Genomic DNA, 144,179 nt, shown 5'->3' with positions numbered 1-144,179 from the left:
AGGCTGGAAGCAGACTTTGAACAGATTAGATGATGGCTAACAGGCTGGAAGCAGGCTTCCAACAGATTAGATGATGGTGGGCCAGCTGGAAGAAGGCTACGAACAAACAGCAAGATGCCTGACCAAGCAAAAGTTGAAGAGAATCCATTGAGGGCAGGCCTAGGACAGGAATACAGCAACCCAGGAAGACAGGCTGTGCATGACAACACTGGAGTAATCCTAATATGAGCAAGGAGGAGACATTCAGGAGTACAATAACAGAGAGGCAGGTATATTGGGGGCAGAGTATGGTGTGGGTGTTTGGGAGATTGGCAAGTTCATCTACTTACATTTATTAGCAGACTGGAGCAGAGGAGAGAGTAGTGAACAGTAAATCAGCCCAAATAAAAAACAAAAAACTTAACAAACAAAAAACAAAACAAGCAAAATTCATAGAAAAAAAAAAGATAGCAAATCATCGATGCTATTACTTTTAGAACTAAATTCAATGTGTTTAAGTAACTTTTTTTTAAACACATTTCTTTTTAATGAGGTTCATACCTTCGAGGTAGAATTCCAAACAGGTTAGGTTTAGAGTTTCTGTGAATAGTTTTGATCGTATTAACAGCGAGCCACCTGCATGTCAGAAAAAAGCCAAATCCTTTGGAGTTTGTTTTAGATACTGGGTTGTGGCAGAGTTTCCATCCATATGATGATATAATTTACACCTGCTCGAGACTAATACTAAAATACAGTTTCAGGCTCATGGTTTTGTTCCTTTTATTCAGTCTAGGAACATCTGGTCGGGCCTCCACAGGCTTTTTGCCTTTGCCAAACTGTGGAGTGTTAAAATATGTTACACGCCCACAGAGATCTTGTTGTAGGCATACACACTGATTTAGTTTTCCAGAAACCGCAAAAAGAATAAAAGAGAAAGAAAAGGGAGAGTAATTAGAAGACAAAGGGCACACAACAGCAGAAACATTCAGATCGAAGCAGTGGAAGTTAGACAAGACAGAGAACAGAAAACAATCAGGGTGGCGAACAAAACAAGTCAGTTTGATTCAAATGGAACATGTTTAATGTTAGACACTGTTCCTAATTAGTAATCATGTTTTAATTTTCATGCCAGGGATATGTTTATAGGAGATCAGATGGGTTTCTGTTACATTTCACAACAAAGAACAGAAGAGTTTTGCTAGTTTACAAGCGGAGACAGCCTATGTTTCTGAGTCACACTAAGGTCAAGTTCTCTACAGTTTCAACAGAAATGAGACTGGTTCTTTATTCAATAATCATTTTACAACCTCTGGCAGAAATATTCAGAAATAACTCCAATAAAAAGTTATTAAGAAAAAAGGCACAGATGTGTCACATATTCTGACCTGTGAAAGAAATCTGAAAAATATGAAAAGATGCCATTCTAACAATTTTTTTCCCTAATCAGCCAGACAAGGCATTATATTGTCTAACAGCTTTTATGCAATCTGCAGTTCAGAAGAACTGTGTGAGCTTGTGCTGGGTTGAAAAAGAATGTGTCGTTCAGATGTATGAAAAGTGTGTGAACAAACTGAATTAAATCACGTTCATTAATTGATTAATTGATTGACTTTATTGATCTCACAGTAGAGAAATGTACTCGTTACATCAGCTCAAATAATCAAAAAGAGAGGCAGAAGGTGCCAGAGGAAGAAAAAGCTGCAATGGATATATACACTATATACAGTGCATTCACATATGACAGCCTTTTTTTGTAGCAGGATTATTATACAGGGTTGTTGCACAGGGTGTTCAAATGGGTATTTATATAGATGAATATTTTCATATATAGTTATTGCACTGGTTGCCAAATGTAAAGAAACTTTTTTTGCACAGGGTTAGGCTTGTCCCGATCTGATCCACGTATCGGATCGGACGCCGATATTGGCAAAAAAATGCGTATCGGACATATCACACATGTTAAGATTTGCTTTAGCTCCTGTGACTGACTGCAGTTTCCTTTATCAGCAAAATAAATATTCACTTACTTCCATTAACACCTTTGTTTGTAGATGTTAAGAGATCGGCCTGTTTTTCAGTGTAGTCCTATTTCTCTGACTGTCACAGGCTGGATGTGCTCTCTTAATCCTCTGACATGGGAATTGGCTTCGAGCTTGTTTGCCAGGAAAGGGGCCGTCTTTTACAGTTGCCTTTTGTATCTCTGCTGCTGTCTCCTTGAACGGCAGTCATGCTCAGCAGATGGCCGCTCACACTGAGCCTGGTTCTGCTGAAGGTTTCTTCCTATTAAAAGGGAGTATTTACTCTCCACAGTCGCTACAAGCATGCTTAGTGTGAGGGATTGCCTTCGAGTCAATGAGTTGATTCAATCAACTGGTTTTCCTTAGATAGAAAACTTTGAATCAATTTGACTGGATGATCTGGTGAAATGTAACGTACCTTGAGATGAGATGTGTTGTGAATTGGTGCTGTATAAATAATCTGAATTGAATTTATCTTTAAGTCATTTAACTCATTTAACTCATCTTCAGTTTACAGTGTCGATAAACAATTTGTCATTTAGATTACCAATCGTCTTTACTGTCCTCAAAGGATTGTTTTGCAAAATGTTTCTTTCCAGGGCCATTTAGAAACTGCTTAAAGGAATAGTACACCCAAAACATGATTAGCCTTCATTTTCTACTCACCCCCATGCTGAACAACACTCTGGAGTACTTTTTTGATATCTCAAATGCATCTGGAGATCTGGGAGGCTTCTTGCTGTCTGCTAACATTCAAATAATGGAGGTCTATGGTGACCGATACAGAAAGGTCCATAAAAGTCCACAAAAAACGTGTCAATATTCCTCCATACTGCTCGTCCAATGTATTCCAAGTGTCCTGAGTGGCTAGCATCCAGAATTTACTCGAAACGAAGTCATTTAGAATGTTTTTAGAGCATAAACAGTAGTGTATAGGATTTCCTGAAAGCGCGCACATGCGCGCTCACGACGCTACGGAAGCCGGCTTTATTAAATACTTATTAAATAATTATTGTGCTTTATTAAATACATTAATAAAGCACAATCATACTCAGTTTTGCTCCTGCTCTATTTTTCTACCTGAAAACTTAATTCAACAGCAGCCTCTGGGCCGGGTCTCCTCCTCTTCACCGCGGTGGCTGGCAGGTGTTTTTTCATCTAAATAATCTAAATCTTGCAGCTATATTTGCTGTGATCAGTGGGAATAAAGTAGGCTAGTTTTAATATGTTTTTAAGTGAGAAAGTCCACCTGAAAACTTCATAATTGCAGTCAGTTCATCCAGATTATCTATTTCTGTCGGAGGCGCTCAGACCCCCACATACCAGCGGTGCACCGACAGCAGAAATCCCTTCAACAGCAGCCTGTAGGCTGGGCAGCCTCCGGGTTCACCGCGGCTGCTGGCAGGTGTTTTTCATCTAAATAATTTTAACTGCAGGCACCAGGATACCGGTAATAAAAGCGAACAAATTCCGTCGGCAGGTTTCAGGATTTTCAGCTAATTTAGGAGTGATCACAGCGCTGTGTCATCTGCGATGTGTCTGTCTCACGGCCAGCACCCAGGTTTGATTAATACTTGGTAATAAATACATGAATAAAGCACAGTCATACTCAGTTTTGCCCCCGCTGTATTTTTAAATACGCAGTAGAGGTATTTAAAGGTAGTAGAGGACATGTACCTGTATATAAAAAACGCGCCCTATAGTCCGGTGCGCCTTATGTGTGTGTTAAATACAGAAATGGGACACATAACTGAGACTGCGCCTTTTAGTACGGTGCGCCTTATGGTCGTGAAAATACGGTAATAAATACACTTAATCAATAACTGGAAATTGAAAGACTGTTTGGACTGTAATCATCAGAGCCAAAATGCAGAGGAAAATGCATCTTACAAATCTTGTAAATAAAGCCAGTTTAATAACATGAAGTAGGCTGAACAATTTCAGAACCAAAACCTGATGTCCTGATCGAAAGAAATTTGGTGACTTCTGTGTGTGTGGATAGCAGTGATGGGCAGTAGCGCCGCTACATGTAGCGAAGCTATTAGTTTAACTACATCTTCCAGTAGCTTGACCGTAGCGTCGCTGCTTTATTTATCAAGTAACTTTCCTGTAGCGACGTTATTGTTTTGATCAAGTAGCGACGTAGCGTCCACAAACGCTACAAAATCCAGGGCAAAACTAAGAAATGAAACCAGGTTTTCTATTTTGAAACAACAATCAGCCACAAGCTACTGTAAATAGCAGTTTCAGCTGACGCTCTTGTAAGTGGCGTAGTAGCACAGGCACACTCAGTAGGGTTAAACAAGCGCACCCTTTCCGAGGCTGTCGTTCTATTGGCTGGAAAGGTTGCTAGGCAACGATCCAACTGCAGTCTGAGAGAGCAAAACAAATCCGCAAGCAGAGCCTACGGATTTGCGAGCGTAACAGAGCGCGGTTTGTGCGCGAAGAGAAGGAGGCAAGCGAGAGGAGAAAATATCTGTGCAAGAAGGATTAAATCTGAGAGAAGAAACAAAGAGAGAAGAGAAAATATTTGAGAGAGAGCGCATGTTTTGAGTGTGAGCATTATAAGTTTTGAGAGCAAGAAGATGAAATTCTTTTCTCAAATTGAAATGATGTGCTTTTGCATTATGGCAGGATAATTCTCCCATATCTATGTGCCACTAAGATACTCTAATTAGAGAGCAGTAGTGAAACTTCCATATTGTGTTTTCATGGCCTAGTTTACCTGACAGGATGTTTACATAAATCTGTTTTTAGGCTGGCACAGATAAGATTTTTTATGGAGGAACAGCTCTACCGTATATAAAATAAATACATAAATAAATAAATGCTCAATAAATAAATAAATAAGCCTTCAATTAATTGCCTCCAAAAATACAATGAATAAATATGTAGGTAGAAATTAAATTAAATGGTGAGACATATATATATGTATCTCTTAAATAGCTTCTTTATTTTTTCACCTTCTTTTGTAAACAGTTTTGTTTGTTACTTGAATCAACTGTTTAATTGAGGTCTTTTGTAGGGTTTTGTTTTCCCTAGAGATGTCCATTGATTGCAAACTCATAGCCATGTCTCGATGTGTAGAACACTACACTGTACCTTTAATTTGGTTCTAATAGCAGCAGATTGTTTACTAGTTTGTCTACTAGTAATTACTTTAGTTTTTATTTTAATATGCTGATCATAAAGCAATGTTTACACTGTGATATGTCTTTGGCTGATCTTTAATAAATATTTTAACTAGTGTGTCAGACTCATTTTGAATTGACATTAGGTTGGTACAACGTTAAGTAGCTTCTGATGTAGTTAAGCTACTTTTAACACATTAGTGTAACTTAGCTTGCTATAATTCTTTAGGTGGTAGCTTTTGTGTAGTGAAGCTTAATTTATTGTTGAGTAGCTGATAGCTTAGCTCACTACACTGGACAAGTAGCTTGCCCAACACTGGTGGATAGCATGTCAGTTACAGAGGCCAATAGTTAAACATGGTGGAGGTAGTGTGATGATCTGTGGGTTATTTGCCTGTTAAGAAACTGGGTGTATTCCTATACCTGTTTAATTTAATTAAGCCATTTACCAGAAGAATATGAGAGCCGATGTCTAGTTTTTAGTTCACCTCAAAAAACATATATATATATATAGAATTTTGAGGAGTTTTAACATACAGGTAGTTGTGTTTTTCAGAGAAACATACATTTTTATCAAATTATAAACCAGCCAGTTGTGCCTCATTAATTAACTGGTTAACCTTCTAAAGGGTCCTGACAGCAGTGCGAACGTTTTATTTGTAGCTTTAAATTTGAGTCAGTGATAAAAATTTGAGGTGGTCTTGTCAAAGTCTGCACTTTAACCTGATCCTAAACAGGCATTTATTTCTGTAACATTCTAGAGTGGTTAAATAAAAACAGTTTTGCATCAAAGAGCGGCACTAAAATAGTAGCCGTTAGCTGGGAAAGTTGTGTTACATAGCATCAGGTTTCGTTTGAACAGCTTTAAAGGGGTCATAGAATGATTCTATAGGGTATTTGGTGCTGGTCCTTAAGGGTCTCTGAATAGGGTGTGTAACATTGGTTGAGCTGAAAATTGCATATTTGCTGTTTTATGAGCCCTAATGCAAGCCTGGTTAAAAGCCCTAGAATGAAACAACAGGTTTTCTTCCTTTTTTGGTATGATCATCAATATTTATATTAGCTGTGCACTGATTGGTTGGTTTACAACAAGTGAAGCTGCTGAGCAAAAATGCATCCTAGCAACAAGCACCCACTCACTGAAACATCAAATTGTTGATATGGTAGGGTGAGCAGACGTCCTCTTTTTCCCAGACATGTCCTACTTTTCATACACGAAAAAATGTACAGAGGGAATTTCAAAATTGTCCAGGATTTTGGTCGACTACTCGAACCGAGCCGTCAGCTCCGAAACCCGGGCGGACAGAGGGATGGAGTGACCAAACCCAAAAAAAAAAACTGTCTTCCTTTTCAGAAACCCATATCTGGTCACATATGCTAGCATTGCTATCAACAGCTTAACGACAGAATCATACTATAGCTCGCGGTTGTTATGGCCTTACGGTCAGAACAGCCCATCGTTTCAGTAAAAGATGTTTAGCAAATCCTGCTTTGAACTGTCCAAGATTTTGAAAGCTGTCTTCAGTAAAATGCTTAAACAAAATGAACAGCTGATCATAAAACTTTGCAGGGATCTTCTGATAGACAAAAATAATCCATGCCAGTCAAGTCTTCGGATCCTTGCGAAGACTATGAAAATATTCTCTTTTCTTCGTGCAGCCTGGAGCACTGCTTTTACGCCCGTGGTTCTGGCTCATTTTAAATAGAAAAACTGCCTGCTTTGTAATTCTTGTAGAAGTAAACCCAACGGTAGGCTAAACAGCTAAGCTAGTGTCTTACCGCTTCACAACCTCTATTCTTATTTGTTCTTGGGCACATGAGAACCAGTGGGCTGGTCTGTATGTAAATTTCGGGGCGTGACAAAAGTACAGACCAGAACCAAATAAAGCAACATCCCCGAGTTAAGGTCAACTCGGGGCTTCGTTTGGATTCGTCCGTTTTATGGTGGAAGTTTAGAATTGGTAGATTTGCAGAGAAAGGAGGTATTGATGGGGTTTGAACTTCTCTGTACGTCCATTTCACCAACTGAACTATCGTTATTCATCTATGACAATGGAAACTCGGTTTTGCATTCTATGACCCCTTTAAGTAATGAAAAGAGAGTGGCAGGTTGAACATGAGTCAGACCTTTGTTTTTCTTTAATCTACCCACCAATAACGCGCCTAAATAGAAGTTTAACAAACAAAACGTGTTTAAGATGTACCTTTATCCTGCATGTTATAAATTCTGACAGATGTGTGTGCTAGAAATTAACGTTTAGTGCTTCAGGCAAAGGAGGGGGTAACAAACAAGTGCTGCACTTTGGAGTCCAGCATGTGAATGCATTTAGGATGGAATGCAGCGTATGTCATGTAAGATTCACAGTCACGCTTTGATCAGCACTCACCCTGATTTACAGGCCTGGATTGAAGATTTGTGAGCGGTTTTATTGGTGAGAGTAAGTCAGGGATGGTGGTTCTGCAGTTCAAAGGGTGTGTTTTCGTCCACTGCTGTGGGTCGCGCTCGCTTCATGGTCAGATTTGTCCAAATAGGTCCAGCATTAAATAAAGTGTCTGTGTGTGGCAAGAAGCTGTGCAGTTTCTGATGCCAAAAGATGTCCTTGAATCTGCATGTGCATTACTCCTAGTTCACCAATACTGAAGCAAGTATGATGCAAGCTCTGAAAACTTTTATTTGTCCATTTCTACCATGTTACAAAAACAAAAAAAACTTTGTATTAGCAACTTTATATATATATATATATATATATATATATATATATATATATATATATATATATATATATATATATATATATATATATATATATATTTATATACCTATTTTCTGTTTTTGGCCAATTTACCCCAGAAATATGTCCCAACAATGGGATTAGTGTCTAACACGCTGAGGTGGTGACAACTAAAATTAAGATCTGTATAAATTAGGATATTGAGAATGATTAAGTGAGCCAAACCGTTTGGGTTTATTTCCTGTCAAAGTCAAAAAAGTCAAATTCAATGAAGGTTTTTATTTATGTGACAGCGCTCTTTGAACTGCTCAGTCACCAAGACCAAAGACAAGTAGCTGGTGTTTTATGAAGGAGCACAACTAGTTTTGGTGATTCATTATATATATATTTAAATCATGCAATTCTCTTGATGTTTTACTTTCATGCAATCTGGATTTCCTATAGTCTGTTAAAGCGATCCTGAGCAATACCTTGCCAGGTCCCCTGAAAGACTTTCAGACTTTTTCTTTGGATGTTCGCTGTTTTTAATTTCAGTCCTGAATCTGGCTCTATGCCTCAAGGGGAAAGTGTGTGCTGTGTTGACACAGAACAGAAGACACAGCAAAGAACTAGTTTTAAATGTGGTTTTTAGACACTCCATCAACCCTCTGTCACAGAAACCTTTCCAATTCCCATGAGTTTTTAGTTGACTTTGAGATCATCTAATGTGAGCAATCTGTTATTAGAATATGATGTTGGCAATAGATAGGATTTTCCCAGAAGCTCTGTTTGTATTAGAATTAAATAATGCATTTGTCCAAATCTTAAATAGATTCCATCAATGTTTGAAAATATTATGAAGCTTTATGCTTTTACAAATGGCAGGAAAATGGACAAAGTCACATTTTTCACTTGAACCAGGGAAATGATCAACCACTTTCTTTTTTCTTTTTTTCTTTTTTGGTGGGAGAAATGTGATAGTCATGTGACCGGGTAGCAAGGCAATATAATAAGCCAATATGACTGAGAAGTATTCAGGAGCCAAACTGTGAAAATGACATGTCTTTCCCTGAGGACCATCTGTCAGAAAGTGTTCAACTTGGATGGACCTGAAGGCAGAAAGGAAGATGAGCTGAAGTAAAAGAAAAAGTACAAACTGGAGTGAACACAAACCTGACATAGCAAACTGACAAAGCCTGAGTGGTACTGAGATATGGAACCAACATTCACCCAATATTTTGCAAAAATATGTTGTGGTGCATGATGGGGTTTTGAATCTAAAGGCTAACATTCAGGCTTTACGTTGTAGACCTAGTATGTTTGAGTGGATGTCTGGCTGGCTTCGTGCAATTGTGGACGTTACGCAGCAGCAGTCACTGTCACATCTGTGTTAATAACCAAAGCCAGAAAAATTTGCATTATAGAAGTCTTGGTGATGGTTGTCGTTTAATGATGCAGATAGATAGGTTAATCCACAATGTGTATTCGCATGCACATTTGACTGTGCGTCAATGACTGTAACATTGGACTGATTGCAAAGAAACCATAAGACAATAAAGGACCATAACCATAAGAGAACTAGAGAGACAAATAACAAATAAAAACAGAAAAAGAGAAAAGATATCTAAAGAATAAACTAAAGACCAAGAGAAAAAAACCTAACTAATATGGCAAGATAAAAAAAAAAATATAATAATTATAACAGACTTTGGGCGAAAACCAAACATGCAATTCTTAAAGTCAAACTTAAAATCTGAGTAAACAAAAACCAAAACTAAAAGTTCACAATAACAATTGGAGAAAAATAACATAGAGGCTGGGTTGCTTTTTAATGTAGGCGGTGCTCAAGGGCTGCTGTCCTTCAGGATGTAGAAGCTTTCCTGCTCTTTAGCATCACATTCTCACTCTCAACTCTTCAAATATTGACAGACCCGCCGATAGGTACCACTCTTACATAGTGCATGACAGGTTGCGGGCATTTGGTTATGTACTATCCCTGTGATGGGTGAAAAGAAAATCTACCCTAAAAGCTATTGTTGGTAGCTTTAGGAGTGTACCGTAACAAGTTTAGTAGTGTTTGGTTAGGTTTAGGGGTTAAGGTTAGGAAAGGTTCAGTGTCAATTCTTGATCAATTGGGAGGGGGACTGTCTTGTATTTACATGATTCAGTTCTGGATTAGAATGGTCAGGAGTTTTTTTTTCATGATTTTTTTTTTTTTTTTTTTTTTGCCAAAAAGGGTTGATCAGCAAAAAATCAGCTGTGACGAAGCAAACCTTTTCTTTTTTTTGTTCGCCCTGTTTAGCCACTATGGCTCCAGGAATACATGTCCTATAGCTAGCTGATAGCCCAACAGCTTTGCTTTCATAATTCAATTTAATTCTGTTTATTTATATAGCGCCAATCCACAAGATCTTCCAGCCAAACTAATTCAAAGTTTTATATCTAAGGAAAACCAGTTGATTGCATCAACTCATTGACTCAAAGGCAATCCATCACACTAAGTATGCTTGTAGCGACAGTGGAGAGGAAAAACTCCCTTTTAACAGGAAGAAACCTCCAGCAGAACCAGGCTCAGTGTGAGCGGCCATCTGCTGAGGCTGACTGGGGTTCAAGGAGACAGAAGAAGAGATACAAAAAGCAGCTGTAAAAGGCGGCCCCGTCCAGGAAACACACAGCCAGGCAGACGTTAGCAGAGCATTATGACCATTACCACAAGGTTCCTCTTGATACTTGTATATTAAACCTTATTAAAAATTATTTAGGGAGTAAAATCATATAGAATGGACACAGAGAAAGGGAGGTGAGAAAGAAAGCGGGGATAAGAACCAAGGGGAGACGTAACAAAGTTTTACTCTAATGACAGATCAGCTGTTTCCACCGTCGCTGCTTTCCAAGGCATGTTCCAACTGGCTTCCTTTTTTTTCGAACTTAAAGTTTGCTCAAAATCCAAGGCTAGTGAAGCTTGTTGGACCAGAGCCTTATTGCTGACTTAGCCACGACTGAAGCTGTTGCTGGGGAGACAGCAGGAGAAAGGGAGACTTACTACTCAAGTGATTGACGATGGAAAAAGAGGTTTGAACTCACAACTATGGGCTCTGTTCAACCCTAAAAGGACAGCACTAAGACAGTTTTAAGACAATAGTTTGCAGAACTCTGAAAATGTTCAATACTGCACAGTACGATTAAAGCAGCATAAAGAAATCCTTAATATCTATGAATGTGAATATTTTTATTTTAAAGAAAGCTTCTCTTAATAAAACAACATAAAGAAATCGGAGATGGTTTAAACCTGGTTTCAATCTAGATGGTTTAAATATATGAAGCAGCTTATCAGCTGTTGTTAGTTATGATGTGAGAAGCTCTGTTTACGTGTTTGGGATTTATCTCGCTCTCTGCTGTAACAGATAAGGGCTCTTGTGCTCGCCACGATCGCAGCAGGAGATCCATTTGTCAAACAGGCTAATCCGATCCTGGGCCTCATTGTGCTCCTTTCAGTGCCTCCAAACGGTGACAGCGCCCCTCCTACTCCCAGAGGACGAGCCTTGACCCTCACCCCGTCCCTGTCTCTGTCATCCCTCATCTCTTAAAAAGAGGCTTTGTCACAATGTTTCACTTTGGCAGTTTAACTTGATAGTTACCATTGAGTGCTTGTGGGTGGCAAAGGGTACAATTTCCTGCAGCTAGATAATAAACTCCAACAATTACTGGGACCTTCCCATAAAGGATATGTGCATCCTTTCTCTATTTGTCTGTCCTTATGTCTATAATCTCCTGTTCCTCTGCCCAAGTGTCTCCCTTTTGTTCAAAACCAGCAGCAATAAGTCCACTGCTCCCTTGGCCTCCTCCTCCTCTTTGGTGGTAAAGATAGTGGAATATTCCAAGCGATGATAGGAGCCAGCTGACTGTAAGCAATCAGAGGAAGGAGACAAACACATGCAAAAACCTAAAGTGACGCAAGCTCTTACTTACAAACTATTTATTTACACCAAGTTGTCCCCTGGCCTTTGCTACACACCGCCTTCACTCCATGTAGATCTAATTGAGCACAGTGTTGACATTACAGTTTGGGCGCTGCTGTAAAGCAGGGATGGAAGCTTCTATGAGGTCTTTTCTGCTTTACAAATTGGAAATGGCATGATGGGAATGGAGATTTTAACCAAAGCTGTTTGTGAGCTGATTCCTCCTGAAAAGTGAGACTGTTCTGGATTTACGAGCGGCTGCTTGATGGGTGGTTTGAATCACATCAAGGCTCCGCTGCTCTCCTGGCTCTCTCTCCGCCAGTCTGCTCCAAATTAGTCCAAAAAGCTATGGGATTCAGATTCCCGTCTGCGTCTGATCATGTACTGCAGCTAATTTAGGCTATTAATAGAACTGCAGTCCTGTGAGCTAACTCATATTTCCGTCGCTCTAACAGCCGACCAGGTGCTTTTACACAAGCTCTACGTGAGCTCGGATCATATGAATTTTGAATTTGGTTTGCTTATTAAGCTGAGATATTTCCTTAATCAATCTGGGGCTATCTGAGGAAGAGGAAATACCAAAGCACGAACTGGGAGGTTAGAAAGGCTGAAAACCCAAATTATAATGACTACAATGACCTGGCATAGCAAGGTGTATTTCCTGTGCTAATTTAATGGTGTCAAATGTTAAAAAGTGAGAGGGAATGAATGCAACAGCTCAGAGAACTGCTCCTAATCAAACAAAGATGTTGCAGCTCAGGGTGAGGAGTGGTTGGACTTAATCAGTTGATTAATAAGTTGAAGGCACTGATGGAAATCTGCATTTAATTTAGAAACATATAGGATCAGACTGTTGACTTGTGAGAAATGACACCTTCCAAGAGTATTCATTCAGCTTAAACTTTCCCAATTTGGTAATCTTTGGAGCAATAATGACAGCGCATTCTAATGGAATCATATGTAAAAGACCAAAACAATTTAGTAAATAATGTAAAATAGAGGGAAATGAGATAAGCTTTTTATAATTTCTATGCAGTCCCTATTTGTAGCGACATATTTCATTGGGTTTTTTACTGGTATGTTATTTGCAGGTGCTTCTCTACCAGCTTTGCACATTTGGAGAGAAAAAAACATCCTGTTTTTTTTCTTTGTAAGAGAGACCAAGATAATTTTTATTGTACAACGAAGTGAATCGGTGAGAAATGTTAATCAGTTATGGTTTCTCAGGATTTGATTTTTATTATGGGCTGGTTTTTCAATAGGCAATTCCATCACCTGCAGCTGAATCTGCTGTTATACAAACCCATTCAATTTAATTCAGCTCACTTATATAGTGCCAATTACAACATGTCATCTCAAGGCACTTTACCGAGACAATTAAATCAAATCAAACTGTCAGATTGGTCGAAAGTTTTCTATCTAAGGAAACTCAGCTGATTGCATTCAGCTTATCCTCTTGGATGAGTACGTGTTGAGACTAGACATTTGCTTGCATTTTGGTATTGACACTGCAACAATCCCTGGTGCCAAGCATGCATTTAGCGACAGAGGAAGCAAACAGGAAGAACCAGGCAGAACCAGGCTCAGTGTGAGCTGCTTTCTGCTGAGGCCAACTGGGGTTTTGGGAAGAAAGAAGCAGAGACTAAAGCACTGAACCATAAATACTTTCTATGTAAGAAAAGGGCAGCGGTAAACTGGCTCCTTGTGTTGCTCTGTCTAGAACAGAAACAGTTGAGCAGATGAGTTCTGAGCTGGTTTTCAGAAGAGCACATACAGTTAGTCCCTTTCAAAACCGAGCCCATAGCTATGTCAAGGAGAGAAGCCGGAATAAAAACTGAAAAACAGGCTTGTTTACAGCAATGTGCCAGCTGATGTTTCTCCCCAGGATGTTGTCACAGCCAAACAAAAACAGAGGATTTGTTTTAATCTACTATGATGAAAAAAGCACAAAGAAACTAACAAAAACTTTCAAATTAGTAAAGAGAGATAATATGAAGCAGTGATGAAAAGTTGTCCCTATGTCCTCCAGCAGTCTAAGCCTATAACAGCAAAAATAGACATAGCTCAGGACAACCCAAGTCACTCTAAGCTTAATCAAAAAGGAAAGTTTTAAGCTTAGCCTTAAAAGTAGACAGGGTGTCTGCCCCACAAACTTAAACTGATAGTTGATTCCATAGGAGAGGAGCCTGATAACTAAAAATCCTGCCTCCCATTCTACCCTTAGAAATGATAGGAACCACTAGTAAACTTGCAGATTGAGAGGGAAATGCTCTGTTAGGAACATAAGGAACAATCAGATCTCTGATATTAGATGAAGCTTGGTTATTTAAGACTTTAATTGTGACAAGGATGATTTTAAATTGTTTTCCTGATTAAACAGGAAGCAATGAATGAAGGCTAAAAATGAGAAAAATTATATATTTTTTTATGTTTCACAAGAACTCTGGCTGCAGCATTGAATGCTTTTAAATACCTTGTGGATAAAATGAAATAAATAACAATAGCCTAGTCTTGAAGTGACAAATGCATGGACTAGTTTCACAGCATCAACCCTGGACGGGATATTTCTATTTTTTTCAATATTCCAAAAATGAAAGAAGGAAATTCTAGGAACGTAATTAATATGGGATTTAAAGTCCTGTTGAATAGTAAGTCAAGGTAAGACGAATGTCATGCCATCCAGATGAAGTGGCTGACTAATCAGCTTCCTTTTCTAAGACCTCTGTCTTGTCTGAATTCAAAAGCAAAAAAGCAGAAACCCTTTATCTTAGTTGTGGCTGCAGGTTTAGGGTTATTGTCCTGCTGGAAGATGAAACTCTGCCCCAAGCATTTTGCAGCCTCTAACAGGTCTTCTTTCAGGATTACCCTGTATGTACCTCCATTGACCTTTCATCAACACTGACCAGCTTCCCTCTCTCTCCTGAGAACTTTTCCGCACTGTGAAGCTACCATTGCTATGTTCTTTCCCAGTGATTTCAGCTCCATGCAAAAGCAATTTGAAAGTAGACTAGAGCGTTAGTTTGGCCTCATCTGACTAGACTCATGTGAGGACAGTTGCTGTACGTATCAATAGTAAAAATGAAAAAAAACATTAATGATTTTGCTTCTACCTCAAATTATTGTTGTATTTTTACCATCATAAAAGAAAAATAAAGTTTGTATTTGTAATATCACAAACTAAACAAGGCCTAGATGGTTAAAGGGATGTACTGTAAGTAGTTTAATTCTCATAATGAAGCCTTAATGAGATTCTACAGAGACTCCCGGTTGAAAGATAATCCCTTGGGGAAGCAATCAACAACCCAAACATCTTTAATCAGATATTAGTTTCAGATTCCTCAAGCAGCTTGCTTTTACTCCAACAGCAGTAGATCATAAAGGTCAATCAATTACCTATTAACCATAAGAAGGGGTTCTTAACCCACAAAGAATATCGATTTACATTGGGTTAATGTCTAAGTAGAACTCCTCAACGTCTAAATTAGAAAAGTGGTCCAAATTGCTTCCTTAAACTTTGCAGATTTTTCAAGAGTAACATGAGCCGTTTGTTTTCATCTGTTCATTCACAAATTCTCTTCCTCCTCCTATGTGTTCCCCACCTATGGCCCCTCCCACACACACTCAAACTCTCAGGCAGTCCCTGAAGGGCGATCGTTTACCAGGCTTCCCTCACTCTCTCTGAGCGGAGCTCAGCTGGGACCAGAACATGAATGAATGACCTGGAAATCTCACTGTTTCAATTGACGGATGTGCGGAAGTGGAGCTGCGAGCTCGGCTCATTATGTTTCCCAGGGTTCATTCACTAAAAGGCAGGGGGGAGGAGTAGAGCTGTTAACGGATAGAGGTATGACTCCACCCAGCTAAACTATCTATCCCTCCCCCACAGTTTGGACTCCACTAACGTGACATCATGTCTCTGTCACAGAGCAGACTTCATTGTTATCTTCATCCACCCCCTCTTGTTCTCTTTCCCCTTTTGCTTTGTTTTTAGGAACAACAAAGGGACGCCACAGTCAAGTTTGGAGACATCCTTCTTCTCTCTGCTCATTTGAAAAGACAGCCCCCACCCATTTGTGCTGCAACACACACAATGCATATATAAACTTTTATATAAAATCTTTACATACAAAGAAAAGCAGCACCAGTTTATTGTAAATAAATTAACCACAAAGATTAAAAAAGAGATAATTAGATTACCTTTCATTCACAGGGTTCACTTTGTCTTAAAACAATCTGAGAAAGTCTAGATCTTGATGGGTTTTCTCATTTCTCATAAGTCAGTTGGCTATATTTCAGTTTTTTTGAGACATGTCTCCAGGTGTATTTTAACAAAACACCTATAACTATCCGCTTCCGTTAAAAGTAATAGTAAAATCGTGGGAAAAACAAGAAAACCAGGCCAACATATCAGGAGCAGATAGCAGAAACAGATAACAGAGCAGCTGTTGATGCCTGGAGGTTCAATGTTCACCTGTTCAAACAATCATATGTAAGATAACAGCATGGGAATATCATACCATAGAGAGAAGAAGGAACATCTTGTGTCCAAGAAATGGATGTGTTTTTTTTTTGTAGAAAAGGTGTGTACCAACCCTAAAATAGAAGCAAAAGACCAAATGAAAATAATTGCTGTTCACACTGAAACTGCAATTTAAAGTGTTTAGCCAAAACAATCATTATTACATTTGGAGGAGAACAAAAGAAACTTGTAAAGCCACTTTCACACTAAAATGTCTGACAAAAATCAGGGAAGTAAATCATGGAGAGCAACATAGACGGGAGCCAGACTATACTCGAACGGTGCTTGTAACCTGGCAAGGAATCTCCTCTTTTTCGCCGAACATACGGAGCTAACAAATTTCTTTATCTTGCCAGTGCAGTTCCCGGTTTCTCGAGTACAAGACCAAGCGAGTTGCTTGGGCTTGTTATTTAACATGGGACCTGCGCAATGTTTTAACGCACGTACGTTGTGCTCAAAGCCATCACGTAATTTAGCCTGACAAAGCTGGTCTGATGTTCACACTGCATGCCGATCAGAGCCGAGGTGATTTTAACGCTGGTTGCTTGTTGGGTCATTTGAACCAGGAACACAGTGAGCTGTTCCCATGGCCACTAAAAGCCAATTCATCTTCGGTTTAAATTGTTTTTTTGGCCAGTGTGGGAGGAGTCAAGGCTACATCTGAACCGTCAGGTAAGGGAGAGATAGCATCATGTTTTTTGGGGTACAGGAGATTAATCACGTAAATGGAATCATGAAGGAGAAACTTAATAGGGCAATACTGAAGCAGAATCTCGACAAACTGAGATGTCTTGAAAATCCCTTTCATCCTTTAAGGCCGTGTGTCCAGAAATTAAGCTACTTGTAAGGTCTCCTGTGGCAACTTCGCAAAAGTCTAAGGGTGCTTTCACACCAAATGCAAAACCTTCACCATTTTTTTTCCAGTTTTGTCTGCTTTTGTTCGCCTTGAAGTTCAACTGGCCAAAAAAAGGAAAAGTGCGGCAGGAGAAAGTGTCCATTATTTTATTGAGTTTACTGTTTATTGGTTTCACCTCAGCATGGAGGACAGGGATTTTTACGGAGTGACTCGTAGTGCTTTGTTAAATTTTGAAAGTCGGACAAAGCCATCTACTTTATGTCCCCTGGTTAACCAGATTCCCCAGAAATAGAGTCCTTTCTCGTCCCTGAAGTGCACTAAGATCAGTACTCGAGTTGAGGATGGATGAGTGGGGGATGGCATTCGCCTTCTCAAAAAAATCTTAAAAATCATCCCCCTTCTTACATGACCATCCCCCTATACCATCCCCTGTAACATTTTATCACTGAATGTGTAAATGTCTACTATATATTAATAGCAATGGCAATAATATTGCCCTTTCAACATTTGGCAGGCTGTGCGCTTACAAGTAGCCTGACCAAATTACGGTGGCCCAGAGGGCACATGCCATTTCATTTTCGACCTCAGTGGCACAACCAACGGAACAGGTGATGATGTTCTGAACAGCATCACGATCAAGCAGCAAAGACAACGTGACTTGCGGGACTTCATTTTTAGGAAGGCAAAAACTAACGCTTCAGGTAAGTCAAGAGTCAAAAGAAATTACCTTTTATAAGCTTACCATTGTGTCACCAAATATGTAGAAGTCCTAATCTCTGGACATAGCGACAGCATAAACAACTAGGTAAACTAAAATAAAACATTAAATTAATCTTTAGGCTGCTGCTGTTTTGTGTGACAGCCAGAATCTAGGAGACGTTGGTGAGACAAGTGGATCTGTGGCCGAGAGCAGTGGAGGAAAACTCGAGGAGAGACTCCAAGGTTTGAAAAAATGGATTTTGATTAAGCAATTTATGATACATGGTAATATTATTATGTTAAAGGAGCTGCTAAATGTGATGTAAATGTCTGGCCAGTGATCATAAATGAATTAAATTTTTTAACTCATTCATTGCCGGCATGTAGTCTAGTTTACTTTAAATTAGCCAATGGAGGCAATACTGATTTTTTGATAAACAGTCTATTTTATAAAATATAAATTTTATAAAGTAAATACTAAGTGAATATTTGAAAGGTGAATTTTATATAGGGTTATTTCATTTTCAGGCTAATTTGAATGTATTTGAATTTGTAAGCAGTTTTTTCAGATTTTGAGCTGTGCAGCGGTTTCAATTTAATTAATTGAATGTTTTATGAAGTTTCTTTCTAAGTCTTAATAGATTTAATGCCAAATGATTTTCCAAAGTAAAATCAAAGAAGTGGCAGCCATGCCTATGAAGCTTATCCCAGGAGGAAATTTGTCCCTAACTATGTACGGGCAGTGAGCAGTGAGAAAGACTGACTGCTGTTCAACTGTAAGGTGCCTTGGTCAATGTCAATGACTGGCGTACCTAAGATGTAACAGCCATACCATGCATACTGCTTTAGGTTAATAGACTGTATTAATTAGGCTATTTATGCTTTCAAAAAAAATTTAAATTCCACCATCCCCCTTCTTTTTTTTTTATAACTCAACTACTGATCAAGATACACACCAGGAACTGGACAGGATCGTCTGGGTGCTTTGGCACTGAAGTCCAAAAAGAAAGGATTTCTCATGAAACTCAAGTCAAAGAACAAACTGTATGATGCTGCCATTGCCCACTTCACAAAGAAAGATAGATTTTGTTTTCATCTGGGTTTTAAATCAACTTGTCATGATTAATTGGTCATTTCATTCACCTGTCTAACTCTGCCTGGTTTTTCATCACTGCTAATCTGATCCATCTGATCCTGCTTCCCTTTTAACTGCTTGGTCCCAGCCATCAAAGCCAGACTATTTTTGAGCCTTTGGTATTGAGTTTTACTAATAGTGTTGCACCGATACCAGTATCAAGCGGGGTCCCGATACAGCACTAAAATGGTGGTATTGGTATCGGCAAGTGCCGACAAATAGGGCACCAATACCATTTTGAGAGCCAAAAGTTTATTCAAATATTGTCACCCATTCCAGGTAGGCAAATACAAGTTCTACTGGATTCACTTTGTATTACTCTTTTTCACAAAGGTAGGCAGCAGCTTGACAAAGCCATGATGACAATTATTTCGGTACATATGGTAATTAAGTTCGTATGCAGTTCTTCATATACACACACACATCAATTTCGAACAGACGGTATCAGGTATCGGGTATCAGGGCCAAAAAATGGCATTTGCGCCAAACTTATTACTAATAGTATTCTGGTTGACTAACCCTGACCCGTTTCTGTTTTAGGACCTTTGAGTTTGCCTTTCCCTTTTCTAATCTGTTTGCCTGACCGTCTTCAGATTCTGTTGGATTTTATAGTGGACTGAACCTGGATCTGCCTCTTGACTTCTCTTGTCAGTTTTGCGTCCTTCAAGGGTTCAGTGTTTGGAACTCTCTGTGCGGCAACCACTGCGTCTTGTCAGCTGACCGGCTGGAATGTACCTCGTTCTCTGGGCATGGACTGAACTATTTAACCAGAGTCACTTGTGTTAGACGCCATAGCCACCACTGCCGCAGATCAACTAACCGTCAATGTTTTAATAAATGCTTTTTGAATTTATCCCACTCTCTGGCCTGAATACTGGGTCCTCTGTTCTGAGTCAGTACACATACCGGTATATAATTCATATTGGATGATTATATGGACCAAGGACACGTTATTATGGTGGAGGTTGTTTGTAAAACGTCCAGCGCATACTGCCTGTTGTTAAATGGATTAGCCGATCCCTTCAAGGTAGTTTATTTTTCGCTATTAGTGTGTAAAGAATTTAGGAGGTGTTGTGAAAGAATTCAAATGTAAATTGAAACTTCAATTTGTTGTTAAGTGTGTTTGGTAAAGCTACACTTCACAGCTTAATTTCACTTACCATGGTGATGGCTGTAGAAGTCCTTGTCAGTCCAGTGACAATTCAGATTTATTTCAGATTTATTTTCCTCGGTTGCCTCATTATATTAAAGGTTTTGGCTTTGGACAGTATGTCTATGCATATTTGACAATCTGTATAACCTAAATCACATTCAGCTCTCTGCTAGTAATGCTGTGAAGGTGTCTTGGTGCTGGGGGTTTTGCCTTTTTTTCTCTTCTTTTTCTTTTTGCTGCTAATGAAGGCCCAGTTATAGAATTCACAGTTCACTGCAGAGGTTAAGATTCAGGTAAGGATCATATCAGGTTTGTCGATTAACACCAACTTTTAGTGTCAAGGCTCAGAACAAAAGGACCCAGTATTTGAGGCAGAGAGTGAAGAGGTAAATTCAAGCCGGTTGGCTGATGACAAGACGTGGCCTTCATCTCTTGAAGGTCAGAGAAGTGGTAGGAGGTCAGAACCAAGCAGACGAGGGAAGGCAGGATAATCCAGACGGCAAAGCCAAAGCTGGTGTTGAGGAAGTGTTTAGGAGTCTGGGTCAGAAGATCAGAAGTCCAAAGAGTTACCGAAGGTAAATCAAAGAAGATGTCAGGAATCAGTTCCAGGTTCGGAAAACTGGCAGAATCCAGCAGAATTCCAGAGACTGGTTAAGCATACAGATCAGAATGGGAAAAGTTTGTTCAAGTTAATGATAAATCTTCCTCATGCTCCAGGGTTACCTGAGGAGTACCACAGGGATCATTACTTGGACCAATTCTCTATATACTATATATATATATATATATATATATATATATATATATATATATGCTCCCAATGCTGGACTATTGTGTCTTTACTATCAGGAAGTCTACAAACTGTTGTTAAAAGCATTCAGCTGATACAAAATGCTGCAGCCAGAGTTCTGCTGAAAATGAATAAGAGAGATCATATCTCTCCTATCCTGGCTTCTCTTCGTTGGCTTCCTGTTAAATCCAGAATAGAATTATAAAGCATTAAATTTCCAGGCTCCATCTTAAATGAGAGATAGAACTGACTCTTATGTTTCTAACAGAGCACTTCATTCCCAATCTACAGGATTACTAGTGGTTCCTAGAATTTCTGAAATGGGAGGCAGATCTTTTAGTTATCAGGCTCCTCTCTTGTGGAACCAACTACCAGTTTTAGTCTGTGAGGCAGACACCCTGTCTACTTTTAAGGCTAGGCTTAAAACTTTTGTTTTTTGATAAAGCTCATAGTTAGAGTGGCCCTCCACCAGGACCTCCTCATCCACAGTCACCTAGCTGGTGTTTCTGTGGAAACTGGAGACATATGCCAACATTGCTGGAACAGAGATGCTGTCAACAACAACCACAAAACTTCACATGATTGTTGCCACACATGAAGCTGTGCAGGAAGGTGTGCTCAGACTGTCCAGGCGAATCTGGAATGACCTTAGGGCAGAGGTGGACATCCAGGACAGGGGAATATATAACAGACAGTTCCACTGTTCTGCAAATAGAAATTTTGTTGTCTGGCAATACGGTGTTCTGGGACCAGGAAATGGAATGCTTATAGCTTCATGCTGTGTTTGGAAAATTAGAGATTGTTTCCCAGATCCTAATGGCTATTACGTAGGCTTTATTCCGGACAGAGTGTAAACCTATTGTGTAATCCAAATAAATTTTCGTCATTGCACTTTATTCAAAGATACCCCAGAAACTAGACTTGCACACTAAAATAAGCTGGATCAATACATGTGTATTGGACACTAAAGTTTTGTACCATGTACATTTTCATTAAGAAAAATCTCTTCAAAACAGTTTTTTCATGTCATATAGATTTTCCCATATATATATAAAAAAGTTGTATGTGGCTTTAGAAATTTCACAAAGGAAATTCATTTGTATAGGCTGTTATGTGAACTGTTTATAACTCACGTTAACAAATATAAAAAGCATTGAAATACAAAGTTCAGAATAAACGTTTTGCAAATATTTTATTTGCTCTAATACTGAAATTGTATACTTTTCTTTTATACATGACATACATTCACCAGAAAATGGCACATTAACTAATGAAGAAAGCAATGTCCCTCTTTATAAGTCACGTTCTCTTCAAGCACATCATGTGTGAGAAAAATGGCTGGTTCTTTGGACCACCAGACAACATTGATGTCTTCCCTAGAAGGTTACAATAGAGGGGTAGACAGCTTCTACTTTTACTCCAAATAGCATGTCAAACTTTACCCACTTAGACACTTTACTTTTTACTTTAGACATTTTTTCTCTTACGACTCTCGACCATTTTCAAAGAACCGTGGTGAGAAAGGCAAGCTTGACTGGATGAAAATATAGCTCACCAAAGATCAACACCTGAAAGTGTGCATGCGCCAAAAAAAATGTAGCTAACCTGGGCTGGGGACGAGCATCTAGGATGGCTTTCTGTAAACATATCACCAGAATGTTTGACAATTAGGAGGACCGCTTATTTACATGATCCACGCGGTAATAAAAGATCATCCTCTATACCAGCGGTAACTAATTAAAAATCAGTAGAGTCCAAATAAAGAAAATCAACAACTAGTAAAGGTCCAGAGACAATTTTTATTAAAATCGTTACTTTAAACAGAATTTAACACTAGTAGAGAAGAGAGGTAGAGAACAACAATCGTTCAGTTTGGTATATAGACAATTTCCTGATTGACATATTTTATATAACACCTGAACTTGCCATTTGTGTTTGTTATGTTTTCCTGTCTTAATGAGAGCAGTGGGTTTTATGCTGCCCTGCAAGGCTTTAAACTTGGGTTTAAATGGAGACTAAGCCATTCTAAAGCACATATCAAGGTGCTCATTTTGAGCCTGGATCCATATTTATTTTTGTTTCTGTTCATGGTGGAGAATCCTGCTTCACAGCAGCAGGTCGAGCCAAGCATACTAAATGTTCAGGATCATCTTTGAGCACCATTTCACTTTTCTTTCACCAGTTCACCACGGTTCTTCCAGCAGTCCACACTTTCTCTGCTCTCTTTCTATCATCATCTTCTCCTTCTTTCCCATCGCCCGGCTTGCCACAGGTTTGCCTGCTGTGTCTCAAAGTAGCAGCAACAGCAGCAACCCAGACTGACAGCAGCTCATTGGCTAATTTGTATCACGTGTAGCCTGGTCCCGGACGCTCTGGAATGGCTTTATAATATTAACAGGAGAAGCGGCACAAGTGAAGTTAGACACTGTTGTCGGAAAACATGCAGTAATTTATAAATGTTTTAAATCAGGTTGGGTCCAGATTAGCAAGCAGGTTGGTCCGGATCTGGACCCCGGTCTGCTAATCCGTGACCTCTGGTCAATACCTTTAACAAAGTTGCTTGTATATAATTCCACAGATTAACGTCAACTCTTTGAAGGAACTAACTACTCATCTATCTCAAAGTTAAATTAAACCAAACGAGTGGTGAGTTAACACTAGATTTTGAACATCAACACTGAAAATTTAACACGTTTGATTTTGATGAGCAGACCTCATGCAAGACTAGCCCTGCCAGCCAAATTGAATAACACGTAGCGTAATTCATTCTGGAAAACCCCTGCTGAGATGTGGCTGGACCAATCACAGACAGGATTTTATGGTGTGTGACTATTGTGTCACATTTATGTCAAACAGAGTAAAATAAACATACTTGCAAGTATATTAAACTACTTCTGCGCATGAGTTTATCAACCAACGCACCAAAAAAATCCCCCTTGCACAAGGAATTGCAGCTTCGGGGGGACAAAATAGTTCCAGCAGCACAGCTCTTTCCCCAATGCATACTCAGGATCTCACCATGTGCGTGTGTTATAATAATAATAATAATAATAATGAATTTTATTTATAAAGCACTTTACATTTGACTTCAAATCTCAAAGTGCTACATTAAAAAGGGAAAATTAAAAGAAGTTTAAAAGACCATAACATAAAAAAAAAAAAAAAAAAAAAAATGCAATAATATATCTTGTAGATTATGAATAAATGATTAACGAGAACTGGAGTTGTAGTTAATTATTTAACTTATTCAAAATCGGAGGCAAAATCAATTTGGTTTTCTTAGTTTAATAACTATAACTAATCTGCTCCCTTACCAGGATTTTGGCCATTTCACATCCTGATGACTTCTGGACCGGCTGCTAAAATCCAGTTATTCCCATCAGTTTACTGACTTAGGCTAGGCTATCAGCAGAGCTATTAATTATCAATCAAATAACTGTTTATCTCTGTCGATCTGGCCTGAGTGATAAACCATTAATTGTATAAAACACAAATGACTGCAAGTTAAAACAATGATGCCTTTATTCTAATAATTCAGGATTACAGAAATCTAACATCTATGCAAAATATAACATCTATGCAAAACAATTCATGCTATTAGAAATTAGAAATATTTCCTTTCAGCTGATTGGTCCATGCATAAGCTGACTGTGCAAAGGTTGGAATCTTTCAGAAACCCACTCCTTTGTTCCACTTACAAAGGGAGGAGGAGGGGGGGTTTGGTGTGTGATTCACCATTATTTTGGTCTTTTTTATGGCAATATTTCCCAACACGTGCGAAGCTGCTCTACTCATGCACGAGTTTCTGTCCGGTGCCTTCGCTTGCAGAGGTGCGTCTGTGATCAGGCTGATTTAGGTCCAATCCAAAAGCGGCCCATAAACACTATACCCTGAGTACTAACCCTCCATTTGCACGTACCTGCAGAGGGTCAACCACATTCAGTGCCATCCCAAACCCCATGGTAGGTAGGGCAAGTGGACTGCTCAGCCCTCAAATAGCTAGTCTGCATAACTGCAGGCAGCAGGTGTAACAGCACCTGGGTTCATTGTAATACTATTATTCGTGATGTTGTAATGATCTCTGCACTTATGCTGGGCTGATCCCTTGTTCCACACACCTGCTCAGCTCCACCCGTTCCACCATCAGCTCACCTGTTTCCTTCACTATATAATCACCATCAAACCAGTCATCAATGCCAGATTATCTCGTGCCAACCCGGTAAGAATAATCCAGCATGTCTTTGAAGTATCTGTTGTCCGCCCAGTCACTGACCCATTCTGTCTCCTGATACCGAGCCTGCCTGTTTCAGTTCGGACTCTGCCTGCCTGGATATCCTCTGTTCTGCCCCTGGACCTCTGGATCCCTGAATCAGTCTGGCCGGACTGCCTGCTTCCCTCTCTCTGGAACACAAACTTGGATAAGCCCCGCATAAACTGTCTGCCTTCCTCTCTTGGATCACAAGATGGTAAAGCCTCACAAAATCTGCCCACCTCTCTGACTGCAGTCTGTCTGCTCCGCTCAGATTCAGTCCAAACAAGCTCTTGAATAAACTGTTTGAATGTCACTGAACTGTCTTGGTTATATCTGGATCCAGCCTCACTTCGTCACTGATGACCCAGTGGTTATAAACTTTGGCAGAATATAGATTTTCTTGATATGCATGATTTTAATCAATAAAGAGACAAATTTGTTCTACACTGTCCCTTTAAATATCTTTGTTTTGTGTATGGAATAAAACATATGTTACCCTTTTTGAAGAGCTCACAACAAGGGCTACAAGTGTAAGATAGAAACTATGGGATTTTCATAATGTGCCCCTTGAAGTCTTCTTTTTGTATGTTTCTTTCTTTGCTTTCTATGAAATATCAGCATGTGTTTTTTCTTAGATCAGAGATCCTGGCACTTCTTAAAAAGAAAAGCTTTCTGCTTATTTAAAATGCTGGGGGGTTGATTGTGTTTAAACTTACCACAGTTTTTTTTTTTTATATGTATACAGTAAGTAGTTCCACACAAAAAAGCTGCAAATGGTGCCTGTTTCATGATGCAAACCATCACTTCTACATGATATGCCTTATTGTCACGACTTGCTTTCAATTCTCTAAATGCACATATAGGGTGAATTTAATCTTTATTTTACAATCTGCCTGTTTAGCATGGAATCAAAACAACTTAATGTCTGTTTAGAAATCTTAATTTAAATTTTGCATATTAGAAGCAGAAATAACACAGTTCTGCTTATCAAGCACAGCCAGGTAGGAGGTCCTGCTGCATGAGTTTTATTTGTCTATTTTTCAGAACAGTCAGAAATTAGATCCCTTTTCTGGCAAAGAAAATGAACAACTTTGTATGTTTTAAGAAATTACTACATACAGAAAGAGGCATGGAGTCTGTAAATTTTAAAATGCCCTGTGAATGTTTTTTTTTATATATTTTTTTTAAACAATGAGGCTTCAAAAAAATCCTTTTTTTGCATTAGTTGGCATTAGCAACTCTTAAGAGACTATTTGATCCTCAAACTGAGTATTTTATTTGGTAAGAAAATATGCTCAAATAGTTTTCTTTGTCCTTTAACAACGAAATCCTAAAAAATTCACCCGGGATTCCCATTTTCCATGTGAAAATCCTATGAATTTCAAATGCTGTTCTCATTTTCAACATGTGATTCTCACCTCCACATGTGACTTACATTTCCACATATGATCAAGCATTTGTTCATGTTTTCCATGTTCCATTCAACTGTGGATTACAAGAATTTCACATGAGAAAAAAATGTGAAACCCATGCACCAAATGTGAAATAGGTTGTTCTTTAACATACGGTGTCAGTCACATGTATACATGTGATTTAGAATGTTTTATGTTAAAAGAATATCTCACATGTGAATCATATGTGATTCACATATCTGAAATGTGAATCATGTTTGCTTGAAATGGAGCCAGGCGGAAGATCAACTTAAGAAATAATTACTATTGACAACCGTCATGGGCCAATCAGCATCCATAGTTCATCTTAAAAGGACTCTAATCCACATCTCAGTTGGCTGACCAGAGTGCAGGCGGGAGGTCGCGCTGTGTCGGACTTCTACTCGGATGACCCCGGTTCAACCAACCTCCATCTTCTTCACCATCGTAGCCAAGCTTCGTCAGAGTGTCATTCCTCCCAGACTCTTACTGCATTCCCTGTCTCATCTCAACCGGTCTTGCAGAAGACCGCCATGTTGAGCCTGGCTCTGCCAGAGGTTTCTTCCCAAAGGGGAGTTTTTCCTCTCCACTGTCGCTTCATGCTTGCTCATCATGGACAGGTTCATTCAACCTGTGTTATTCATGCTGGACTTCCATCTTCCAGGTCCCTGATTGATGCACTAGCATCAGCTCACGCAGCCCACTGGATCTCTACATAAAGCTCAAACACATAGTCCCGCCAACCAGCAGTCTACAGACTGACCAACTTCATTCTTTTCTCCACTCCACCACCAGTTTCACCCCTGGGGGGTGGGACAGCCCCATTATTTGCTCCTGTTTATGCCTATCAAAGCAAATTCTACACTGTTTCCTGCTGAGGTCTGAGCGCCAATGACAAGTGTTTCAATAAAATTCTTCTAATTGTCTTTTCTTTCCTGTGAGTTTTTTAGATTGAAATCGGAATCACATGTGAAAAGTGATTCACATGTTTTTCGCATGTGAATCACAAGTGCAAAAAAAAAAACTGGAAACTACAGTTGGTTTTACTTTGGATTTACATAATTTTCATGTAATTGACATGTAAATTTTATACGTGATACATAGGTTTCACATGTGCAATTCTGGCGACTTTTCTGTAAGGGATCCAGATTTATATTTTGCTATTTATTAATAACTTTCAGGTGTTTTTTTTTTTGTTTGTTTTTTTATTGCTGGCCCAAATTATGACTTTTTCTTCGTTTGGCTTGTTTTCTTCATTCATTTCTTCATTCATTTAGTCACAGTATTACTTTGCTGTGTACAATAATAGTGCCTTCCATAATTATTCAGAGCCCTAGAATTGCATGAAAAGATTTTGGTTAATTCTTCAATGCAAAATTAGCTTAGATCAGGAAAACAGATGAAGATATGGACTTTGACTAGGCCAGGCTAGACAAGGCAAAACAATTACGCTTTGATCGAAACTTTAACCCAACTCTACATCTGATCTATTCTTTGATATTTTGGACATAACTCCATCGGTCTTCCTATCAAGTCTGACTACCTTACTTGTGGCATCAAGTAAGGTAGTCAGGTAGTCACCATGTTCGAAGCAGGGATGGTGCATTGTGTTTATTTTCTGCTGCAAGGCATTTTGTAAAAAGCCGAGAAAGTTCAAGATTGGTCTCCTTTGACCAGAGCCAGATAGCATGACAGTTTGTTGTCTCCTACATGACTTTGTTTTAAACAAGAATTTCTTATGACTTTCTGATAGCATCTTTTTCCTCAGGACTAATGGCTGTTCTCCCATCCGAGGTCTGAATCTGTGTAATTCCCCTGGTCAGTACTGGTTACTCACCTTCCCCTCTATTAATGCTCTCATTGCTTGGTCTGCCAGTTCAGGTCAGTGGTTTTCATCCCTGGTCCTCAGGGACTCTTGCCCTGCATGTTTTAAACATATTTATGTCCCAGCATCACTGATTCAAATGATTGCATGACCTCTTTAGCAACAATCCAAGAATGTTTAAGCCTGTCAGTGTTCAATTCATATAAGTCAGGCTCGTGGCAGCAAGGTAACACCTAAAACCTGCAGGACAAGAGCACTTGGAGACCGTAGATGAGAACTACTTGTTTAACTGCAAGTTTAACTGGTATGCAAGTTAGTCCATTTTTTTTTTTTTTTTTGGTCCATGTTCTAACACCTTGAACAGAGCTATAATGACGTTCAAAGCTTAGGCTTTGGCTTTTGAACCTAACCCTGTTTTAAACTAATCATAATGGGTCAAATAGAACAGCTGAACATTGACCTAAACTTTTCTTGAAGGATTTGGTGACCTCCCAAAAAAAATGGTTGCACAGGAATTTATTTAGTGCCATCAAAATAAATCACACTAAACTTAAAGTCTGTTGAGTTTGTAATTACTTCCTTAAAAAAATGTGATATCTTTTATTTAAAAAAAAAACTAAAAAAATGGGAAAGTTGAGGGTGCATGAATAATTAGCAGAACACTTTAACATACCAAAAATAGCAGATTCAGATGTGGAATATGACTTTAGATGTTTGCTTTTAGAGTGAAACATTATTTACTTCTTATCCTTGACTCCTGAAATTTTTGTAATTACAGCCCAGGTGGAAAACAAACCAAGATTTAAACAATAATCCATCATTCAGGGTGAATTCTCCTCTGATGGCTGCAGTTCTCAGTTTGTTTTACCATTTCATTGTTTCTTATTCATGTCCCCACCCCACTGAGCATCGAGCTTGGTCAAAGACCCCATCGGCGGTCCTTCTCAGGTCATATCTGACTCCTGACACCCCCCCCCCTTGTCCCAACTCAAATTATTAGATCGGGTCTCCAATCTTTTGTTTTCTGGCTGTTTTGTGTTTGTATGAAAATTATGGGCGTCCGTTCTGCAGAGAATGGGGGAAACAAAGTTAAGGGGGAAAGAGAAAATAGAGCAGCAACAAAGCTTTCACAATGCTTTTCACTTCTCCTTTCTCTCACCAGGACCTCATGGTGCAATTTGACTCCCCCTCTTTTTTAGCTGTGTGTTTATCCAAGTGTCTCCACGGGACCGACTGATGCGGCTCTTTAGTGCACATCCTGAATTCCCATGCAATCTATCTTCTCACAGTCACCAGTTGCTCCACACACCTTATTTACAAAGGAACCTTTACACAAAGAGATACGCAAATTCATAAAACGATCCTAAGATGGGTTCAAAGCTCATTTAGTATGATAATTAAAGTATTTTTACATGAATAAGTCAAACTTTTATCCTGCATATTTGTAAATTGAATTAAAATATTCAATTTTTTCATATAAAATTTTCTAAAGTGATTTAAAAAACCTTTTCATCTCAATCTGTAAGTAGATTCTTCGTCAGTTTCATTGTGATAATCTGGGAGTATTTATTTACATTCTGCATAAATTACTCCCTAGATTTTGTGTTTTACTCCTGCAGCCTGGTCAGACCCCTGTGGGATGAGATCAGTGGAAAGGTAGACTTTATACTCTTGCTTGAAACTGAGAAAATCTGTAAATCAACTCCTTGGACAAAATGATGGCAGGTGTTCAACTCAGGGAGGTTTATGGTCTGAGAGTTTATATAGAAAAGAATAAACCTTACATTTCCATTACTTAATGTTGTCTTATAAGGTTGCATGAGGTGCTGCAGGTTTGCAATAAAAAGTCATTAATTACACTCTCCAGCACTGTCTCCTTAGAGTTTGGGTTTCCTCCTTCTTCTCTCTTTTTCCCTCTTTTTTTTAAGTTTGTGAATTCTCCGTTCCAAAGCTAAGTGGAAAGTCCAGAGCTCTTATCAATCCATCAAAGGTTCTCATTTGTCCGTGAACAACTCAGAGAATCTAACCAAAAGTGACTTCAGTTACGAATTTCTTGTAAACTGAGCTCCAGTTTTAGCAGGGGGGATCAAACCATGAAGGCCTCAAACTTCTGGAAGGTGCAGAGATACAAAAGCTTTAAGCTTTTCTACAACTTTTCTGACTCCAGGAAAGGGTCAAATATCTGGTTAAGACTCGTGCAACACAGTTTAATGGGAAACAACTTTATTTACACACCATTGGTTTTGGCTTGGGCTGCTTATTGTTCATTGCTTCTTGCCTTGCAGCAAGAAGGTTCTGGGCTCAATAGGCACCAGCAACATTTTGCCATTCCGCTTCGGAAAAGCGTGACGGAAAATGGATGGATGGAATGTTTTGGCTTGTGGCTCTTATCAGGGTCAGAATGACCTGCTAGGTCGTTCTGGACATATCTAGACCTATATATATATATATGGAATACATATCAAATGAAGAGCAGATCCATCCTTATTTTTGGCTTTCATTCAGTCTTGGGTTTCGCATTAGGTGAAGCAGACATGAGGTTCCAGGAAATGTATCACTGCTACGGCACATTGGAGTTTACTGTGGAATTAAACCATCATCTGCATAGCTACTAATGGGATGTAAATGAGAGATTTGTCACAGCCTACATGCTTTTTACTCAATCAGAGCCCAACCCTGTTTGTAGCTGAGTCACATTTACAGCCAGGATCCAGAGTAGTTAGTCAGCTGGTAACTCAGGTGACGATTATTATGAGCTGGAAGTTTAGTCTTTAGACCGACTGTTAGGAAACCCTGAAGTCATTTACACTCAATGTTTCCATTGTCTGCTGTCTGATTTTAGGCACTGAGCAGACTGACCCCCCCAAACACACACACACATATATACATATATCCATGCACATCTGCTCACCAGGACATTAGAAAAGCTGTAAAATTACTCACATCTGTGTAAGTTGCACACGGATAGATGATATTCATCTTGTTCAGGCATTGCTGCTGATATAACTTCAATGTTATCCTGTTACAGTGAGGTTTTTCAACCTTTCCCAGTGTTCTTTTAAGTAGCCTTCCGAGGTTTAATCTTAGTTTTTGGGAGGAAAAGGCTTATTTGTTTTAATCACGTTAGTTTAATATAAAAAAGTTTTAGTCAAGATTTGGGAAAACTACTGTATTTTTTCTGTGTATTTTCTATCTTTACACAAATTGCACCTCCTATAAATGGCACCAGGTAAAAACAAAACAAAAGTTGGAATTTAATAAGCAGAGCAGGAGCAGCAGCATCATAAGATCACAGCATAATTGTTTTTAAATTAAAAAGTAATCTAAATACTAGGGATGCATGATTTTGGGATTTTGGCCGATATCCGATATGCCGATATTTTAAAACTCATGTAGCCGATAACCGATATCGATATTGATGTTAAAGCTGGACAAAAATAAGTAGTCATTGAAAATAGCAGTTTTATTATCCATTTCTGACACTTTGAAAAATAATATACTCAAATATATTTTCATATGCTGATATCAAATTGATTTTTAAAAACGCGATATCGATCTATTTTACTTTCAAAAATCTCGTGAAATTTCATTGTTCTGTTACAAAATCTCGTGATATTTAGCTAATTCTTGTGAGATTTTGTTAGTAAAATAGATCCATACCGCATCAATATATCAACATGTAAAAATATGGCAAAATTTTGTGAATTTTCGGGGGATTTCGTAGCATAACGATGACATATAGCAATATTTCATTAGTAAAAGAGATTGATATGGTGTTTTTAAATGGCAATATATCAGCATATGAAGATATTGTGATATTTTAATGTATCAATATTTTTTCCCTCATCTTTAGAAGCTTTTAAGTCGGTAAAAAAGAAGCTTTTGAGGAAGAAGAAGAAGTAGTATTTTTTTTTTTTTTTTAGACTTTAGAAACTCAGAAGTTGATCAAATATCGGGTTAAATATCGGTGGGGTGGCCGATGTCCGATATTCAGTTTTAAGGCTGATACAGGCCGATACCGATAGGGGGCCGATTATATCGTGCATCCCTACTAAATATTTATCAATCACTAGTACCGTTACATTACTTCCCGTCTAACAAACCTTACTCCAATAAAGCAATTGTCCATAAACACGCTCTGCTGTGAGGAGACATTTTTACTGCAGGGACGTGCAGGGGACCTCAGATAGGCATACCTGACACCGATTGGTTGAAGAGCTGCAATGGTCAGCAAACCCTGAATGCACAATGAGAGGAGAGATGATGGAGTATAGCCACTGATGCTATGACATTGTTGCTAAAGAAAAATGCTTATTGAAGTCAAAGGGTCAAGGTTCATGTGATTTTCTAATTTTGTGTGGGTCCCTAAACAACCATTTGTAACCTAAAGAAGCTCCTAACATCATCTTCTCCTTGTCATCAGCTCTCACTGACAACTGGCCGCCTTTAATCAACACGTTGTTTACTTTCTATGAGTTAAATTATTTTGAGAAATATTATTTTCTGTAATATTGTTCCCTGGTTTACGTCTATTTTTTTTTTTTTTTAAATGGCTTCAAAAGCATTATTTTTCAAATTCCTAACTCCAAAAAAGCTATTTAAAGCCTCATTACTTTCATTTTCTTTTATTAGAAACAAAAAACATAATCATATCTTCATATTTGTAGTTATAAAGACCTTCTTTGACTCTTTGGCAGAGATCTCATTAATCACAGATGACCCGAGGCGCACAAAGGAGCATTATCACAGATATTTCCTCCTAACAGTTGTTAGACTACAGTACACGACCATCGCTGCTCCCAATAAACTGGGTGAGCTGCTGCTCTTTAGGCACAGTACTTTCTTTTTATTTCTATTTTACTTCATTCTATTTAAATAGAATAAAAATCATTTAAAAAACATTTAAAGTAATTGAGTTGAAAGTATCTCATTAAACTTCCAGCCTTTTCCAGCACCTGGTGGAGGCCTGGTAGAGAGTCTGGATAGAGTTGTAGAACATGCCAGAATATTTATTCTAGTTTATTGTGTGTTTGTACACATATGTGGTTATTTAGTGATTCGGCATGAGCATGTGAAAGTCCTACATCAGCACTTCCCCTTTTGTCCATTAATGAGGGATTTTCCCCCAAATGCTACGGGAAAATGAATCTAATCATCAGGAACAAACAACAGGAACATTATCTGTAATGTGGCAGCTGCACTGAGGACTGTGGGCACCAGCGAGGCCTGTCTCCATGTTTATACCTAAAACAGATGCTCCGCTCAGTGCACCACATGTTATCCAAGCCAACATTGAATTACATGCTACCTTTCAACAACATCACTGGATCGCTTGTTCACATATGGTAATGGACCCCTTTTCATTGCCATCAGCTGTTATGTGAATTGGACTCTGTCCTAGAGACGCGTCCCTGGCAGGTAAACTGATTCTCTGCATGATAAGAAGACAACCACAGCAAAACAAGAGCTCCTTGTGTCCAATTCTCACTCTGTACATCAAATAACTGCGTTCACAGGCTTGATGGGTATGAAATTACCCTTACTGCACACTTCTAGCTGTCATGTGCCACCTGACCGATGAAAGCATCACCCCTGCTGTCAGGCAGACCAGGAAACCAAAACACATCAGGGTCTCAGCCGGGGATCTCAACCTCATTTCTGCTTATTGTAATCTTGGATTTTTTTTTTTTTTTTTTTTTGTGAAAACAAGGGACAGCAGTGTCCTTGTTCTATTCTAATTGCAGTCCTCACCTCAAACTTTGCCCCAGGGACTTCCCTCCCCCACCTTTTCCATCTTACTCAAGGTAAACCCAGAGTGACTCATAAAGTATGAAGACGAGTCTTGACTGTTTTAAAAACTCTCTCTCTCTATTTTTGGGATTCTTATCTCCATGTCAGGGTGTCTAAAGCTCACCAGGAACAAGAGCACAGTTTGTTCCTCTACAGGTGCTGGTTTGGGGTCAACATAAAGCACGGTTCTTCATTCTAAGCAGAACAAGACTAAGCTGATCCGAGATAAGTGTAGCTGTAACCTTCTGACTTCTTGTTTCTGAGTCACCTCTTAAGACAAACGAGGGGAGTAAGGTTGCAACGAAAAACACATGTTGCAGCAGCTTTCTGAGTTTTCTTCCTTTCTCTGGCAACAGGTCCGGTAATTAGTGAGACTAACCACATCCTTATTTACCCGGTTCTGATAGAAACTCAGATTTCTGTTTCTAATCCAAGCTTTCATCTCTTGGCTCATCGATATGAAATGGATAGCGAGATGGACTGACACCATATGGATCAGCAGAACAAATAGATCAGATAAGCATCAACAGAAAGGTAATTATAAAATTCCTCCTCCTCTTCATCCTCATACCAGTAGCTGTAGCTTTCTTTTGTCCTAACTTATACTGACCTCAGTGCAACCCAGAACATCAATGTAAAACGGGTTTCATGAATAAGTTCAATAAAGTTCCTTTAACCCTTCACCAGCATTAATATCAAAATAAAAAAAAACTGTTCAGTGGTTTCGGTTTTCAGATATTCGGCCTTTGGGTTTGTGCAAAACCCTTGAGTCACCAAAATGCCAGACTTTATTCAAAATCTATTAACTGGTCTTGTTTTCGGTGCTAAATAGTTTCTGTAGATATTTTCAGATGTTTTTCTTAACTTGCTCTTCAACTGATTTTTAGATCATTAGTTAGATCTTTAGACACTGACACATTCAGAGACAAGGCACATGAGAAACCAAAAAAGTGTAATTTTAATTAGCCATTCCAAAAAAGTTTAAAAACAATCCACTGGACTTTGTTTCCAAGTTTAAAGATGTTTCGCTTCCCATCCAAGAAGCTTTTTCGATTTAAAGTGTCAGCAATAGCGTCGAGTGCGAGGCTTTATACAGTAGCCCAACAAAGCCTTGTTTTGGCTTAGAAAATATGTAATTTGAAATGGGCGAACGGGTCCACCCCTGTGGAAGCCAGATGACCCCATTTCAAAGGGGTGTGTCTGTATCGATTTGCAGATACTGACTTTTTTAAAAAACCCTCACCCTGAGCACCCTAAGCATGTGGTGACTGTGGAGAGTAAACACTCTCTTTTTACAAGAAGAAAACTAGAACAAGAATTAGAAGGAAGGAAGGAAGGAAGGAAGGAAGGAAGGAAGGAAGGAAGGAAGGAAGGAAGGAAGGAAGGAAGGAAGGAAGGAAGGAAGGAAGGAAGGAAGGAAGGAAGGAAGGAAGGAAGGAAGGAAGGAAGGAAGGAAGATAAAACATCGTATTTATAATCATTTTCTGTTTAAAACTTACATTTTTTTACATCCATTTTTCGATGGATGGATGGATGGATGGATGGATGGATGGATGGATGGATGGATGGATGGATGGATGGATGGATGGATGGATGGATGGATGGATCAATTGTACTTTTATAAAAACAGGTATTGCCAAATATTGTGTTGCCAGCAATATCTCAGGTGATTGCTCACTCCTGGATGGTCCTGGAAACGTACAGCCAGATGTAACTACAACAGATGTAAGACATTACAAACCGCAGCACTGAGCCAGCAGCACTTTCCAAAAGAAAGAAGGAACAGGAGAAAATGGAGTTGAAGGCAGCAATAGCTCAACCTCTTCCTTTGCCAAGGAAAGAAACACACAAAAACACAAAAAGCACCAAACATGAAGTACTTTCTATGACAGAAAAAAATATACACACAGTAAATGGCTGTAATTCAGGTTGTAAGAGCTACCTTCAAATAAACATTTTTTACAGCAACAAGTCTCTGTAAAACTCAAATTAAATGACGTCTAGAAAGAAAATATAAAACTTCATTAGTCATCTTAGATAATAGCATCTACTTTAATGGAAAAAAAATCTATTGTTTTTACTTTCATTAAAGTGACAAGATTGTGACAGAATTAACCTTAATTTCGCATTTATGTGAAACATCCTGGAACGTCTCAGTTTAGATTGTTTATAGTATTTCCTGTTGTTCTTATTAATTAGAGGAAAAACAACCCATCTCTGATTGTTTGGGGCAGACCATTGAAACCATCTCTCCCAGATGCCTACAGCATTTCACAGTCATTCTGTCAAACAAAGACAGACCGCTGCCTCTGTGTTTGTCTACCAGCGCCGTGAATTTCTATAAAATACTTGGTTTGTTTGGAATACAGAAATGTGTTTTATGTGTGTAACCAGAACTTTAACATGTCCGCCGGGGCTCATCGCTTCGATAAAAGATTTCCTTCAGTTGAAGGAGAAGTTTAGATAATTTGTTCATCGTGAGTGTTACTGAAGCCTAAAACCGCAGAGTTGAGGAACATGCGAGAGCTTCTCTTTTAAATGCAGCCAACATCAGTCTGTAGAGGCTCATCTTTCTCTCAGCACGCATCAGTGGGGGTTTTATCCCTCACCACCTTCATCCCATCCACCAACAAAGCTGTTATTCTAATTATTGGGATTTGTTCTAATTTAAACTGCAACCCAGTTAACATGTTCACTGTGTTCGTTTTTATTTGTGTACATATCGGGCGCCATTTGTAAAGTTAAGCAGTCAAACATTAGTAGCAATATTTATGGTTATTTAGAGTATTTTAAGAGAAAAACAAGGGGTTTCTTTTATCCAAGTCATTTTTTCACTATGTCATTCATTCATTTATTAAAATTGTACTTTTTTTTTTATAAATTAGTTTGGAGCTAAATATTTATTTTAAAAAATTAAAAATTTTGTTTGCGAAATATTTAATTTGCAAACTAAATATTTAGCTTGCAAACAAAATATTTAGTTTGCAAATTAAATATTTAGTTTGCAAACTAAATATTTAGTTTGGAGCTAAATATTTATTTAAAAAACTAAATATTCAATTTGCAACTTAAATATTTAGTTCTGAGCTAAATATTAATTTAACAAAATAAATATTTGGTTTGGAGCTATAAATTTTTTTTTTAATAAATATTTAATTTGCAAACTAAATATTTATTTAACAAAGTAAGATTTTTATAAATGAATGAATGACATAGTGCAAAAATGACTTAGAAAAAAATAACACCTTATTTTTCGCTTACAAGGCGCTAAGTAACCATAATAATTGTTCCTAATGTTTGCAAACGGCGCCCCATATGTACATTCCTACCTACAGTTTTTTACTATCTGCTCCTGTAGCTGTTGTTTCAATCAAGTTTGCCTCCAATATATTTGTCCTCATGACAGACTTTTGATGATCTTCTGAAGGAGTTCTTCTTAATAGTTGTTCTGGTCTTTCAAGGTTTTTATACTTTTGTTGGCTGTTTTTTCTACTCATTTATAGTCTAGTTTTATAACGTAGTAGGACATTCAGTTCTGTGCTAGTAGAAAGCAGACAGGAGGAGGCACGTTTGTCATATGAACAATTTACTGCATCCCAGATTAACAAGCAAAAGCTTAATTTATATACGTTTTATTTGACCATATATGCCTTATATAGATTGGAAATGTCTTTTACAAGAGTGACCTGGGAAAAACCTAACATAACATTAATTTCAAAAAAAAATTTTTTTGTACGGGGGTGTTGGTGGCTAACGAAATATTCACAGCTTTTCACTTGGGTACCATGGTGACTAAACATGTGGTTCAATTTTCAATGCTCCATGTTTATATGATATGTTTGGAGAAAGAAAAAAAAAAAACATTCTTCACTATTTCAAATCAATTTTTTTCAGTTTTTAAATGAATTTTCTTTTTATTAATTATTTTTAGTTTCAAATCTTTTTTTCAGGTTAAAACTATTTTTAACCATGCTGGAAAGCTGTGTTACAGCTGTTGATCCAGTTGTGCACCAAGGGTTGGCTGGGATTGGCTGTGAGGACACTGAGCCTGACTCTGACATTCTGCTCTCCTGTTGGAACTTTTCAGAAGCTCTTTACCGATCAACAGAGATGGCAAAAGTACTTACTTTCCATACTTGAGTAAAAGTACAGATACTTGTGTTAAAAAAATCTCTGGTAAAAGTGGAAGTACTGATTAAACTTCTTTACTCAAGTAAAAGTTACAAAGTACAAGCTTGTAAATGTACTTAAAGTATAAAAGTAAAAGTAGAAACCACTTTTTTCATGCCGTTGCCTACATTTTAAATGGATGTCTGCCAATAGGACTAGATCTCCATTGTGTTCATTTTCAATTATCTCGTCGTCCATGCTACTATGCTAACGCCACCGCCACCAAGCTGCAATGATTTGCCGAAATCCGCCGAATCTGTTGGTTCGTCTTGTAGTGGTGCGTCAAATGCAACGTAGATTCCCATCCAATTAGATTGAATTTGGTATTGATGACGTGAAAAATAATAAAGGTAACTTTATTGAAATGATTCAAAACTAAAGTAACGAGACAATTTTTTTAAATGTAAGGAGTAGAAAGTACAGATATTTGTGTAAAAATGTAAGGAGTAGAAGTAAAAAGTCGCCATAAAAATAAGTAGTAAAGTAAAGTAAAAATATCAGAAAAATCTACTTGAGTACAGAAACAAAGTATTTGTACTTCGTTACTTCCCATCTCTGCCGATCAAACATGTCAATCACCCTCCTCACCCTTTAAAGACCGCCTGAAAGCCTCATTCGATCGGGAGGCATTTGAACTATGAACATTGTTTGCCTCCGTATGCTCTTTGCTGGATCTGTTACAGTTTTGAATCTTGTGAAAAAACAGCTTACTTGGGAAATTGTATTTAGTGGCAGTTCGCCTACATAAGAAGGAGGGCATGGTCCTGGAGGGTGTGTTCCAACTGTAGGGGACTCACACTCCTCAGCCTCCCCGGTAACGGCTGTGCCTGGGTGCTAAGAGCAGAATCGGGCTGAGAGTCGAACCTCGGCTTAAGGAGGAGCAGTGTGGTTCAGGTGATGGAGCAGTGGAGCAGCTCTACACCCTCTGCGGGGTGCTTAAGGGTGCTTGGGGGTTTGCCCAACCAGTCCACATGTGTTTTGTTGACCTGGAGCAGGCATTCAATCGTGTCCCTCATTGTGCCCTATGTGGGGCTCTTCAGGAGTTCCAATCTTTGTACAAGTGGAGTCTATACACTGCGGCCACTTGCAGCCCAGTGGGAAGCAGCTGGGATACCAACTGCAATACCAAAGTGAGCTGCATTGTTCGACAATGAGGATCAAGAGTATGAGTATGAGATGAGTATGTGGAATCTGTATAAAGTATGAATATTCATCTGTTTTTGTAAAGTACCTTGATTTGACATATGTTAGTAAATTTAGATTTATTTGACAACAACCATGAAATGTCATAAGGAATACTTTCACATATTGCACAGGTTTGACTTTCCCTCATTTAAAGTTATGACGGGTCTGTTCTGTTCACTCAGTTGGAATAATGCAATTTTGGTATCAAGGCTAAAGAACTTTCCAGTGGTTTTAGTGCAACAGTGCATTGCAAAAACAAATCTTTTGCTTACATTCTGTCCTGTTTGTAAAAAGGCCGACATCTAAATAAGCACTCAACTGGGGCACAGAAAGCAGAACGTTCTAAACTTAGCTGCAGTCAACAAGTACTGTAACAGAACATATAAATATATATATTTATGGCATTTTTGATCCAACATTTCCAGTTATCCTTGGGTATTTAGCAATGGCTGTAAAATAGTTCAGGAATTTGAACATTATATTTGGGGGGAAAATTTTAAATCATATTTTAATTCATCAATCGAACAGAACCTCAAACACATCCAAAGGTCTTGAAGTAATCAAGAGATACGATTTACACCAACATGAAAGAGAACTCATGTCCCCAAAGTGTTCTTTTATCCCAGACATTTATCCATTTTGAAGATAGCTTTATTTTCACATTTTTTAAAAAGCAATATTTTTTAACCTCAGAAACAGAGCAAAAATCTTAATCATAAATTTTCATCTTGTTGTTGCGTGAGTTGTGCTGTTGAGGTTCAAACCCAATATGTAGGAAAATAATAGAATCACGTCTGACTTAGCTTTGGTTACCAAATCATCCTTTATTGTTGTGTTCTGCTTTGCAGCATCAGAGTTGATGTTTTGTTTTTTTCCAGAAGTACAACTTTTATGTGTCCTCCTTCTTGCATGGCAGTTAAAATGTACTACTTTCCTTTCCCAATTATAATTACAGACCAAATTCATCACTGTTTCTCAGAACCACCGAAAACAAAAAAACAAACAAAAAGAAATGCAGTAATCATACATGGATTGGCATGAGTATTATTTATGATTCAAAACAGTTCTGAGTTGAATTTTCAGTCCAGATCTAAACTTCATGCTGTAAACTCTGAGCCGCGTTGCAACACTTCATGTGGTTGAAGAAAACCCCAAAAACAACAACCTGGTTCATGCGATTGAATGTTTTAGTTTCACTTAGGGAAATGTGTATGTTGTCCAAACCAAAATGAGAGGTTTAACTCAAGGAGTGTTGCATAAAGGGATAGTTAAAGTGGGCACCTATGTTCCTTTTAAGTGGGATTGTGTGGGATGTACCTGGGCATGCAGTATCTTTCCTGACTTTTAAGAAGTAACTACTGCAGACAAACAGAAAGCATGTAAGTGGTCTAAGTTTGAAGACTCAATGGATGCATGAAGCCAAAAGAACAAAAGAAACAATCAGCATCTGAACTACCACAAACATAAAAGGAGCCAAGCTTACATCAAACAGTTTTACTCTTCACCCCTTTTGCATCAAATCATTGCTTAGATTGTTTATTTTTTTCACTCCTGATGAAGATCTTGCTAAGTCACTTTATAAATATTTGGCAGAAAGGCGTCTTTGTAGTCTTAGGTTAAAAACATTGTGAGCTCCTTAGTACATATGATACAGTGAGAGAGTTTCCCACTGGTTTTGATTTGATTTATTTTACGAATCTCCTTCTACTCTTTTATGGATTTGTGTTTTTTTTTTTTTTTTCAGAAGGTAAAAAAAAACACCCCAAGCAATTAAAAACACTTGTTTGGGAAAAGTTGATTGGATATCTGCTGTTTCTATCAAGCACTTCTAAAGTGATTTGTCAAAAAGCACACTTTAACCATTTCTTCTAAGACTCCACCATGTCTGTATCTATGGTTAGAAGGTATGAATGACGTTATGTTAGAGCAAAGGCTCAGACAGGCCCTGGGAGGAGGCACCGATGGCAGTACTTTCATCAAAGGGCAGCTTTTATCAGGGCAGAGTTACCCTCAGATTCCATATACTCCATCTGCGCTCCGCTCACGCAAGTCTTGCAGAGTACTTGTCTGTCACTTGGCCGAACAGAGAAAACTGCAGTAAACAATATCACATTATAAACTACCATCTCCTTAGAATAACCAAATCAGCACCAATTAAGTGTAATTATTTAAAGTTTATAAGTGTATTCCACTGTGTAACAGATGGTTTCCATTAATATCTGTTTTATTTATATCTCAGAATCGGCCATTTTCCAATCAGTTCTGCCATTCCACCCATGGAATTACAATGGCAACCGCTGGGCTATGCCAACATTTGTTATGGGATCAGAGTGGTGATGTTAAAGCACCATTACTCTGATAGAAATGAACGTTAACCAATTAATTCAATCTGGAAGTCTCTATAATCAACCTCACCTTGATCAGGTGAGGTAGATTGGAGCCCGACCTCCAAACCTCAGCCCATCAGCCTCGGGACCGCACCCCTCCCGGAGCCCATCGACTTACAAAGTCTCCTTCTTCAAGCATTGCTGATGTTCCTCCTGCTCACCAGCTGTCTCCACCCACCTCCACCCCTTCCCCTCCCCAAGGAGTGAATCTCGGAACAGGCTCCATCCCATTCACCCTGGGCTTATGCCACTAAATCCATCGATCATATGATCATTCATCTGCTCTAAACACAAAGTCTTCAGCCGGTGCCACAGAATCTCATATATATTATTGACAATAAACTCTTCAAGTTACAAATTCTCTCTCTCTCTGAGAGTCTGCTCTGTCTTCTTGAACCCCAGTTGGCCTCAGATGGCCGCTCACACTGATCCTGGTTTTGCTGGAGGTTTCTTCCTGTTAAAAGGGAGTTTTTCCTCTCCACTGTCGCTACAAGCATGCTTGTTGTGAGGGATTGCATTTGAGTCAATGAGTCGATGCAATCAACTGGTTTACTGAGATAGAAAACTTTGTATCAATTTGACTGTATCATCTGGTTGAACTGTAAACTGCCTTGAAATGACGTGTTGTGAATTGGCGCTATAAAAAGGAACTGAATTGAATTGAATGGAATTAAAACAAGAACCAGCAGAAGGTTCTCAAAGCTTCTACGAAAAGCAGCACTTAGCTGCTTACTGAACCGTTTGGTTAAATTAATTAAAATCCAAAACGGTTGCCTTAGTCATAAGACATAATAGCTGCACTACAAGAGCAATGTTTCATTTATAAAACTCTGATGATAAAATTTTTTGCAACAAAGCTAAAGGACGCAGGTGTCAGGATCGAGTCCCTCTTGGTGGAAATTAGGATTTTGCTTGCTTTTAAGGGTGTTTTGGGTTATCCTCCTGCAGAAAAAGCCAATAGATGACGACCTCGGCTCTCCAGCAACAGATGTTTTAATTAAAATGTTGATTATTTTAATGAGCTTTGTGACACCGTGCTGTTTTCCAACATTTCAAGGGCCTTTAGAAGAATGTCTGCCCCACAGCAGCACAGATCCAGACTCATCTACTGTTTACTGCCTGAAAGCTCAAGAGTCTCCAGAGATAACTAGTTACTAGTAACTACTACCGAGTTTCAATTATTTCAGTAACTTAAAAAGATGTTTTTTAGGTGTTTATCACTACTTTCTTAAGTTAAAATTTCCGGATAATCTACTAGCTTGTGTTGTTTGGAGATCAGGTAAAAATAAAGAGAAGATGGCATATAGCATTAGATACTGCAAATATTATAACTTTAGAGATTCTACATCTCTAATTTGTATTTTTTTTTTTACTTTATACTGTAAAATAGCAGAATCTGCATGCATGAGAGAACTTTAAAAATCATTGTGATGTGATAACTCAGGTAAAATGAAGGGCAAAATGTATCATTAAATACATGTGTGAAATAAATGAATGTACCACAAAATATAACATTTTTATGGCAAATTGTATTCATATTGATTCAGATATTGCACTAAAAATATACTTTTAATTTTAACATCAAATAAATAAAAATGCATTAAAAATGATGAATTAAATGTCATTTTAAGGAAAAGATAAATTTTAAAATAGATATAAATACTTTGCTCTATATTTACATAAAGAAGCCAAATATATTTTTTATTATTGGAGCGTTTGAACACTTTTAGAAGTGAGGAAACTGAGTACAAGATTAGTTTCTCATAGCCACTGATAATACTCATCGGTTTTCTAGATGTGTCAATAATGGGCTTGAACCCAGTGGTTGTTTTAAAACATTTAAGGACTGGTTTCTAACCCTTCTTTAATAAATTAAGTCGTACAAAGTTATTCAGAGGGAGATATTTTTGCATTTGCCTGATGAGAAAAGGCTGCTGTCTGGGAAAGCTGATCTATAACCACAGAACAAACTGCTCTGCTTTCACAGAGTATTGTTATCATTATGCTATGAAAGTAAATTAAAACAATAGCCATGTGAATAATCCGTGCCAGCAGACCAAGGACGTCTTCTCATTACGTCCCTTTGAGTCGCAGCCTGAAGATCAAAGCCCAATCAAGCTGATGTTCCTCAGGAGAGCAGACTTAATGCTCAGATACTGCTGTCCTGATTACACTTTATGGGCCGAGACTGGATGTAGTTTGGAGGTGACAGTGACGGGACAGATTGTTGAGACACAAACACAGCAAAGCTAATCCAAATGCTTTATTAAACATCTTTAAAGCATTTCCTCCCATTCATCATCGTCATCATTGGTGGAGACGGGTGCCGAGTAAACACCCAGCTATTCCAGGCAGCTCCGGCATTTCATTTGATTCCGCTGTTGCTCATGGTTTGGGCTCTGCACACTCCCTTCCCGGCTACTTCAAAGGCGGCTCCCTTGTACGTTGCCACGCAGCTCTGATCGGTGCGCAGGTCTGGCTGAACCTGCTCCCACACTTTCTTTTTGGGGTTTAGCTCCTTGTCTGGGTCACCTGGAATGAGGGAAAAATAAATCCTGCATGAAATAATCCTCAGCTGGTTCCTGGATCCAGAATGTGGTGCTTTTTTTTATTTATAACCTGCAGGAACACAGCTTTTATATAGTTCATTTGACTTTCTGTCATGTTTCATTTGAGCCTCTGTAAATAAAATGTCTGTTTGCTCTCGGCTGTAATTGAAAACATGGAGCCAGGATTTCTCTGAATCTATAAAGTTCATCTCAGGGAAAACAGAGAGGTGAGCTTCCTCTGATGTTCCTCAGCGTCTGTCAAAACTCATAGAAAGATGGCTTCCAACCTTAGATTACAACTAATCCAATCAGATGCTTGGAGGAGGTTCTAATGGGGAACCTTTGTGTGTTTCTAGGTGCCAGCTGTCACAGTCTTGGTTCTGTTAAGATTTCTTTGAGTTTTCAGTTTCACTTTGATCCATGTTTTTCATTGCTTTCTAGTTTTATTGGTTTAATTCCTACTTTATTGTGTTTTCTGGATATATTTGAGTTCTTAGGTTTCTCATGCTTGCCCTCTTGTGTTGGTCTCCTTTTCCCTAGCTCCTTCTAGAATCCTCTGTTCACACCTGCTACCAATCAGCTCATTAGTCCTGTCTTTGTTCAGTCTCCCATATATACTCTCCCTGTGCAGTTCCTCAGTGCTGCTTCCTCGTCGTTCCCTGGCTCCTCATGCATGTTTTCCCTGATGTCTCCAAGGTTCTGGTTTTTCTATACTTTTTATGTAGCATTTTTGGATTCCTGCCTCAGTTGCCAGTGAGTCATTTCATTAATTCTTCAAGAACTCACCTCTGTCTCTTCACCTCTACATTTGGGTCCTCAAAACCTCAACCAAACCCTGACACCAGCAGACGCCCACCGCCTCCCTTAGGGAGCAAAGTGAGCTACATTTTCTCACCTTTTGGAAAATGTGAGTAATCACAGACACATAGGGTGGCTGTGGAAAAACTAACTTCTACTGTAATGGTGGGAAAGGTAAGCAAACAGGAGGTGAGGGAAAAACTCATGTTTTTATATTTCATTTAGGACAGATTTAGGTTGACTAGGAACTAAATAAAGTTCCCTCTGGGCCAGAAGAGGCTCTACCTCAAGCAGGTTCTGATAGGATGGAGGGAGAGCTGGAGAAATGGACCTAAGCATAAGGATCCCAACCTGGACCGTTCACTATCAGATTAAACAGCAGCGACCCATTGCTCCACATCCACTACAGTGTGTCGTAACGTCCCACATGAGCTGAGGTTCTGGTGAAGCTCTGGCTCATTTGTCTGTCCAGCAGGATTCTATTTGATCTAGGGCTGCAACTAATGAGTATTTTGCAAATCAATTAATCTGCCCATTATATTTTTTTTGATTCATGGATTAATAATCTGATAGCAAAGGTTCCTTAAAGAATTTTTACTTAATTAAATCAGGTGAAAGTAAAAATTTTCCACTTGAGGAGTTCTGGATAGAGCTCATTGGCAGACCAAAAAGTTTAATCTTAAATGCAAAATATATAATATATTTTTTGCATTCTTGGTATAATTACTTATCTAAATGGGTCACTCTGTCAGTTAAAGGCATATTTAAGAGTCTCCATACTCCAGTTAATGATTAACTAGATATTCGTTAACGATTATTTCAATTATGGATTCATCACGATTAACCATTATTTTTTTTCATCCTGATTCTGATCAAATTTAGAGAAAAAGCCTATTTTAGCTTTATTTTTAAATAGAAAAGTATGAATAATTAAAGAGGTAAAAAATATTTTCATTGACATGGAATAACTCTTTTTTTTCAACATGGGAAGTTATTTCTTAACAGAATCATAGATGATTTTTAAAGAAGTGTGCAGCTAAATACAAATTAAAAACCCCAAATAAAACACTTTTGACCTCATTTTAAAGGTTATCTGAGGTTTTATTCCTTTAATCTGCAAAAAATCCAGAAATGTCACATGAACAATAGCAAAAATTAGCAAACACTTTAGTATGCTAGGACTGGATCCTAAACTTTTATCACAATATGTTTCTAAATTTTGATTCAATACGATGTGATTCTTATCTAAATAGTATGAGAGGACTGCTAGAAATGCCTGTAGAAACCTATTCAGCCGCATCTATGAAACTACTCTAACATAATAAAATCTATGAGCTGAACAGATTAAATGTACATATAACCAGATGATCTTCTCTCCCTCCTCATATTCCAGTCTGTGGCATCTTGCCTTTTTAACAGTTTCATCAGCTCCTTTATTATCCTGTTTAACTTTCATTTGTCCCAGAAGACAAACATACCGCGGTCTGAATCCAGATAGTGTTTGAGTATCAATACATGTAGGAATATTGAAATTTTTGATATTCCTACCAACAGGTGATGCTTTCAGTGTTTCTGTGAAGACATTAGAAGGACTAACAGTCTTTATCTTTCTGTTATTTTTAAGGCAGGGGATCACAAACACTTCCGCCTGTAACCCTAAAAATAACAAGGCAACAGACTGGAAAGACCCTAAAATGCACATATATCTTTGTTTATATTATACTTACTTCCCTTTGTTGATTGATTTGACTTTATTGATCTCACAGTGGAGAAAAGTACTGCCAAAGGAAGTAAAAGGTGCATGGGATATATACAGTGCGTCCACATATGACAGCTTTTTTTTATGCAGGGTTATTGAACAGGGTGTTTACACGGGTATTTATATATATATATAGATATAAAGATATAGATATAGATAGATAGATAGATAGATAGATAGATAGATAGAGCACTGTCAAATATTTGTTTATTTAAAAAATGAAGTAACTATTGTCAATTTTTAAATAAATATTGTAAAATAATTGATCATTTTAAATGTATTTCTAATAACTTATGTGTTACTTTAACCATTTAAGGTACAGTATTTAATTATTTAATGTGTGAATTATTCATCAGCTAAAGAAATGAATAAATAAATAAATAAATAAAACCTCTACAGCAGGTATTTCATGGTACATTTATATATTTAGTCAGACATTTAACTCTCTGTATATGATTATATATTCTGAGACTCAGAAATACCTGAGTGATCAGATCCCACTCAGGGCTGCCCCTACCTAAACTAAAAATACATACTCTTGGTAAATAAATAAATCTAAATAAACACACATTTGAAATTAATAGAACAAAAAAAAAACTTATCAAGCATTTTAAATAGCTTGCAAATAGCAAAACGTAAAAAAAAAATAGATGCATATATATATATGCATGTATATATATATTACATATATCAATATGTGTGTGTGCGCATGTATATAAACACACATATACATATATGTATGTATGTGTATGTGTGCGTATATAACACACACAAAGAACTGAATTTTTAATGATGAAATTGTTGATATTTGATGTTTATATCTGCAGCGTTTTGTTTTTAGTTACTGCTATGATGTAATTCTTTCAGTCAATGTCTTGTTCTAGTCTTTGTTAAACGAGGCAATGATTGATTATTAAATTAGTTGGAGATTATTACAGTAATAGATTATCATGATTACTCACTCTAGCCCTAACATCCCAAGACATGGGTGTCTTGTGACCCTCCTGTGGACCCAGTCCCCCGCTTTGGGAACCGCTGTTCCAAGGTACAGCCTTTAGCTCAGGGGATCCGGTCTTCCTACCCAGTAACTTGAGACACCTTCCTGCTCTGTCCTGCAGACGCCTGGTTAGGAGCAGGTGAGCTGCAGAGGGCTCACGTCTAGAAGCTGTGGGATGGTCGCTCTAACATTAGATTTCACACGTTCCTTTGGTCTGTTTTACGTCTCAGCAGACATGAAGCTAACGACCACGGTTTGTTCCTTAAACTCATGTGGGTTAATCCTAACAGAAATAATTAGGACGCTCATTTCCTCGGCAAACTGCCACAGGATGATCGGGTTACGGTCTGAGCAATGATGGCTGATTGGCCGTTAAGACCAGTGGTCACAGACCATTTAGCCACCAGCAAACAGAACCAGGAGATGGGTACCAAAACACATCTGGGGGCGTCCTCAGAGAAACAAACGTCCAAGCCGATGTTATGAAACCCCTCATTTCCTAAAGACAGGAACCACTAAAGACAACAAACCACAAGTACCCCCCAGATGGACCCACCTGGAAAGCCTTGGACACTGACTCGGTCCCCGGGAACTGATCCACTCGGAGGATCCAAGATTTCCACTTTGTCTGGTGAGCTTGCACACATGACCATGGCCTGGGACACCACCCCCCTCATCTTGGCTGGTTTGAGGTTACACAGCAGGATCGCCATCCGGTTCTGCATCTACAGAGGACACAAAGGCAGATCAGAGAGTCAACAGAGTTCTGTGGTTCTAGCTACAACACGTTTCAGGAGAAACAGGAAATCATTCAGGCACAAAAACACTTCATGGAGGAATATCTGCAAAAAAAAACCTATTCCATGGTTCTTTAGATATTGGCCCATAAAATGTACCGTCATTTATTCATGGTCACCAGTAGGGATGCACGATATTGGGATTTTGGCCGATATCCGATATGCCGATATTTTAAAACTCATGTAGCCGATAACCGATATCGATACCGAGGTTAAAGCTGGACAAAAATAAGTAGTCATTGAAAATAGCAGTTTTGTTATCCATTTCTGACACTTTGAAAAATAATATACTCAAATATGTTCATATGCTGATATCAAATCGATTTTTAAAAACGCGGTATCGATCTATTTTACTTTCAAAATCTCGTGAAATTTCATCGTTCTGTTATAAACTCTCGTGATATTTTGCAAATTCTTGTGAGATTTTGTTAGTAAAATAGATCGATACCCCGTCAATATATCAACATATAAAAATATGGCAAAATTTTGTGAATTTTCGGGGGACTTTGTAGCATAACGATGACATAGCAATATTTCATTAGTAAAAGAGATTGATATGTTGTTTTTAAATGGCAATATATCAGCATATGAAGAGATTGTGATATTTTAATGTATCAATATTTTTCCCTTGTTTTTAGAAGTTTTTAAGTCTGTAAAAAAGAAGTTGTTGAGGAAGAAGAAGAAGTAGTATTTTTTATTTATTTTTTTTAGACTTTAGAAACTCAGAAGGTGATCACATATCGGGTTTAATTTCGGTGGGGTGGCCGATCTCCGATATTCAGTTGTAAGGCCGATTCCGATGGGGGGCCGATTATATCGTGCATCCCTAGTCACCAGAGCAGATGATTGCCTCATTCATCTCAGATCAGATATAAAACAACCTGTTTACCTAAATGTGACAAATGGGAGTTTAGCTGCAGATTTACTGACACCATCTTTGCATTAACACCAAAAACAATCAATACTCATTACACTGCAGAAACACAGAGTTCCATCCTGAAACCATTTTGACAATTTCTGTCTCTGTGTCACAAGGACTTCCCTCTCTGCATCCCATCTTTAAACATTAGGGCACTAATGTGACCAACAAAGCATTAAAGAGAAAAGTCATCTTTTCAGAATAAAGGCAGTGGATCTGTTCCTAAAACATGTTAAACAGTATATTTTGTATTGATCAATAGAAGCCAGTTCGGCACATTTATAGGGCTCTAAAACGTTTTTTTGCTTTTTTTTAATTAGGACTTTAACACATTCATTTTGGTTAATTGATTATACAGATTTTAACAGCTTAAAAAAAAATCAACACAATCAATTGCATTTTTTTTTATACATTCTAAAGTCTCGACCAGGAACTTTTGTTTCACCTCTTTGCGGCTAAAAACCATCTCAGAGTAACAGAAGTTACAATAATTCCTAGATGACTGCCAGTTACTTTGGGAAGGATCCCAGAAGCCCGACCGTAGCTCCTAAGGTGTTAACTACAGACGTAACATTCAGGCGAATTAGGCCACATACGTGTCTTCATTTATATCAGAAACACAACCTGCAAGGACCATAGAGAGTTATATCTTTGTTTGCTAACCCCAGCAGTCAGAAAAGCAGCACAGACGTTCACAGCGCTAATGTCAGCGTCCACAGCTGCAGCAGCCCAGATGATGAACTTTGGAGCCACCATAAGGAAGTCCAGGTCTGAAAAAATGGGAACAACTCCCTGGTAAAGAGGGATGCGTGTGAGTAGCTGGTGTAAGAAGATTAAGTATCCTCAGGGGTAGCTAAGGCTGAGCAATTAGTCGTAGGGAACTGTAATTTCCCTACGACTTTAAGGAACCTTTGGTTATCCAAATTTGAATTGATTAATCGGAAAAAATAATCAACAGATTAATTGATTAGCAAAACAATTATTTTTGCAGCCCTACTTTCAGGGTCATTTTCATGCTTGTGATTCGCTGAAAGGAAAATCATAATTGCAATATGGATTTTTTGAATTTGTTGAGCCTTTGTTGTATCTACAGTATGCTTTAAATGCCCTAAATGCTGCATGTTGTACAGCAAAAACAAAGCTCCGAAGGCCAAGACTTAATGCATAGATCTACTATCAAAGTTCTGTTGTCCGTTGCACAAACTTGCCCCCACTTCCTCACCGCCTCGGCCGTATCTAGACCCACAGCTAGTTCCTGATTGTCCCTCTTGCGTTGTGGCGTGGAATAACATAGCGCAGACCACGCTTCAAAATTTGGCATAAATCCAAAAATGTCTGCGTCATACCTGCAAAAAGCTAACTGCAACACACTGCTGCGGGAGTATAACCAGGCTGTGAGAGGTCGTGTTGGGTGAGGAAAGCACAAACCCTTATTTTTAAAACGCATAGTCAGTTATTGACGCTGCTAAATCAGCTGTTGCCGTAGCTCCCGGCAAACGTGTAGTGTAGTAGTTCTGTTTGGCTAATATTGTTAGTTGTCTTTTTGTTTGTTTTGTTTTTTTATTTACCGTCAATTTATTTTCAAGTGATTTTTATTTTTTTACTCATGCGCAATCGCAGAAAGCCTGAAATCCGGCATGGAGCCGGAATACTTTAATCTCAGCGTTGCGAGGCAATAACCTGACAACAGCCAGATGCATGTCTCGCTCCGCCCAGCTCCACTCACATACATCTGGGAACCCGCTCATTGAAAGTGATTTCCCCAACCGAATTTATGGTCTGTCCAATCAGGACGCAGGGTGGGTGTGTCCTGGAGTGGAGAAGCGACCGTGAGATTCCAACAACAATGGCGGCTCGCATTGAGGAAGCAAGCGTTAGCATTGATGCTGCTATTTCTTCTGTGTTGTCCAATCTATCTGATATTGTTTCATTAAAAGAACATCAGAGAACGGCTTTGAAGGCTTTTGTTGGTGGAAACGATATTTTCGCCCTTCTCCCGACCGGATTTGGCAAGAGCTTGATCTACCAAATGGCTCCTCCTCTCACAGCGTCACGGGTTAGCTTCGGTGTGAGTGGTTGAAATAGCACATCAATAAAGATGACAGACAAGTGGCTTATCCAATCATATGCAAGGAGTTTTGATAAGGCCCAGCCTTCAGTAAAGGCAATTCCTATGGCGGGTTCCCAGATGTATGTGAGCGGAGCTAGGCGGAGTGAAACATGCATCTGGCTGTTGTCAGGTTAGCGAGGCAAGGGCTCAAACATGTACGGCTGTAAGCCTTCTACACCAAACCAAGCTTCTGCCGCCCTGGCGTCCTCTTCCACAACATCTTCATCCCCGCTTTCCTCCTCTAAATAAAAAATGGATCACGGAGGAGACTCATCCACAACCTCCGACACTAAACTCTCCTCCTCTTGCATGTTTCCTCTGTCCATAGTGTTCCTTGACAGTGTCGTTTCTAAGTCACCAATTTAGTGCTACTTGGTCCAAATGGAATTTCCCATTGGGAACCTACTAGCACTAAGTTGCTAACTGGTTAGTAACATGCTTCTGACAAACCGGCCACAATCAAACATGCTTGCGAACCTTCCGCTACAACAATCCCGCCCCCTTGATAAACGACCAATCACATTCATTTTATTCACTCGTGTAAAGTCGTGCACCACTCGGGAGAATTGGGAAATGCAACGGTTGGAACAGCCGCTTCCCTACGACTTTAATAAATGTTTCTGTTAAAAGTGGTTCTGTGTTTAAAAGCAGTTTCAGATGCATGTAAAGATTATTAGGAGTAATTTTGGGTATTTGGCCCTCAGCTCCACATGTCTGTCTACCAACCTGCTCCAGAGGTATGTGCTTGACCAGGCCACTGACCACAGTCCTTGGTGCAGCCTCGCCCACATCCACCTGCTCCACATACAGACTGTCAGCATCCGGATGCTTCTCTGCTGTGATGATACGGCCAACGCGCAGGTCCAGACGGGACACATCCACCTTGGCGTCCTCTTGGCTCGCCGCTGCCTGTTTCTTCTCTGCTTTCTCTCCTCCTTATATTAAAAAAGGTTAAACAAACAAATGCTGAAATCATACAGTTTTAGTCAGACTGAGGGGTATGAAGACTTACTAAGGTTCATAAACACAAGGTTTGCAATTGTACAACAGAATTCAGAAATATGTGAACAGTTTCTTAAATAAACAAACAAAAATAATAATAATCCAGCCGAGGACAGATCAGCTTTTGTGGTCCGATCCAAGATGGCCGCCCAGGCACGTCGGCCTCGATGCTGACAGTGTCCAACAAGGTGTCTACGTATATAATGTCTATGATTAGAAACAGTAAAGGTAAGGCTAGCTTAGATCGTGCGAAGTTCCAAATTTAACAAGAATAATTTTAGACTGACTGTAGTAAGCTAACATATTTAATAATGTCTTTACTAAACTAATTTAACTCTTAAAGAGAACAGCAATTAGCCTGAAGATGCTTTGCTAACCTTACCAGCTTCAGCCACTGATCTCTATTTATTCACTGGATCGCTGATAGGCCATTGGTAGTACCGGATGCTGTCAAGTCACCAGCCGCCATATTGGTACTTCCTAGTTGGACTAGAATAGATGCACTACAGCATCGAACAAAGATGATGTTCTCATTTATAAAAGATAAAGTCATCACTTTGACATGCAATTGCTGTTTCATAGCATCAGTAGATTAATGTCATTTAAGGTAAAAAAAATTAGGTACATCACACTGCATTTTCAGTATGAAGCTTATTAAGTCTATAAATCATTTAATATAACATATTATAAAAATCCATCAACACAAAAATAATGTGTTAATGAAGCTTAATAGTAATGTAGCAAGATATTAAGAATATTACACATGCACCCTCCATTCCCCACCACACACGCACACACACACACACACACACACTATCTGACAATGTGCATGTAATATACACTCACCGGCCACTTTATTAGGTACACCTGTCCAACTGCTCGTTAACACTTAATTTCTAAGCAGCCAATCACATGGGGGCAACTCAGTGCATTTAGGCATGTAGACATGGTCAAGACAATCTCCTGCAGTTCAAACAGAGCATCAGTATGGGGAAGAAAGGTGATTTGAGTGACTTTGAACGTGGCATGATTGTTGGTGCCAGAAGGGCTGGTCTGAGTATTTCAGAAACTGCTGATCTACTGGGATTTTCACGCACAACCATCTCTAGGGTTTACAGAGAATGGTCGGAAAAAGAAAAAACATCCAGTGAGCGGCAGTTCTGTGGGCGGAAATGCCTTGTTGATGCCAGAGGTCAGAGGAGAATGGCCAGACTGGTTCGAGATGATAGAAGGGCAACAGTGACTCAAATAACCACCCGTTACAACCAAGGTGGGCAGAAGAGCATCTCTGAATGCACAGTACGTCGAACTTTGAGGCAGATGGGCTACAGCAGCAGAAGACCACACCGGGTGCCACTCCTTTCAGCTAAGAACAGGAAACTGAGGCTACAATTTGCACAAGCTCATCCAAATTGGACAATAGAAGATTGGAAAAACGTTGCCTGGTCTGATGAGTCTCGATTTCTGCTGCGACATTCGGATGGTAGGGTCAGAATTTGGCGTCTACAACATGAAAGCATGGATCCATCCAGCCTTGTATCAATGGTTCAGGCTGTTGGTGTTGGTGTCATGGTGTGGGGAATATTTTCTTGGCACTCTTTGGGCCCCTTGGTACCAATTGAGCATCGTTGCAACGCCACAGCCTACCTGAGTATTGTTGCTGACCATGTCTATCCCTTTATGACCACAATGTACCCAACTTCTGATGGCTACTTTCAGCAGGATAATGCGCCAAGTCATAAAGCTGGAATCATCTTAGACTGGTTTCTTGAACATGACAATGAGTTTACTGTACTCAAATGGCCTCCACAGTCACCAGATCTCAATCCAATAGAGCATCTTTGGGATGTTGTGGAACGGGAGATTGGCATCATGGATGTGCAGCCGACAAATCTGCGGCAACTGTGTGATGCCATCATGTCAATATGGACCAAACTCCCTGAGGAATGCTTCCAGCACCTTGCTGAATCTATGCCACGAAGAATTGAGGCAGTTCTGAAGGCAAAAGGGGGTCCAACCCGTTACTAGCATGGGGTACCTAATAAAGTGGCCGGTGAGTGTACATGTGTTGATTACATTGCTATGGTAATTACATTATATTGCAAGCATTTTTATGGCGCAACTCTTTAAGAATAGGGAGGACCAAGATGGTGGCAGGTGACTTTTTTTTCAGCCTATCAGCAATCCAGTGAATGAATAGAGATTAGTGGCTTCAGACAGGAACAAAAACAGTACTGTCTCAAGAGGTTGGATTTCTAGAAAAGTAGCCAATCACAGACAGTTTACCTCTCAGTTTGGTTCCACCCGGAAAGTGACCAAAGTTGACATGAGGCACAGAAACAGATTTACACTCTAGTAGGAGGGAATCTACAGGAGCATAAATAAGCAAGATGAGCAGGAACTTATAGCTGTGACACATTGGAGGCCTCATGGCTTTTAACCTGCGATCATAAAATGCTCAAAATGTGACAGTTTAGATTTGTGTTTTAAATAAAACTGCTCACATGAATATTTATCACTTCAGACTATATTCTGACTTAATTCTAAACTTATAAATCTGTCTGCACTCTTAGTGAACCTATTTTAAGACTAATTAAGCTCCTCAGTGGAAGAAAGGATATGGCTGTTTGAGACTGAAGCACTTTGAACAACAAAAGCTGAAACAATCCTTAGACGAGAATCCTTTGCATGGAGTTCGGGGAGTTCCCTATGCGACCAAACACAGGCATCTGTGACAGATTTCAGGCTTTAGGATTGTGCGTAACAATCCAAATATTTGTTCAAAAAGATGAATGAGTCCCAAACTGATATCTGCCTTATGAATAACAGAAATTAAAATCCAGTTGAAACAACACGGGTCATTTTGTTGGAATCTAATTAAATTTCCTCCTGAAACTAAAAACAGACCTTGTTGATGAACGGCCTGAGGATGGCCTTGTGTTGATCTCTTTGGTACCTCTATTGAAACAAAAACAAAAAAGCAGGAAACTTTTCCACCTGAATCCTCCCTGTTTGGACATGAGCTTTTGTTCATCTGATTCGATATATAGAGGTGCAGGGGCTCAGCCTGAAACACCGTCACCAACTCTTCAGCAGGGCTGTCCTAAGCCCCATTTCCACTACCCTTTTGAAACTGTTCCGAAATCGGTCCTAGCACGGTAACCGAGATCACCATTGAATGTAAATGGAGCGTACAACTGAACCAGACCGTGCCAGACACAACCGAACCGCGCTAACATGGTACTAGCTCATCAGTAGGGCTTAACGCAGTTCAGTTGTTGCACGGTTCTCAAATAACAAAGATTGTATGAGCAGACCGCATCATCTCCTTACAGTCAGCCTCCATAATAATGAGACTTCAGACCTTCATAAAAACACTAGCTTCCCTACCGTGCCACACGATTTCCAGTGATGATTCTGCTTAGCAGTGTGATGAACCTCAACGTCTGTCGTTAACTGCATCCGTAAGCCCTGATTAGACTATCGTTCCTCTGTCAAGTAAATTCACCAATGGCTCCCTTCTTCTCCTGACTCTCTGCAAACTTCCTAAATGTTACGGGCGTCCCCATGTTGGTTTGCTTATTTACCTCTAGAGAGCAGTAGTACCGTAGATCGCCACAAGGAGGCAGGGAACCATGTTAGCGTGGTGTGTAAATGGTCATAAGGATCCGAGCGCGGAGCGGATCACTTTTCAGACGGTAGTGCATATGGGGCTCTAAAGTTGCTAGATGTGGTCATATTTTCGTACTTGGTAAAGCTTTGATCCAGTCGTAGGACAGAGAAACATCTACATCGCTGAGACAAAAGATAATTACAAGCACTCTAAATATGTTTGAAAGAAGTAATTAACTCAAATAACTTAAATAATTTCACATTTTCAATGCTTTTCTCTGACTGTCAGTGCTTTGAAAATGTCGCCAAAGTCTCCAACACAGAAAAGCATTGCTAGAGTGGTTTGAGCAGTCGCTAAATATACTGCATGGATGGATGGATGAATGGATGGATGGATGGATGGATGGATGGATGGATGGATGGATGGATGGATAAATGGATGGGTTGATGGATGGATGGATAAATGGATGGATGGATGGATGGATGGTTGGATGGATGGGTTGATGGATGGATGGATGGGTTGATGGATGGATGGATGGACTGATGGATGGATGGTTGGATGGATGGGTTGATGGATGGATGGACAGATGGATGGATGGATGGATGGACATTCTGTATTAGCGGAGATAATTTCCCTTCCTGATTTTAAACTAAACAAAGATTTCAAATCTTCAGATCAACATTTTCTAACTAAAACTCTAAGATCTCAGAATGTCTGGATGCTTCATCTTCAGGGATGAACTCTCAGCAGAGAACATAAAACCTAGAACAACAGTTTGATTCCTGGCATTACTAGCACCTGTACCTGTGATTTTATTTATTTCTCCAGCGATCAAAAGCCAAAAATTTTCTCTGCGTCTTTCCTCTGCCTTGTACCTTTTTTTTCTTGCTTCTTCTTTTTGGGCTCATCTTTGGGAGGGGGGCTCTGGACAGCAGTGGGAGGAGAACCAGAGGGCGGTGCATCAGTGGATTTAGGAGGAGCGGGCTTCGAACAGACATCAGTAACGCTGTCCACAGACGGCATGGGGACATCCCGCACTGCAGGGGGAAAAAAATGACACATAAGACGCTGGGGATCTGCATCAAAACAAGGGGAGGGACAGGGAGGTTTGACGAGTGGACCTTCTCCACAAAGCTCAAACTGATACCAAACAGAGACAGAAACATCTAAAATAGGACAGGCTACACCTCTGTTGTCCCCATTCACATGCAGAGATGTTTGCACCATCCTAAGCCAACTAAATGAGCCAGAGTGAGCTTTATTTACACAGCCAGTGGGAGGACAGCTCCCCTGATGCAAACACTTCTGATGGGTAAATGACATAGTGTCCATGCTGATGGAGAGGAGCGAAACAAAGCCCAAAAGCAGGCAACAGTGTCCGACAAGAAGCCTTTCAGGAGAAATGACCCCTCATTTCAGGCGCCTGATGTTTGAACTACCACAAAATGCAGAGCCGGCGTCTGACAAACAGCGGTCTGCAGGGACGCCACCATCGCCATGATCCGTTTAATTACCTTAATTCTATGTTAAGACCTGAGCGCTGAACTTTTCCGGGTCACTTTGCAGACAGAAGCTACAATCTTGAATGTTTTTCGAACCGTTAATATAAACTTATTTCTTTGGTTAAAAAAGCAACGGCTCGTCTTTTCTGGACAACATCTCCATTAAGAAGTGTTCAATGATCTGATGCCCCGTCAGAGGGAAAGGATTCACACCAGACTCTATGTGACTATAAGGCTGGAGGATCATTGTTGGGAGGAAACGCTCAACAGTTTTTTTTTTTTTTTTTTTATCCAAATACTTTATAACCCCCAAATTTAAAAAACTGAGGATTTAACTATTAAATCTCTGGAGATGGTGAAACTTCAAATCCACCTGTTTTCTAAACCCTTGCTTCCCTTGTCAGACATTCCCAGATCCGATATTCCAGATCTATAAGCACCAGAGCAGTGGGAGCTGCAGTAGGCCCTGAAATCAAATTCTACAAGATCTCTGCGTCTCTCTGGGTTTGTTTGGTTTTAAAGTGCAATATCTTATAATCCTCCATACCTTATCTTCACATTGGTTCTGTTCAGAAGTAATTAGGAGTCACCTTTCTGCTGATAATTGGAGCCCAGTTTTTGACGTGAGTTTAAATCAATGGAGAACAGAACAATGTTTTTAATGGACATCTTTCAGATATACCTAAGACCCTAAATATTTTAACACAGCAATAAACATGGAAGGTTTCGCTCTGTGCTTCTATATCTAAGGCAGCAGCTTGACTAAGGCTGAGTATTTGCTACAGCACCCTCTGGTGGACGCTATGATGGATGGATCATAATGTCCATCAATCCATCCAACCATCCATAAGGAAATACACGTCACTGCCTTCACATGAGTGTAAATATTTCATTTAAAATGTGATGGCTGGGTGACTGGGTGATTTCTTTGTCATCTTCTGAGTTAGACTGTGCGGCCATCTGTGATGTCTCCGAGCTGCCATGCGTTTTTTTTGTTAGCCTTTGTTTGGATGCTGTTTTCGTTGTGATTTTGGCCTGGCGGGACCAGTTGTCCTGTTTTCGATTATTGTTTTTTTTTTTTTTGTAGTTTATTTTTCCTATAGTCTGGTACTAGTAGGGACTTTGACGGCCAGGTTACGGGTTGGCCCCCTGCTGCAAGTCTTTAAATGCTCCATTCAGATCTCCTCTATTAGGACACTTCGAGCTTCGTAATAAACAGTTTTAGCATCTTATTAATAATTGGGTAATCTGAAAGAATAATCAACAGATTAATCTATTAGCATAATAATCTTTCCTTTTCTTTGAACCAACCTTTCATTAATCATGAACAACACTTGACAGCCATCATTTTGCTACAAAAACATGAAAGACTTTATCATTTATTTCAAACAGGAATCATAACTATTCATTCCACAGAAGGCCCTTCAGCTGAATTAAGGCCAATTTATGCTTCTGACACATAGCCTCTGCAACCATCAAATCTGTCTCTGTATGCGAACACACCCCGCAGCGCAGAGCTTCTGCAATCGTCGTCGCGCACCTCAAAAAAACTCCTGGCTACGCGTTGGACGGTCGCAGACCTTCTAACGCGCAGACAGTGTGCAGACAAGAAGCAGCTGTGATCGGTCCTTGGTATGCCTTTCCGGCTGTCTGTGTCTCCTTCTCGAAAACCGAGGAACAACTACGATGAAAGGTTAATCGAGGAGGTTCGGAAGTACAATCCGTCGTTCTCGTGAGTTCTCCAATAGGCTCCTCCTTGTGTTTTGGCGGCACACTGCTTTGCGTCCCTAGAAATTCCAGACCGACGGTGCAGAAGCATACCACCAAAACTAGTTCGCGACCAGACACACAGGCAATATTTGATGTGTTGCAGAAGTCTAACCCCTTGCTCACACTGGCTCCGGTGCGGTTACCGAGCCGACGGAGACCGCAACTTCCGCACACCCCCTCTCACACTGCCCTTTTGACTACGGTGCGGTGCGGCTCTGCGGCTCCGGCAACAGGTCCGGAGATTTAACAGAAGTTCACTTGAGTTCACGTAACTTCACGCGATAACACGGCCCAAATAAGGATATTTGCGAGAGCTTGTTGCGGGGGGCTCCGGCACGCCGCAAGGATAGCTTTCTTGTGGAATTTTCTGCAGCGCCGGAGTGTCTCGGTAACCGCAGCCGGACAGCTCAGCAGCCGGTGAGAGAGGTTTACGTCTTTTTAATGACTTGGAATCACTGCGGCGCCGCACCCACCGCACCGCAACGGTAAGACCGGAGTCGGTGTGAGCCTGGGGTAATCTGCCCTTTACTGTCTAACTAAGTCAGGTGGCTACAGATATTAAGCTATTTAACAAAGTTAGAACTGTGGATTCCAGTTATATAGTTTGCATTTTAATCTCTAAAGGAAATCAGAGGCTTCTGCCAGTATTTATCTATATTTGATTAACATACACAATGAAAAACAAACATCACTATGATGAAAAGGGAGTGGAAAAAAAAAACAAAAAAACTAAACACCACCTCAAGCAAACTAAAAAACATTCCTCATGCTTTTAGATAATCAAACGACTTATTTATTCCAGACCAACAGCATTCCTGTGAATCCTTCCTGGAAAAGATGGACATATGTTAGACATCCAGCTACCGATGAGCATGTTGTCCTCATCATTCACTCCGGCTCTAGTAGAACTGAGAAGTTATCAGAGAAGATGAAAGCAAACAAGACTAGAACGATGTCAAACACTCCCCAATGAAGCAGGCAGCAAACAGCAAAGTACAGATTCATCAGATTAATCTGATTTCTGTTGGGTTAAGATCAAGGTGTGAGTTGATTTTAGGTTAGGGAAGCGTTGGTTATAGTTTTGAAAGGGTTGAAAATGACAATGGAAGTCAACACATGGTTCTCACAACACACGGCAAGGCGAGAATGGGTGTGTCACCATACCTCCTCTCCTTTTTTCTTTCTCCAGCAGCTGCTTTTTCAGCGCCTCAATTTCATTCTTTAATTTGTAATTCTCCACCGTGAGTCTCTTCTCCTCTCTCACGCTGGCCTGGGCGGCTACAACAACAAAAAACGCAGAGAAAAAAAAACAAGAAAGAAAAGTTATTCATGTTAAATAGCAAAAGGTAACACAGACTGAAATTGTTTGTTTCATATGAGACACTAAAGAGCAGATTAGACTTCTGCATCCACACACATCAAATGTGGCTTGGGTCTGATCGTGAACCAGTTTTGCTGGTACGCTTCTGCACCGTCTGTCTGGACTTTCTAGAGACGCACAGCAGTTCGCCGCCAAAGCGCAAGGGGGAGCCTATTAGAGAACTCACAAGAACTTCGACGGATTGTCACAAGAACTTCGGCGGTGCCAGTGGGAGAGTTTATCTTCCATAACAACAATGGTGCTTCTGCAAGATTTCATATGAATATTTATTATAATGATTTGATGAACTAGAATAAGACTTTTCTTTCACCAGTTCACCAGTTCTTCCAGCAGTCCACACTTTCTCTGCTCTCTTTTTTCTCATCATCTTCTCCTTCTTTCCCATCGCCAGGCTTGCCACAGGTTTGCCTGCTGTGTCTAAAAGTAGCAGCAGCAGCAGCCCAGACTGACAGCAGCTCATTGGATCATTTCTATCACGTGCAGGCTGGTGCTGGATGGCTTTACCGTACAAACAGGAGAAGCAGCACAAGTGTAATTAAACACTGCCGTCAGACCACATGAGGTAATTTACAAATGTTTGAAATAAGGTTGGGTGGGTCTGGATCCGGACCGCAGTCCGTTATTCAGGTGGTTAACAAAAGATTTTTGCCTCTTATCATCCTCCAGCCAAACTAATCAAAGTTGTTGGCAGATTGACATATTTTTAAAAGGTTTATTAGGGCAAAGGTTAGGGGTGTAAAATCCATCATGGCGATTCGATTCAGTATCGGTTTCCTGACCCAGCGATTCGATTATTTTCAATACTCAAGAATACACCACGATTCGATTAGATTAATTGGTTCATTTTTTTTTTTTTTTTTTTTTTAAACCTTACAGGCTAGACAAGGTTTCAAATTTGAAATAAATCAATGAAAGCTGTAATATCGTTATGAATTTTTTTTTTAGAAACAACAGCAAATACCAGAAGTAGCAAAGTTGCATAAAAAAATACGCACAAAATCAGTGCAAAGAGTGCAATTCAATACCTCGGCTCCAGAGTGTCGACGTCCCCGCCCCCTCCACAGACGCCCAGCTGCACCTCTCCCAAATTGTAGCTGACCGCAGACAGGAGACCGGCTTGTTTTGTTTTTATGACCGAAATTGCAGAAAACAACTTGTGAAGTTTGACCCGCTAGAAGAGCGAGGTGCGCAAGAACGCTGGGACCCTTTTTCCAACTGTATCCCCACTCTTTTTGGCCCTCATGTCCCTCCGTCGTCGGACTAAACTCGCCCCCACTTTCTCGCCGCCTCGGCCGTATCTAGACCCACAGTGTGTAGCAGAGACCACGCTTCAATATTGAACATTAATCAAAAATGTCTGTGTCAACGTTACTGCAACAAACTGCTGTAAAAGTATAACCAGGAAGCGAGGTAGGAGGGCAAAATAGGTTTAGCGCCACCGCAGCACGGGAGGGAGAATTACGTCCAGGAGCAAATGGATAAAAATAGACCGGAGGAAAAAAAAATACATGAATCAATACTCCTGCACAGTATTGATGCATCGGATCGTCGACTGTTGGATCGATGCATCGATACAAAACGATTATTATTTACACCCCTAGCAAAGGTGGTGAGTAACTAGATTTAGTCAGTTACTTTAACAGTATTCTTATGAAATGCAGCTACTTCTACTTGAGCTAAACAGTAGATCTTTTCAGTGGAAGTTCTTTACCCTGCTCTAAACATTTATACGCACATTTATAAGGACTGATTTTAGAAGTTTTATATTGTCAATATAGATCAGGAAAAGTATTTCTCCAACAGGAATTTATTTGTTTTAGTCATTTCTATGTATTTTTGTCTTTAACCAGAGGTTGCAGATAAAGACTGACAGCATCATTTCTCAACAATAAATAAGAGGCAATGTCCAAAAATTTGTCTGTACTTAAGTAGTCTTTTTAGCACATACTTTACACTTTTACTTTGGTAAATAAATGCTGACGTAGTGCAACTTTTACTGAGGTTCAATTTTAATGTACCTTTCCAACCATTGGTTTTGGGTAATAATTTAAATTCAGGGTTTATTTTCCCTGCTCTTTATTTCAAATAGGTGACTGGACTAATATGAAAGCCTGTATTGTGATACACTTTTCAGCCATATTACACAGGCATTTATTGAGTATAATGGGTTGGATTTAATAAGGCTAAAATAAGAGCAACCCCCCCCCATGTCTTACAGGCCTTCTCTTTCAGCAGCTGCACTTGCTGTTTCAGGTACTCGATGATCTGGTCGGCCTCGGCGGCTCGCTGCTCCAGCCTCAACAAAGGATTGGGACTCGACATCTTGATGAGCGAACGGGCTAAAAACCTAAAAAACAACAACAGACAAACAGCGGTGTTTGTGAAACTAAATGCCATCTGCAGACCGGAGAGGCTGAAGGAGCTTAAAGGAAAAAAATAAATAAAACAAAGTGTTTGGACTTGTAGTAAACAGCTGCACACAGAGAGGTTCCAGTTAGAGTCACAGAGCTGTGTACAAACAGAAGCAAAAGATGAATATTTGAGCTCCAAAGTTAGCACAAAACGACCACAGAGTAACTTCCACTGTTTCAATGCAGTCTCAACAAAAACAGAATACTGTAATTTCCCCATTATTGGTCAGACTCTGCAGGATTATATAATAGTCATCATCATAACTGAAATCTGCTAAATTGAAAAGTGATATATGCATGTATTTAGGCCCGCCTAATATTAAGAAAAACATGCGATATGAGCTCACTTTGGTAGATGTTGCGATCAGGATTTGATTTGTGATAAAAAAACGACAATAACCACAGTGTCAATGCCATTCTTTGGGTGTTAGACCCCAGACTTTGGCTACGTTCACACTGCAGGCTTTAATGCTCAATTCAGATATCTTTTTTGTGAAATCAACTTTTTTGCATTGCTATTCACATTTCCAAATATATGAGACTTGTATGTGATCTCCTGTGTGAACTGAAGTCATAAAACGCAAGTGTCCTGCATGTGCAGTAGAGGATGCAATGCCATCACAGGCCAGAGTGCTCTTAGTAAAATAAACATGGAGGGCATCTAGCGATCGTTCCCAACTATAAAAACATAATCTTTCAAGATGGTTAAACATAAATTCTGCTCTCTGCATCATCTTCTGCCATGGTTGTTGTTTTTCTTGCCGCTTTATGGTAGCAAGACCCAGAATAGTGACCTTTGTCGGGTATTAATGGCGTTCAGGTCGGATGAATGCGACCTGGCCGCATTTGAAAATATCAGATTTGCATCGAATTCAGGACCACATAGCCACGTGATTTGGGTCGCATTGGAAAAAAAAAAATCGGATCTGTGTTGTTCAGACAGCCATGAAATGATCAGATCCAGGTCGCATATGGGCCCAAAAATCAGATTTGGGTCACTTCAGGCTGCGGTGTGAACATAACCTATGAGTGGTCAATACAGAAACTGGAATAAAAAAAAAAACATTATTTCCATCCATTAATGACAAAGTTTTCAAGATGAGTTGCTTCTGGCTTTCATCTGCCGTTTTGGCATCAATTTAGCTGCAGATTCTGAGCAACTCGATCACCTTATTAGCTCTCTATCTTCTACGACTTTTGAACTTGCGTTACGCAAAGTGTGACACATAATAAATTGCAGACAGAGAGGCTGAATGTATGGTGCTTAGAGAAGGAGCTAATATGTATTGGACTGAGGAGAGGGATGGGAATTGTTATGATGTTTTAGGAGCAGCTTGCAGAGCAGTTTGAGTTTGGGGGATGCTGCTCCTTTATGGAATAATGGACTCGAGGAAAGATTTCCAACCGGCGAGAGAAAAAAAATTGGACAGATTTATTTTTTGCAAAGCTGCAGAGTGGAGGAGAAAACGTCTCAGATATATTACAGGAAGGCACAGAGAAACAAAAGCTGGCCGAAGATGAAAACTGAGGAAATTAAAAACACAAAAGAGCTGGAGTTGATCAAATCAGGGATCAAAGGAGAAACTGATCTGAATTAAACGGCTCCAGTGGGGAAGACATAATAAAAGATCAACAAAAAAAGAAACGACTGAACCTTCGGAAAGCTGAAATGTGCATTATTGGTTCTGTTACTGCACAGCGAAGAATCAGGCCACACAGGCGGTTTGAGTTAAACATGCATATCAGCCAATCCCCCCCCGCCCCCGTTTTTTTGCTAGGATGTTTAAGTGTCTTCAGTTTTATGGTTCATTTCCTGAGCAGAAACATTCAGTAGGAAAGCACAAAACAATCAGTTTTCCAGGCAGATGATTGTAAATAGTGCCAGCACCACCTGAAGGCCTCAGGAGGCTCGACATGTTTCCATTTAAGAGACGCTCAGAGAGGCTGTTCTAGAATATACTGGATGTTGAGAAGTCTAATTTAATCCAAAGGATGATGTTCAGGCTATTGCTGATGAAATTAGACAGAGTAAGGCAGAAACAAATAACAGATACAGTGCAGAATGCTCTTAGATCATCACAATTTCCAGGTTCCATCTCTATTATGGAATTAATTTTGACTAAACAATAACTAAACTAACTCCATAACTGTGATTACAATTTATAAATGCAACAAGATTGAATTGATGGCTAGATTACATCATTAACATCTGTAGATAATTGATATTGGAACATCTAAATCAAGAGGTGGTTATGATGCTTCTGGGGATATAAAAGCTTTTTTCTCTTAAAAAAGGATTGATTTTTCTTTTTTCTTTTAAAACTCTAAAGCAGGGGTCTTCAATGTTTTCCAGGCCAAGGACCCCCAAACTGATGTTGAGATGGAGCAGGGACCCCATAATTATATATATATTGTATCAACCTGGTCCTAGAATCACTCTATTACAGATGGAGTCATGTAATGAAAGTAATTTCTCCCTGGGATTATTAAAATATATCTGATTCTGATTCCTGGTTGATGGGACAGGTGTTGTGAATGAAACGGTGCCCAGTTTGAAAGAGCTCCTGTATGGTACTGAATGTGTGCATTGATGACTGAAATTATGTTTACTACAGTGTGTTGAATTCATGTTAATGTGTATTTAAAGACATCTAAATTAGTGGAAAAAAATTGCAGGGAGGAATATAAAAAACTTTTGCGACCTCCATGCAGTACCTCTGTAGACCCCCTAGGGTTCGCGGACCCCCTGTTGAAGACCTCCGCTGTAAAGCATTTTGCAGGCATGAAAGCTGCATGAGTCATATAACACAAACAGTCATTGGTTAGCTAAAGGAAATCATCAGAAGTAAGCAGGAAGCGTGAATTGTCTAAGCCATGCTACAATGTCGGATTAAAAAAAAAAGATGTTGAAATGTCTGAAAGGTCGGACACAGGCGAGAGCGTATCGGGAGATGGAGACGGAGACCAACAAGACCTCCCTCATCCTTGGCCCTATCTCAAAGAATTTTTCAAAATAGTCGAAAAATTAAGCTTTCAATTCATATAGTGGCGTCTGGCTGTTTTTTTAAAGGTTACTTTATACTTTTATACTTTAAGTAGTTTTTGGAGCACATACTTTTTCACTTTTACTTGAGTAAAGAGGTCAAGTTAATACTTCAACTTTTATCAGAGTGTTTTTAAGCTGCAGTATCTATACCTCTACTTAAGTAACAAATGTCTGTACTTTTGACACCACTGCCTAAAAGGAATAGGAATGTTTCAGCCGCTGCGTTTTTATCTAAATTTTCTCCTTGTGTCATTATTTCCCTCTCAGTTATCACTCAAACTATCTGAATTTAAGTTAATTTCAAATTGACTCTTAGTTTATTTACTGTTTTTACTGTACTTATTGTTTAAAAATTGTTTTTAAAAACCTAATCCACAAACATCCTCATTCACATTTCCCCCTAAATTTTTACCTTATACGTTTACATTATTTATTGGCTGAGTCTAAAACTATCAAGGATATTTTCAATTTAAACACAGATATGAAATAATACAATATAACCTACAATAACTTAAATTATATCATTTACTAGGTCATGAAATCAATTCAGTTTAGTATGTCAAATCAGCTGACTGCAGTGTCTTTAAATGTCCAGCAGGTGTCAGTATTGTGCGAGACAGTATCAATGCAGCATCAATACAGTTTGGCTTCAAGATGCCTCATTAACCATCATTAGCATTTGATTCAGACGTTATGGAAAAGGGGTTTATCTAAAAGATTCAGGCAGGTGTTAGACTTTAACCTTTCCAAGACTGATGCACATCAACAGTTGCATCTTTCAGGGAATCAAACAGTTATGCTTAATAAACTTCATGCCATGTTCCCTCCTAAATCTTATAGAAGCAGGTGTTTTTCATCCAAACATTTCCTTTTTGGCATCATAGTTTTAGAAGAAATAGATCCAAGGAAATGTTTTGATCATCATCCAAAGCTGAGAATATGTTTTATTACTTTCACCTCGGTCTAAGCAAAACCAGCTCAAATATGGAAGCCCACAGATGTAAATATTTATGACAGCTTTACATAAAACAATATCAATCTAATATAAATAATTCATTATATCTGATAATACTTAATTCTACTAAAAAATGTGTGTTATTATGCGGGGTAAGTGCTGTAACGTGAAGAGATACTGTCCTAAAAATACTTATTACATTATTAGGACTTTGATATGCCTGTTTTAAAGTAACGTTTGTTAAAACATATTCACGTTTATATTAAATTATAAGATAGGAAACCAGATCAAATGACTCTTATTAAGATGGTGTCTTTGTTGTTGTATTTTTAAAATAACGATCAAATTAATTTTGAGCCCTGCTTCACGTGCTATAATGGGCAACGTCAGCTAAATGTTTCAGTTTCAACTACCTTTAGTCGTAAACGTGGTAAAGTGAAGGTCATAAAAGACTTGCCATACTACAGCCATTTGTGTTGGAGCAAAGACGAAACTAAATTAAAGCAACAAAAAACTTACATGAACCAAAGCAATCCCAACACGTTTTGGGGAGAGCAGGAGCCGCACAGCTAGCTTGTAGCTGAATTACAGACAGGCAGAGCGCAAGCAGCTCTGTGAGGTCCCCGGCAAGCTCAGATCTCCATAGCATCCGGATAAAAAAGAAGTTAATCTGTGAATTTTTATCGGTTGCATCCATATACTATATAGATTTACAAGTGCCGGCTGACAAGCCATTTTTTTTTATTTCAGTTTGTAGAAATAAGTCACCTATAAAAGGAAAATGAAAATACGAAACAACTTTAATGACAACGCAAATTCACAGTTTCTCTGCATTTTGTAGCAGAAAAAATGTAATCCGTTACGTTCACTTCTATCATTGAAATGTCCACTGAGACAAAGCATGGTGGTGGTAGCACCACACAGAGGGGTTGTTACATTCAATACAGTGGGATGCCCACTTTCCTCACATATACTGTACAGTTAGGTGTTAGGTTTAGGGGCAAGGTGGGATTTCAGTTTAGTTTTAGGTGTTAACTAATCATGTTTAGGGTCTAATGTAGGGCCATAGCAATGAATGGAAAATACATCAATGTTAATATAGAGATAGATAATAAGATGTGTGTAGTTTTAGCATCCAGGACAGATATGGCTGTCCCATGCTTTATTTACTTTGGTTTAATAAATGTTTGAATCTGTATTTCAGTTAAAAATAAAAAACGTTAAGGTTCCTCTAAGCACTGAAAATAAAGTTGTTATAGTTATTATTAAATATTCTTCTAATAACTGGGAATTTAGTGACTTGAACTCCCTCAGTTGATGATTAGAACTTATACCACTGGCGAATTGTGGTGACAGACATTATTCTTGATATAACTCCTGGAGATTGTATCAAAATAAAGAGATAGGTTGCTGTGAAATCAAACATATTTAATAAACATTAATCACATTTTTATTAATCCATTAGTGTGGTTTAAACTTTACCAAGTCTTATGGTTCATATTCAGTTTAACCTTAATGTAGCAATCAAATAAAATCAATGTGAAAGAAGAAAAAAGGGATAAAAAAATCTGACTAAACAGCGATCGGCATCAGGACAAAGAAACTCAAAATATAGACCTCCACAACAGGATATAACTCAGTTAACTAAAGATATAATGTAGCTGTTAATCCAGGGAAGGCTGTGGGTTGAGGTTCAACGCAAAGCTCAGGCTGCATCAGTTACCAGGACGATTGGAGAAAACAAAAAAAAACTTCAGCAACAATCAAGTGAATAATGCAGAGAAGCGGAGTGCCCTGGTAATCTACTGATTACTCCAACAGAGCAGGTTTCAATGCACTGCATGACATCACAAGTTTTACCATTTACCTAATACTATTAGGAAACTACCAGATACTAAATCTTTACCATAATAATGCACACCTAAAACCGGCACAGGACTCAGCATTAGCTGCTCTGACACAACGCAGAAAGCTGCATGCTCCAATCTCATGGTAAACAGTTTCCCAGACGATCGAGGAGAGTAACTCCAAAATAATAAAGTTGTCAATGACTTCAGCTTATTGATTATTGTAATAACAAAATGTTATTGTTCTTTGTTATGTATATCTATGTCAAAATGAGGTAAATTCATTACATTTGAATTTGTAAATGAAAGTCAATGATAATTAAAAAAATAATTAAGATTTGTACTTGTTTTATAGAGAACTAGCAACCTGGTTAGATACCTAAATAGACGGACAGATAGAATGTATTAAAAAAAGAAATATTTGTTTTTTAAAATATTACTTAACTGGACATAGTAAGTATAACAGAGCAGGAACCTATTTTATTACTGAGTATAAAAAAAGGATAAATAAAATATGTAAACTGACATAGGGCTCCTTGTTTAGTGTAATTCAGCATCCAGCATGTATAATGTCTGTGTATTGTCTTTCGGTGTGTTTATATCTTCTTGGATGGGCTGTATTTAAACTGAATTTCGATTAATAATTTATAATTGATTTGAACTGAGAGCAACCAAAAGTTTAAAAGCTAGGCTAACATCAGAGGTTATGGCCGCTCTCAGAGGGAAAAAAATGTGGCTCCATGAAGTGCAGAAATACACTAAATCCTTCTCCATCTAATGCGCTCATCGCTAGTTTGATACAAACGATCTTAGTAATGCGCTGCAATTTATTAGCATCACATCCTCACCTTTAGAACACATCAAAAAAGTGACGCTGCTCCTCCATGCAGCACGGCTAAATAGCCGCTATTTAGATGGTAACTTAAGATGCTTATACAGCATTTATATTTACAAGCAGAAGCACATAAAGTTCATTTGGCATCCTTTGTCATCATTAAACAGTGTAAATGATCACAGACCGGAATCTGGATCGACTCCACTTCCTGTATGTGTTTTCATGTATTTCTAAGATAATTAACATATTATAATACAGTATAATCTGCTTTGAACCAAGTGCAGGAGTCTGGAGGCAGTTTCATTCAGAATGTTTTTTATTTCAATTAAAAACCCTTCGAGCTTTCTCACAGCAAATAACTGTAATATTGTTGTGTCAAAAAGACCTTAATAACTGGCATAATTAAGTCCAGTACACCAACATTATATCAAATTATGAATCTTTTAAGGAATACAAAAATAATTATACACAGAAATATAAACCACAACTGACCTGCAGCTGTGGAGCAATAAAAACATGTTTTTTTTTATTTTACAAAAGATCATTTCAACTGTTAAATAAACACTTGCAAATGCTTCAACCTGGGGCCCGCTCTCAGTAACATACAGTGTTCAGTTTATATATAAGGCATGGTGGGGACAGCAGTTGAGTCATATTAAAGGAGGAGGCCTGAGCATCTCCAAACTTCATATCCATCTTGAACAAACCTGCATAAATCTTTCTGAATCTTTCCAAGCTTCCTCAAAAGTCCCTCCAAACAAAACATCAGACATCCTCTAATCTTCCTTTATATACCTACTAGATACCCTGACCAACCATAACTGCAGCGCCTCCCTATTCCGCCTGCAGGCAGTTTCCATTGCTGATGTCAGCCTGGCTGCAGAGGTTGAGGTTGTCCACCTTCCTGTAGACGAAGTGGAAGACCTGCGCAAGGGGCCGGCTGTGCAGCTCTGCTTTGATCTGCTGGGGGTGGGTGTCTGGAGCGAGCTGCTGGCTCATGTCCTCGGTGATCAGGAACAGGGCGTAGTTCTCAGGATCCGGTACCTTGAACTTAAAGGCGCAGAGGGAGCAGACCTCCTCCGCTGTGCTGTACGGCTGAACCTGCAGGGTTTTAGCCGTGCAGCCTGAGCCCACCTCCTGCAGAGCGACCCGGAGAAAGTTCTGTGGAGGGAAAAAAAAATCACGTTTATCTTCTGAAGGAGAAATGAAGTAGAAGGATGTGGGGTCTGTGCTCTGTAGAAACAAGCAAATGTATTCTGTTCACCACTAGCAGTACAACCTCCCCACATCATGCTGCTACCACCACCATGCTTGGCAGTGGAGGCAAGATTATGTCATTGAAGGCTTAAATTTGCCTTTCTTCTCATTTTAGCCAAGCAGCCAAATTTGATTCGTCTTTGCTGCTTTTTTTTCTGTCAGATATAATCTGTCATTTATAACTTATGTAAAATTGTCACTTGTTTTAAGTTTATTGCAGTAGTTCTGGGAATGTTCCTGAGGGGGACAGTTTTGGTCAAAGTTTTGCACACAGGTCCGTTCCAACAGTAAAATAACCCTAAAAACCTCCAAACTGGTTTTGAAATATGCTGTTGAAAATTCTCAGTCATCCAGGTCATAGTCATTCCAAAAAAAAAAAAAACAATTCACTGCACTTTGTTTACAAGTTTGAAGACGTTTCGCTTCTCATCCAGGAAGCTTTTTTTAAGAATGGTTTTGGAATAGATGCAGTTTCCATTGCTGAAGCCTGCTGCGATTCATCACTGATCTCTATTCATTGAATTAGTGATAAGCCGAAAAAACTGAAGTCACCTGCCGCCATCTTGGTCCACCCCACTTTCACGGAATCACGCCATTAAAATGCCTGGAATGTAATGAAATTACCATAACAATGTAATTAATACATGTATATATTACATGTACATCATCAATTTAGCACTTTTGGCACATCATCAGACAGTGTGTGTGGGGGCGTGTGTGTACATTCTTAATATCTAAGTACAGTACTATTATGTTCCATTAATGCACTCATTTTGTTATGATGAATTTGTTTAATATGTTATATTAAATGATTATAAACTTCATAATAACTATGTAATATGATGTGCCTATTTTGACCTTAAATTACATTAATCTACTGATGCTATGAAACTGCAAGTGTGTGTCATAGTGATGAATTTATCTTTGTTTTAAAGGTCTTATGTACTGTTTACATTCCGACCTGTCTAACTAGGGAGTACCAATATGGCGGCAGGTGACTTTACAGCACCATGTACCACCAACGGGGTATCAGCAATCCAGTGAATAAATAGAGATCAGTGACATTCACAGAAATTTCTCATGCAGGAGAAATAAAATAGAAAAGCAGCATGCGGTTGTTCCACTAGGGGGTGCTGCTCACCAAAACACTTATCCCCTTTTCAAGCTGGTGCTGTGTTAGTGAAGTAGAGCAACTACACAGCTTCTTTCATGCACTTTTCCAACTCAGAGGAATGCAGATTTAACTGTTACAACTTGGACTCACTGCCTGGATGATCAAGGTGGGCTCAGCTCCGGTGAGATACCTGAAAGTCGTCCACAGAGGGCACGGAGCGCTGCGCCGTTCGCCGGCGGTGCCACTGGTGCAGGGTGTTCCTGGCCTCAGAGCTCAGAATTTGGGCCGCCTGCTCCTCCTGGAAGTTCTTGATGAGGGCCATGGCGCCGTAAGCGCTGGTCAGGTAGTAACCACCTGGAGGGAAAGGAAATAAAACACAAAAACACAAGATTGAGTGAGCAGAAAAAACTCTGACAACTGACTGATGAATCAACTTTGATCAGAACAGCAAACATCCCTGTCAGCAAACATTTTCTTGTTTGTGAAATCCAGCTGAACAAGCAGCAAACTAAAAGGCAATGGAGATTCACAGAACGGTATACCGTTTTAAAACAAAAACAACAATAATATAAACAGACCTAATATAAATGAAGTTAAGATCGTATCAAGTTTGTCAGGAGCAATGGTGATTATAAAGTCTAACAGCCACTGAGAGGAATGACCTGTGAAATCCTGAAGGAGGTCTTTGGCTCTGCAACAATATTATGCATGAAGGGAGAGATAATGGAAAAACAGGGATTTTATTTTTTTAAGAGTTGGTCTGTCTCCCACCACCTGCACTATGTCCATGACCAGGGGTGAGTTTCTTCCGGGTTTCTTCTGGACAAGTGGAAGAAACTGGGAAGAAAGTCCTGGTAATAGATCCTATTTTGGAGAACTGGGAGACTTCTATTTAAAAGTTAACTCTCTATATCAGCCATGCTAGATAAGGAGAAATGTTTATGCACTGCAAAAAATGAAATCTAAATAAGTTAGTTTTTCTTAAAATAAATGCATTTACACTTTGCCAATGGAACAAGACAATTTACATTTAAAATAAGGAAGCAAAATTGCATTGTCTTATTTCAAGTGTATATTATCTATTTAGGAGAAATACCAACTTCATTGGCAAATCATCTTATTTACCTACTCAAACTAAGGGTAAATACACTTTTCATTCATATAATATATTAAGAGCATGTAATACTAAATCTATATAAATAACTATTGGTCACATGGAGGAAAACGCTTTCTCGTACACTCAGATTTCACCAGCTGGCTTTCTTTCTTTAATTTCTTCTGCTATTCATGGCCCCCAACCACCCTGGTTTATAGATATCGAACCCCACCTCAAGGTTATTCCTGGATTTCGGACTGCACTGCAAAAAAATTAAATCTCAATAAGTCATTATTTCATAAAATAAGTCTTTTTTTTTTAATTGGGGAGAAAAGCGAGACACTTTGCAAATGGAACAAGACAATTTGCATTTAAGATAAGAGAAAACAACTGCATCCTTTTTTTTCAAGTGCATATTATATAATTATCTAATTTCAAGAGTAAAAATCATCATTCCGTTGGCAGATAATCTTATTTACCTGCTCAAATTGAGGCTAAATACACTTAATTTAAGAATTTTTAAAACTTATTTCTAAATATTTTTTTGCAGTGTGCTGAAGGAAAATATTCACCAAAAGAAATAAAACTCTCCAGTTAATTTGACCTTCCAAGTTTCTTCCGGCTGGAAAAACAATGGAAAAATCCCAGAATAAAACGCAATCCGGAAGAAACTTCCTACCTCGTCTATGACACTGCTGGCCATCCTGATAAGCTTATCTAACCTCTTCCTTTTAGTAGTTGATAAGCAGCTGCTCCTGCAAACTACATCACAGGTTTCACAAGATGAAAAAATATATATATATATATTCTTAAAAGCATCACCATCACTATGGAAGAACTCAACCTCCAGCATGTAGGTAAAAAAAAACCATCAAAGTTATGATTCCAGTCCAGGTTAGTTGAACATCCAGGGTTAGGGTTATATATATGCAACTTTCACTTATTTCAGCTGATATATAGAGTCCACTACCTCAGTGAAAGTAACCTACATGGTTACAGGTGCCAGTGCAGTTTAACTGGTTTGATCTTCAGCCAAAGTAAAGATGTAGGGGATTTGCTTCTATAAATAATCCTTCTATTATTTACACATTGGTTGGCCTTCAAAATGGCTCGTTAGTTTGACAGATTATTGATCTCTGTGTTCCCTTTTCTTTTACTCATTTACTGTCTACTGAGACAATAATGAAGAAGAACAATGATTAAATACAGTGAATCAATGCCAGATAGTAAAAACCCTGACTAGTTTTCCTTTATCCAGCTCAGTTAACCAGATGATTAATCAATCTCTCCATCCAAATATTGCTAATTGTAGCTCTAAGAACGCTGTTATTGGAATGAAAGGAATTTCAGACTGCTCTAATGAATCCTGACAGACTTACGGATGTCATCTTGCAACAGAAACGCACATGGATGATGTTAAGTCAAATTAGGACTACAAAAAAAAAAAAAAAAAAACTACAAAAAAAATTACAGAAATGTTGCGAACATCTGAATTTCTCCACCATAAAACCCCAAACAGATAAAGGTTTGTACATTAGCGTGTGTAACACAAAGTGCACATGAAGTGATAATGTATTTTAGTTAACATCTATGAGGTGAGCTGTGTCTACACGTCCTTTCACCTAAAGGATTGCTGGAAACAGCATAGCTCCGAAGGGACGGATAGGAAAGCCAATAGGTCCCTATGCTAATTAAATGGGCGCCGAGAGGTACCCTGCTTCCTTCCTTCCTTACTGCCAGCACTTTTCAGACAGCGGTGTTTATGGTGACTGCTGACGCACTTCCGCTTTAGCCGAAGTGTCCGAACTGCCCTGTAGTTTATGGATGGACCCTTGCTCTGTGTTATGGAGCTGGAAGTGCAAACGGTTCGCCTCTGAATTATGCATCCCAAACTAGTTGGAAAGAAGAGTTTTCGTGCAACTTAACTCCCAGAAGGGGAAAAGTGTGGAAATACCAAATATCACTGACACTAAATTCCGAAAATAGGCAGAGTTCATCATGTAGGAAGTTTAACATTCATCAGGTCAGACAGAACAATCAGGATATCCTGGGAGTGATATCAACAATAACAATAAGATAACAAACATCTAATCCTGAATGTCAGCAGAACAAGGAAGATGATTGTAGATTTGAGAAGAAACAGGAACGAGTTACATCCTGTTAACATCATGGGAGAAGAAGTGGAGGTGGAGGAATATAAATCCTTGCTGTTCACCTGGACAACAAACTAGACTGGAGTCAGATTGTGAAGCTCCACAAGAAGTACAGAGCAGACTGTGAAGCTTAGGTCCTTCAGTGTTTGCAGCAACATGCTACATATCTTCTATAAGTCTGTTGTGAAGATCAGTTTTTCCTGATAGATGCCATCATCTGTTGGTGAAGCCAACAAGCTGATAAAGAGGGCCGACTCTGTTCTAGAACTTCTCTAGAACCTCTGGAGATGATTTAACTAAAAAGAACATTATGGACAACAGTGAACATCCTCTTCATGAGTTTTAAACAACAGAATGTCAGACGATCCTTCCTGCCTACAGCTATCAACACCTAAGACTAGGGGGGATTTACCATTAGGCAATACTAGGCAGTTGCCTAGGGCCCCAAGTTCCTGGGGGCCCCATAAAACTTTATTTACATGTATGGTTCATACAGCTATCCCTTATTTGATCACATTAATTATGTTTTTGATAAAAAAATATATATAAATTTCTCTAAATTGCCGTCAGAACGCTCATAATATGCTACTAGAGGCCTTAGAGACAACATCTAAAAGCAGCAAACTCTGCTCTCCAGAGCAACTAGATTGGTAACCCTGCCTCCTGCTCTCCTCTATCTTGTCTGCTGTCATGATTCATGCAGCTATTATTACATCCAAATGAAAAATGGAGAACAGATAAGCAGATCATGGCTTGTCTACAGTGAAAAGAAGGACTGGGTTATTTACTTTTGCCTTCTTGGAAACACAGGAAGGAGCAATCAGCTAAGTGAGCTTAGTGCTTGGAAAAAAAATCTTTCATTGCTTTTGGGACAGCATAAAAAGTCAGCTGAGCACAAAATATAGAGAGGAAAACAAGAAGAAAAGGGACAAGAAGAGAGGGACAAAACCTAGAACAGATAATGGACGTCTATTCTATTAACATTTCTCTATCTGCAGAATGGGTCTGTTTTATGTGTTGCCTTCTCAATTCAAAGGCACCCCTGCCTGTCTTTGTCTAGGGCCCCACATTTCCTAAATCCGCCCCTGCCTAAGACAACTGGTAAAAAACAGAACTGAGTTACTGCAACTCTGACGGACTATTAGGGCCAGGTTAGAGATTTGTTTTTTCTTCTGTTTCGAGAAAAAAGTCGTAAAATAACGAGAATTATGTCGTAATATTACAAGAAAAAAGTCACAACGAGAATAGTCATACAATTATGTGAATAAAGTAATATTACGAGAATAAAAAGTCCTAAAATTACGAGAAACAAGTTGTATTTTATGACAACTCTTACAATAAGCACTTTCTTCCCTAAAATGAGGAATGTGGAGCATCATGTGAAGTTATACTTTGGCTCTGGTTTGACAAATAAGGAAATCTTTTGGCAGCAGCATCAAATTGGGCAACGATGTCAAAGTGGACTGGTTGGTGATTGGTGGAGCTGGTCGGTCGTCATCTGATGGTCAGGGGTTGAAGCTTTCTTTCTGAAACAGGTTGTTGTACGATGACTTTATTCTCCTAATGTTACGACTTTATTTTCAAAATAAAAAAAAATAAAAAAAATCTCTAACCTGGCCCTAATACTCCATCATGCTGCAACAGCTAATTTCCCTTTATGATTAATAAAGCATTTCTGAAATGAATGCATAGCTTCTATTGCTATCAATGCAGCTCTGGACCAGTGACTCTAATCAAATCACTCATTTATAACAATAACAACAAAACATGTCTGGTGCTGCATTCAGAGAAATGAGAAAGGAAGAGTTTAGAGGAAAAAAAGACAGATACTTTTTACTCTGATCAACACCTATATTGTCGTTATGTGAGTAGGGATAGTGTACTAAATGCTGAGAGGGTTTTCAGAAAGTTTGCAGTCTAGTGTGAGAAATTAAAGGCAGGCTAGTGCTATAAAATCACTGGGGTCAAAGGTCAGGAATCATACCATTAATAAATGTAATAAATAATTCATTTTTCCTTTTTTTCTATGAGTAGAAATTATTTCTGGGAGTCGGTTCTCTGCTGTCGCCTCGTGCAGGATTAGTAATAGAGGAAAGTTTCTTAGCAATTTGCTGTTTTCCTTCATGAACAGTGACCCAACCTGTCAATAAGTCTAGAAGGTCTGTCAGCAGCTGACCAATCAGTGACTGCGCTTTGTTCCATCCCTTGCAGCACTCTTTCACAACACTGACAGGTTTTTACATCCCAAAGGCTTATCAGACAAAAGAATTCTGGGAAAATAATGTATCTTCTAAACCAGAGATCAAGGATTAGTGGAACTCGGTCTGGATCCGGACCCACCTGATTGAAAACATTTATAAATTACCACATGTTGTCCGACCACACAAATTCACTTGCACGGCTTCTCCTGTTACTACGGTAAAGCCGCCCATAGCGTCCAGGACCAGGCTACACGAGTAACGAATTATCCAATGACATGTTCTAAATGATTAACAGTTGTCAGTTGGCAACATCTGTAACCCAAACTGAAAAAGAGTCATGAAAAATGTAACAGATAGACAAGGCCTTTAAGTATCTTTGCTGACTTGAAGCAGATATTACTTTTCCTGTTGTCTTTACCTTTAGGGTTTCCATTGAATCCGGCTAAATTATTTAATGCCTCAGGGAACTTTGTGCGTCATCATGCTGCAGGTGAAACCATCTTGTCAGAGCTTTGTTTACGCTGGACGGAACAAGTTGGCGTCACGTCAAGCATGATCAACCTGTTGCTTACATCCTGTCAGCGTTTAAAGGAGTCAATCTGAACCCATTTGTTTTGAAGTAAAAAGCAGTAATAATACAATTTGTCTTTAGACTAATTTAAATAAAACAGTGATCAGTGGAGGCTAAAATTATCAACTTGTTAGGACAGAGCAATTAATCAGCTTTCAAAATGCTCATATGTATGAATCATAAATAAATAATTAGCCAAGTGAAAAAAAAAAATTAAGCCAAAAAAAAATCATTTCTGGCACTAAGAATAAAGACGGGTCATTGAATGAAGCACATTCTGATGATTATCAGGACTTGATTAGGTTTTCATTAAATCTTCTATGAGAAGATCTTCTCTTAATAAAGTCTCCAGTCTTAAAAAAGCTTTGCAGTTCATGAAATTTTGCTTAACGGAAAAAAATCAAAAAGCCATAAATGAATTACTGTAAAATCAGGATGAGAATTTGGTTTTAGCGGTTTAAGAAAGTCCATGAAAGGTTATGGATGGTTAAGATGGTGGGAAGCTGCTTTGTTCTGCCAGAAGACCTTGATGAGCCGTTAGACCCAGTCATCTGCTACACGCCTACACCTGGAGGAACGTCTTTATTACTTTATAAGAACAGATGCTGGCATGTTCTGTCAGCTACTGGGAACTGACTGCTCCTTAATGGTTAAATATTCCCCTTATTAGTAGGATTTATTCAGAAAGGATTAAACTACAGACCCTCCTCTTGTTCTTGGAAGTACAGCCTGAAGTGATCTGAGATCTAAGAAGGTAGTTCTCTTTTTATGTACTGTACGTTCTCGGTATGGGTAATATTTTTGTTGCACAATTTGCAGCTGGGATGGCTAATCTATCAATAACTGATACAAGAATTAGAAAAGCTTCCTTTCTTTAGAACAGAAAGTAAAGGGATTTCTTGCAGGGATGTCATATTTGAAAAGATTCTCACACGTGGATCTCCAAGCCACTTATTTCAGCCTACGTGCCACGAAGATACAGTAGGAAAATATTTCCCCCTGTGAAGGCGCCACCCGTTCATTTTCACCTGAATCCGATCCAGTCCATTATAATCAAACACTGAACGGTATTTCCTTCCTTCCACGAAGACCTTTCCTTCCTCTGCACACACCTAAGACTTTCTCACTAAATCCTTCATGAGAACAATGTTCTACTAATATAAACCAAGGGAAACTCACAGAGAGATTAAAAACTCACAGAAAACAAAAACAAACTGAATTCCAGAGAAATAACAACATGGATACTAAAACAAAAGGCCTCATTGTGGGTTCCAACACATTTTCTGTTGGATTAATTAGCAACTTTTAGGTAGTTTTTCATAAAAAAAAATGTCTATTTAAAAACTAAAGTTTGGAAAATTATGTTGTTTTGTTTTGATTGAATGACAGCCGTAGACAAGGGACAGCAAAGAACGCTTCCTCTGCAAACAATTAGGGAAATCTGCAATGGAAAAAAATCTAAATCTAGATACGTCATTTTTTCTTAAAATAAATGCATTTCTTCTTGAATTGAGAAGATAAAAGAGACATTCTGCCAATGGAACAAGACAATTTAGATTTAAAATAAGAAAACACAATTGCATTCTCTTATTTCAAGTGCATATTATCTAATTATCTTATTTTAAGAGTAAAAATACTCATTCCATTGGCAAATTATCTCATTTAGCTACTCAAATTAAGGGTAAATACACTTAATTAAATATATTTTTACTTATTTCTAGATCGTTTTTCCAGTGGGCTTTTGTGGCATTTCAAATTAATATAAAAGTTCATATTGTTTTATGCAGTAGAACAATAATGATTGTTTAAGTTAAAATGTTTGAGTTTGGAGGCACTGTGGAGAGTAGCATGGGAAGGATTATACTGTATGACATGGAATGGGTCTTTAATCTAAGAGAGTTTAGCTGTGGTTCTTCAGCATTCTGGTCTAAAAAGATCCTCCTTTTAAGCAGCTTCTTTTGGGCAGTTCTGGATTTTTTGTTAGAAACTGAAAAGAAGTGCAAGGCTAGAAACCAGAAAGTGTTCTTAAATCACTTTTTTTTTCTACTTTTGAACTAGATTTCGAACTGAAAAACACTTGAAACAAAGGCTTTTCCAGAGTGTGTAGAAATCCTTTGGAGAGATTGTGGCTTAAATGTGGTGAAAGCAAAGATCCCCCCCAGGGGACGGCTCTATTAGTCTTTTAAGCTAAAACTAATATAACTTATTTATAATAAGGAAACATTAAACTAACAGAAGATTTGAGAACTCACTTTGCAGTTACACATAAGTAGATATTACAGAAAGCCTTAAATAATAACTATGACCAGTAATATGAAGACCCTTTCTTTTTAATTTTAGCAAAAAAACTTGGGTTTTATTTTTCATGTTTTTTATTTATATTTTGTCATCGATGATTGTCTCTGTCACATTTCACTGACGGCGTTCCGTCTTTGAGTTATTCTTTCATTTCAGAGCAGAAAGCTTGTTTCTTCATATGTCTTTTATGAGTAAACTGAAACAAATCATTTTATTCACAAATGCTGAGTTGACATTTCTGATATTTCCAAATACTTTGCTGTCAATGGTTACAGCATTCGCTCCTGACTGACAGCCAAAGAGTTTGGGCAGATTAGCCAAATGTTTTACTCAAATAAGAGAAGCACGACTTTAATATGTTTGTGCGTTATGTGCGTTACTCTATGAATTATGATCACCTCCTAAAGGGGGTGGCTGAAATAAAAGCCAGTAAACTACTATATGTCATTTGGCATCCTTTCATTATAAAACTTAAATGGAAAAAATATATTATTCTGATTTGGTTGGAAAAATCAAAACAAAACACAGATAAAATTTTGAATCCAAAATGTCTCAGGAAAAGCTAAAGAACTTCCAGCAACAACATGGACTATTTCTACTGTTTCCTGTATTTTCACCGGATCTTAAAAATGACTCACGGTGACTGGAGTAACAGGAAAGATTTCTCAGATAAAAGCAGTCACACTCTCACAACAACACTGCTTTAGTTAAAGTAAAAAGCAGAACAACTACTCTTAAAAGTATTTTTTCTTAAAGTAAATGTAACTACTTACGACCCTCCTCTGGTTTTGTCTTTTTTTTTTTTTATATTTCTCAAATGTTATTTTGGAGTTTTAGAAACATGGCAAATGAATCATCAAATGTTTGTATGGTAAGCTGTTGTAGACATTTATGCTTTTCATTTTCTTTTATACTTTTTAAAATTATATCGTATTGAGGGAATATTATAAATATATTGTGATAGAAGCCTTTGCTGCAAATACATAAGAGGGTTTGGTAGAGCAGACCAACAGCTCAGCCTGGAACCCAAAAAATACCAATGCAACTGACTGTACATATAAACACATAGAATTACTTCACACATAAAAAGTGAAGTAATTGTCATCTATTTCTAAACACATTTATTTTTAATATATTTCTAATTGTTCATTTCTCAGTTTAAAGATATATTTGATATTTGAATCACGTATTAGATAGATAAAAAAAACATCATCTTTTCATTTAATGGGAGTTTCTCATTTATGTATTTAATGATGTAACTTGGCACTTCCTACACCTCGGTATCACATCACATTTATTGTTAAAACCATGTTGTGACCTCATTTCTGTGTCTCCTGACCCCTCCTTTGGAAACTTCCGCTGTAGAGGACAGAGAGCTGAAAGGGTCCCTATCCTCTCTACAGGATCAGTTTTAGAGCCTCTGCAGGACATAACCTCTGATGCTCTGCATGAATTTCCCAAACTGCTGCCATGACAGCAGTCATAACAGCATCGAAATTAGATTTTCTATTTTGTTTTAATGTTGCATATAATGTCCTTAATTTGATTAGATTAGAAAAATAGGCTCAGAGAACTAATTATTTGGAGCCTTTGGACTGTTAACAACAAATTAAAAGGAAATTAAGGATGTTGTGAGATTTCTGCAGATAACTTTTGTCTATTTTAGGGGGGGTTAATTAAAAACAGAAATAGATTAACTCGTTGATGATCTTGTTATTTACTGAATTGCATCTGTTCAATAAATGTAGGACAACTAAATAGATTCTTCTTTAAGTTGTTCATCTATGAGTGTGTTTCTATGTTAACGTCACATATTATAGATGGATCTCTGCAGACACAGACGGTACCGACCTTCCCCCTGCAGCAGAGTCGGGTCCAGCAGCTCCATCATGTACTGAACCTCTGTGTCCAGCTGCGGCATGTCGCACTGAGCGACTACATAGGTCAGCATGGGCAGGAAGTCATCGGCGCCGTACATCCTCCCTGAGAGGAAAGCAGTGTTAAACGTGCCCAGCGATCAGAGGCACAGAAAGCGGCCACTTATTTTTCTACTTACCTGAATTATCCTGCATGATGGTGTAGATGAGTTTGCAGACTCGTAGCAGCAGGGACACCTTCTGGTCGGGGGAGTACATCTTCCTCATGTTCAGGAACTTCTGGCGAATTTTCTCGATGGCCATAGAGTCGGGGGGCACGGCTCCGTCCACCCCCAGCTCTTGGGGCTTCTTGTTTTTAGCCAGGGCCAGGTTTTCCCTGAGCTGCTGCAGAGCTCCGCTGTTCACCTGCAGGAGGAAGGCAGGAGGGGCGGTTAAAGTGAATCTGTGCTGCAGAAAAACCTGTATGCACAGCATCTTGTAGAGCAAAAATTATTTTTTTTAAGTAAAATCTCCAAAGAGTGCTGTTCATTTTGATCCAGCCCTTTACTCTGAAATGGCTCAGTATAATCATCTCAGCATAATTTCAGGGACGAAGTTGGAGAGATTTAAAAGAATGGACATTACACAGAGCTCCATTCATTAAGGGAGGATGGATAAAACAGAGGCCAACCAAAACCTGGAGGTCCATCTTAACTGATAGACTGGGCGAGGAGAGGATTAATCAGCTATCAGGCTATCGGTGGCTCTGGAGGACCTGCAAAGATCTTTAGCTCTGGTAGGAGAATCTATACTGGAGGATAACCGTCACATCTTTAACACACGAGACAAAAAAATAAAACATAAGAGCAAAATAAAAGGTCCTGTCCAAGAACAGATGAACAACTAATGGAGAATCTGTAGACCGGATCTTCATGGATGTTCTTCCTCCATTCTGACGCAGCCTGTGCTGCTTTCTAATGAAGGAAAATAATCTGCAGCTGTGATCAAGTTAAAGGCCTCGTGGCCGGTTACCGATGCACGAGCTTAATGCAGCAAAATAAGGAGGGGATTTTGTTCCATTATTGCTGCAAATAAACATGTTTCATTAATGGGGAAAAAAGCAACACAGAAACAAAATTTTGAAAAACTTCTTAATCAAAAAAGTTTTTTAGAGTACCTTTTTTAAAAATGAATGTTTTCATTTTTTTATTTGGTCGTTGTCAGATTATGGTTTACGAATTAAATTCTTTCCAAATTCTTTCTTACAGATCTTCTTCTATTGAGGTTTTCCTCCATAGAGAGGAGAGAAGATACATTTCTTTTGGTCTGCATGGTTTTAACAACATCATTTTCACTAAGAGTTTGAATTTGGCTAGAGGCACAGAGAATGAGATCTGCAAAATGCAATTTGAAAAGAATGTAACTCATAAAACTCAAAGAGAAATTGCAATGAATTCTATTTATACATTTTTTTTTAGAAATAATAAAAAAATCAAATATGTAAAAATATTTGTAAAGAACAAAAACAAAAACTTGAGAGAAAAATGTGAGAAAACAGCAAAATTAATCTCTCAGATTTTCAGTCAGATTTTTATGGATTACATTACATTACATACATTACATTATTGTTCTTCATTCTATCATTTGCAAATCCTGTTTTATTCCAATTTCCTTCTATGCAGCATTCTTTTTTTTGCTTCCAATTTTACTCCATATAACACCACACTTTTCAGATTTATTTAGGCCATGTTATTGTTGGTTTGCCACATGAAACCATAGTAAATAGACAGCTTGTGGTTAGGATGTTGCAAAATCAGAAAAGTTCTGTAAATTCCAGCTTTCCTCAGATTTTCAGATAAACCATAGGCGTGGAGATGAATCTCGTCTTACCTGAAAATCATGCAGAATCACCTCAATGTCGCTCTTCAAAGGCTTCAGGACACATTTGTGCATGGCCTTCTCAAGAACCCGGTCTGTAGAGGATTACAGGAACACACACCCCACAGTTAAACTCAGAGGCAAACCACTAGACAGATGTGACGATCATTGTAAACAAACATTTTCTTTGTGAAAGTGAGTCACTGCTAGTTTCGTAACACTCCTGACAGCCTGTCAATTCAAAAACTGTTCCTGTAAATGCATGAAACATCCGATTCTAATGGATCCCATTCCAAGGAGATTAATCAAGAACACAAATGGTGCAATTCCTGAAAATGATAACGAATCAGTTCCATGAGAGCATCAGTTACACTTTGAGAGATGTCGCAAATAAAAAGCAAGACTCTTTCAGTTTCAGATTTAAAAAATAGTAAGCGTCTTCCATTCATGTAGTAACCTGTATAAAATCGATTAGCATGAACATTATTTTGAAGGAACTAGGCTTTAATCTTTTTTATGGAAAAGCAAATGTAAAAAAAAAAAAATCTGTATCATGTTTAGATTTAAAATCAAACGGATTCTCCAAAGATAGACATTATAATCTGCTTCTAGGAAAACTTAGATAAAATATCAGCTAATTCAATGGGCTCAGTTTGATCCCTGCTGTAAATCTGTAGGGCGTCTCAATCCGATACTGATATCGAAGATCGGTCCAATATCAACAAAAATATGAGTATCTTATTATATCTGTCATCTCTGACATAAGCAAGCACATAAAAAGTTTCCGTAACCAATTGGTTAATAACAAGTGGGTCGGTTGTTCTAGTTCCTAACAATAGTTGATGATTATAGGAACTAGGTCGCTGTTTTTATCCCATCCCGATTATCTGGAAACCTACATCCTTTGTACGGCTTCGTTTCTATGCTAACATGGAACCACTTTGATCAGGATGTTTAACTCTGGTTATTTTTGCCTTTTCTTCAACAGGTTCTCACTAGTGTTGGACCGACACCTATACCAGTATCAGGTGGGGCCCTGATCCAGCACTAAAATGATGGAATCTGTATCAGTACCAACAAATAGGGCACTGATACCATTTTGAGATCCAAAAGTTTATTCAACTATTGTCACCCATTCCAGGTAAGCAATAAAAAGTTCTACTGGATTCACTTTGTATTAGTCTTTTTTCTGCTTCACAAAGTTAGGTTTGACAAAGCCATGATGACAATTATTTTACATCCAAGTAGTATGCAGTTCTTCATATATACACACATCAATTTCAAACAGATGGTATCGGTATCGGCCAATACTGCACAGCCAGGTATCGGGGCCAAAAAAATGGCATCAGCGCAGCACTAATTCTTTCCTACCATGAAACCTCACCTAATTGTGGCTTAAACAATAAAATCACATTGTTGGAAATGTTTTTATAACAGTAGCTGAAGTGAGAATTTACGCCATTGGCATCCAGTTTCAGTTTATGAGGGTCAGATCCATCCCTGCTCCAGCAGACCCCATCTAAATAAAACAGTGTTTTTGACGTTTTATCATTGTCTCCCTTTTATCTCCTCTTTCTTTCACTGTTTCTCCCTATTCCCGTTTTTCCTTCCCTGTTCGTCTTACATTGTAGTGTCCATATAATCTGTAAAACTCCCTGCATAATGATAATAAAGCTATTTATATGCATAAATCAAGCAAAACACTATGGCTATTGCCATACTGCTCCACTTGTGAAAGTACAATCTGCTGGGCTCTTTTTTGGCATCAAGACAATTATTCTTATTGCCACATTGCCAGACAGGACACGGTTAAAAAAAAAAAAAAAATTTTTACAGTGACACACTGAGGATCCATTAACACCATCTGCAGCACAAAGGGAATTAATAACTGGAAGCCACCACCTTCAAACAACCATCATACTGTAAAATCTAAAATATATGCATGCTTATTTCACTTGGAAATTAGCATAATGTTCTTTGAATTGACAATTTACCCATATAAGGAGATAATGTGCATTTAACCCTTTAAAGCCTGACAGAAAATTCCTTTTTTTTTGTTTTAGAGTTGTCTTTGAACTTCCTAGAAAATTAAGCTTAAATTAGATTGTTTATTTGTATCAATTTCACAACATTGGAAATGTTTGTACAATATTTAATGTGTTTTCTGTTCCCTACACATGTCTGAGTGTGTGAATCGGGATTTTCAAGAACAAAAATATTGCACTCATGATGCAGAGGGTCTAAACAGCTCATGTATCAAATATGATACACTTGGCTTTAAGGGACTTTAAGACAAGAAAAATAACTTAATCCGTAATAATTTATTTAATAATCTCATTTCAAGGGGAAAACACTCATTCCATCAACAGATCATCATAATTACCCGCTTATATTGAGAGGAAATACACTTGTTTTAAGTAGGTTTGATAGATTTTTAGATCAATTTTTGAAATAGATCAAATTGGACAGAGCACCAAAGCTAACATGACTTGGTTTTCAGAGGGCCTACAGTCTGGGGTTCAGGTTTAGCAGCTGACAGAAAAAGAAATACAGACCAGAAGGCGTTCTTTAGAGGAATTAATATGCAGCATATACATCATTCAGGTTTGGTTATAAAACCTTTATTAAAGTCGTAGGGAAGTGGCTGTTCCAACCATTGCATTTCTGAATTCTCCCGAGTGGTGCCCGACTTTACACGAGTGAATAAAGTTAATATGATTGGTCGATTATCAAGAGGGCGGGATTGTTGTGGCGGAAGGTTCACAAACCCGGTTGGTTGTGGACATTTTTTGGAAGCGTCTTGCTAACCAGTTAGCAACATAGTGCTAGTAGGTTCCCAATGGGAAATTCCATTGGGACCAAGTAGCACTAAATCGGTGACTTAGAAACGACACTGTCAAGGAACGCTATGGACAGCGGAAACATGTTTCCTTGCCTCGCAACGCTGCCAGTTCTGTTAGCTCTACGCCTGCTGAAGACACAGACGTCCATCCCCGTGAACACTGGGACAGAACTCAATGGGAACGGAAATGATTCTTATTTCAACCGTTGCGTATATTAGCTGCAACATATGAGTCAAGATGCTGTGACTGAAAAAATGTGATTGACAGATGACCGTTGATATATGATTGGCCGAATTTACCGTAGGTGTAAAAGCTGACGTATAACTAACTGGCCTGTATAAAATAATGGAAAATTTTCCAACTTTTGGGGCAATATGGTCTGATAAAGAGTACATTTATATACACGTTTAAGCCAGAATGATTTAAAATTTAAATATGACTTCCCAATGACTTTAAAAAAAACAAAACAACAACAACATTAAAATGAAAATAATCAACAATAGAACTACTAGTCTAGGGACTAGAGACTAGAGCTAACCTGAAAGGAACGTTTGTATATTTACATCAATAACCCTGACATAACAATATTCAGTAAATTTTTTAAAAATCGCCCTCACCTTAGGGTAATTTATAGAGCATTTAATCTTAAAGTCATGAGGTTGTTTTTTTTTTGGACTGCAGGATGAAGTCGACTCAAAGGACCCCAGGCTGGGACTCCAACCTAGGAATTAATGCTGAATGGCAGCAAGCCTTACCTCTACCATTGCGACACCGTGCAGCTAACGTTCAAAACTGTTTGGCTTAAAGGTGTGTCTTTTAATCATTAAATAATGCTTTTTGACAATTAGGAGTAAAAACAAAAATAAAAGGTGATTTGCCAGAAATGGGCATATATTTAGTATAATGAAAGTGTGGATAATTTTTTTGAAGTCAAACTTTAATCTGAGCCTCTAAGCTGCTCCTCATTACCCTGAGAAAAAATAAACATAAAAAAAAAAAAAGAGTTGATCTGTGCGTCAGACCTTCCTAAACTCAGAATCAAATTAATTCCTTCCTACCTCAGCTATGTGCAGCCGGTTGATTCCACACAACCGGGGTTTATTGTTCAGTTAGATGAACTGACGCAACTTTAAATGCGTGTGTTCATCCCCAGCCTCCAGGCACAGTTTATGCCACATTTATGCAACACACTGCATGCAGAGATATGTCTGATTCAGTAACTGCATACACAACAGAGCCCTTTTTTTTTTTTCCTAATGTAGATTCCTTTAGATGAGTCAGAGGAGCTTGATTGGAGCAAAGAACTGATCCGCGCTTCCACCACATTCTCCTCAGGTCCCTGCAAGTGCTGGGAAGGGCTTTGGCTGTTCTTCAATTGGAGAGGGGGAAAAAGCAATCAGCAGGAAGTTTGAGGAGTGTACAGAGTCTTCCAATCTGATTAAACGTGTTTATAAACCTCCGACTTCCCTGTTCTCTCCAGAATGGCTCATTTCCTCCATTCTGCATGCTGGTGTTTGTAAAAGGTCTTTATCAGAGCTCTTCAAAGATTTCCCTACACTGAGTACCTTGGCTGTACATGAAACATGCAGCATTAAGAACAAGAAACCAAACACAATGCTGAGGGGAACACCTAATCTGTAGGTCCTCCTGATTCTTTTTAAAAATTAAATTTGAAATCTTTATTCCTCTATTCCATGAAGACGTTCTGAGCATGAAAACAAACATAATCTCTAACTAAACTCTGAATTATTTCCGGGTTTAGTTTAAAAGATGATCTGAACAGAAACCTCAAAGTCAACTCCGGACTTTGAGGAAGGGCGGCGAGCGTGAGAAGCTTCATTATCCGCGGCCCGTTAGCACCACCAGGACGGATCACTTCTCTGTCTGAGAACAAGGCCACGGCTGTTATTGTTTACAATGAACAAGGGATATGAGATGTGTGCAAACACACAAGCCTACATTATTCATGTGAAAAGAGCTTGAGTCGAGCCACTGCAGCAGACTGAAAGCAAGCCGTCGGTGCTGTGGGTTGGGCCAGGTTAAAGGTCAGACTGCTTAAGCTGAAGAGTTAACTTGGAAATGATAAGGTTCCAAGGACAAAGATTTACTTTCTTCTATAGATAAGATGATAAATATCTTTATTGTCACACAGCGGGGACAGTGGCAAAGAAACTCAGCAGAAGACATGTAAAAAAAAATAGCAGCTAAAATAAAATTTGGATTTGTATTGAGAGTTTTATTAAACTGATCACTTTTACTCTGCGAGAGCTAATCTGACAATAAGAAGAACATTTCTTAAAATTAAAATCTTAAAATTTGAAATTATTACTTTTCCCCTTAAAATAAGATGAATAGATATGCAGACAATGGAGTTATGTTCTTAATGTAACTTATAACTTGTGATATTATGTTATTCCATTGGCAAATGGTCTTACTTATTGGCTCAAATCAAAGGAAAATGCATTTATTTAAATAGAAATTCACTTATTAAGGTTTCTGTTTTTGTTGCGTATTGAAGTAACGCTGTTTTCAAAGGTGAAGTTAGAAAATTACAAGGAGAACCAGAAAAAACAACAATCTAAAATAAAAATGCATGATCTGTCAATGAAATGAGTATTTTTCCCTTAAAATAAGATATTAAGCACTTTAAAGGAGACTGTGAAGTTGTTTCTTTCTTATTTTAAACATAATGATCTCATTTATAAAAAAAAAATCTCAGTGCAGACTGTCTAACTGAGCAGATAGCCTGACTAATTGACCCGCTAATAACAGCTGGATGTAGATTCAGACAGAAACAAAGAAAATTTCAAATTTCAAACAGGGCTAAAATATATTGACTCTCAAACTCTGAATTATTCCCATCTGAAGTCCTAAAGCGTGATTCATAACCAGAGATGCATTATTTAAAAAATGCACTTTCCACTCTTCTGATAGCAGACATTTACTACCATTACTTTATCAGTTTGCTGTTAGATTATAAAATAACACTAGTACAAATAGGTTGTATATCACATAGTAACTCAGTTGACAGCTGTTTTTTTTTTCTTTGTCAAAATTTACATTGGATTGTTGGATCGGGTAGAAAAGAATAACAACGAAATCTTGAGAATCAGGCTTGAATCATTTCTTGAAAGATGAACCAATACCCAGCTCTAAATTTAGTTTAGTGAGTTTTTCCCTTAAGAGTATTTGATTGCATCAGTATACGCTGGAAAAACAAATGTCTTAAAAATTTAAAAATGTCTTAAATGAAGTGTATTTACTCTTAATTTGAGTAGGTATATGAAATAATTGGCCAATCAAATTAGTATTTTTATTCTTAAAATAAGATAATTAGATAACATGCACTCTAAATAAGACGATGCAAATGTGTTTTCTTATTTTAGATGCAAGTGCTCTTGTTCAATTGGTAAAATGTGTCTTTTACCTTCTCCAATCCAAGAACAAATACACTTATTTTAAGAAAAAATGACTTATCTAGATTTTGATTTATTTAAGTGTAGTAACAGAAAGATCAGCCGGGGAATAAACCAACCGCTGTTTCTTTGGAAAGTCCAGAAGAACTCTTAGATTTTCACACTAAACCCGTCCTCATTGGCTCATATCCTCATATCAACAAAGTCAGTAACATTCTGAGGTTTTCAATTGATTCCTCTGTCTCTGCAGAATAGATTCTAATGAATTTATAAGGAATCCTAAAGCAGAGCAACATTCACCAAATCGTGCTCACAGACATTCAACAGAGACGTTCAAACCCAGGTCAACTTGGGAATCAGTGCCTTTGCCCCCGGACCAATGAGCATAAGGCAAGAGGAGGCCTGAGTTGATACAGCAATTTTCAAATCGTAGGACAACTCTGCCACTTGTTGTTCTCCAGAGTTTCTAATCTTCTCTGCTCCAGGGGTGAAGCAGTTTTCTTTAAACAAGCCATGAGATTAATGTGACAGATCTGGGGACAGTAGCCAGACACCATCTTAAGCATAGAAGGACCAGGCTGGTAAAGAAAGGTAAGGAAAGGAGAGTTTCTCTGGACTTTGACAGAATTTGCCCCAAAAAAATTCTCTTTTTTTAGAGACATGTAGATCTGGTCTCATATGGTCTAATGGAAACAGGGCAAATTAAACTGCCTGGCCTTTAGACCAGCCTCAGACTGACGTGCTCCGGACAGGAATAACAGCCAGATGGCATTTCTGTAACCAAACACCAGCATGGAGGATGACTTGTATGAAAGGTACAGTAGACCTCTGATTCCAGACATCACAAAATGCTTTAAACTCTGTAGTTGTTGATCCTGAGAAGCTTTTAGTTAGGAATTACACTCAGTTTTACTTCCACAATGAAAAGGATGGAACCAGATAGGACAACAAAAGGGTAATGCCAGTAGCACCAAACACTCACCAATCTGGTCCTCTGGTATGAGCGACTCTAGCGGAGGGTCCAGCTCGGAGCTCTGCCGCAGGTAAGCCTTCATCTGGGTCATGAACTGCCGCACAGTCTGCAGGAAGTCCATCCCAGAAGTGTGGCAGCTCCGGTTCTCCTGAACAAAGCTGATGTAGTTCTGAACCAATGAGCCGAAGTACGAGCTCTTGTCCCGGGAAAGCTCCGCAATCCGTTTGACGGCCCGTTTCTCCGGGGTCATCAGGGAGCTGAGCATCCCTCCCACTTTGCTGAAGCGCCCCTTCAGGGAGCGGGGCAGGACGAAGGACCCGCCGCCCAAACTCACGCCGACCCTCCGCCTCCGAGCTTTAAGGATGGGACGAAGACGCGACTCCAAATCTGCTTCCATTCCGACGCCGTAGTCCTCGTCGTCCTCCTCCACGTCCTCGTCGTCCTCGCTGCTGTCCTCTGCCGGGTGCTGAGACGGGCTGGGAGCCAGGTCCAGGGAGAACCCGGGAGAGCGGGAATATTCCAGGGAGTCTGAGGATGATGTTGAGATGCTCATGTCACTGAGGCGCTGACGCCCCCTCTCACCGGATTCAGGCAGACTCTCTGTGAGGTTCTGTGACGGTTCCTCGGTAGCAGGTGCCGGCTGGCAGGATGGGAGGTTGGCTCGGGACAGAGCCCTCGCAATGGTCTCATCATCTAGGGCTATGTGGCACCGCAGAGCTTCCAGATCAGGCTGTTTGGGTCGAGGAGGCGGTCGGTTCGGTGAAGTCGTACTTTTGGTTGGGCTGCTGGTTCTGGTACCCACTGTAGGTGGAGCTGGAGCTGGGCGCCTGGTGGAGGTCTGCTGCCTGGGGGCCACAGGTACCGGCATGCTCTTGGTTCTTGAAATCGGTGCCGGAGGCCCGGGTGGAGGCGGAGCGGGCCGGCGGCTTGGCATTGAACGGGGAGGAGGGGGGCGAGGAGGAGGAGAAGGGCGCGATTTACAGTTCAGCTTGGTCTGGTCCACGTCCGGCTCACTGCTCAGCTGCTCTGAATCCGCAGCTTTCTCTGGTTCGGACTGAGGGGGACGGGTGACCTGAGGGCTCCGGGGGTGAGTCTGTAGGAACAGGGGGTTCACAAAGCAGAGGGGGGCCGCGATGGAGCGACTGCTGTCCTGAAAGGAGGAAGGTGGAGGTGTGTGGGGCTGTAAGGTAGGAGGCGCACTGTCGCTGTGGACACCCAGATGTCTCTGGCGGGATTCCTCCACGTCACCCGTCCTTTTAGCCTGCTGGGGGCCGAGGGTCCGGCTCAGACGGCGACAGACTGCGGGGGAGGCACGTCGCCGGCTGCACAGGGCAGAGTCCCAGAAGCCTGTAAAACAAACAGACACATGAAAACATTAACAGAAGCCGGACGGAAACTTCACTGAGAGCAAAAAAAAAAAAAAAAAAAACCCTGGTACCTGAAATCAGAAACTCTTAAAAAAAAAAAGAAAAGAAAAAACTAACTAAAAACTTCCAGCTGGATCTTCTTCAACTCAGCTGTCTCCTTTAAGCGATCAGCCTGGAGCAGACCCACAGCGAATATGCTGGCTCTTCTTCCCTGAATGCCGACACACATTCAGAAAAGAGGGAGTTACCCATGCTAATAACAGAGAGGGAGGGGCCCTGAGAGAACACCGCAGAGCAAACAGTTCCAGTTCCACCACTCCCAGTCTCCAACCAGCACTTTCAGGATCCCTTTCTGTGGTTTTCACTGCCTTATGTTCATGACTTAACTACCTCCCAACTAAACACACATGCTGCAGTAATAAGTTTAAATACAGCTGTCCTGTATTGAAGAGTAAAGTTTAAAATTACGGGGCCTAAATAACACCCAGCAGAGGCGTGGATGAGGTGATGACTAATGCTGACATCTAAAAATGGAAACATCCTCTCTCACATTTCTAATATGACTTCAGCTGTCCGACAGTGTCTTCATATCCGGAGCCTGAGGTTTTCTGTTCATGTGAGAGCCAAACTAAACACCTAAAACGACACAAAAGCGTAACTATAAGCAGAAACGTATATAAATAGTAGTGTTGTTTGTTCTGTCAAAGATGAGATCAGAGGAGAAATATGAAACCAGCGTTTCAGCCTCATGTTATTGTTTGAGTCTAGGGCTGCAACTAGTGAGTATTTTGCAAATTTTATGCAATTAATCCGTTTATTTTTTCGATTAATCGATTAATAATTGTTAGCAAAAGGTCGTTTAAAGAAGAGTTTTTGTGAAATCAAACCAGGTGAAAATAAAACTTTTCCATTTGAGGAGTTCTGGATAGAGCAGATTGACAGAAGAAAAAGATTTGCATCTTAAATGCAAAGTGTTTACATATTTGTTTTACAACTTTGGTATAATTGTTGCTGTAAGTGGGTCGCTCTGTCAGCTAAAGGCTTACTCTAGAGTCTCTGTACCCCAGTTAATGATTAATCGATTACTAAATTAGTTGACGATTATTTCAAAACTTGATTAATCTGATTTACTGTTTCAGGCCTAATTGAGTTGCAAAATAAATCTGCTACACTTAAAGAAGCAATAAAAATAATAATACAAATAGTATTCTAAACATAAAGTTAAAAGTGAATTAAAATGTCAGGAAATGTTCAAATTTACTTTATGTGTCTTTGTAGGAGGCTTGTGTGTTTCTGCCTGGAGTATAACTTTAGGTTGGTTGAGGTTCCCTCCCCTTCAGTCTTTATTTCGTTGCTTTTTTCTTTGTTTCTACAGCTTGAATTCAATTAAAATGAATGAATAAGGTTATTTGAACATGAAAATCTGATTAAAATGCTTGAATCTTTTTGTTGCCTCATTCAAATAACGACAGTGTGATCAATCAGAGCTACCACTTTTAATGAGCTTTTAGTACTTTGTTTTCCCAATACAATGTGTGTATCCCAACCCTGGTGTTACTGAAAGAGTTAAATGTGAGAAACAAGTGTTAATTTCTTGGTTTGCAATATGTTGTCTTGCCAAGCAAGATTGTTGTTAATAAAATCTAAATTAAAATCATTTTATGGGACTAAAGCCATGACAAAGATCTCCAGGCTGAACCTAAACTACACTGGGACAGAAGTATAGAGGCTCCACATTGAAATGGTCAGATGCGTTTGTTCTTTTTTTAATAATTATTTCTTACATTTGATGTTTAAAGAGTTTAAAGATGTGGACTAATGATTTTCATAGTTTATGCATCTGATAAGGAAATTGCTGAGAATCTTTCTGAGGCTTTTATATTGTTTATGCTGATATCAGAATTATATCGTATTGAATGGAAATATGGAAATATATTGTAATACAAGTTTAGGACATATCGTCCAGCCCTTGAATGACTAATAAAGACAAGTGTTAATTGTTTTTCTTTTTTTACTACTGTGAACTTTACATTGACAGGACTAAACAGGAGAAGATGGATGGATTGCACTCTATTTACCTCATACACCTTTTCCCTTTTTTGTGCACCTTCTGTTTCTTTATTAGAGCCGATGTCAGAAGTGAGTTTCCTCATGGTTAGATCAATAAAGTTCTATTCAATGGCGTAACGACACAACAATAGGCCCGTAAGCAACACTATCTGGGTGGGCCCCATATGAAGTACAACACCCCACCCCCTCTAAGAGGTCGGGGGCCCGTAAGCTACTACAGTCTCTGCTTACCGATAGTTACGCCATTGGTTCTATTCATTCATTCATAAAATAATACATCAGACAACCCTAAAATGGTTCTAATTGTGTTTTATTTTGGTAATTCAATTTGCATTTAGTTACACCCTCATCCAACTATCATCTGTGATTATGTTGAGAACTCATGTTCCTCGTTTAGACTGAAAACAATATGTTTTATGTCTTTATTTTTTGTCTTACTTTACTCAAAATTCGAATCAAGTATTGAATATTTTACAGGGTTTCGATACTGCGTTTTAGTAAATAAGGGATTTTAGCAGCGTGACAACCCCATCTCTAGGTGCAGATGGACGGCAGAGGTCCCTGGGCTTCAGCCATGAGTTGTTGTTATGGAAACGGTGAAAACAAAAAAGTAACAAAGAGTTGGACGGGCGGCCAGAAGCCATCAGACTGCACCACACTGTAAAAAAATCAAAATCTAGATAAGTCACTTTTTCTTAAAACAAGTGCATTTGTTCTTGGATCGAGGAGGTAAAAGAGACATTTTGCCAATGGAACAAGACAATTTACACTTAAAAAAGAAAACACAATTGCATTGTCTTATTTCAAATGCATGTTATTTAATTATCTTATTTTAAGAGTAAAAATACTCATTCCATTGACAAACTATCTCATTAACCTACTCAAATTAAGGGTAAAGACTCTTAATTTAATACATTTTTTAATTATTTCTAGATCCTTTTTCCTTTTTTTTTCACCTTTTCACCAGGAAGAAGATTAAACCAGAGGCACTGTGTTTTTTCATTTTAGTATTTTGATCCATATTCAGTTAATTATAGTTAATATTAATATCAGATTTATATATTATTAATATTAAGAAATATATAATGGTATAACTTTTGGCCACATCTTTCAGCTCTAGGTCAGATCTTAAAAAAAACTTTGAGAAAAAGAAGTTATTAACAATAAGAATGAATCCTCACTGATGAGGATCTGGTCCTGAAGATTTGATCCAGTAAACTCCAGAAGCTCTAAAGATTAATAGATCATTATTTTCCTTTTGCAAAACAGCCTTTACAAGCTATGAACCTTGGTGACTGAAACAAAGAGAACCAAGATGGCAACAGAGAGCAAATTCTGCACTCTGATTAATATGTATGATTCAGTTTCAAAGAATTTCATGCCAACGTTTTATAAGCTGCTGCTTTCCTTCGAGCTTTGCCTCTAGAATGAGTCTCAATGAAACTTAGTGTTGTAGCTTTAGAGCAACCAACAGGCTGACCTGAAGCCACCAGAACCGCACTCTCCAAAGACTATAGTGTAGATAATGAGGTGCAGAGCTGCAGTTAGCCTCCAATTGCTCTGATAAATTAGCTTTTTTACACAGCAGCGGATCTCAGGCTCCTCTTTGTCTTTAAACAGAGGACTTCCAGTGTTGGAGTGACAGAAAACAAAACACAAACTATGCATGCTTCACACCCACATCCACTCAGAGGAATGCTGTTGAGCAAACCCAGCACTAAGGCTTAATTTCTTCATGTTGGGCTGCCATGCCTGCAGTGATGGTATGCATGTATGGGAGCAATATTGTTGCAAAATTATTTGCACATGTGTGGAGAGTTGTGTCTCTGCAGCAGGATTTGAGAATGTAAATAAATATGGAAATGTGTGAAGAGATTTGTGCGTCTGTACAACAATCTCCAAATGTGTAAAACTACTTGTGTGTGTAATCTGCTTTGCAAATGTGTAAAAAAAATCAACAAATCTTTATTCAGATCTAAGAAAGATTTGCAAATATGCACTAAGATTTTGAAATGTGCAATAAGATTTGCAAATGTGTACTAAGATCTGCAAATGTGTAGATCAATGTGTAAAAACACGCGAAGTGTTTTCGCTTTGAGACTCAGAAATACAGACAAATCATTGGTTACAAGTCAAGGGTTTTCTCGGCAAATGCGTAGAGAGGATTCGTATGTGTTTCTGGATTTACTGCCCTGATCACAGGCTCACAGGCAGCCCTTTTTTTTGTTTGTTTTTTCCCGGCTGCAGAAGATGACGTGACGAGAAAACATGGCTGCTAGCAGCGAGATGGATCGGACGTTTGAGGCTACGAATAATCCATGGGTAAGCGACTTTAGTTGAAAAAAAAAACAAACAAATGCATTTAAACATATTTATAATGTAATACAAAGGTGAATTTGTCATGGCTAGGCTAATTCAGGTAATGACTGAAGCTTATGCACAGGACTGTTTGCTCCCAGTTGTTAGCTCTATCACTCTTGCTCTTTTAAGAGGAGAAAGCACAAAAATTACAGTGAGCAGACGTCCCCAAAATCTGGGGACAGTCCCCGTTTTGTACCACCTGTCCCCAATAAAGCTGTCCCCGAAAATGTTCCTGATTTGATGATGGGGGGGGAAATGTTGCGTGTAGACTGGCATTACGGTAGAAAGAGCGTGTGAGGGTGCTGTGCACAGAAACATCTGTTTGCTTATTGGAACACGTATAGATGAGGTAGCCTGACGTAGTCCTACTCAATTCTAGTCAGAATATGAGTCTGATACTGCTCCATAGAGCTGTGATTATGGGGCGTGTTTCGAACGAACCAGGAAAAAAAATGCCTCTCCACTCAATTGGATAGACCTACAACCAATAAGAGCAACGGAGTGCGTGACGTATGTTAAGCGACGCATAGTTGTTTGTCAACAAAAATCAAAGCGTGCAGTTGCATGCCTAGAATAAGAAGATGAGCCTTGATCGCGTTTCTCTGTTCCTCTTTTAAAATTAATTTGCTGTCGATATCTTCTAGAACAGACCTAATAGCAGAATCTACTCACCTCAACTCTCCAGCGGCAGCCATTGTTGTTGTCACCCAAGGGCGCTTTGGTGACATGGTTGATTACGTTACTGTTGATCATCTGTCCATCATCGTATAAAGCCCGCCCTGACAATTTGATTGGCCCACCAGATATTGTGCGAGCATACTCGCGCTACTATTGAGCAATGCCAGACCGAACTTCCCGACCTCAAACGTTGTGGGCGGGACTAAGTTCGGAATGGCACCCAGGCTATAGATGAGGAGCAGAGCACACCATTTTTAAAACAGATGAGGAAGAAGTGAAGAGTTAAGCACATTTTCCCAAAGTAAGAGTTGTAGTATGAACTGGATGAAGTTATCTATAAAATCATGTGTGTAAAGAGAGCCACCCGACAAACTGCTTGACTTCTAACCAATGATGTGTCTGTATTTCTGGATCTTGAAGCGAAAACCCTTCAGACATAAGTGTGTCTATGTGTGCTTACAAATTGATCTACAAATCTGCAAATCTTAGCACACATTTGCACATCTGAATACAGATTTGTGAATTTTTTCACACATTTGCAAAGCAGATTACACACACAAGTAGTTTTACACATTTGCAGATTGTTGTACAGACGCACAAATCTCCTCACACATTTCCAGATTTATTCACACATCCTCAAATGCCGCTGCTCACACACAAATCGAGATACAGACACACAACTCTCCACACCCGTGTACAAATAATTTTGCAACAATATTGCTCCCATATTGATGTATTTAAACGGCATGCAGGCTGCCTTTCCTAAAACACAGAGATGCAATCCCATGATTTCACCCAGCAGGCTGATCCAGTGAAGTAGGACAGAAGCTGAGGTGAAATTACTCAGCTGATGCAGAGTCACAACTGCTGCAAAAAATATGTATTTATTGAACACTTAAAAACACATAAATGAAAAGCAGAAATCCTGAATTACATTCCGGGTAAGGAAATAGAATGGTACTAAGCTAACTTACAAGTTTTAAAACCTGTTCTTCTCTTACCTTCCCAATTTAAAGTCTGTTAAACAAAATAACAGAAAGCCAATGTTTAATTTAGGATGGAAAACATTGAACCCCACTTATTTCCCCACCCACACTAGTTGCTGCACTGCATGACCTTTTTAGCCATCTTTCTAAAACTTGTAAGAATTAAAATGTTTTATTTGGAAATTTTGAGGTGGTGAAAAGGGCAGTTATGTTCCATAAATAACAGCAGCACTGCTCGTCATTCTTTTACAGCAGGCCAATTTTTTTAGAACCACATCCATCAACTTATGAGTGACATTTCCGTAAAGCAGTAGACTGCAGGCTACTAGAGCTGAAAGTCTGACTTATTAACCAGAGCAAAAACAACTTGCTCAACAAGTTTTATTTTATAAATGGTAAATTGGGGACAAGATATAATAACATGCTGCATGCACATTTCTACACTGCAAAAAATAGAAATCTCAATAAGTTATTTTTTCTTAAAATAAGTGCGTTTTTCCTTGATTTGAGAAGGTAAGTAAGACACTTTGCCAATGGAACAAGACAATTTCCTTTTAAAATAAGAAAAAACAATTTTTTCTTCTTATTTCAAGTGCATATTATCTAACTATCTTATTTTAAGAGTGAAAATACTCATTCCATTGGCAAATCATCTTATTTACCTGCTCAAATTAAGGCTAAATATCCTTAATTTAAGCAATTTTTTACTTATTTCTGGATTGTTTTTGCAGTGTATGACTAAATTTGACGCATCTATTCTCTTTTTGTTTTTGTTTATTCTATTCACCCTACTCATACCATCGAAACAGTGTTACACTATTATATACCTATTATAATTGTTAATTGGGGGAGTGGTAGCTTAGTGGTTAGGGCATAGAGCTTGGAACCCTGAGGCTGTGAGTTCGAAACCCACTCCCACAGACTGTCACTCTGGGACTGCTAACCCCACGCTGCTTCCCGGGCGCTGCACAATGGCAGCCCACTGCTCCCCAAGGGATGGGTTAAAAGCTGAGAGTTGTTTTCGTTGCGCTGCACTTGTGACAGTGTAATGACAATAAAAAATGCTTAAAAAAAATATCAATATAATAGATCATTACAAAACAAAGTTTTATCAATGTTTATTTTATTAGAGGAGTCATCACCCAGGAATCTGACCTTGTTAAACCGTGTTTTGGTGCTGAGCTTCAGCTAAAAAGCTGGAAAATGTGTTGTGAGCGATTTACTTCACGTGAGCTTTTGATCAAACCAAAAAAGCCCCCAAATAAGGATTTTGGTCCTCCTTCTGTACTGATGTTTAATCCCAGAAGGGTGCTAGCATTAGCCTGCGTAGCTATAACCCATCCTGTCTCTATTCCACCAAATGTGGCAAATCCAAGAAAATCACCTGCAGGCGGTCAGTGAATCTTTCTGCTTGCGTAACTTTTTACCCATTGAGGAGGAGAGCGGGAAAACTGACTGCTAATGTTTCCTCTTCTTCTTTTGTGACGTTTAATGGCAGTTGGCAAACAATTTAAAAGTGCATTACCAGTTTGGATTGTGGTAATGCTAATGTCTCTAACGCTCCATCTAGATAAATGCATGGGCGGACCCATCCATCCCTCCATCCATCCATTTTCCATCACGCTTATCCCAAGCGGGGTCATGAGTGGTGCTAGGGCCTATCTCTGGCTGTCTATAGGCGAGACAGCAGCAAGAAGGTTGCAAGTTCGATTCCCGGCCCGGGGTCTTTCTGCATTTTTTTCGAACTCACAGCCTCAATGTTCTCCCTGAGCATGCGTGGGTTCTCTCAGGGTATTCCGTCTTCCTCCCACACTCCAAAAACATGACTGTTAGGTTAATTGCCTTCTCTAAATTCTCCTTAGGTGTGAGAGTGTGCATGCATCTTTGTGTGTCTCTGTGTTGCCCTGCGATGGACTGGAGACCTGTCCAGGGTGGACCCCCGCCTCTCGTCGGTAGACAGTTGGAGATGGGCACCAACGACCCTCGTGACCCCGATTGGGATAAGCGTGATGTAAAATGGATGGATGGGTAGATGGGTGGTCTGCATCCAGACTCTCTGATCTTTTGAAACACATGGAGTGTTGAACAAAATAAAAGGAGCCAATTATTTTCTTATTTAGCACATTTCTGAGTGAGGATTTAAAACTACTATCAGCCCTGAGTGTGGGTTTGTCCCAGACAGAGCAGAACGAAGGTTTGTGTTAACATAAAGCATCAGCTGGTTCCAGTTGAGTTTACCTGCGCCGAGTTGAGCCACCTCCTCCAGCTCCTTCTGGGTCTTTGCAGATGAAATGGCCTCAGGAAGTTTGAGCGTGAATGGCAGGATGTCTCTTTAAATAAAGGGAAACATAAAGTTACAAAATAGGATGTGGAAAATCAAAAACAAAAAAAACCCTTAAAACAAATCAGAACAGAAAGTAAAGCGTGTCGTTTTTCCAAGTTACTGCCTACAGTAGTTCAGTGAGGCCGAACGGCTGTTTGGTTGGTAAAAACACCCTGAGAGCTGGCATAGAGAGAAGTGAAAACCCTCCTGAACTCGACCAACTCTTTATTTCCATTACGCAGCCAGATATAAAACCCACAAATGTTGGTACTTTTTCTAAAAAAGTCACAAACTTCTCTAAACATTAGTAGCATTTCAATTAAACCTGATTAAAGGTACATGTTGGAGAACATGATGAACTATATATGAATGGGAAAAACCGTGCTTTTAATGTTTTGTTTTGTTCTCTGTGCAAACTGCTGACTTCACCAATAATATTTGTATGGCGAAAGTTTCCATCCTCTTATAAAAGCAGCAGTAATGGTTGTTTACCTGCTGACGCAGTAGAAGGCCACAAGGTGGAACAGATCTGCAAAGCTAATCCCAGATCCTTCGATTGAAAAGGCTGCAAACAAACAAAAAGCACAGGGTTCAATGGAAATGTGTCAGAACTGAATGTTTATGCTGCCTGAAACAAGAGCCCAGTCTGGAGATAATCTCTAGATATTTTAAGAAATGTAATAAAAAAACAACATTTTTATTAATGCTACTTAGATCAGGAGTCGACAACCTGCCGTTCTTTAATGCCCCCCTTGTGGCTCCCTGGAGCTTTTTCAAAAATGTAAGGTCAAACAATCATTTATGTTTCCAATGCTGTACAAATGTGTATAATAAATACATTCAAACAATAAATGTAAAAATTTCTTTGAGTGAAGATAGGCATCATAGCCTGCAACAAACGTTTCAGCATGGCGCCATGCCAGGCAGGTGGCTGTTATAAAAGAAAAAAAAAGCGGTTAGTGTGTCTCGGGCCATGGTTCCAAAGGAGAAAAAAGCAAGATAGCTGATAGGAAAAGAGGATTCAAAGAAGAATGGACTGAATCATTTGCTTTGCAGAAATTCCGGATAAATGACAGGAATTAAGAGATTAGATTAGATTTAAGATTTGATTAGATTTAAGAAGTGGATTGCATCTCCAAACTCCACTACTGCTGCTAGTTTTGTTGCAAGCATTGAAAACCGTCCACAGATCCTACAGGTAGCGCTCTGATGCAGGGATGGGAACTTTCTTCCATTTCCCCCCCAAATACTCAAAATAAAAATAACAAAAAATCTATGATTTCATCAATGCAACTAAACCTAAAACATTAGTATTGTCATGAAATTTAAACCTAAAGCACCAAATATCGTACAGCAGAGTCACATGACGTTCAGACGTGATTTGCTCCAGGATAAACATTTAATCATGACTGCTTAATATATATTAAAGCCCAGGTAGTCCTTTTTTTTACAGTGGGCTAATACACTTAAAGCCTGAGTTGCCAAATGAGGCTTATACTTTTACATTTTTTGTGGCTCCAGACAGATTTGTTTTTTGTATTTTTGTGTCTAATATGGCTGCCGACCACTGAATTAGATCAAACTTAACCATATATTTTGTTTCCAAAATGTTTCAGAGGCCTAAATATTGATTCAAATTCTTCCACTTTTTCCACCAGTAGCACCAAATCGGTCCCACAGCATAATGGTGCCACCACCATTCTTCGATGTGAAACCCTACCTTTCAACCCTCCAAAAATGCTTTTATTCTCTGTTGCCAGGTCAAACTGTAACTCATTTGATCAAAACAATTTCCAGAATGCATCAGGATTGTCCATGAGGTCCACCTTTACTGATACAGATGTTGGAGCAGAAGCCTGCACTTTGCTAAAGACCCTCTCAGTAGATGACATTAACCTGGCTTCATTGGAAATGCGCTTGAACCCCTCCTGTTTCTCAACATCCTGACATCCTCCTCTCATCTGAGGGCTGCAGGTCAGACGGTCCACACTTTTACACTAATGTTTGTTTCATCAGGAAATGATCATAAAACATGCCACGGCTGGTTCAGGAAGGCTTACGTCAAACTCCATGAAAGGCCTTCTAAAAGCTTCAGCTCGACTCTGTTGAATGTTTATGAACAAGAATTCCATCCATGAATAAATGATTGGATGAATGAATGAACGGCAGAAAACCAACCAAATAAATAACCTATTTAATTATGAAAAAAAATCCACAATAAATCCAACTATTTGTAGCAGCTCTAGTTTTTAGGACTAATCATAATTAAAAGGTGGATTACCAATCTAAGGATAGAAGACGCTACTGTATGGCTACAACTATGGATTATTTTAGGTATTTATCTATCTATTGATTATTTTTGTGGTTAATCAATCAATCTAAAAGAGATAGTTTTAGTAAGCTAACATTTATAAATATATTAACGTTTGGGATATAGAAAAATTAAATGAATTAAATATGACAAACTTGTTAAAAAAAACATGCTATACATATAAATAAATATATATTTTATGTTTGTTAATGTTTAAAGTTGATATTTGCAGTAAGTCGGTTAATCTTTTAGCAAATGGTACCATTTTAGATTCTGTGTATGATTATTCTTCATGTTTCTTTCAAGAAGTCGGAGCTCAACAAGCACTAAAAAGACTGATTGTGAATCCTGTTGCTTCTCTGATCTCATCTTTTCACTCAAACATTAGAAATCTTTGTCTCCTGTTTCATCACCTGGAAGCCACTCTAGGCTCTTGATGAAAAATGGTTTCTATCACTTCAGAAACTTTGCCAAGTAAAGGCCAGTTCTGTCAAACTGTGATCTTGACCTCATGATTTATTTTATTTTCTTCTTCTGGATTAAACTACTATATTTCTCTTTTAACACAGCTGTTCTAAATGGCCTCCAGCTGGTCTAAAATGCTGATGCATGGCTTTTAATTCAATCTGCCTGGTCAGACTCCCTAATATGTTACCGGTCCACTGTGGCCCCACACCTCTGGCTGCACTCTTTGGGTCAGAACCTTCTCATGGCTCCAAGGAGCTGCTTTAAAATCGGAGAAGATTAACTTCCAAGCAATTGCTCTGAGATTATGGAATGAGCTTTGTCTGTCCCCTCATGTTCTCTCCTCCAAAAACTAACTGAAGTCTTTACTTTTTAGGCAAGCTTGTTGATTGTGCTTGGTTTTTCAGCTACACTTTGTGATATTGTACTTTTATCTAACCGTTATCTTTTGTCTTTTTCTTTTTTTTTTTATAAAGCTCTGTGTTTTTATATTTTACTATTATTTGTTTCCTATTTCAAAGCATCTTATATGCAGTATGGACTTTAGGCAACTATTTAATTTGATAACCAAATTAGTTGATTATTTCAATAACTGATTAGTCATTTCAGCTCTAGAAAAAAAATTGTAAGCAGCTCTGGAAAAAAAAATAATAAAAAGAAGGGAAGTGGATGTGTGCTTGGTTCTAAAGTAACACAAAAAACCTGGATGACAGGCAGTGTGAGGTTCTGAGCCAATCAGAGGAGGGCACAGTAACCTGCTGGTTGCTCAGCCTGCCTCTGATTGGCTTACAGACCCATGACTTTCCTTTGATCTGTAATGAGCAGAGGAAGGAATGCAAATGAAACCTTACTAAATTCATAATGAACCTCAGAGTTATGCATCAACAGAAACCTAAGTAATACAGGAATACAGGCTCAGGACCACAACTGCACAATCCTGAGGTACAGGGATTTCCTTATGATGTCACGTTAATTATCAAATTTTTACTGTTTTAGGATCAAGGATGATAATGTTGGGAAAATAATGAACTGACTGATTGAGACAGGCTGAATAGGATTATATAGGATTATCGCCTCCAGTTGAACCTATTCTGTGTCATTAACATAAACTCTAAATACATTTTCTTGTGACAGAATGAGGTAAAACATCAGAGAGCGTGAATGCTGCAGGCCAGTAGACAGCTAAAGCTGGGGGCATTAGAGCTTTTAAAGCTCCTGTTTTTAACTGGTTTAAACACATCATGCTAAAATACAGTCGGTAAAAGCGGAGGAAGGTTTCTCTATGACTCCTTCTGTTTTGTAAGGCTGGGGTCATTTCAGGGAAAAAAGTCTACAGCCGCAGCAGTGCAAGTTTTCAATGTCATGACCCTTCAAATAAAAGCATTACTGTCTAAACTAGTCACCTTTCTAAGCTTTAAAAATGTATAAATGTACCGTAATAATATTCTAGAGGAAGGCATCTTAAAAGTCAATCAGATCTTCCTAATTCTTTATTTCTTTATTCTAATTATTTCATTCAGACACTAATAAATAACTCTAGTGCTACTATGAGTGAATCCGTGTTGACCAAACAGCCTGCGGACACACTTTCATTTCTCTTTCCTGAGGGTGAATTCATGAAGTCAAACTGCAAAGGCGGAAAGGAAACGTCATGAGAGGCTGACTCGGTCTGAAATGAGGTGAATAGTGAAATAAATATAAAAAAAACACCAAAGCTGAAACCCTTTCATTGAAATCTATAAGAACAAAGAGGTCTGACTTACCGTACTGACTCTCTCGGATGTTGAAGTGGCTGATGGGACTTTCTGAGTGATCCTCATCCAAACGCACAGACAGAACCTTCTTCTGCAGAACCGCCGACTTTCTTACCAGAAACACCTGAAAGAAAACACGATGAACCACGAAGCCCGCCTGCATAATATTCAACCCGATCCAGTGACCTCTCACCCCTGGAGGCTGTTTGAGCAGAATGGAGGACGCCTCGTCTTCACTGACCGCAAGCAGCAGCCACACCTGATGAGTTTCAGTCAGCCGGTCCAACACGCTCATCCTTCTCCGCAGGGAGTCATAACCAGAATCCCACTCACCCACCAGCCCACTGCAGTGGGGGGGCTGCAGGTAGGCACCACCCTGCAGCCTGAAAAAAAGGGAAAGACAGCCAGCCCAAAACAGCTGTATCATCTGCTGGGAGAAACGAAAAAAATACTGCAAACAAACTAGTAGAAGAAAGAATGTCATCTGTAAAAAAGCGCAGTCAGCAAACGTCCCGTCTGATACTGACTAAATTAACCTAAACTAAATAAATCAGGTTTTCTCCTCCAGCATAGATGGAGTCAAACAAAGTTAAGTTTCCAAAGCAGACAGAGATCACAACTTTGGAGAAGTGAGAACTTTTCTCAAAAAAACTAAAATCCATGTGCCTGCATGCGTGCAGCAAATCAGCGGAAATAAACTCTCAACTTATTGTCACCCAGAAAAGTAGGAGGAACCTTAATAATTATTACACAACATTTCAATCATGTGTTACTTAGTCATTCACAAAAAAACCCCCAAAATGTTTAATTTATGTTGCAATTGAATTTTTTTTTAGACAGACATTCCTATTTTTATAAGGCACATTTTAAACTGAGTAAAAAACTCTTAAGTTTATTTGCCCTTACAGCAGGTAAATAAGTTGATCCAACAATGGAATGAGTATATTTACAATTAAAATTAGATAATATGATGTTATGCACTTGAAATAAAATCATTTAGTTACATTCTCTTTATTTTAAATGTAAATCATCTTATTTTAATATTTAACTTGTCTACTTTCCTGCTCAAATCAAAGGAAAACGCACTTAATTCAAGAAAATTAAATTTTCAGTGCAAAAACACTGGTTTGTTTTAAACGACATTAAACCAACACTAAAGCTCTTGTTGACTCCCCCTTAGGAATGCGGAGTCAAATCCCCATTCCTAAGGGGGGGACATCTTCTTCCGTTTTTTTTTTTACTTTTTTAGAATTGTGTACAATGATAATGTGATCAAATATATTTGTGATATACTGTGCAATCCTAATCACTTATTGTTTTAAGAATATATATGATGATTTCTAGAAGTCTTACCATATGCAGCTGTCTCACTGCACTGGTGGATTATTGTCTTTATCTTAAGGTGAATCTTCTGAAGAGTATATTAATATTCTAAAAGAACCTGATGAACAAAAAAAACTTTTTGTCTATATCTAAGGCTGTAAGACTTTGTTAGATCATCTTTTTTAACCCACATAGTTAATAATGGGGTTCCACAAGGTTGACCTGTTGGCCCACTTTTATATCGGACATTTTGGGGGACTGGACGCTGACAGGCCACATGGTGTAAATAGCAAATAGTTACTCTACTTCATCCCTAATGGATGTGCCCAGAAATTGTTGATAAGAGGCATCCTGATCAGATGAACCACTTAAGGTGACTCCTTTCAATAATAAAAAGCGACTGTTTAGTCTGATTTAACCAGATGGCAGAGCTTCATCTCTATGGGTAGGCCTAATCTATTTACGCTGGGGAGGAAGTTGATTTGTTATTTTGCTTATGATCTTTATCTCAGATAATAGGCAGCAATTTATGCAAAAAAAGAAAAATCAAATTCAGGAACCTTTATTTTACAGCAAATAAAGCTAAATAATGACAGTTAGATGATAATAAACCAGGCTATTATTTTAAATTACGGTTATCTTGACTCATTATATATATATATATATATATATATATATATATATATATATATATATATATATATATATATATATATATATATATATATATATATATATATATATATATATATATATATATATATATATATATATATATATATATATATAATCTCAGGTTTTTAATCTCCCTTTTATACACATATACAGGGTCAGGGAGGAGTTAACACTTTTAACAATTTTCCATCCATATGAAAACCTGTTGAACCGCTTTATGTTTCTTCTGTCTGACAGCATTTGCGCAGGATTCAAAGTGAAGGTAGAGTGAGAGTCCAAAACCATTTTTTTTTTTGGCTTTTCTTTGTTCAACTCTAGATCAGTTTTAAAATTAACAAATAAATCAAAATCAAATTCAACCATCTTTCACTTAACTCAGGTCAGACTTTATATTTTTTAAAGGAATACATTTAGAAACAGGAAACAATAACTTCTTTTCTATGGATTTTTTTATATTTTAATTGTTTAAATAACAATGTTTTGTCCATTTTATCTAATCTGTTTTCACTTATCTAATTTTACGGTTATTATCAGCATTTTTTTTTTACCCTCATTATTTTTAAGTGCTTAGTAAATAAAGGTGGTATAGTTTATGTTTGTTTCTTATTCTCTCTAGTTAACTAAATTATCTTTGGGTACAGAGAGGTTCCTGCCATCTACAACAGAAAGGCTATTTATCATTACTGTATTTCCTCTTTCATTAAAATTCTGTCAGTCTGATTACGGTTTGGGATTTATACTTTACTTTTTATTTTCATCATATAAACTAACTAAATTAAATATAACACATCCTATGTTATTAGAATTTAAAAGGAAATTATTAAAACAGCTGCGGACGTGCAAAATATAGAAACAGTCCTACCCTTCTAACTCCACAGGATCCTTGTCCAAAGCTGGAGCCGTCTGCACCATCTCCTTCTTCAGCTCCCCGATCTCCAGAGCAAAGGTGTCAACCAGCTGGAAATGGACAGAACGAGAAGCTTAGACTGACGGAGGAAAGGAGGAGGACAACCGTCGGTAAACCAACCGAAGGCATCACTCAAAGATCATAACACAACAGACGCTTAGCTGGGCCGGACCAACGTGGAACAAAGAGAGGGGATCGTTCCTTTTCCTGTGTCGTTTCCTACAGCCAGGAAACGATGGGGGTGTTTTCCCACGCTACGCTCCATAGACAGAAACCTAAACACACTGGGACAGGAGGGCCAAATCACAGGATGAACTATTTCCTGACTGCAGGATGACTTAAGGAAAGTCCTTGATCTACCAGTATGGGGTCTTAAAATCCACTGGAGAAATTAAACTAAACAATAAAAAGATTTAAAATAAATCCTAAACGTACAGCAGAAATGTTTGTAAACTCAACCAATAGTTTGGGTCATAAGGGAGTGGTGGCCTAGTGGTTAGGGCATAGATCTTGGAGTCATGAGGCCACGTTTACACATATCTAGGGAAACAAATATTTTCCCCGTCCGCTTTCAATAATAACATTGTGCAGTGCACACAACATGTTTTTAAAAAAAAACTTGTCATTTACATCAACTCGCATAAATACGCTCCATTATAACTATTAGTGTTGCAAAAGTTTATTCAAATATTGTCACCCATCCCAGGTAGGCAATAAAAAGTTCTACTGGATTCACTTTGTATTAATCTTTTTCCTGCTTCACAAAGGTAGGCAGCAGCTTGACAAAGCCATTATTTGACATCCAAGTAGTATGCAGTTCTTCATATAAACACACACACATCAATTTCTAACAGATGGTATCAGTATCGGTCGATACTGCACAGCCAGGTATCGGGTATCAGTATCGGGGCCAAGAAATGGCATTGGCGCAACACTAATAATTACTGTATGCCAGAAACTGAAAACATCAGGCGCTCGCATGACCTAAAGTATTTTCTGGTGCATAATGTGACATTTAAGAAGCTAAAACGCTGTTTATCCCTGCTGACACGGCAGCACATAACCGGCGCTATCAGAAATCTCCACTTTGGCCGGAGGTTTTAGAAATAATCGTTTTCTGTGATAAAAACTGGGTTTTGGTGTAAATGAGAAGCCAACCGCAGGGCAATATCAGCGTTTTCCCTTTGTGTAAATGGGGTTGGGAGTTGAAAACTCACTCCCACAGACTGCCACTGTGGGTCCCTGAGCAAAGACCCTTAACCCCACACTGCTCCCTTGACGCTCACAATGGCAGCCCAGTGCTCCTCATGAGGATAGGTTAAATGCAGAGAGTGAATTTTGAGGCGCTGTACTTGTGACAGTGTAATGACAATAAAAACGCTGAAAAAAAAAAATTATATACATGTATATATATATATATATATATATATATATATATATATATATATATATATATATATATATATATATATATATATATATATAAAATAAAAGAAATCAACATGGGAGCCATTTCTTTGAAAATATGAAAAGTTTGGGCACCTCTGATCTAAAGCACTGGGTCCTCACTGTTTTATTAACCTTTATTTTCAAAGGAGAGATATTTAAAAAAGATTCAAAAAGAAAATCAAGCAATGCATCATTACAAACAAAATACAGTTCTGGATAAAAAAAAAAAAAAAAATTCTATCAAAATAATACTGTGCTATATTACATATAAAGAAATTAAAAACTAAATATTAAGCCATATGTGTGCAGGTTTCAGGCCACATATTCACTAGAAAAATTAACACAATTTTAAAATTTCTGACCATTAGAGTTCTGCTTTAGTGCTTTTTGATGGTTAGTCATTCATGCTTTCGTTCTAATTTAGGAACAGCAGCATAATGAGTCGGGTGGAGCGTGTTTTAGTCATAGAAGCTTATAATACGTCACAAAGAGAGGGAGGAAACATTTCTATTAGACATTTATAAATAAGCGCATACCAGTGGATTTGGCTTTTGTTATGTAAGGATTACCAGTTTACCATAGAGCATTAAAGGTAGCAGTAATGTGAATGTTAAGACCGTTTCATTATAAAACATTCATAACATTGAATTTCTGCAGTGAAGTGATGTCAGAGTTGTGATGTCACCATAGCAGAGTTTGGCAGAAAAGAAGTCAAAGATGAACACGTTATGTTTGAGTTATTTAAATCTGTAACCAATTAATGTACTGTTAAAATGAGAGACTACCATCCAGCCAGACATACATTTCTATGTATTTAGGAACCTGTTGAATAATTGTATAGTTTCAAAGAATGATGCTTGGAAGAGCTGTTCTTCTGAAGATGCTGAAGAAGTTTAAGTGTTACCATCCCCGGTGAAACATATCCTGAGGTCATAACAATCAGTGTTACGTTTATTGGAGAAAAGAAGAAGCAGCATCATGATGTGCAATAAATGTTGGTCCACCCCCGTCTTATCACTAACATCTAAATTAACTTCTATTACTTGGAGCAAATCTGGACATAACTAAAGTCTTAAAAAAGCTCCAGCCTCAAGATGTGCACATCTTTCCCTTTCACCTCCAACTGGGAGGAATCCCCTGCAATGTAAAAATCAAAGACAAGAGAGGCGGCTCTTGTAATATCCACCAACAAAATCAGCAAACCTGTTAAAAGCTGTATAAGAGACCAAAAACAAACAAAAAAATAAAATAAAAAGGAACTTCAGAACACAGTGAAGAGCTGGCCTTTGGTATAGCTGTGATTAACACATTTTCCTCATCTGGAGGTTTAATTCATGATTTAATCAATCAAATTATTTAGATAATCTTCTAGTAAAGTTTGAGCTACTTTAACATACGAATAAGAAATGACTGCTTCAGAGGAACTGAGAGATTAAGTTCATTTTGAACTTTAAACACCAGGGGGCGTCCTTTACCAATAATACAGACTTGAAGCCAAACCACAGTTACCACAGCACCCTGTAGCCCCCCACCCCCCCCCTCACAGGGCTAAGTGGAACCAGCTGAGTTAAAGCCACAAACCCCCTCAGCTTTAGTGGCAGGTAAGAAGTCAATAACCCAACCTGAGTTATTAAAGGAGAAACAACCCTACCCCGAAAAGACCGCCCCCTCCCCCTGTCACCCCAGGCTGAAAAGGGGGGGTATCTCTGAGTCGTCCCCACAGCTGTAGTAGGACTAGTGAAGCAATCACAACTTTTATGAACTAAAAGGTTTTTTTTAGTTTCAGATGGAGATCCATAAAACCAGATGTTACACACAGGGTGACCTTCTAGATTTCTCCACCTTTTACCCTCTAAATATATTTTCATGATGTTTTCAGTATTGTACTTCCTTAAAGGGACACTATGCAACATTTTTCAGTTAATTAATGTGTTACATAACGTTATGGATGACTAAATGAGTCATTTCAGGTTGAACAAAGGTATTCTCGGCCGCCCTGGTGGTCTGTGGGGGAAATACTGCACTTGCAACTGCAGGAGCACCGACCCGCACCCACAGGCTCAGAAGTCTCGTGAGAGTCAGTCTTGCTTTACGGCGAGAACTGCTACACGCCCCCAGTTAAAAGCATTCTCGTTGCTAGCACAGTGGCAATCTTTGTGCAGTTATGCTACGTTCACGCAGCAAAAGCAGCAAAATCGCGTCTGTTGCTTCCTTTTTGCTGCTTGTACCAGTTAGTTCTGACGCGTGGCTGAAGCAGCTTTGCTGCTCTGGTGCAAAAGTGTGTCTGAGGCGCGTTGGGCGGAGCTTCACTATCCTTTCTCTGCCTTGCAGCTATATTTGCTGTGATCAGTGGGAATAAAGTAGTTTTAATATGTGTTTAAGTGAGAAAATACACCTGAAAACGTAATCAGTGCAGTCAGTTCATTCAGATTATTATCCTGCCTTCAATATTTTTTCTGTCGGAGCCGCTCAGACCCCCACATACCAGCGGTGCGCCGACAGTATGGATCCCTTCATCAGCAGCGGTTCACCGCGGCAGCTGGTAGGTGTTTTTCATCTAAATAATCCAAACTGCATATTCTGCCGGCAGATTTCTGCATTTTCAGTTAATTTAGGCGTCAATAAACTGTTTAAGAGGAGTGATCATCAGCGCTGTGTCTCTCTCCCTGCGTTAAACGCACCCGACGCGCTGCTTCAGCTGCTCAGACGTGCTGCGCCTGGTGCTTAAAACGCGCCGCGGGACCTTTTGCAACGCCTTGACGCGCGTCAACCATTGACTTTGCATGTAAACTCGCTGCTTCTGTCGCGCCAGCTACGTCCAGTGTGAACGCAGCGTTAGTCATTCGCTGCTAAGCTCAAAACAACCGCGCCTGGCTTGACGGAGAAACCAGGAGAACAGCTGAGCATATTTACGACAGTGCACTTTTTATTTTCGCCCTCTGGAGGGAGCCTCACTGGAAAATCAACACCGGTTGCATAGTGTACCTTTAAATGCTATTTTTATTAGTGTATCACTATATTAGTATACCTTTTTAGTTTCACTTCTTCAGCCATACAAAAAGGTATGACGCATAATTTTAATGATACATTTTGGTCATTCAAAACTAGAAATACAGGCAATAGTTTGGATCGATAGCTGATCATTTTTGTAATCCCAAAAGGGTCAAGATTATGCAAACAGGCTCAAACAAACTGGCCAAAAAATAAAGGTTTTGTCGTTAACATTTGGGCCATGACCAAAAGAGTTACAAGTATATGAAGTTGGTGTTTGGAAAGGGAAGTTTTAGCATCTCTGCTGTGACCCAGTCACACGTCAAGCAGAAGATGATGAGTTCAAGTGTCACTGTCTTGGTTCTAATTAAGTTTTCTTTTGAGTTTTCAGTTTCACTTTGATCCATATTTTTCTTTGTTTTTTAGCTTTATTGGTTTAATTCCTATTTTGTGTTTATTTCTGGATATATTTGAGTTCTTAGGTTTTTCTTTGTTGCCCTTTTGTGTTGGTCTCCTTTTCCCCTAGCTCCTTCTAGAATCCTCTGTTCACACCTGCTCCCAATCAGCTCATTAGTTCTGTCTTTGTTCAGTCTCCCATATATACTCTCCCTGTATAGTACCTCATCTTTTCCTGGCTACTCATGTATGTTTTCCCTGATGTCTCCAAGGTTGACCTCTACTGTACATTTGGGTCCCCAAAACCTCAACGCAACCCTGACAGAAAAACATGGATCAAAGTGAAACTGAAAACTCTAAAGAAAACTTAATCCGAACCAAGACCGTGACAGCAAGTATATGTTTACAATTATACGTTTTAAACAAGGTTCATCTGTCAGATTTAAAGTTAAAAATAATGCATAAGCTGTTCTTTAACATAACTTATTAGTATCTCTACATAGCTGTATCAAAAACGCCTTTTTTGTACAGATGAAATATTGTAATCTTAAAAGTGTTTTTAACAGCTGTAGGCAATAAATCAGGATATTTAACAGGAACGTTTGTAATTAATCAATGTAATGTTTCAACTAGTTGCTGAAATAAAACAAATCTATTATACTATATATATATGACGTTAGTGTGATGTTTTAACTGAGCACCTTTAACAATTTAAATACATTTATACTTTAGAAAAACACTTCCAGGAAAACAGGGAGTTAACCCTGTATGTACAGATTATTTAAAGAACACAACATTTTTTCTTTTTGGCCGTGGAAAGCATAGGGACGACTTTTACCTCTTGCTACGGGACGCGTGGTTAAGCATGTTGAATAAAACTAAGCAGGCTGTAGAAACCGCAAAGATGAAGTGAGGGTCAGCAGGCATTCAAGGCTGTTAAATGACTCAATCTGGGCCAAACCTTTAAAAAAAGGGAACTGACTGATACACGCAACTCAAAAACAAAGGTTTGTTGTTTTGCTGACATTCATGAACCCTTCATTCATCATTCATCCCGGTTTGTTTCTACATTTCAGTCGTCAGACTCAGGCTACAACAGTAAACAGACCTAATTATAGAGCTGCAGCTCTCATGCGATTTGGGCTCCTTTAGGCCTGTGTGTTACAGTAGAGGAGGTAAGCGTTTCTATGCATGGGCTGCTGTTAAAGCAATTAATGGAGTCAATGGGAAACTATGAGTTTGGTTCTTACCCACATACAGACACAGTTTTCACAGAGTTGTTAAAGATAATAAAACTGTTGAGGAAATACCGTCATCCTGTTACCCCTGAGTGCAGACAAACTTCCTGATGTGAGGAGAGCCGCAAATAATGCTAGATTTAGGCTACGTTTGCAGTAGCAGGTTTTGCAAGGACAGCAAGATTTTCCAGTGAAATACGACCCACTGGCTGCAGAGCAACAATAACACAAAATGGGACAATATTTTACTGCATATATCCTTTACATTAAGAAATTCCTGAAGCTATTATTATTAATTAACGCACACAAAATGCTCAGTGATCAGAGCTAACTAACTACTTCTCTACCCATCCTTTACTTGGACAGTAACAATACTTCCTGCAACAAAAAAATTATGAATGGTGGTGAAGTTAATGGAGATAATTATGAAAGCTGGCAAATTTTTGAAGCACAAAATGTGTAACTCTAACGTATTGATGCTCCCTAACTGCTTATTTTCTTTTCATAATACAGCACATTTTAATTTCATGTGATAAATTGACATATAGGATAATTAGGATGCTTATTAAGAAATACAGGTGAAAAAATTTTCAGTTTTATTCACAAAAGCATATATCTCTATTCAGCTCTTTTGGCAATACTTTGCAGAAAGAACCTTTTTTATAATTAGTTACATAACGAGTCTAATTTGTTTTTGTTTTTTCGGTTAAACATTTTATACATTTTAATATAAATTTCAGTAGGCCTGAATAAAGTTTTAACTCTGTTTATTAAGGAGCTCTAAAGTCCTAACATCTTTCCAATATGCATCAATGAAAAAACTGAAATATGCGTAAGTTGGTCTTTCCTAAAAAAAAAGTGTATTTTCCCCTTGATTTTAGCAGGTACATAAGAAAACTTGCCAATGGAATAATATTGTTTATGTTTAAAAAAACAAGAAATACACTAATATCTTATTTGGGGTGCATAAATACTAATATCATTTGCAGATCATCTTATTTTGGGCCACATTTGGCCGCAGTGGGAACAGGTCCTACTGAGAACAGAGCAGAACCTCCTGTGCTGCTTTTTGTCACTGGTTAGCTGCTGCTGCAATAGAGCACACATTTAATTCATTTGAGATTAACTCATTTCTTGGAATATTTCAAATCCCTTTAAATTGTGTATTTTACATATTTCCAAAGCAATTTGAAACCCAAAGTCAATGTCATGATTGTGCCGTTTGTGGACTTCTCTTTAAACTCCTTTTTAGGTTGCTCAGTTGCATTTGATTTATGGTAATCTGTGTTTTCTTGATAATTGTTTTTTTTTTTCCCTTTTGTGTTATATTTAAGCAGTGTTTTATTTTTTAAGGTGCTCTCTGTTGCCCCCTTTCGCCACTCTCCTTTCCCTTAGCTCCTTCTAGTTACTTCTGCCTACACCTGCTCCCAGTGAGCTAATTAGCCCTCCTATTGTTTCTATCTCCCATAAATACACCTCATCTTCATCTATTCTTTGCTGGATCCTCGTCATTCTTTTGGTTTATTCCTCCCTCTGGACTCCTTTGGTTGTTGAGTTTTCATTGTCGATCTGTTCTGGACTTGGGATTTTATATTTTATTTTATGTTTTTTCCTTAAATCTGCCTTTGGGTCCTCTAAAAACCTCAACACAACCTGAAACATAATCCCTGCTATAATCTTTTTCTGGCAGAAATTTCTGTTACTGTGTGTAAAAAAGATTAATAAAGTTTATAGTAATTAAATAGAACAATATAATATTTAAAGCATACTCCACTGAAAACATCTTTAAGGCTGATTTTGACATCTACAGCTGATTTCATTTGGAGGAACGTGCTTTGCTGTGTGGAATGGAGAACAGCTCTGATCACTTTAAGGCTTTTCTCTGCTAATTGATTAATCTTTTGATAATTTTTTTTCAATTAACCAATTAATAGCTAAAACTATGCTACTTATAGGGGTTCTGGATGGAGCTTATTTAAAGACACAAAAAGATTTTCATTTTAAGGGAGAAATGTTTAGATACGTTTTTAGAATTACAGCATAATTACAGATCTAAGTGTGTTTCTTTTTTAGTTAGTCTGTACACTCCAGTTAACCACAAATCAATCACTTAATTAGTTTATGATTGCTTCGACCTTAGAGGTTACAGGTAAATGCTTTGATCAAAGAATGGTCTAGTTAAAGTACAGGCCTTAATCCAGCTCAGAATCTGTGCAAAGAATTAAAAACCGGTGCTCTCAGATTATTCCTTTCTGATGGCATTTGATTTAAGCAGCTCTGAGAAAATGAAAGGAAAACATTTTGGAACAGATGTATGGCGCAGGTAGAGATCGCACACTTTCAGCCACATGTAAACCGTGCACTACTTAGTCTAGGTCTGTAACAGAAATCCACACTTTTTTTTGTTTATTGGTGGGTTCAAATGGTGGCTGTGCAAAGTATTTACATCCATACCACATTTTAGCGAAAGAAAATCATATGAAATGATAAAGGGGTATGATTAATCTAAATGCAGAACAGGCAGTAAAGCCATGTACACTGCAAAAAAATTCAAATCTTAATAAGTAATTTTTCCTTAAAATAACTGCATTTGTTATTGGATTGAGGGAGTAAGTGACACACTCTGCCAATGGAACAAGACAATTTACATTTAAAATAAGAAAAAACAACTGCATTGTCTTGTGTCAAGTGCATTTTTATCTTATTATCTTATTTTAAGAGTAAAAATACTCATACCATTGGCAAATCCTCTTATTTATCTACTCAAATTAAGGTTAAATTCACTTAATTTAAGAAATCTTCACTTATTTCTAGATAGTTTTTGCAGTGTAGCTTCATTTTACAGACCCAAACGAGCAGAAAACTTGCTAATGACCTCAACCAAAGCATGCAGATCATGCAAAACCAAAGAGAAAACCAAATAGAATATGCAAATTTGTTGTCTCCCAATTGTTGTTTCTGTTTCTTATACTGCAGTGTAAGAACAAGACAAAAACCAGTTTGTTTTTTTTCTCAGTAGGAAAATATTTAGGTGATTGCTTCTAGTAGATGGACATACGAAAATAAAGCTGTAGGTGCTAAAGCTTCATCAGGCAAAAGATTTCTCAATTAATGACAATCATTATTTTCCAGAGCAGAGAGATGTTTTGGATTCAGTTCAATAAGAGCTTTGTCTTGACAAGAAATATTTAACTTTTAGCACGAACCAAATTAATGGTGGATATGATCAATGCCAGCTGTGGAAGATCTGCAACTCTCTCAGAGAGTTATGAAAGCCCCCATCCCTCCCTGCTGTCATCATGTGTGTCATTTCCACAGCTGTCCATCCCACATCAGACACTGTTGTTCATGTTTTAAATTAACAGAAGAAATACAAAATATACATCTGTAAGGGGGAGGGCATTTCTCTGAGACTCTAGTCTCTTAATCTGAAATTGCTTTCACCGTCATACATGCAGGTTTCGCCTTAACGAACACTTCTGCTTTATTTAAGCCAAACTGAAGAGCACTGATAGTTTAAAGACACCAGAGTTCATTCAAGCATCTCTTTCCTCATTATAAACAGTGAGGCTAAGCTTAGCTTGTATGAAGTTCTAAATCTAACATGTGGAGTAAAAAATGTTGAGATATGTCTGTTCTGAACCTCACAAGCTCCAAACGAAGGTCATGATAGATAAGAAAGAGTCACACGGCCTCCTTCATGACGTGAAGGGGAGGACTGCTGTTTTGAGGAGATCTCTCTATCTGAGGATGTTAAATAAATTTGAACCTTTTTCTTGCAAGAAATGCCTCAGCTTCCTAACTCCACAAACAGTAATCATTTTAGAGCATATTTCTACTCCTGTTAAAACACATTCATAACTGTTAAAATACGTTTTCTGATAATAAAGAGAGCAGCTATTACCCTGAATATGCTTTGCTAATGTTACTAGCCGCAACTAGAAAGGACACTGTACTGTCTCCGGAGGTTGAATATCCTGTAAAGGAGCCAATCAAAGGCATTTTACATTCTTAGTTTGGTTTCACCTTCAAAGTGACAAAAGTTTGCATAGTGCACAGAAGCAGAGGAGGGGAAGAATCTATAGGGCAAAAAAAAAAGCAAAAGGAGGAGCATGGACTCCTGGCTGTGACATGTTGGAAGCCTCACTGTATTGAATCTACACACGACGAGACATTCAAAACGTGCCTGGAGAGTAGTTTACATGTGGGTGTTCCAAATGAAACTGCTTTTATTAGAGCCCGACCGATTAATCAGCGCGGACATTTATCAGGACGATTTTAGTGCCCTCTACACTTTAAAAAAATGTGCGTGCAAAAGCGTGCACACACTGTTTAAAACGTGCTGTTCTCACAGCTCATACAAGTTTACTGTGTCCACATACAGCGGGTACTACAATATATAGTGGACTTTATAGCAAACTCTGTTAAATTACCGTTCGACCAGATTATCACTACTTTTTGCTCCGTTGGCAGAGATGGCAAAAGTACTCACTTTCCGTACTTGAGTAAAAGTACAGATACTTGTGTTAAAAAATACTCTGGTAAAAGTGGAAGTACTGACAGGCTTGTAAATTTACTTAAAGTATAAAAGTAAAAGTAGAAACCACGTTTTTCATGCCGTTGCCTACATTTTAAATGGATGTCTGCCAATAGGACTAGATCTCTGTTGTGTTCATTTTCAATCATCTCGTCGTCCATACTACTATGCTAACGCCACCGCCACCAAGCTGCAATGATTTGCCACGAATGAATACCGCCGAATCTGTCGATTCATCTTGTAGTGGTGCGTCAAAAGCAACGTAGATTCCCATCCAATTAGATTGAATTTGGTATTGATGACGTGAAAAATAATAACGGTAACTCCATGGAAATGATTCAAAACTAAAGTAACGAGCCAATTTTTAAAAATGTAAGGAGTAGAAAGTACAGATATTTGTGTAAAAATGTAAGGAGTAGAAGTAAAAAGTCGCCATAAAAATAAGTAGTAAAGTAAAGTAAAAATATCAGAAAAATCTACTTGAGTACAGTAACAAAGTATTTGTACTTCGTTACTTCCATCTCTGTCCGTTGGTCACCTATCTCCTCCTCCTCGCGGTGCCTGCACCATATTTGTTATCAGTCGCCCCTGTCAGGTAACGACAGCCTATGGCAACAGCAGGCCACTGTGACAGCAAATCCCATAGTGCTTTCCACGGAGAGCTCTCCACGCAAAGCATTCTGGAATATATCTGCCTCTCCTGAGGCCTTTCTTTTCTTCTCATACTCTTCGACACTTTTTCCTCTTACGACCCTTGGCCATTTTCAAAGAACCGCAGTGAGAAAGGTGAGCTTCAATGACTGTCTGGAACTGCAGCTCACCCAAGACAGTGAACAAGTAGGGCGGGCACGTAGGACGAGCACGTAGGGCAAACACGTAGGGCGGGCACGTAGGACGACACGTAGGGCAAACACGTAGGGCGGGCACGTAGGGCGAGCACGTAGGGCAAACACGTAGGGCGGGCACGTAGGGCGAGCACGTAGGGCGAGCACATAGGACGAGCATGTAGGACGAGCACATAGGGCGAGCACGTAGGGCGGGCACGTAGGACAACAAACGTTCTCATGGAAACATGCTCTTAGGGTTTATTAAGATGAGCAGATGAGTTTTATAAGTGCTAGGTTCAGCAAACATTAGCATTTTAGCTCTGTGTAAGCTATAGCTTTTTGTAATAAACATAATTTATAATTTATAGAAATAATTTATAGAAAAGTTGGATTATTATATTGTGTCCCACCAAACTTTATGCTGACATGCAGGCAGAGTTGGGGTGTCCTCTTCTAAAAGGCTCCACCTCATGTATTTAGTTGTAATCCTGTTTGAATGTTTTAAAAGCTGCAGCATTTATACTTACATCTAGTTTAGTTCCTTGAGTTTATTGGGGCAGGGAACTTTTCAGCTGTTTTTTTGATTGAATCTTAAAAATGAATTGGATACTTATCACCTTCCTTTATCCAGTCTGTTATGATGAGTAGAGACACTTGTTTTACGTTTTTTAAATGCTCATCTGTTGAATGTTCCTGTTGTTCCTTATGTTCCTAACAGAGCACTTTGCTCTCAATCTGCAGGTTTACTGGTGGTTCCTAGAATTTCTAAAAGTAGAATGGGAGGCAGATCTTTTAGTTATCAGGCTCCTCTCCTGTGGAACCAGCTACCAGTTTTAGTCCGTGAGGCAGACACCCTGTCTACTTTTAAGGCTAGGTTTAAAACTTTCCTTTTTGATAAAGCTTATAGTTAGAGTGGCTCATGTTATCCTAGCTATCTACCTTAGCTATCTCTATAGTTATGCTGCTATAGGCTTACACTGCTGGAAGACATAGGGACCCCTATTTCATCTTTCTGCTTCATTCTATTTCTATTCTTCCACTCTGCAGAATCTGTTAGTTCAATCTCTAACGTTATGCTCTCTCTGCTTTTTCTCATAGTAGCTTCGCCTCGTTTGTTCCTCTGTGGCTGTGACTCCATCCTGGAGAGAAATATCAGCTGTGCTGCTGCCATCATTACCTTTGTTTATAGATGTTGGAGATCGGCCCTTTTTTCCAGTGTAGTCCTGTTTCTCTGACTGTGACTAACTGGATGTGCTCTCTCCATCCTCTGGCATGGGAGCTGGCTCTGAGCTTGTCTGCCTGGCTGTGTGTTTCCTGGACGGGGCCGCCTTTTACAGTCGTTTTTTGTGTCTCTGCTTCTGTCTCCTTGAACCCCAGTCGGCCTCAGCAGATGGCCGCTCACACTGAGCCTGGTTCTGCTGGAGGTTTCTTCCTGCTAAAAGGGAGTTTTTCCTCTCTACTATCGCTACAAGCATGCTTAGTGTGAGGGATTGCAATCTAGTCAAGAGTCGATGCAAATCAACTGGTTTTCCTTAGATAGAAAACTTTGAGCCAGGGCTCCAGGACCAGCTAAGCAAAACAAAATAAAAATTTAAGGCAATATCTGAAACAAAGAAGAATATTATTAATATTATCAAAATATTATTTCAGTTTAAGATGGGGAAAAAAGTCTGACTTTTTCTCATATTGTACTGAAATAAAATTTAAAAATCAGGTAAGTTTTTATTTTTTTTCTGTGGCCCTAATCATCTTCCGTAGAATCAGTACCACAAAGAGTGATTGTATTTATACTGTTATGCTAACGCTGCTCAAATCAAAGATGCTTTTTTTTTATTCTATAGTTCAGGGTTCTCTTCTTTGTCTTGAATTATATTTTTGGTTATTATGAGAATTTGAGTTGGACTATAGTTGGACAGCGCATATCCCGTGTATGTCCATTTTCAGTTTTTCTTTTTCTTTTCTTTAAATATTCTGGTCGATATTGGCTATCAGCCAATGTATATCAGCATCGACCTTCAATATCCTATATCGGTCAGGCTCTAGCTTGTATGAGTATTTATAATGTGTGTGCACTTATGGCAGAATTCAAACTTCATACAGCACTCTTAAAAACTATTTACATTTTTATATTCTTTAGCAAAATGCTGCATTTACACTGTTTGATGTAGATGGAAGTATAAATTAGACAATAATCAGAGAGTTTTAATGAGGGAATTCTATATGATGAAAAGATGTCTGTAGCTCAGTGGGATGGTACAGATGCAAATGCTAATTTAGTTAGTTAGATATCTCTCCATATTTTCCCATGTTTGATACTTTTGTCTCTTTTTGATTCTCACTCAGTTAAACTAACAAATTTATTTATTTCTGTTGACTGGAAACTGCTTTATCAGCTTTTGTCATAGAGAGGCATTCAGTGACAGTTAACTTGGATTTTAATTCAAGTAAAGGTGTCTGGTTTTGGTTTAACTTCTTCGAAACAAAAACAAAACCCCTTTACAGTCGTTTCCTGTTTTTCCCAGACAGTCCTGGTGTTGAGTCACATCTTCCTATAAAAACAAATATGTTGTTGTGCAGGAAATGATGTTCGCTTTGATAATTGTGTCTATCTTGTCCTTACCTTGAAAAAGCTGCTACTCCTGTTGGTGAGGCCACAGAAGGGGCTTTCTGATGGCGTGCTGGAGTCCATGTGGTCTTTTTGTTAGCGAGGCTCGGGATCCTCTAAGCCTGAAGCGGCGTTCGGTGAAGAGGGAGATCTGTGGGTCGAAAACATTTAAGCTCAGACACTTTCAGCTGAAGCCCAGCCTGAGGAAATTCCTCCTTTAGCCACAGTCAGCCTTACGAAGCTGTTGGCCGCTTGCATAGTTCTGTTATGTCTGATTTTTCCTTCCCTACACTCTCTGAACATCAGCCTCTTTTTCCACCTCCCTGGCTCTCTAAATCCAGGATAATTGCTTCATTCATTGATTTTTGGCCTCAGCTTTCTTCCTCTGGTTACCTTCTTCTGTTTTTCTTCACATTTCAAGCCACTTTGTTCCCACATTATTTTCCCATGTCCTCAAAATACATTTTCCACCTCAGACAGACTAGCACAGCTGCATACATAAAACCTGACTATCCAAATGCATTTAAACAGTACAAAAGTCCTTTTTTTTTTTTCTTGTTACATCTGACTGCTTTTACAGATATTTCTCGGTTGTTACCTTTTTAAACTATTCTTTGATGTGCATTTGATTCCCTATCCAGCCAGACTGGAACTATTAAAGCTGCCCTTCCCTTCCTGGCTAAGGATCACAGAGCTCCCAGGCATGAGCATCGCTCCGTTTGTCCTCTGGTCCACACAGGCAATTTTATCTAACAGAGAGGAAGTGTGCAGCAACTCCCTAAGCTCAACTCTAGAGTGCACAGAGAAAAGCAGAGATAAGTGTTGCACAAAGTATGCAGGATTGTGTAATGCTTAATTTAGCTACTGAAACTCGAACTGCTTTGCGTGTCACAGATCTTAAAAACCACAGCTGGCTATATTTTACAGTTTAAAGGGTGCTTGTCTACAGTGAGGAAAATAAGTATTTGAACACCCTGCTATTTTGCAAGTTATCCCACTTAGAAATCATGGAGGGGTCTAAAATTGTAATCCTAGGTGTGTGTCCAAGTGAGAGACATCAATCTAAAAGAAAATACACAATGTATGATTTTCTAACTATTTATTTGTATGATACAGCTGCTAATAAGTACTTGAACACCTGTCTATCAGCTAAGATTTTGACCCTCAAAGACCTGCTAGTCTGCTTTCTAAGGCCCCGTCCACACGAAGTCAAACCCTGGACTAAATTCACAAATTTTTCACCAAACCAGCCTCTCATCCATACGAAGCCGGCGTTTCGGGGGTCTGTAAACGACCTTTTTTTAATTAAGCCTTCAGAGTGGGAAGATTTTGAAACACCGTTTTCGCGTTTCCATCTTTAAGCTCTAACCGCATTTTTTTTCTAACACGCATGCGTCATAGCGTCGCCTCTAAACACGCATGCGCGACACAGTATCACAACAACAATGGCGCCGTACTGTGTTGAATGGTTGCTGCTCATGCTACTCACCCTGCTGTCGGGCTTACAACAGAATCTTCTTCTTCTGGAATATCTCCAGGAAGAACAGAGCAATATAGACGACATAGTTCAGCACCTGAATTTGACTGAACAACAAATATGGACCCGCAGGGCAACCGGTTTGGTTGTTGTATAAATATTACTGCGCATGCCCAACATTTCGTTGCCTGTTTTCGCCTATTTTTTCTTTGGCACCACAGCGCCACTTACAGGCCTGGCATACATTTTGCAGCGTTTTCATGCATTCATGTGGACGATCACATTTATTTTACGTCTCCGTCTTTAAGACAACCGTTCTGGAAAATATTTGCGTTTCGTGTTCGTTTTGACTTCGTGTGGACGGGGCCTACATGTCCACCTCCACTTCATTAATTATCCTAAATTAGATGCACCTGTCAATCAGTAAGAATCCAGCTACTAACATGACCAAGACCAAAGAGCTGTCCAAAGACACTAGAGACTAAATAGTACACATCAACAAGGCTGGAAAGGGCTTTGGGGAAATTGCCAAGCAGCTCTGTGAAAAAGGTCCACTGTTGGAGCAATCATTAGAAAAAGGATTAAGCTAAACATGACTGTCAATATCCCTCAGACTGGGGCTCCATGCAAGTTCTCAGCTCATGGGGTCTCAATGATCTTAAAAAAGTTGAGAAATCAGACCAGAACTACATGGGAGGAGCTGGTCAATGACCTGAAAAGAGCTGGGACCACCGTTTCCAAGGTTACTGCTGGTAATACACTAAGAAGTCATGGTTTGAAATCATGCATTTGAAATCACGGAAGGTTCTCCTGCTTAAACCAGCACATGTCAGGGCCCATCTTAAGTTTCCAAATGACCATTTGGATGATCCAGAGGGGTCATGGGGGAAAGTCATGGATTCAGATGAGACCAAAATATAACTTTTTGGTCATAATTCCACTAACCGTGGAAAATAAGTAACATCCCAAGAAACACCATCCCTACTGTGAAGCATGGGGGTGGTAGCATCATGCTTTGGGGTGTTTTTCTATACATGGGACAGGGTGACTGCACTGTAATGAGGAGGGATTGCCAGATTTTGAACAACCTCCTTCCTTCCTCAGAGCATTGAATATTGGTGGAGGCTGGGTCTTCCAACATCACAATGACCCAAAGCACAAAGCCAGGAGAACAAAGGAGTGGCTCTGGAAGAAGCATATCCAGGGTCTGGCCTAGCCGATCTCCAGACCTAGACCAAATAGAGAATCTTTGGATCAAGCTCGCATTCTGTGTTTCTCAGCTAAAGCCCAGAAACCTCACTGATCTAGAGAGGATCTGTGTGGAGGAGTGGACCAAAATCCCTCCTGCAGTGTATGCAAACCTGGTGAAAAACTACAGGAAACATTTGACCTCTGTAATTGTAAACAAAGGCTACTGTACCAAATATTAACATTGGTTTTTCTCAGGTGTTCAAATACTTATTTTCAGCTGTATCAAACAAATAAATAGTTAAAAAATCATGGACATGCACCTACAATGACAATTTCAGACCCTCCCATGATTTCTAAGTGGGTGAACTTGCAAAATAGCAGGGTGTTTAAATACTTATTTTCCTCACTGTATGTAGTGTAAACCAATGTTTGCATTGTGACTTTTTACTTACAAAGAGGCTGTAAGCTTCAGCTGATCAGGTGGATTCCAGCAAAAAAAAAAAAAGAAAAAGAAAAAAGAAAAACAAAATCTGACCATGGGGTGTTTTTTTTTTTTTTTTTTTTCCCTGACCTAGCAAACTTGTTTTGTCTTGAATAAAAAGAACCATTATTGAGTCAGTTGATCTGAACAAGCTGTATCTTTCAGATGCCTTAGAGGAAGTTCATAGTTCTCAGAAATCTCAAATACACAGATGAAACACACAGGATCCACATTTGCACAAAACAAGATTAAAATTTATGTATTTCTGATACTTAGACAAATATACAGGATCTTCATTTACCACCTACTTGTGGTCTGGTAACCCCACTGTATTTTTTATTTATGTATCTATTTTGACAGGAAATGATCAGATATCTCACCGGTTTCAGCCGCTAACAAGTACACACCCCACATACACAATGATTTAGTCATACAATAAGCCAATCACATGAACCCCTGGTAACAGCAGTGATGTTGTAGGTGGTATTTTGTTTAGCCAGTTATCCCTTTTTATGAGATGTTTAAATTAGGGCTGAAACAATCAAATTAACTGATTAATGAAAAAATTGTTAACTAATTCATTAATCGATTAATCTTTAACTTGGGTATTGAGACTCTAAAACATGCCTTTTACTGAAAGAGTAACCCACTAAGGGCAGTAATTATATCCAAATTGTTAAGAAAATATATAAACATTTGCTTTTAAGATAAAAAAAAAAATGTCTGCCACTATGTTCTATCCTACGAAGAAGTATTGGGGCTAGAGATTTTTTTTTCTTCTATTTCGAGAATAAATTCGTATAATTAAGAGAATAAAGTCGTAACATTACCAGAATAAATTTGTAATATTATGCTAGCAAAAGTTATAACACCCCTAGTTGTCGCAGACCCCCTGCTGAAGATCTCGGTTCTAGATTACAAAAAGTTTTCACTCCTGTGTATCTGTCTCCACTGACACCTCCCCTAATTGTTCCCTCAGTGTAGTGAGTCAGCATGACAGACTAGTGATGAAGCACTACTAAGCTAGATAAATGCTAGTCAAGATTTGGAAAAATAGAGATTAAATTATTGTCAAATCCAAAGGCTACATCTGCAGTATGGGAACATTTCGGGTTCAAACTAAATGACAATGATATAGTTTGTTGCAATAATTTCTGGGACAATTTACTTTCCAGACCTTTTTTTTTTTATCCCAACAGGTCCATTTCAACCTATCAATTTATTTCTATAGTAGAAAACAAAAACTTCTTCTAAACGACTGATAAAATTTATGATGTGATCCCAGAAACTTGGGCTACCAAATAGTATTTGTTCATAGACACAAAAACTGAACAATCAGGCATTCGTACATAGGAAAGAAAAAAGGAACATCCATCCATCCATTTTCAAACACGCTTTATCGCAAGCGGGGTCGCGAGGGGTGCTGGTGCCCATCTCCAGCTGTCTACGGGCAAGAGGCGAAAATGGAACATAATCCCCTTCAAGTTTAAATAGAGAGGAGTGCGTCTAGAACAGTTTTAACTTGTGTGATGGTAGATTATCCTTTCTTTTCTCTATGTGGCTGGTCTAAATCATGCTAAAAATGCTCCAAGTAATAAAAATTGAGAGAATTTGACAGTGTGCCTGGCGCATCTAGCGATAATGCGTTTCCGGTGAGAGCAGTCGTGTGACGAAACCCAGCTGATACGTTAGTGTAGTCAAAGTCCTCCAGCAGGTGTATAGAACCACTAATTTACGCATGGTTAAACACTCTGAAAGGATGGTTAAAACATCATTACAATGGTCTATTGTACTGCTGCCGATTGAAGGAATGGCTTTGGATCGGGAAAAGGAATCTTTAATTAACTAAATGACCCGGTTTTGTGCCAAATTTTGATCCGGAAATTAAATAGATTAGACAAAAATCTTCGGCGTCCAATCCAATACAGCAAACTATGTTCGGGTCACTTCACGGCAGATTCTTTAATCATCAATCCTGCTCTCACAGCATCAGTTGGATTCAATATACCAAAGTATTAACAGCTTGTTTTCTTTGTTGTATAGCTTTAATAAAGCACCTGATGGCAATAAAGCTGATTCAAAGCATTGTTTTTTGTTTTTTTATATATTTTATTTCATAAAGCAACAAACCCTAGCTAGTTGCATGGGCAAACTCCTACATCCAACGCCACTGTCGCCCCTAATTAAAGCTGTGCTTCAATGTTCTGAAAGATAAATAACTTCCACCGGCTCTGCATAAGATCGAAGAACATTTAGCAGCGGTGGTTAAACCAGTGAGCATTAATAAAACCACTAAGACTCTGACTGCTTCATATTTATCCTCATTTAAGGATAAAAACTCCATCACAAAGATGAATAAATATTGACTCGCTATGTGAAATGACTACTTTCTGACTAAACTGGCGTCACGGTATCCTACAGCACCTCAGTGAGTCACGTGACCAAATAACGAATTTAGCTTTGTCTGCTATCTTAGTAAATTATTTTATGTTATAAACCACAATATGCTGGATTTTTTTTTACTTGTGATGTATTTAATTTTGTACATACTATACTAGAGATTAAACATTAAATCAGGTTTTAATGAGGCTACGTGTAGCTTAAGTAAGGGTCTGGGAAAAATTGCTAAACACAATAACAGCTAACTGTTAATGTTGCTAATTCTACATCTAAATTAACTCACACACAACTCACTGTCTCATGCGTTATCTCGCAAGAAAAAACGGGTATAAAAAGGCTTAATTTGAGCTCCGTTTAATGTGTTATTTCACCTAAAACTGATTAAACATGAACTTAAAGACAATTTTAAAAGCAAAAAAAAAAAAATTAAATGTTAATTAAACAACAGGTTATGACTCCATTAAATAATGTGCAGTTAAAAATTATAATTGTGTTGCAGATCCCCCTGCTTCAAATGTTCCGTTCTTCAGCATATGAACATACAATAGATGCTATATTTATCTAATATATTTTACAAATCTTTAGAAAAAGATGAATACCAAAACAATAAATGTCCTTCTTTATGAGTATTACTGTTTACTTAACAGTAGAAAGATGAGTTCATACTTTAGACCAGGGGTTTTAAACGTTTTCCAGGCCAAGGACCCCCAAACTGATGGCGAGATGGAGCCAAATTGTGTTATATCAAACTGGTCCTACAGTCACTCTATTACAGATGGACTAATTTAACAAAAGTAATTTCTCCCTGGGACTATTAAAGTATTTCTGATTCTGATTCCTGGTTGATGGAACAGGTGATGTGAATGAAACGGTGCCCAGCTTGAAAGAGCTCCTGTGTGTCGCATAATGTTTGCATTGATGACTGAAAGACATCTTCTGCCTCCATTTATCTGTTTACTACAGTCTGTTAAATTCATGTTAATGTGTATTTAAAGGCATTTCAATTAGTAGAAAAAATACAGGGGGGAATATGAACAAAAAAGTCTAATCAACCCCCATGCAGTACCTCCAAGGACCCCCTAGGGGTCGCGGACCCCCTGTTGAAGACCTCCGCTTTAGACTCTGCAGACAGAGAAAGAGACTCAATTTAAGTTAACCAATGAGACTGATGATGTTATGAACACTAAGGTTTTTTACAGTAGCTGGTATTTGCTGACGTAAAGGCCCATTTGTATGCAGGCAGATACTGCTTCCCCTTTTTTAAACTATGAAGAGATATGCCGCCGTCAAGGTTTCACTTCCTCGAAAAGAAAACACTGACGCTAAAAAGTCAGCCACAAAGTAAATATGACCTCTAAAAATCACCGGCTGCCACAACAGTTTTTGTACAATCTATTTCCAAAATAGTCAAAAAGTAAACAATAGATTACATGTTTCTTCCAAGCTTCCAATATCATATAATAGTTTAAATCTTGGGCTCCTTTAAAGGTTTTTGTCTTTAACTTTGGCTGCTTTTCAGTCATTTTCAGGCTGGTGATTGATAGAGTTCAGTTGACTAGAGTTTATATTTTATGAGTAGTTTGAACTCTACACAAATTGCCCCCTGCATTCTGTATTTCATTACTATGCATAGTAAATACAAATAAAAAAAGAAAGTTTTAGATTGGCTTTAAGGTTTTCTGTTACGATCAGCTGGTCAAGTGTTGTTAATGAACTAACTACTGTAATTATTAGAGGGAGGATCAAGTCATTTCTTCCCAAGTCACAATTAAGTCTCCAAGCTTACAGTGAAGTCGATCAAAATAAGTCCAAAAAGTTTCTGAGATTTTAACTTTATTTCAAATCCAAGTGTTATGTTTTTAGATTTAAAGGAAAAGTCAGGTAAGCAAGGAATAATCAATGGATCATTATTTATACATTTGCTGTGATTTAATGAATTTAGCGAATTAATCAGAACAAAAAAATAATAATAATTTGGTCGCCATCACAGAGTCTGGGAGCGGCCATTTTTGCCCAAATATAGTAACATCTCACTCCTGACATCTTCTGGCAGTGACGTCATGGTGCGGTAAGCCTAGCGCCATTCTCACCACTTTACAAGCAAACTCAATGGGAACTACTAGACACATCTGCAATCAACAACAATTATTGAAGATTTCCAGATGACTTCACCATTGAAATTCACCAGAGCTATAGTTGCAAACATGCACAAGCACGATCCGTCCTGCGCATGTGCCATCAGCTCATTTGTGCATCCAGATAAACATCCGGGTCGCCCTCCATTTTATTTTCTTGAAAAGACATCAATTATGTTTTTCCCTCTCCCAAAATAGTAAGCGTACTAAAATTTAATGTGTTAAATGTTAATAATGTATTTCCTGAGAAAATAAATGCCTTAAAATTCTTTCTGTTTTAACCGGAAATAGAATCCTACGCTACTTCCAGGAGCTAACTTTTTCGGCTTTGGATTCAAACATAAATCTAGTCTTTTTGAGTTTTATGTTTTTGTTTCGTTTTAACCTTATGGTATATAGTGCGTAATCTGAAGACAGAAACAACTAAAATGCAGATAAACACAGTTTAATCATATTTTGCCGGACTGCGCTGAGCATGTCCGATAATGACGTTAGAGAAGCAGTTTGACGAAGAAAATGTAAAAAGCATAAAAATTGTCTCAGATGTGTATTAGCATTCTTTAGTGAGTAAAGGATTGAAATAAGTAAATTTAGTAACATAATGACATTATTGATGGACACACGGATCTGTTCGAGTATGCGCAGGATGGATCGTGCTTCCAGGACGGATCGGGTAAGGACAAGCATCATAGGAGTTGTTTTGGGGGCATAGGCACTGTGTTGGGAGGCGGAGTCACATTACCAACAGGCAGTGAAACATAGTGATCATCTGTCTGAATAATCCTTATAAAGTCCACTCTATAGTCCCCGCTCTATAATGCTGAGGGTAGTGATGGTGAGATGAAGCCTCATGAGGCATTGAACCGTTTGGCCAAATTGCGTCAACGCTCCCCACAGTTCATGAAGCGTCATGTGAACATGTCCCCCCTACTGGTGGAGTGCAGAACTACAGTTAGTAATTTCTTATTTTTTACAATTGCTTTTCTTGTTTTTTTCCCCCCCCATTTTAGTTCATTTGAAATTGTTAAGGATCGGTGTTTATAATAAAATCTTTTGTAAGTTTTTTTTGCATCTAAAATGTCTTAGAAGAGAACAATAATTTAAGGTACACTGTTTTGCCATATTAGTGAAATAAGCCCAATCAGACAGTGAAAGCGAAGTGACAGCTTTCCAGAAAGCAATACTACTTAAAACCCATAATATCTGTAACCAGTGACACGCTCAGATTTTGATCATTATACTGTATAATCTAACCAAACTAATTTTAACCAACTAGATTGGTTGTTTTTCCAACCAATCTATTCGTAGAATATATAAAAACTCTATCCAATTCTCCTACAAACTCCCAAATCATGACTGAATACAGAGGCTGTTTAAATGCCTGGGTGAGCTGAACCACTTCCTGAAGCGGTCACATGGTATGGCGGGGTAGCGAGGCTTCGGACGTCATCTATTTTGGCTCCTGCCCCAAATGAAGCAAGCCTCGATACGCGTCTCGCGGAAACGTCCCCTCCAATACGCAACACACGCATCGATGCCATCTCATAACATTACTAGTTGAGGGGTTAGGGCACATTTTTAGACGCAGACTAATAGAGCCGACCGCTAATGCTAAGAAAAAACACAGCAACATGCCATGGGAGAGGTGTATGTGGGTAACAGAGGTAGGTCAAAGTCATTGTTAATGAAAAAGATGAGATTCATATGAACTCACTGAAAAATGAAACCCGTGCTCTTTAATTTTCCACTCTGGTACCCAGTTTCCAAAATGGTTTTATCTCTCCCAAAACGCTGCTCAGTCTGATAAATAGCTTAAAAGACTTAATATTTTCTTGGTTACACCTCCTCTTGTCTCACTATGGATGGGACCTTTGAGTTGGGCTGTTTCTTTTTTTTTCCCGAGCCACATGCTGCCTTAAGGCAGGAAAGAACATTTCTACTAACCCTGATTGACCCCGTCTTGATTGAACTCTGTCTTTTGGTTCACTGTATCCTGTTGAAAAGACCATAGAGGTAAAATCAGTAGTGAACTGTTACTGCAGGTTAAATCCACATTTTGCTCATATAATGGCTCTATGCCCAGCTTCCTCAATGCCTCATGAAGCAGCTACTCAAAAAAAAAAAAAAAAAAAATTACTTTACAGTGCATAAAGAAAGACATTCTGCTGGAGATGTGGATGAAGCCATCATCAGACCTAACCAAGAGCATCTGCTCACCCTTTTTTAAGTCGAAAACGGTTTTGTCTCCAGGAATGATTGTTGCTCTGAAGACACTTAATCACAGCTGAGAATGTAAAGCTGTGCAACCGACTTCTTTAAACAAACAACTTTGTCTTAATGTCTTGTTCTGTTTGGCAGTTTCTTAGGCATTTAAATAAACATGTCTAATAAATGTACATTTAAACTGTAACCGTAAGAGGAAAGGTTCAGGATTACGGGGTTCAGCAGGCTCCTTTTTGCTGTCTATACAGCTGCATAAACCTGCAGTGGATTAAAAAACAACCTCCCACACATGGATTGTGTTTATGCTCTAAAAACAAGCCAGATGATGTTGTGGGTGTGGGTATCCGCTGGAGACAGCAAACCAATAGAGCCAGAGAGTAGGGACTCTGTAAGGGTCAGTGTCCAGAGCAGCATTTGGGTCACTGGTTCTTGTTGAGCCCAGCTGGACCTGCTGCTCCATGTTGTTTTAATTAAGAACAAAAAAAAGACCTTCAGGAATGTGAACATTTGTTTTGTGCAACAGGATTTTACACAGGATGTTTATGCGTCTTTAGTCTGTCGAACACCAAGCTAACCAACTCCTTAACCACTAAGCAATGCCTCCAGGACCTTATTATAGCTAACTGAAAAGAAATAAAATTATAAATCACACTGCATATGTAATAAGAGGATGTCTTGTCTAAATAATGGTTGGAAACTATGTCAGCCACTATTACCGCCCTCCCCACAGCTTTCCACACTGAAGGTCAACAGAGAGTCTGGACTCTGTTCCTGCGTCTACTTCACTTTAGCTTTGCTTCAGAATTTCTGTATGGGGCTCAGCATTGAGCTGAGAAGCAGGAGGAGGAGGAAGTACGAGTAGATTATGTAAAACAGGAACATTTCTGAGGAGAAAATCTTCTAGTTACAGATGGAAAATTGCAAGTAAAAGATCCCCACAGTGGCTGTTATATGTCAGATATTTGCAGGTTGAAAACAGTATAAACAGCTAGCAGTGCACTTTGGAGTGGAAATTCCAAGCAAAGTCATCCCAAGGTCAGATCAGACATTATTGTCTAGCTTGGCTGGGAAAAAAAAGTAAAAAAAAAAACAAACAGCTCTGTTTAAAACTCTTCAGACCACAGTTTGGAAGTGATTCCTGGACAGTTAGGACATGACTGAACAAATAACCCGTTCTTATCGAGAATCGGACAGGATAGTGAGCCTCTGATGGTTTTTGATTGCTCTTCTAGCCACATTTTTTATGGGGAGCCTTAAGTTTTTTAAGTCAATCAAAAACCCATCCATGCAAACCCCATAGTCCCCTCTAAACCCATAATACAAACAAACAAAAACAACAAATAATAATTTTGGTGTTAAAACAGCCAAGTTAAGGTTAACCCTATGTTGTGATTCAGTGTCGCTGATGTAACCGGAACTAGGCCCCTCTGAAGATACACACACTTCCCATATTAGCGTTCTATTTTGCCTGTAGCTCAGTCAGGCTAAAGGCTATACAAAGCACTTCCAGCTGAAGGCTACTCTATGTAGCAACCAAATCCTCCCAGAGAAGTCTGCGCTTGCTGGATCAAGTCAGATTTTTTATTCTTCCTGTGATTTTAACTGAGTTGAAAGCAGCGTTTCCTTAATCCTGCTGCAGCAGCCACAGAGAAGAGCTAATCCAGCTCTGCTAACCGCCAAACAACGTGGCCCCCAATTGCTGTTCGCCTAAGGAACCGTTAGAAGCCGCCAGACTATGACTGCCTGAGACGGAGAGACGGAGCCGCACCCAGGAGCTGCTGGAGGATGCGGCTACAAGCTAACCACCGTAGCTAAAAGGGAGACAACCCACATGCTACAGTGAGTTATAAAATTAACATCCTTGCAAACTGCCTCTTATTATTGCTGCTGTTGGATGAACGGACTGGACTGAAGACGGGGCTGCAGAACACTGGACAGAGCCAAAGGCCTTCACTCCACCGAACCAAAACGTTAACATCAACCTTAGCCCTCCTTTCCACCTGATTCGTAATTACTGCTCTGCTTGGGTGAACTAGGTAGAAAAGATAGTTGTGCTGGTGTTTTATTTGAAATAAGCTTTCTAATTTAACTGTTGATTGTTTTAAAGGTTTAACTTAACGCTAACGCTTACTACAGACCTAAAGAGTCACAGGCTGCTGAAGCTAACTGTTACATCATGAGCTAACCCTCTCTTTGTTTCAGTTGGACCCGACCAGAACCAGAACCCCTGGGGCCAGCTAAGCTAACGGGGCTCTCAGCCTCATCATAGTTTAATGCATTTCTGAGTCATTATTCATGTTTCACCATAAACTGAATGAAACTTAACTGTTTTCACTGTAGTTAACATCTCTGTGTCAGGGTATATTTACATTTATCTGCTGCTATTATAAAGGACACTTTCAAATGCTTCCAGCCTTAAACTTCGAACATTCCTCAGACTTTGAACAAACTCTTAAACCCCTCTTACCTTTTTATTTCTTTAATTTTGCTTATTATCAGTAGTGTTTAGTGTTTGCTTAGTTACTAGGTACAATACTGTGTGATTGTAGCTAATAAAGGTACCACTGTATTTTAACTCGAGTCATTTGTTCTTATTTTACACAGTGAACGATTTATCACACAGGCTGGATTCACCCTTTCAGTAGCATCCGAATGAACAGAGACACATTTATTTGGTTGGTGGTTAATAACGTTGCTGATAGCCATAGCCTAAATTACTAAATTGGTGAAAGACAATTGGATGTTTAACAGCCGGTTTCAGGAGTCCAACCTTTTAAGTAAGAGGCTAAAACCCTGGTCACTAAGCAAATTAAAGTTATAATCACTCAACTGATAATAAATAACTAGTTTTACCCTTGATTTGAATTACCTATTAATTAACTATAACTTCCAGTTCTAGCTGTTTATTATATTCATAACCTTCTGGTAACTTTCACAACACCTAGGTACTGAGGCTTCTTTGGACAGACAATGCAAAGTGCTTTACATGATTAAAATATAGGAAAATAAAACAGAATCAAAGCAAGTAGGAAAAAAATAAAAGAAACAAAAAAGAATATTAAAAACAGTTGGACTAAAGAAAATAAAAAAGTTGACCTAATGATGTTTCAGTTGAACTGTTTAACTAGAACAGTCGAAGGCAATCATAAACAAATGTGTTGTTAGTCTTGATATTGCTTGTAAAGATTGTTCTAAAAGATGCTGAATTGTCCACTTAAAGGTGAATATGCTTTCAGCTAGCAGACCGTTACACTCTCTACTGTATGCCGGTTGGGGCCATTCTAACGATCATAAAGACAGCTCTATGTGCTATATCACACATATATACCTGAACAGCATTAAAATACAGTCCTCTAAACACTTATGCTGCATTCACTCCAAACTAACACCTCATCTTGGAAGCTGGTACACATTGAAGTCAGATGCCCATTTAGTTTTTTTTGATGCCCTTGACGTGTGTTGAGTAAAGTGCATACAGAAGGAGACGATCTGATATATGATCCCCTCCCATTTATCCTACAGCTGTCAGGATGTTTGGGGATGTTCTACATGAAATATCTGACTTTAAAAATAGATATCTTAACTTCTGAAGACAAATAGAATGCAATTTAAAGGCACACTATGCAACATTTTTCAGTTAATTAATGTGTTCCATAACGTTTTGGATGATTAAATGAGTCATTTCAGGTTGAACAAAGGTATTCTCGGCCACCCTGGTGGTCTGTGGGGGAAATACCGCACTTGCAATTGCAGGAGCCCTCGACCCGCACCCACAGGCTCAGAAGTCTCGCGAGAGTCGGTCTTGCTTTACAGAGAGAGGAGTCGTACACGGGTGAACATCAGGCAAGCTTTTTCCGAATGGCGAGAGCTAAAATAAAGAGAAGGCTGCAAGGCTGGCGCGGACCTCGCGTTTCTGCTGATGCAATTGTAAGTAACATTGGAATGGTTTCTCTCTCTCTGTGTGCATGTTCATACGTTCACTGTGTTAGTCATTCGTTGCGTTCGCCTGTCTGCTAAGCTCAAAACAACCGCGCCTGGCTTGACGGAGAAACCAGGAGAACAGCTGTGCATATTTACGACAGTGCACTTTTACTTTCACCCTCTGGGGGGAGCCTCGCTGGAAAATCAACACCGGTTGCATAGTGTACCTTTAATTAGAAGTATTGGTTCTGCTTGAAAAACTACTACTGGCCTGGCCAGCTAGAGTGACTTATGTCGTGGACACAGCGTACCAGTCTGGAAAGGAGCAGGTGGAGCCTGATTTCAAAGGTGGGACTAACATCAGGGCTGCAGCTGTCAATTATTTCAATACTCAATTAATCCATTAATCTAAAAACTAATATTTAGGACATAAAAAATTTGCAATTTAAATTATTTGCAAATGAAAAGGCATGTAAAAAATTAATGTTTACAAATTAATTCATGTAAATATATGAGGTTAAAAAACAATTTTATCTTTAATAGGAAAATGTAACATATATCTATATTGTTTTGTCTTAATTACTGTAGGTTATATATCATTACTATAGCAATGATTCAATTGGAATACAAAATTATTTGATGAGTATTAAGTTCAGCCCTAGCCTCAGCTGAAACAGTTTAAAACTTAAGAGAAAACTACAGATGTGATGCACTTTAGATAAAAAAAAGACACCTTTTATAGCAGTTAGCTGTTGATATTTTGATCGTATAAACAGCTTTTCCATGATGCAATAAAGGGTATCAATAAAACATCACAACTAACTAGTATGGCTAAAGAAAAGTGGTGTTGGATTATAAGCCCGCCTCCACTGCACTGTGATTGGTCGGGTTCGTTTTAGACCAGAGAGTCTATAACCTCCAGTATGTTGTTCCTGGCTGACTTCTCCTGTCTTTTTATTAGAGCAGCAAACAGAATAGTTTTACAGAGAGAGGAGACTTAAAGAGTCTGGAAAACCCTCTGGACAGCTGTTATAGTTTTCCTAAAAAAACATTTAAAAGCAATGGAAACCAAAGCAGAGGTGAAAGAGCGCAGCTGAAAGGGTTTTACTGATGCTCCGCCTGTTCTACACCTAAAATAGTTACTCAAGTCATGAAAAAAGTGTTTTCATTAAGATGCAGACAATGTTGAAAGTCTTTGCACTTAATCTGGATTAAATCCCTTTTAGTGCGGTGAGAGAGCTTAATGTAAATGTTTGATAACTTACTGTAACTATCTGGATGGGGTTATAACTGATCCGTGATTCAAGACAACATTTGGCACATTTTAGCTTAACATAAATATAAATGTGCAAAAAAAACAGTTATATGATGAACTAACATGTTAGGATTTGCTAAAAAATTAAATAAATGGTTATTAATCATAATTAATTTGGGACAAAAAGGAGATATTAGAGCCATACTGACGGAGCAGGTCTTAATCCAAAGGCCTTCATAGTTTGGGAGGTAATACTTTCTCATGGGTTGATATGGAAACCTGAGTAGCTCCAGAGGAACAGTTACCACGGAGACAGTCCCAGGTATTAACTATGATTCAACTCTGATGAAAAGGTCAAACTGAACCTGAGGTCGCCTCAGTAAAGCCACTAATCCTGTTTTATAGCCCGGTGCTGGATTAGCATTCCTGTACCTGCTGCTCTGTTTCCGGAACATTTCTAAACGGCAAAACAATTCATGCTGCAAATGCCTGGCTTCTATTTCACATAGCAGGGTTAGCGGCAATCCACAGTAAGTTCTGGGGTGCTTTCCTGCCTACCATGGCTTTTTCCGTTTTAGAAAGCTAGGAAGCCATTATCCTGAGTAGAACTATGGCCGTTTCTCAATGTTTACTTGTGCATTCTCGTGTCCTCGTGAAACGTCATCAGCCTCAGCCCTAGTAGCTACTATTCCAATTCATAAGAACAGCAGACCGAGAACGGACAAGGTCCCCGGACGTTGTTCTCACAGCTCACTCTTTACCCAGCATGCACCAGACCAGACTCCGTTCTTGAGATTGACAGCTTGAGATCGTACCTTATATGGGGCCCACTCAGATAATGTTGCTTGAGTACTTATTGTTGTGTTGTTACACCATTGGCTCTGATGGCAAGTTTTATTTGCCAAAATGTTAATTTGATTTTTGTTTATCTGATTGTGTTAATTATTATTCCCTGACTAAATGAAAAAAGTAAGAATTTATTATTATCTAGAGACTATAAATAACAGGAGGTGAAATGCAGCTCCAGACAGGCCGAGCGTGTGGTGATGTCATCAGTACGCTTCTGTTCCAATTCACCCATATATGCTGTGTGCTCCCGTTCTCCCAAAGTCCAGGCTCTCCTGTGTTCTTCTCAAGAACACACTTGGCGAGGAAACGAGTTCGTACTTGCGTTCTAGTGAATTGAGAAACAGCCCTTGTTTGGAAAAAGCAGTGTTTCCTGCTTTTTAGCTGTGATCTGCACAAGGAAGTGTTGGAAATGGTGTGTCCCTTTCTGGAAGGACTTGTTGCATCTTGATATATTTTCTATTTAAATTTTAAATCCATGTCTAAATATATCTATATTTATTTGTTCAATCTAATTCTACATCCCATATCTATCTATGAATGTCACATTTATTTCTAAATCTTAAATGTATATTTAAATGTAAATCATATAAAGACATCTTGAATCAAAATCAAGATCAGTAGAAGACTTTGAGTTTAAAACTGAGTCCAAAGCATTGAGACACCGATTTACATTAAATGTTACCATAATCCAAGACAGATCAAAAGGAAACACTTAGGAGGTGTTAAGAGGCTTTTCTTTAATAAAAGAACAAAGTTTAACCTAAAGTTTAATCTTTTTAGCCAAATTTTGAATATGTCAAAATCAAAGATAGGGACTGGTCAATAATTAATCCCAAATATTTATAAGGTAGTTTACAGACACTTTGTATCCATGCCTGTAAAAGAGAGAACAGATGGACTTTTATCTTTAGGTGGTTAAACGCAAAGAAAGAACATCAGTTTATTTATTTTAGAATTGAATCCCATTAATAAAGCGTTATGAAATTTAAAATATCAAATTCAGACTATATATTAGTTATTGTCTGATCTAATGTAGAACCAGGGCAAAATAGAACAGTATCATCAGCATAGTGATGATTAGAATCATAATTGGTCATTCTGGAAGTCCGACCTTTGCATTTCCAAATTCTCCCGAGTGGTGCACGACTTTACGCGAGTGAATAAAGTGAATGTGATTGGTCGTTTATCAAGGGGGCGGGATTGTTGTGGCGTAAGGTTCGCAAGCATGTTTGGTTGTGGATGGTTTGTGGGAAGCATCTTGCTAACCAGTTAGCAACTTAGTGCTAGTAGGTTCCCATTGGGAAATTCCATTGGGACCAAGTAGCACTAAATTGGTGACTTAGAAACAACACTGTCAAGGAACGCTATGGACAGAGGAAACATGCAAGAGGAGGAGAGTTTAGTGTCGGAGGTCGTGGATGGCAGCAGAAGCTTGGTTTGGTGTAGAAGGCTTACAGCCGTACATTTTTGAGCCCTTGCCTCGCAACACTGCCAGTTCTGTTAGCTCTACGTCTGCTGAAGATACAGACGTCCATCCATGAACACTGGGACGGAACTCAATGGGAAAGGAAATGATTCTTGTTTCAACTGTTGCGTATATTAGCTGCGACATATGAATCAAGATGCCATGAGCGAAAACATTTGATTGGCAGATGACCGTTGATATATTATTGGCTGAATTTAGGTGTTCAGGCTGACGTACAACTAACTGGCCTGCAGACGATAACAGGGAAAAAAACACAGATTTTAAGAAATGTTCTTAAGTTTGGGACAATATTGTCTGTTAAAGAGTATATTTATATACATGTTTAAGCCAGAATGATTTGACATTTAAATATAATTTCCCTACGACTTTAAGTACTCAGAAAAGTAGCCGATCGCAGGCGGTTTACAACCTCTGGGGGATATTTTATGGATGTGTTATAATTAGGGTTGTCACGATACTAAACTTTTCAACTCGATACCGATACTAAGGAAAATATTCGATACTCGATACCATTTTCGATACCACAAGGATAAAATTTCAACAGAAATATTTTTGATTAATAATTAAGATACAATAAATAAATACAATAAACAATAAGAACAACATTTTGAGGTTGTTTGCTGTGCACAGTATTTAGCAAGCTTGATAAAAAACTTACAAAATTAAAATTAAGTTTTCCTTACTTGGCTTTGCCTTTCACACATAACAATGACACTAGCCAAACCGGTTAAGAAACAAAAATATTTCTCAGCAGCTGCAACTGTTAAAAAAAAGTCTGAAACTGAAAAGTGCACAGAATTATTCAATCACAGTGTTCAGAAAGTGCATTTTCCTCTATTTTGCACTTTAGATGAATGACTGTTTAGGTGCGACTGGTACTCAATACTTTTGAAAATGAGTATTGTATCCGGATACAACATTTCAGTATCGATACTTTTTTGAGTATCGATACTTTTGACAACCGTAGTTATAATAGGGGCGCTGTGGTACAGAATCTGCACAGTAAAACATTGAAAATGTGCCTGTCTGAGTGGTTTATGTGGGTGCAAAGGACATCAAAAAATGCCTCTTATGAGTATTTTTTCTGTGTTTGCCCCCTTTACCAGAAGTCCGCCCTCGCAGTGAAAGCTTTACTTTCATGCAGAAATGGTTCAATAGATGGAAAATGACCTTTCTACTGACTTCACCTCAGCAGAGAACATGAGGTCAGATGATCTGAACCCGTCTCTGCTGCTGAGCCTGATTTCATGTTCAGGTCTGCAGGACAGAGAGTTCAACATTCCTCACAGGGTCAGTTTAATGAGACTTCTATCCCTCACCCACAGAAAATAGACACTTTAACACCTCTGGAGGCTACAATATAAAACTATCTTAGCACCAGGACCCTGTGAAGCACTAATCAGCTCTACAACCCCAAATCAACAAGCTGCAAGTTATTCGTCTTATTCAAATGCCTTTCTGCTGATGTTTTCCCCATCACTGGATGGAACTGCAGCTCTGTGTGCCAAAAGGTTTTTTTTTTTCTCTTAGACTAATCTCCTCAACAGATTCCATTGAGGCTCAAAAGCGCAAATCAAACAGCTTTAGACAAAAATACATCTGCAGAGAACGACGGGAAGCAGAGCCTGGCCAAGGTCTGCAGAGAGCTGCAGAGGATGACAGGTGTTCAGGTACCAACATGTTCCTGGATGGAAACAGGACCACAGGAATGAGTCCCAACAAGATCGCTCCAGGAGTTCTTAGAATCCGGGGCAAGGAGAAGGTAAGCATGTTGAAAAAAAATAACAAGTGAGGAAGAGAGTGGGATTATACGGGCTGGAATATACAATTGTAACTAATCCAGAATAATTCATTTTAAATCCACTCCATCAGGATCAAAGATCATCTCAAATGATAATAAACAGCTCTGATTGGTTTCAGACTTTAAAAGTTTCCACATTTTATAACAACCACAAAACTCAGCCTGTTTAGTTGGGATCAATGTAACAGACAGTAGAACAATAATGTTTTTATGATATTAGAGAAGCTAAAATGCAATAATTTGGGCAGTTTTAGAATCTATAGTGAAACATCTATAAGCTCAAAACATCATAGAAAAACTGTGAGCAACAACATTAGACTAAATCCAACAGCTTTATTTATAGAAATTAACTTTTACTGTGCAAAATAATAATAATAAAAAATTTTTTTTATTGCAGAAACTAAAATTAATATGTTTTTCTTCAGTTTTTGGGGATGTTTTAAGTCTTTAGTTTTGTATAATCATGTAAAGTCCACTGATGCCTCTCAAGACTTTCTTTGTTTGGATTTTAGTTCATAAATGTTTTTTTGTTTTGTTTTTTTCTCCCCACAAATGTTCCCCTAAAACCATTTTCAAGGGAAAGTTGATTTAAATGTAAAAATCGGTTTAAAACTTTTCCACAGCGTCTTTGCAGGAACAATCGCAGCAACATGAAGCCAGACTTTGCTATTCTGAGATATTTGGAGAAAAAAGGGTAACTTTCAGAGACATTTTGCTGCTTTAAAGTGTTCAGTCAACAGCTTTTAGACGCAGCAGTGAAAACAAAGCTCATTTCTCCTGCAAACACACAGCAGATCAGACTCACTCTAGATGAAAAACACTTTTCTAAAGCAGGAAAAGTGCAGATTAAATGAAAGAAACAAAGGGCTCACCTTAAACTTCTTTGGGTCGCTGTTGTTCTCCTGCTCTGCTCTGCAGGATGAAAACCATCTGTTCCAGCTCTGATCTCTACTCAAAACATTCAGTCCCATAGTTTAGAGACAAACACTTAAAGGTTAGGAAGGAGGAGGAGACAGAGGAAGAGGAGGGTATGTCGCCCCCTGGTGGTTGACTGAGAAACTGCATTTCCTCTGTGCATGACTCCAAATACTTTGAGACCAACGCTTCCAACTATTTGGGGAATAACTAAACAGTTTCTGACAAATTCCAAACTGCAGATACCCAGCATACAAAGGAGGGACATAAGAACAAAAAGTCCCAGACTTAAAAAAAAGATGGTTATTTGATTATTTAGAGCAACATTTTCTAAAGGATTCAGACAAAGCAAAGCAAAGGGACTGTGTGGGAAACATCTTGGATGTCTAAAGTTTATACATGAAGACAGAAATGCAGAAATAAAAACACCCCAAAGTTCCCACAAATGCAAAGCTGTACAAATAGAAAACATAAAATAAAAACAATGCTGACCTTTGATGCCTACCTTCTGAGAATGAAACAGTAAAAAAGATCCATGCAAATGCTTCCCCCCCCCCCGTTGGATTGGTTTAATTTTGTTGGTTACACATTCTCAAATTTGAGCCCAGCTCATTCATAATATGAAGTTCATTTTGTTCCATTTTTGTTGCAAGAAATACATTTTGCATGTGTAAATAAAAAATAAAAATAAAATAAAAACTATAAAAACAACAGTTGTAAATGGAAACCTGTTGTGAATTGGCGCTATATAAATAAAATGAATTGAACTGAAACATGAAAGAAAATGATAGCCTCTCAAAGGATTTTGAGAGGCAGTTTTTTTTTTTTTGTTTTTTTTTTCAAATA

General features: G+C 38.7%; 2 protein-coding genes and 1 long non-coding RNA gene across 7 annotated transcripts; all 3 read right to left on the bottom strand.

The window, feature by feature from the left end:
• Nucleotides 1–44,237: 44,237 nt before the first annotated feature.
• On the bottom strand, nucleotides 44,238–68,241 carry aimp1a (aminoacyl tRNA synthetase complex interacting multifunctional protein 1a). The gene is made up of 7 exons (XM_038278557.1): nucleotides 68,118–68,241; nucleotides 63,403–63,533; nucleotides 60,970–61,083; nucleotides 57,409–57,570; nucleotides 52,645–52,853; nucleotides 48,649–48,817; nucleotides 44,238–44,521 (listed from the first exon to the last, which is right to left on the bottom strand). Coding segments are annotated over exons 1-7 (954 nt in total). The 5' UTR covers nucleotides 68,120–68,241; the 3' UTR covers nucleotides 44,238–44,354.
• A 2,337-nt stretch (nucleotides 68,242–70,578) lies between these two features.
• rin2 (Ras and Rab interactor 2) lies at nucleotides 70,579–123,945 on the bottom strand. 5 transcript variants are annotated; one of them, XR_005280177.1, is made up of 14 exons: nucleotides 123,798–123,945; nucleotides 123,215–123,350; nucleotides 109,112–109,206; nucleotides 106,445–106,634; nucleotides 106,261–106,375; nucleotides 102,214–102,286; nucleotides 101,637–101,728; nucleotides 91,946–93,283; nucleotides 84,717–84,799; nucleotides 83,027–83,252; nucleotides 82,822–82,953; nucleotides 72,802–73,005; nucleotides 72,090–72,141; nucleotides 71,306–71,441 (listed from the first exon to the last, which is right to left on the bottom strand). XR_005280177.1 is itself a non-coding variant. In XM_038278555.1 (14 exons), exons 2-13 carry the CDS (start codon nucleotides 123,281–123,283, stop codon nucleotides 72,133–72,135), a joined length of 2,586 nt encoding a protein of 861 aa, XP_038134483.1. In that variant the 5' UTR covers nucleotides 123,284–123,350; nucleotides 123,798–123,945; the 3' UTR covers nucleotides 71,306–71,441; nucleotides 72,090–72,132. The 5 variants fall into 5 exon arrangements, 4 of the variants coding, with proteins under 4 accessions (XP_038134481.1, XP_038134484.1, XP_038134482.1 ...); XM_038278555.1 differs by having other exon boundaries at nucleotides 72,842–73,005; XM_038278553.1 differs by lacking the exon at nucleotides 72,090–72,141 and having other exon boundaries at nucleotides 70,579–71,441; nucleotides 72,842–73,005; nucleotides 123,798–123,944.
• Nucleotides 123,946–125,203: 1,258 nt separating this feature from the next.
• Nucleotides 125,204–143,425, bottom strand: LOC119779055. The gene is made up of 3 exons (XR_005280176.1): nucleotides 143,291–143,425; nucleotides 142,688–142,689; nucleotides 125,204–125,214 (listed from the first exon to the last, which is right to left on the bottom strand). It is a non-coding gene; the product is annotated as an uncharacterized LOC119779055 (long non-coding RNA).
• Nucleotides 143,426–144,179: the final 754 nt, after the last annotated feature.

Source organism: Cyprinodon tularosa, unplaced genomic scaffold (genome assembly GCF_016077235.1).
Source record: "Cyprinodon tularosa strain WSP-4 unplaced genomic scaffold, ASM1607723v1 ctg142, whole genome shotgun sequence".
NCBI lineage: Eukaryota > Metazoa > Chordata > Actinopteri > Cyprinodontiformes > Cyprinodontidae > Cyprinodon > Cyprinodon tularosa.
The sequence above is the reverse complement of the archived record's forward strand: the minus strand, read 5'-3'. Positions and strand labels throughout refer to the sequence as shown.

Bases quoted from the DNA above. Each gene is read 5' to 3' on its own strand.
- aimp1a (XM_038278557.1), bottom strand. The intron at 61,084-63,402 runs GTAAGACATGGG...TTGTTGTTGTAG, and splicing joins GCTGCTGAAAGAGAAGGCCT to CCGCCCAGGCCAGCGTGAGA. The intron at 44,522-48,648 runs GTGGGTCCATCT...CCCTCATTCCAG, and splicing joins CAGTGTCCAAGGCTTTCCAG to GTGACCCAGACAAGGAGCTA.
- rin2 (XM_038278553.1), bottom strand. From the start codon at position 123,283: ATGGACTCCAGCACGCCATCAGAAAGCCCCTTCTGTGGCCTCACCAAC. The intron at 84,800-91,945 runs GTGAGTGTTTGG...AATCCTCTACAG, and splicing joins CATACCAGAGGACCAGATTG to ACCGGGTTCTTGAGAAGGCC. The intron at 71,442-72,841 runs GTATCTCACCGG...TTCCCTCCACAG, and splicing joins CCTCTGTGGACGACTTTCAG to AACTTTCTCCGGGTCGCTCT.